The sequence below is a fragment of the Erigeron canadensis genome, chromosome 7, assembly GCF_010389155.1.
Source record: "Erigeron canadensis isolate Cc75 chromosome 7, C_canadensis_v1, whole genome shotgun sequence".
Lineage (NCBI taxonomy): Eukaryota > Viridiplantae > Streptophyta > Magnoliopsida > Asterales > Asteraceae > Erigeron > Erigeron canadensis.
The window spans coordinates 9833179-9977357 of record NC_057767.1 but is presented as its reverse complement, the minus strand read 5'-3'; the positions used below and the strand labels follow the sequence as shown (position 1 = coordinate 9977357).

The 144179-nt window shown below is 32.9% G+C and overlaps 12 protein-coding genes and 1 long non-coding RNA gene across 19 annotated transcripts; 7 read left to right on the top strand and 6 right to left on the bottom strand.

Moving 5' to 3' along the window:
- The first annotated feature begins 1788 nt into the window (after window positions 1–1788).
- On the top strand, window positions 1789–5407 carry LOC122607929 (receptor-like protein kinase). Of its 2 annotated transcripts, XM_043781003.1 has the most exons (3): window positions 1789–3646; window positions 3845–4645; window positions 4754–5407. In XM_043781003.1, the coding sequence occupies exons 1-3, from the start codon at window positions 2047–2049 to the stop codon at window positions 5128–5130; spliced, it is 2778 nt and encodes a 925-aa protein (XP_043636938.1). In that variant the 5' UTR covers window positions 1789–2046; the 3' UTR covers window positions 5131–5407. The 2 variants fall into 2 exon arrangements, with proteins under 2 accessions (XP_043636938.1, XP_043636937.1); XM_043781002.1 differs by having other exon boundaries at window positions 1789–4645.
- Window positions 5408–12738: 7331 nt separating this feature from the next.
- Window positions 12739–18005, top strand: LOC122607162 (7-methyl-GTP pyrophosphatase). Of its 3 annotated transcripts, XM_043780089.1 has the most exons (11): window positions 12739–12871; window positions 13030–13101; window positions 13213–13287; window positions 14238–14309; window positions 14602–14676; window positions 15017–15086; window positions 15165–15256; window positions 15794–15835; window positions 15916–15996; window positions 17453–17484; window positions 17579–17670. In XM_043780089.1, the coding sequence occupies exons 1-10, from the start codon at window positions 12845–12847 to the stop codon at window positions 17468–17470; spliced, it is 624 nt and encodes a 207-aa protein (XP_043636024.1). In that variant the 5' UTR covers window positions 12739–12844; the 3' UTR covers window positions 17471–17484; window positions 17579–17670. The 3 variants fall into 3 exon arrangements, with proteins under 3 accessions (XP_043636024.1, XP_043636023.1, XP_043636025.1); XM_043780088.1 differs by lacking the exon at window positions 17453–17484 and having other exon boundaries at window positions 12746–12871; window positions 17579–18005; XM_043780090.1 differs by lacking the exons at window positions 14602–14676; window positions 17453–17484 and having other exon boundaries at window positions 12746–12871; window positions 17579–18005.
- A 7216-nt stretch (window positions 18006–25221) lies between these two features.
- LOC122608093 (putative pentatricopeptide repeat-containing protein At3g15130) lies at window positions 25222–30059 on the top strand. 4 transcript variants are annotated; one of them, XM_043781181.1, is made up of 6 exons: window positions 25222–27355; window positions 27704–27772; window positions 27852–27943; window positions 28406–28521; window positions 28609–28689; window positions 29812–30059. In XM_043781181.1, exon 1 carries the CDS (start codon window positions 25222–25224, stop codon window positions 27286–27288), a length of 2067 nt encoding a protein of 688 aa, XP_043637116.1. In that variant the 3' UTR covers window positions 27289–27355; window positions 27704–27772; window positions 27852–27943; window positions 28406–28521; window positions 28609–28689; window positions 29812–30059. The 4 variants fall into 4 exon arrangements, with proteins under 4 accessions (XP_043637116.1, XP_043637114.1, XP_043637115.1 ...); XM_043781179.1 differs by having other exon boundaries at window positions 28406–28529; XM_043781180.1 differs by having other exon boundaries at window positions 28403–28529.
- A 2196-nt stretch (window positions 30060–32255) lies between these two features.
- On the bottom strand, window positions 32256–48645 carry LOC122607684 (5'-nucleotidase domain-containing protein 4-like). Its single transcript, XM_043780705.1, has 16 exons — window positions 48356–48645; window positions 45997–46272; window positions 45513–45590; window positions 45156–45376; window positions 43784–43876; window positions 37974–38057; window positions 36967–37083; window positions 36738–36843; window positions 36523–36639; window positions 35851–35908; window positions 35526–35602; window positions 34643–34713; window positions 34359–34419; window positions 33180–33239; window positions 32968–33030; window positions 32256–32533 (listed from the first exon to the last, which is right to left on the bottom strand). Exons 2-16 carry the CDS (start codon window positions 46240–46242, stop codon window positions 32411–32413), a joined length of 1575 nt encoding a protein of 524 aa, XP_043636640.1. The 5' UTR covers window positions 46243–46272; window positions 48356–48645; the 3' UTR covers window positions 32256–32410.
- Window positions 48646–64421: 15776 nt separating this feature from the next.
- On the top strand, window positions 64422–71599 carry LOC122606686 (beta-glucosidase 13-like). The gene is made up of 14 exons (XM_043779532.1): window positions 64422–64592; window positions 67239–67308; window positions 67418–67476; window positions 67566–67641; window positions 67727–67892; window positions 68367–68607; window positions 68798–68916; window positions 69153–69370; window positions 69477–69508; window positions 69580–69682; window positions 69771–69879; window positions 69967–70212; window positions 71052–71108; window positions 71218–71599. The coding sequence occupies exons 1-14, from the start codon at window positions 64479–64481 to the stop codon at window positions 71255–71257; spliced, it is 1650 nt and encodes a 549-aa protein (XP_043635467.1). The 5' UTR covers window positions 64422–64478; the 3' UTR covers window positions 71258–71599.
- Window positions 71600–76864: 5265 nt separating this feature from the next.
- On the top strand, window positions 76865–82655 carry LOC122606542 (protein DETOXIFICATION 31-like). The gene is made up of 8 exons (XM_043779389.1): window positions 76865–77264; window positions 77697–78238; window positions 78539–78625; window positions 80179–80235; window positions 80328–80566; window positions 80654–80772; window positions 81940–82026; window positions 82370–82655. Exons 1-8 carry the CDS (start codon window positions 76968–76970, stop codon window positions 82433–82435), a joined length of 1494 nt encoding a protein of 497 aa, XP_043635324.1. The 5' UTR covers window positions 76865–76967; the 3' UTR covers window positions 82436–82655.
- A 7890-nt stretch (window positions 82656–90545) lies between these two features.
- On the bottom strand, window positions 90546–91154 carry LOC122607527. Its single transcript, XR_006325063.1, has 2 exons — window positions 91032–91154; window positions 90546–90965 (listed from the first exon to the last, which is right to left on the bottom strand). It is a non-coding gene; the product is annotated as an uncharacterized LOC122607527 (long non-coding RNA).
- On the top strand, window positions 90591–94444 carry LOC122607526 (protein DETOXIFICATION 29-like). Its single transcript, XM_043780515.1, has 8 exons — window positions 90591–90949; window positions 91154–91695; window positions 91884–91970; window positions 92967–93023; window positions 93157–93395; window positions 93481–93599; window positions 93781–93867; window positions 94230–94444. Exons 1-8 carry the CDS (start codon window positions 90653–90655, stop codon window positions 94293–94295), a joined length of 1494 nt encoding a protein of 497 aa, XP_043636450.1. The 5' UTR covers window positions 90591–90652; the 3' UTR covers window positions 94296–94444.
- A 1287-nt stretch (window positions 94445–95731) lies between these two features.
- LOC122607525 (protein DETOXIFICATION 30-like) lies at window positions 95732–104896 on the top strand. Its single transcript, XM_043780514.1, has 8 exons — window positions 95732–96144; window positions 96648–97189; window positions 98799–98885; window positions 103201–103257; window positions 103371–103609; window positions 103984–104102; window positions 104188–104274; window positions 104564–104896. Exons 1-8 carry the CDS (start codon window positions 95845–95847, stop codon window positions 104627–104629), a joined length of 1497 nt encoding a protein of 498 aa, XP_043636449.1. The 5' UTR covers window positions 95732–95844; the 3' UTR covers window positions 104630–104896.
- Window positions 104897–105226: 330 nt separating this feature from the next.
- Window positions 105227–106726, bottom strand: LOC122608935 (ethylene-responsive transcription factor ERF071-like). The gene is made up of 2 exons (XM_043782005.1): window positions 106227–106726; window positions 105227–105497 (listed from the first exon to the last, which is right to left on the bottom strand). The coding sequence occupies exons 1-2, from the start codon at window positions 106724–106726 to the stop codon at window positions 105227–105229; spliced, it is 771 nt and encodes a 256-aa protein (XP_043637940.1).
- A 5497-nt stretch (window positions 106727–112223) lies between these two features.
- On the bottom strand, window positions 112224–118426 carry LOC122606922 (COP9 signalosome complex subunit 4). The gene is made up of 14 exons (XM_043779815.1): window positions 118236–118426; window positions 117987–118138; window positions 116321–116424; window positions 115481–115541; window positions 115227–115319; window positions 115021–115121; window positions 114779–114887; window positions 114582–114626; window positions 114427–114495; window positions 113957–114048; window positions 113083–113125; window positions 112932–112991; window positions 112559–112618; window positions 112224–112416 (listed from the first exon to the last, which is right to left on the bottom strand). The coding sequence occupies exons 1-14, from the start codon at window positions 118363–118365 to the stop codon at window positions 112342–112344; spliced, it is 1194 nt and encodes a 397-aa protein (XP_043635750.1). The 5' UTR covers window positions 118366–118426; the 3' UTR covers window positions 112224–112341.
- A 10245-nt stretch (window positions 118427–128671) lies between these two features.
- On the bottom strand, window positions 128672–134185 carry LOC122608359 (probable serine/threonine-protein kinase kinX). Its single transcript, XM_043781454.1, has 11 exons — window positions 133388–134185; window positions 132810–132864; window positions 132600–132699; window positions 132302–132515; window positions 132123–132176; window positions 131885–132030; window positions 130980–131535; window positions 130364–130478; window positions 130234–130283; window positions 129987–130136; window positions 128672–129012 (listed from the first exon to the last, which is right to left on the bottom strand). Exons 1-11 carry the CDS (start codon window positions 134075–134077, stop codon window positions 128761–128763), a joined length of 2382 nt encoding a protein of 793 aa, XP_043637389.1. The 5' UTR covers window positions 134078–134185; the 3' UTR covers window positions 128672–128760.
- A 3236-nt stretch (window positions 134186–137421) lies between these two features.
- Window positions 137422–142958, bottom strand: LOC122607185 (outer envelope pore protein 24B, chloroplastic). The gene is made up of 3 exons (XM_043780111.1): window positions 142645–142958; window positions 140246–140605; window positions 137422–137675 (listed from the first exon to the last, which is right to left on the bottom strand). Exons 1-3 carry the CDS (start codon window positions 142849–142851, stop codon window positions 137595–137597), a joined length of 648 nt encoding a protein of 215 aa, XP_043636046.1. The 5' UTR covers window positions 142852–142958; the 3' UTR covers window positions 137422–137594.
- Between the last annotated feature and the right edge of the window lie 1221 nt (window positions 142959–144179).

The window sequence follows — 144179 nt, the reverse complement described above, 5'->3', positions numbered from 1 at the left end:
ATGTACGTTTGTTTGTTTCTTATTATTATACTCCTTCCGTTTCGATTTAAATGTCCTATTTTGACTTTTAATTTTGAAGTTTTTTTTCCCGCAACTTTGACCGTAAATTGATTCGTATGTGTTATACAATAATTGATTAAAAATATATGGATAGATTGAGCTTTAAATGTATTTTTCATTGATATAACTTTCGTTAGGTAGTATATTATACAAACAAAAATACTTGCAGTCAAAGTTAAGAAAAAAAGACTCTACAAGTCAAATTTGGACATTTTAATTAAGACGAGAGAGTATGTTTTAGGAGATCAAGAAGAAAATAATCCCTACTACTATAGTACTATATATCTATTTAGAGGTTGGGTATTGTAAAACAAGTATTAAAATGAAACAAATAAAATAAGATCTTGACCTTTAGATCATGGTTAAATTGATGCACAAAGATTCATAAAACAATTGATGCACGATGATTTTCATGATGCACAATGATTTTTAATGAACAAAAACATATTGTTTTTTTTTGTTTTATTTTAATACTTGTTTTATTTTACCTAAAACCTATTTATCTAATATATGTAAACAAGAAGGGAACAAGAACATATAAAAAACCCCATCTCTACAACTGAAAACAATTTTTTATAAACCATTTTTTTTCTTTCTTTTTATCTTTATTGACAAATCCAACACGCATGTTCACTGTGAACAGAGTCAAATAATTCCAAAGTGGCTGAGTGGCTTTCAAAAAGGAAAAAGAATAAAGCCAAAATAATAAAAAAATGAATAAAAATGAATAATGATTTTGGGTAGGTTATGTTGAATTGGGTTGACAATCAAACCATAAATAAAGAAACGACGGAGTCTTTATTTTTGAATGATCATTACTCTGTGATGGGGGTAGCCTTGTGTTTCCCCATCTTTCCCGCGTGCGCCTGGCAAAATGGACGGGTTTGGGTTACGAGTTGAAATGAGTGTGGGTCTAAAGAATTGCGAGTCAAACGGGTGCAGGTCAACCTGTAATTTTTCTTTTTCCATCTTTTTTCTTTTGTTATTTTTATGTTTCCCATATAATTCATTAAACAAAATTTGATAATGAAACTGTAAACATCTATTATTAATTATGAAACTTATCTTAAATTTCATTATTATTATTATCATTATATATTACTGTTCAAGAAAAAAAGAGCTACAATATATATTTTATATATTTTTTTAATTACCCTGACTAAAAAGTTAATATATAAAAACCATATTACTTATTTTTATATATATATTTTTCATATCTACAAAGTAAACTCAATCTTTCTCCAACAAAAGATTAGCTTAATAACCCACCTATTATGCAAGCAAATCAAACGAAAATTTTAAATTGATATACAAAAAATGTTTTATATGTCATGTGATCGATAATAAAAAAAAGATATATGAATAATTATTAACATTTAAATTTTTTTAAAATAAAGATACTTTCTAGTGGAGTAATAATAAATCAAAAGTGAATTAAATATAATCCTATAAAATAAAAACTAGAAGTAAATCAATATTTAAAAAAAAAATTGTTATGACATCATAATTAAATAAATGAAAAAAAAAAAGATTTTTAAAGGAAATTTAAAGGTGTTATGTAAAAAACTCTCTATAATATGTTTGTTGTCTGTTCTATTTAATATAGTGATAAAGACATACCACCAAAGTTTTTTAGTTTTTATACATGCTCTGTTATCTACCTCATCATTTTCCTTCTACAGACTATACAACACGTTCATATATAAATATTCATCATAAATAAAAAAATATATAAAAACCATGAAACCCATTTCTCGAATGTTTCATACACTATTCTGCAAGTATATAGTTTAATCAAATAGTACAACCATCTTGAAATTGAAACACTTATACAGCATATATATAGTATAGTATGTCACATCATCAATGGCTACAAAGTTGGTTGGCTGCATCGTACGTGCGATGAAATTAAATTTTCTGGATTTTTATAGCATCACCAGCTAACCACTGACCCAGGTACAACCCGCTCCTACATTTAGTAGAGATATGTTGAAGGTGTACTTATTGTTGTCATTATCAGCAATGATGATGATGGTTGTAAATGGTTTGAACTCGGATGGTCAAACATTATTGTCACTTTCAACACACTGGAGGACATCCTCCAGTCTTGTCTCTACTACCTGGAAGATATATAATGCTTCTGATCCTTGTTTGTGGGCTGGTGTTGCGTGTAACAGCGACAACCACCGAGTTGTGTCTTTGGACTTGTCCGGTTTCCAACTTTCAGGTGAATTAGGACCTGAAATCTCCCGTTTAGCCCAACTCAAATCGTTGAACTTAAGCTTTAACCGTCTCGCTGGTTCAATCCCTTCACAGTTATCCAATTGCACTCTTCTTCGATATTTAGACCTGTCCCACAATGCCTTTTCGGGTCCCATTCCTCCTTTACCCAAATCTTTGATTTACTTAGATTTGTCTCTTAATCAATTTGTCGGTGGCCGCCTTCCAACAGAGTTGGGTGAGTGTATTAACCTCCAACAGTTTGCAGTTGTTGGTAGCGGCTTAACCGGTCCTATCCCTTCTTCGTTCGGTAACCTCACCAACATGACTCTCCTATACCTTTCTGAAAATCAGTTGTCCGGAAACATACCACCCGAGCTTGGCAACTGCAGCTCCTTGGTCGATCTCCAGCTAGACGCTAATCAACTCGAGGGTACCATTCCAAATGAACTTGGTCTTCTTAACTTAACATACCTTTATTTATTTTCCAACCGTTTAACCGGTGAGGTTCCCATGAGTATTTGGAAAAGCCAAACCCTTGAGCACCTTCTTATTTACGAGAATAGTCTGTTTGGCGAACTGCCCGTTGAGCTCACCTACATGAAGCACTTGAAACAAATCACCCTGTTTACGAATCATTTCTCTGGCATCATACCTCAAACCTTAGGAATCAATGCCACCCTCACAGTCCTTGATTTCAATAACAACTCATTCACCGGACCAATCCCGCCATATCTCTGCTCCCGAAACCAACTCGAGAAGCTCATTCTCGGGCTCAACAATCTGCAAGGCCCAATTCCTCCTCAACTTTGGAAATGCCGCAGTCTTAAAAGATTGATTCTGCGTGGTAATACTAATCTCACCGGGGTTTTTCCAGACGTTGTGGATAATCCAAACCTATCATACTTGAGCCTGGAGAATAACTTTTTCACTGGACAAATTCCTGCTAGCTTTGGTATGCTTACCAATATCACAGAAATTAATCTCTCCATGAATCGGCTTTCTGGCGTCTTACCACTTGAGTTTGGAAACCTCTTGGGGCTTCAGGCTCTCAACCTTTCTTACAACGCATTGGAGGGTCCTTTGCCATCTCAACTAGCCAACTGCAAAAGGTTACTGAACCTTGATGCAAGTCATAACTTGTTCAATGGCTCAATTCCAGCTTCTCTGCAGACCATGTCAGGACTACTGACTCTGGATTTAAGTGAAAATCATTTTACAGGGAGCATACCGATGTTTTTATCTCAGTTCGGGTCTCTGATAGAGCTTAGACTAGGTGGAAACTCATTAGGTGGAAAAATACCTTCATCAATAGTAGAGCTCAAGGCACTTGGCATTTTAAACCTCAGCCACAACTGTTTGACAGGTGATATTCCCTCGGGTTTCAGTAAACTGGTGATGCTGGAGCAGTTAGATGTTTCTCACAATCGTCTAACTGGAACTTTAGCATCACTTGCGGGGATGCGTGTGTTAACTGACCTAAACATTTCGTACAATATCTTCATGGGTCAGATACCAGCAACATTGCTGAAATTTCTCAACTCGTCTTTCTATGCATTCTCAGGGAACCCAGGTCTTTGTGTGGATTGTGTTCTGAATAGTTGTGAGGCTGCCAGGGATTTGAGACGTTGTGCCCATCCATCGGCCAAACAGAAAGGACTTACCAAGTTCCAAACTGCAATGGTAGCCCTTGGGACTTCAACGTTTTTGTTTGCATTTGTTATTGGGATTGGTTTAATGCTTCACTGCCGGCGAAGAGAAAAACATGATATTGAAGAGATCTATGATGATAAAGTGGATGACGATTCTTTATTTTACAAAGTAATGGAGGCTACTGATGACTTAGATGACAGGTACATAATTGGGAGAGGAGCCCACGGAACTGTGTACAAGGCATCCTTGGGTCGTGGTGATGGAGTGTATGCTGTTAAGAAACTTATGTTTGGAGGCAGCAAAGAGGGAAGCACGAGCATGGTTCGAGAGATAGAGACAGTCGGGAAAGTAAGACATAGGAATCTTGTTAAATTGGAAGACTTTTGGATAAAAAAGGATTACGGCCTGATTTTGTACAAGTATATGCACAATGGTAGTCTTCACGATATTCTGCATGAAGTACATCCACCTCCATTGTTAGATTGGAGCATTCGTTGTAACATCGCTCTTGGAACCGCCCACGGTTTAGCGTATCTCCATTTTGACTGTCATCCAGCTATAGTTCATCGAGATATCAAACCCATGAATATCCTTTTAGATTCCGAGTTGGAGCCTCACATATCAGATTTTGGCATAGCCAAGCTTCTGGATCAATCAACTCCAGCGCTAATGAGTGGCACACTCAGAGGCACGGTCGGGTATATTGCTCCAGGTGAACTAATATAACTTGTCTCCTTTTTTTTTTCCTTTTAATACCAGAGAAAATGTTTATTATGCATATGATGGTTGTGATGATGACGATGAGTAAGATGATTCACAGAAAACGCATTTACATCCACGAAAAGCATGGAGTCTGATGTGTACAGTTATGGTGTTGTGTTACTGGAACTAATAACAAGAAAGAAGGCAGTGGATCCTTCATTTGAAGATGGATTGGATATTGTGAGGTGGGTCCGATCCGTCTGGAATGAGAAGGTAGAAATCGAGGTGGTAGTGGATCCAGACCTATTTGATGATCTGTATGATGGTTTTGTAAGGGAACAAGTGACAGAGGTGCTTCAGCTTGCTTTGAAGTGTACATTAACAGAATCAAGCAGGAGACCCACAATGAGAGATGTAGTCAAACAACTTGAAGATGTGCATTCATCCAATAGTTATAGGAGCAAGCAGCTGCAGCTGCAGCTGCAGCTTAAATAGGGTCGGTATTACGTACCCAGTTAGTTAGCTCATCATCATATAGAATGATTAGATTTTTTTCAGAATTAGAAAAAATCTGATGAAATTGTACAGTTCCAAGGTTGGTTGAGTGTTAATGGATACATTTTGTCCGATTGGTATGATAATGATGACAAGTTTATGACCAAGTATAGTGTTAGCACTATTGGTATGATATATGTTCAATTAATTTAGTTCAAGAAACTATTTTGAATCTATTAAATGATTTAATGCATTCTAAACAAACAATTGTAATGAAGTTTTGGCTGAATTTGTGATTAAGCTTCACATCCATTATTGCTTTGAGTGATATCAATTGCAAAAGTAGAAGTCATGCATTCATTCACCATTTGTAATCCTATACCGCCAACGGGATGTGATCAGCATTAACGACGACAAGTATATGAGCATGGACTACATCATATCTGATAATAAGGCAAGTTATCATAATGCCTTCTTCATCATCCAGGTTGATTTTCAATTTCTTTATTTGAATCTATTTAATTTATCTAACTTCTTTTAATCTCATTTGTTATATAGTTCAGATAAGATTGTCATTAATTCGTTTTTTGTAAATGAACACAAAGTGTTTGATAAATTGCCTCAATGAAATGTAGAATATTCTTTTTGAATGATATTTTATTACTGCCTTAGGTTAGATTTATGTTGTTTTTCTACACCATATGATTTCGTATGGATCGAACAAATATACTTGATATATGGTGAAGCCTATTAAGTATTCCAAAAAAATCTAAAACCGAAGATGATGACGATAATGTAGATTTAGAGAAAAGCAATGTACTTCTAATGGGCCAAACTGGCTCGAGTATGATCATGAAAATGTTTCATTGTCGCTGCCCAATCAGGCAATCATACCTCTCTTAAACATCCATCTCATACGACACCAATGTGCCCTAATTTATCACTCTTTTGTTTTCCCCCAATTGATGCAGCATTACCATAAGGACATCGCGGCGAGTTGTGTTGGTGGTGCAGACACCGAATATTTCAACACATGCTTTCTTATGGAGTAAAAAGCCTTTCAAGATCATGTTGTTCATGGTAAGCATCTTTAATGCTTCCTTCTTTTACAGATGTGCCATTTCCTATCAGCTTTCTGGACAACAGACTCTAAATGATTGAATTTTTATAAATTTGATTTTAATTAGTAAATTTTCATATCATGTACAATACTTATATTTGACTTCTAATTGTAGTTTTTATGCGATGATTCTATTCTAAAAGTATACTTATTTCTTTTGTTAGTGCATATAAACAATACCTTATAACGCTAGAGAATTTCTTGGTCCGGGTTACGTGGTTGTAGTTATGTAATGCTTTGCATTAAAAAAACTAAAAGAAAAAAGGTAGCTCATAACACTAGAAAAGAGTCAATTGGTCAAGTAAAAACATAAGGTAATTTCGTTGTTATTCTTCATGTTGGTGATTATATTTTCAGGTGCATGAGCTATTATAACATAATCCAAATCTTTGCCATGCCATGAAAACTAAAGCTAGGATTAATCCTCGATTGGTTATTAAGAAGATGAAGTTACCATGGTACGTAATTCAGAATGCAGTAGTTTTGACTCACGGATACGTAACTTCATCCTAGATCGTGAAAGGCCAAGTGACTAACTTCAATACTTTGTTTAATGGAGGCCAAACCTAGGCAGGGATTTATATGTATTGATGATATTGAACCCATTTATGAAGGTGGGGAACACATAAAACTGACAAGCACTACAAATAATGAAAACCAAGAGCCTTTATATAAAGGCGAGGCTGTTCTAGCAGAACAAGTGGACAATGTTAGTAGTAGCGAAAAATTTGGGTTTCTTCTCCTCAAAGGGAATTGTTAAGATGTTTGTTCTTATAAAAGGGAACTAATCAGGATTTTTCTAAAGAATAGCTCAAGTCAGTTGACTATATATGAGTATGTATCATTTATTAATCCATGCACATCTGGTTTAATTATAAACAAGATGATGGTCTTCATTTCTTTTGCTTTGTTAATGATTGCAGCTTATATTCCTTGCAAAAAAGCATAAAAGAACATGAACTAACGGGAAAACATATGTCAAACTAACGGGAAAACATAGAGTTACGTTTTCACTTTTCAGGACCTGGAAACTTTTTGTTGAGTGTAAGCATCCATTTCAAATCTTTTTTTCTTAACTAATTAGTTCATTTTGTTCTTAAAAAAAAATATCTGTGCCTCTAGGCTAACCTGTCATGTGATACCTTTCTTGTTATGAGATAAACGTGCAAGTGTCTTTGTAGATTTTCCTTGGAATATATGATCACCTGTTCACGGAGATTTTTATTAATGATTGGCAGGGATTGAAAGGTTTAGTACAGCCATGGCGTTTGTGGGCTCGAAGAGTAGTGATTTGATTGATAATGAAGTGAAGGTTGAGCTGTGTGGGCTGCATAGGCTTGCCATTAAAGGATCTTGCTATGAACCACAACCCATGGCTCTTAAGGTTACTGCTCGAGCTAATTGGTATGTGATCATATTTCTTACTTGCCTCTTTTTAGTATTGAATTGGTATGAAGTTGTAGCATGACTCCACAGAAGGCTGCTACCATGGCTGTGAAAAAGTTGGAGAAGCTGAAGTAGCTTTTTTACAAGCTGAAAAAAAAAGGGAAGCTTTTCCCGCAGCAAAGAGTGGGTTTTACTTGCAAAGCCCCTAGCTCATTTTGTCAATGTTCCCTTTGTTATTGCTGATGCAACAATTTTGACACAGGTCAGTTATACTCAAATTTCAAAGTATAAGGGCGGACGGAGCGCGGTGGTGAGGGAATAGGTATCGGACCGATACCGGTTTGAACACCACCCGTCCAACCGGTACTAGTGGGGTGGGGAGGGATTTGGGGAGGGTGCTGCCGGTTGGATTCAAATGTTAAATAAAAAATTAAACCACAGGGGCCCACATCAAACGGTCGAAATTCCCATCTTTTTCTCTTCTTCTTTCTTTTTTCTTTCTTCTGCACCTTCTGTTCTTCTAGTTTTTTTTTCCTCCATTTTCTTTCCTTTCTTCTTTGATTATTAATCTATCATACAACACACATATAAAACATGGCAAACATGAACCTAAAGGATGTTAAGATGGCGATGCAAGCTCGCATGGTCAATGACGACAGACACTGATCTCAAGTGAACACCGTCATTTAGAGTGTATCCGACGAGAAGGCGGCTTACCAAGCCGAAATCAACCGAACTGAAGCTCCCGATCGGGTTCGAAACACTGCCGAATCTGAGTATGTTGTATATCTTCGACAGAAGATCAATTGACTGAACCAAATTATTTTTCAGCTTATCACTGCCTCTTCCACTTTCACAGTCATGCTTGACCACACGTTATTCTCGCAAGGCAATGTCGGTGGTGGTCAGCATGTAGATTATCATACTGACCCGGAGGAGGAGTATGTATCTCCTCAACTCGGCGACGCTACCGGGTCTCCTGAACCCTATCGATACATTTATCGTAACGACGGCGACAATATTGTGGACTCGGACTATTCCGAGTGTTAGGTTTATGTAATGTTTTTAATAATTTTACTAATATTAATGTAATGTTTATTAATGTTTTTAATAATTTTAGTTTTGTAACTTTTTTTAATTTAGAAGATTTTAGTAATATTTGTTTTAAATTATTTTTAAATTAAAGTTTTAATTATTATTTGAATAAAAATATATAGAAAATAGAATAAGTAGAAAAGGGTGGGGAGGGGTAGGGAAAGGCGGGGAAGCAATCCTTGCATTTAGGGAGTGGGCGGGGAGGAGAAGAAAAAGCGGGGAGTGGCGGTGAGGCACTCCACCACCCTAAGATATTTAAAATGAATGACATTTCATAGAGAAATGAGTGGTGCAAGTCGTACTTTTGACATTGATCATTAGATCACCGTGAAAAATTGGATAATGTTGTTAATTCAGTATATTTTTATGGATTTATCTCACCATAGAACCGACTTAACGTGTTCTAATAAACTGAAAACAATTTCATTTATCTATATTATGCAGGTTGGTTATCAGGTTATGTTGATGATTTCGTTGAATCTATCTTGCACGAGCTACTTACGGTAAGTAATATATATGCTGATTATGTGATTTCTTATTATTAAGTAACAGTTTTATGTTGATCCAGAAGTTGAGACTCATCACTTATGGTTCAAAAAACTTTCACTAGACAAACAAATAGAATCATCATACGAAGGATTTGACTCGGTGGTCAAAAGATACAAACCAAGATTAATTGGTTGAGATGTCATGAATGAGAACTTGCACCATAATTATTGGTATTATGACTTTGACTAGCTTTTATTAAATTGGAGCTGGACAAAGATGTTGTGTAAATGAATGGTACAAGATTAGAGAGCAAGGTTTCGTTGGGTGTTGGAATTGGGGCAGAAATTCGTTGCAGGACGTGGAATTGGCGGAATGATTGGAGTTGATAAAATTGTTAAAAAAGGCAAGTTTAACTAATAAAGAAGATCGATGGATGGGAGGAGTAAGCAAGGAGTTGACGGTCAAGTTTGTTAAGGAAGCTTTGATTAAAAATCTTGAGATCAGTAACTGTGTTGTTCTCGAATGAGCAAATTGTGTTCCCAAAACGTGTAACATATTCATGTCACGTGCGGTTTTAGATCGTATACCTACGCTTCAACCCTTAGTGCTAGAAATTGTGAGCTTGGCAACCTCATGTGTGTTTTTTGCAAATTTTGGGGAGGAGACAATTGATGATTTACTTTGCCACTGTGAGGAAATAAGTATGTGGGTCAAAGTAACTAGATTGTTTATTTTTGAAGTTAAGGACTTCATTGAAATTCAAAAATAGTGGGGTTGATCAAAGTGGAGAAAATGGTATTGAAAGACATTGTAATGATTACATGTTGGGCCATATGGAAAGCGAGGAATGACAAAAGGTTCTTAAATAAAAAGGCTTGCAAAGACTCGATAGTGTAAAGTGTAAAAGCGTTGGGCTATCTTTGATAGAAATAGAAATAAAAAGCAAATGATATTACAGGAGGATTGGTGTAAATTTAAATTGTTTTAAAATTTCCTGCCGGAGGTGTAGTGTTAATAAAATTCACTTTTCAAAAAAAGAAAAAAAAATAAATGAGAATTTGCTTTTTTTTTTTTTAGGGAATAAAGATATAAATTTTGTTAGAGATAAAGTTGAGTGGTTCTTGAAAAATAAAGATTATTCAAGTTATGACTTTCAACTTCTTAATTTGAATTTAGTAAACAAAATATTACAAGCTTTTTTTCAAAATAAATAATGAAAAACAAACTTAGAACAAGTTAATTAAGTGGAATACAACATTAACAATGCATACTCGTTACACGATTCCATAGATAATAAAATGTTTGCAAATTACATGTTCAGAAATACGTGCAATATATATAGATTGTGAAGCTTTCATTAAAGATTTACATTAGAAACTTTTGTATAATTAAATGTTCGAGTATAGAAGATTAAAATTTCATAACATATGGAAATTGTCAATCGAGCATATTATCACATATTTGGATCAAATGTTACTACTCGCGCGTTGCAACGGATACTATTAACTGGGTATAAGAAATATTAAGAGAGGGTAAAAAATATTAAGAGAGGGTTGCATGTACAAATGAAATTAAAGAATATATTTTTTTTTAAGAAGGTATTTTGGACAAATCCCCCTGTATAACTTTCGATAGAGGTATATTTTATTTATTAAATAATATAGATATATGAATAACAAGACTAAGACTGTGTTTCTTTTTTACTTAATATACTTAAATTTGTTTTTACATAATGAACAAAATAACTGTCAATTAACATACACACACTATTTAAAATAGCGTGGTTTGATCAGTGGTAAACACCCTGACCTTTGTAAACAGATGTCAGGAGTTTGATTCTCATATCATCCATAGTTTGGAGGTCCTTTTCTACTATTTAGGTATAAAATGGAAGCAATCTCTCTATCTTGTTAAGGTGAAGGTCTGCCAACATTTTAACCTCTTTCATACACCATCGAGATATTGAGGCTCAAAACCAACGAAAAGGACAGTAAGTAGTTTCTTTCTATCTTTACACATTATGTATATATAAAGTCAATTAAAACATTCAGTTCTTATCTATATCTATATCTACTAGCATGACCCGCGCAATGCGGCGATGGTGGTGGGGACGATGGTCTAATGGTGTCGGTGAGGGTATTATTAGTGGTGGCGGTGTCAAGTGGTGTAAGCTGATGTGAAAGTGATTGTAAAATATTTTAGAAGATAAAGGCTTAAAGTATTAATTATTTAAATAAGAGTTTAGAGTGTAAATTAATTCATTAAGGACAAATTTGGTAATTTATAAAACTTTTTCCATAGTGGATATTTTTTAAGGGTAATTTAGCACTTTTTCATCTAACCATTTTCTAACACTTTCTTAAAATTGGGGGATTGATAATAGTTATAAAAGAGTATAGATACTCCTTATTAAAAAGAATAGACCCCTCGTTGAAAATTATTAGAGGGACAAAAATATCCTCAATTAAAACAACACACCTTAAATACATATACCCCCACCCTATTGAAATGGATATACCATTAGTCCCTCAACTTTTAAAATAACTATACTAACCATTATATTAATTACATTTACACCAAGGCCGTCTCTGAACATTTATATACCTCGGCCGAGCTAGAAAAAAAAGGCCCGTTACTTAGATGCACCAAGTTATATTATATAAATTATTTTTTAAAAAAGACGATAAATGTTAATAAACAAATCAAAAGATATTGTTTAACATATAAAAAAACATTGCAAAATTAAATTATTGAAATAAATATCATGGAAGCTAGCCGACGATTCGTGAATTCTTCTAGCATTTTTCATAGCACATTGGTTGATCAACCCTTCACAGTCTAGTTTTCTTTTTTTACGTTTTTGACTGTTGGATGGCTGTTTAGGAGGCATGATTTCTATATCGTTATATCCAAATATGAAGCAATTAGTAATCAAATCTAAATTTAAAACACTTAATTCTAGTTTTATGTTTTAGTAACTATAACTAAAATAACTAAAAAGAATAGTTAAAGAAAAAAATAAGAAAAAGATTACGGCTGCTGAGTTAATTTAGAATAGGGATAATATCCAATATACAATTAAATAATGGAGATATTCTACAATATACATGAAAGTTAAACTTACATTGAATTGTGAATCACAAAAGTGAAAAGCTGATGTAAAAAGATTGCCTAAAGCTAGCCACGTAGTGTTGCCGAATGAAAAAGTCAAATGACATACATAAAATATATATGCATTGTATATAAACTTTGGGCCCTTAAAATATATGGACCTCGGCCAATAGCCCATATTGTCCTATGCTTAGGCCGGCCTTGCCTTACACTATTCGTCTTCACCACTATCCGTCGCCGCCAACACCCGTCACCACCACTTTGCCGTCTCCATCGCTGTATTGCGAGGCACCAAGCTAGGCTTAAGAAAAAAACAAAAAAGCGGCCCTAGACCCGATTGAACTAGTCATTGGCTCATTGCCGGTTTGAACCGGTTCTTAAAACTGGTATGACCCGAAATTAATTTGAATACAATCAAACTTTTTATTATTCAAAACCAGAAGTGCTAGTTTCGCAAGCCCTAACACTTTACACTTTGCAACTCTTTCAATCTTCCAAACTCATTTCTGCTCCATGGAGCCACTTGAATCTCCATTCAAGGTATTATTTTTTCCTTCTTTATATATATATATTTTAAATCCAATGCATATCTTTTCTTCATAACCTTTTGTTTTCCCAGTAGACATTTGCAGTATATATATAATCATGTTACTTTTTCTAATGAAACTTGATTGCTTCACTTTGATATTTCCGTGTAGATAATATTGGGATCATCTTCGATTGCACGTCGAAAAATATTATCTGAAATGGGATATGAGTTTACTCTCATGGTATATATATATGCATTCTTTTGTTATATCAATTATACACATTCTTGATATTATTTGTGTGTATTTATATGCAAAAGTTTGTTTTTTTTTACTAGATGTATGTATATATAGTCTGCAGATATAGACGAGAAAGCTATCCGGACCGAAAAACCAGAAGAGTTGGTGATGGCTCTTGCAAAGGCAAAGGTAGTCATTGTTTCTTGCTTTAACGACAATATAAAACGACTAAGATTAGAACCATATGTTAGTAGTCAGTCAATAAGTTAGTTATTATTAGCCGTTTTTTGGGATTTAAGACTTCAGCAGGTGGGAGTGCTTGGGTGTGTGTTTTGAAACAGGGTGTTGAGGTGTTTAGAATATAATAGGGATTAGTTCTCTCGAATGTAAGGAACTTTGAACGAATGTCTATAGTAGGAAATAACTAAAGCTGTGTGTATTGTATGTAAACAACTTTGAAATAATGTTTATTGTATGTAAGAATTTCGTTTCAACCAATTACAATCTGACAAGTGGCACCTGTATATGGTTGCCACGTATGTTTTCTTACATACAATAAACATTTTTTCAAGTTGCTTACATACAACACACATAACTTTAGTTTTTTCCTACTATAGACATTCGGTCAAAGATAGTTACATTCCAGGAAACTAATCCCTAACATATGTAGTAAACGGGTTGTTGAAGATACTTTTTGGATGTGCTTGAAGTTGTAGTCATCAGATAATTATACTACTCGTAGTAGATAAATCACAAAGAAATTTTCTTGAGATACTTATTGGAAGTGGAGTACTGGAATATAAAGTCCCTTAATTTAGGTTTCAACATTGCGTAAGTAGGTAATTTTACCTAACTCTTTGATGATATATCGGTTTCGTTGCAGCTATAGGGCTATAAATTTAATTGTTTAAAACTGGTTACATGACTCTTAAATAGTCAACAATTCGGATTTTGTTTAACCAAATGTTAACAATCTGATTTTTACACCTTCAAGTCATGATAATTCCATAAACCCTTGCAAAATGTAAATTTATATTCCTATATACATATCTTCATTTCTAAGATGTATCATTATATTAGTTCTGATTTAGCTGTTCATTTTGTCTATTGTCTATAAACTATGTTATGCTTTGTCACAGGCTGATGCCATTGTCTCCAAGCTTCAGACTAGCAAGGACATGACACCAAGCGTTCTAATTGCGGCTGATACAGTATGCTTTATTATTTTTTTTCTGTCAATTACATTTTGTTAATCGAATTAGAAATATTATGAAGCATCATTGTTGACCACACAATTTAATAGAAAATGATATTTTTGCAAGTAGACTGCTCTATTTTATACTTTAGTTACTTCAACATATGACTTCATGAGAAACGTCAACGCTATATACAATAGTATTTTTCTGTTGAGTGCATGGGACTTGTGTTCGATGATTTGGTACTCATCTGTTGACAGCTTCAGTTTATTGTTTTTAATTTGTGTTAATAAATAGTTGTTATTAGGCAGAAGGTAACCCAAAGCGCCATATTGTTGAAGACAAGGATGCCGAGCCAACACTACTAATTACTTGTGACCAAGTATAAATCAATTCCTTAACCTCTTCTTATCCTTCTAACATTGTTGCATATTAATATGACATGCGTTTTCTTATCCTCTGAATGTTGTTGCATAATAACATGGTGTTCCCAATTAAGCAATGTGTAGTGACGCCCATCTACCTAGCATTGTTTTCTAAAAACCAATGGAATTACTATTGTCGATCTGAAATATATCCAAGTAGAGTGTTAGTTCTTATAAACCAATCTATCCTTAATTTGAGGTCATCATATACCTTTCACCGTTCTTTTGTCTTTCTCAATTTTAAAGTAACTTTCAGTTTTAGTTAAATCTTTGGTGAAACTAATCATGATTTTATAGGTGGTGGTCTATGAAGGTATGATAAGGGAGAAGCCTGAAAGTGAAGAAGAAGCACGCCAATTTATTAAAGGTTTTTTTTTCTTCACCATTTTGGTTGTATTACCTGGTGACTTTTTGGTTTTGGCGGTGATAGAAGCATTGATGACAGGGTATTCTGGCAAGCATGCTGCAACTGTTAGCTCTGTTTTGGTTACAAACCTCAAGAATGGATTCACAAAAGGGGACTTTGACAAAGTAGAGGTACTATTTCTCTAAGTTATTGAGTGTTGGCAAATTGAGCAGGGCGTTGTGGAAAGAAAACTTTGAAACGGGTCCTAATGTAGGGTCAGAATGATCTGAAGAACATTTAGTCCAGATTTCCTCAAAATGTTTATAAGTAACTAGTGTGTTAAAATGTCAAATACGATTACAAAAGCTCTATTATATCTACCCAATTGTAATTTGTTAGATAAAATAATGTAGGAGACTAGGAGGTTCTATGTATCAGAGTACATTTAGGTGACTTTCAATTTTTTTGAATAGTTTCCTTATAAGCTATTTCCTTTAATATAGCCCGTTTGACCTTTCCGAGAATAGTGAAAAAACTTAACAGGAATGAAGTGATTGTGAATTGGTATAGTTTGCCATGTTTGAACCTTTAAAATATCTTTGTTATATATATTACCTTTTTAATTTTTATAAGTCATGTCAATGTGGACTCTCAAGGAAACTGGTGATTTTATGTTTACAGTATCGTTTGTGATTTTATGTGAACATGACCTTTGTTGATTGTTGCAGATTCATTTCCACGAGATACCGGACCATGTTATTGATAAGCTGGTAAACAACATTGTCATTGCAGTTTTCTTTTTCCCAATAATTCAGATAGCTTACACGTGTCTTTCCATTTTGTTGCACAGCTTGAAGAGGGGCTTGTGCTCAAAGTTGCTGGAGCATTGATAATTGAACATCCTTTGATTGTTCCATATGTCAAAGATGTGGTTAGTTTCTCTACTCCCTTCCCACAAACTTGATCTATCACAGTATCACATGAGTGTGCACACTAACACCAATTAAATTTAAATGATGTGCTGGAAGCTTGATTTTAGAGGTGGAAAAATGGGTGGGATGGGTACCGGATCAGAAAATGTTATATCTTTTAAATCTGGCTTGGTGCAACCAGGTTGAAGCAAAGCACTTTTTCTTTTTTTGAACAGCGAATGATACAAAGCACTTTATCAAACAAATTTTTACTGTTTGATTAATAATCTACCTTTTAAATATGATTACCTCAATAACCCAGTTTTTTAAATGAAACAATTTAGTAGCTTATGTGTATGAAAATAAGCCTTGGACAACAATCTACACGTTCAACCCATTGGGTGTGTATCATTTTTAGCTAATACTTATTAGAAGTTTTCAAGTTCCATGCAGAGACAACATTAACGCATAGAATCATTGGGCTATTCGAATGGAATAGCAATTATTGAGATGCACGGCCAAATAGAATAGCTAGTTGCTCAATGCTCTATGTTTCTGTTGTACCCAGCTATCCAACTTACTGATAAGGCTTTCAAAGAAGATCAATGTTGCCAAAAGCATAGATTATTATTTGATCCTTTCAGTTATATATCTAAAAAACCAAATCTCCCTATGTTGAAAAGAATATAGCCATATAGGTTGAAGTTTCCATCTTTAGGGCATCTACAATTTTGCGTCAATAACACCAAACTGGTGCCAAATTTGGTGTAAAGTTTCTCCAGCCAAGGCCCAAAATGGTGCATCCTATTTGAACCACCATTTAACACCAAATTTGGTGCAATACTATTCATCTCGTTAAATATTATCTGCCTAGAATGTTGCTCATTATTTTGATCACAAAAGTATTGACCCGCTAAACTAACTGTAGGGTGATGCAAGTCTACTCTGGTTTTGGACTTTTGGGTTTCATGGTTTGAATTCAAAATCAAAAGTAGTTGTTGCAAGAGCTAAGATCGCATATGACAAGTTGGTGTCACATATGGGTCAACAGTCAATCTTCGCATGCAATCTTATCTTTTCTAAGACCTTTGTTGGACACTTAGGCCTTGTTTCTTTTTTACTTAATGAACTTAATAGTTAAGAACTTAATCATTCAGTCAAATTTCATGTTTCTTTTTTGACTCAATAAACAAAAATAACCGTCAATTACCTTTATTTTATTTAATACATACAGACATTCTTTATGCATTCAGCCACTTAATACACTCAGCACTTAATAACTAAAAAAAGAAACAGGGCCTTAGCCTTGTTTCCCAGCATACTTAATGTTCAAGAGTACTAGTAGAAGTGATAACATGGCAAGTCTGTTAGCAATTCAAAATGGTTTAGGTGGGCTTTCTTATCTATATTTTCTTATTAGTAACTAATGTATTGATGCAACTTTTAACGTAATAAAATCTAAATTGTTTGAACCAGCAACATCTGAGGTTGTAATCGTTTGACTTCAGGTGACACTTAATCCCGTTTTGTATTTTAAAGTAATAATCATGCATTTTATGATTTTACCCGTTTGACCATGTCTCTTCTTATCATACTCTACAGATAGGGACGACTGATAGTGTGATGGGACTCCCTAAATCTTTGACCGAGAAATTACTAAATGAGGCTATGAAGGCATGAGTTTGGATTCATGAGGAGCATCATCACTAATAATTTACAAAATGTTGATATGATTGTATCCGACACTCCATTGGTGATGTTAATGTTATCTGAGACCATGCTGAAAAATCCGATTGTTATGTTGTTTCTATGTGCAATGTCTACTTGGTATTAGAGTAAATAACAAACATGGAATTCTATTCTAATAGTGTTGCTTGCTAGAGGCCTATCCTTGATGTAAGTGAGATTTTTGCTTCGAGAGACATTCGTTGCGTAATGATAGATCAGTTGAGGAAATTGAAATTTGGATATCGTATTTGTTACATTATCAATTATAGGGCAACTATTATAAATCTTTCCTTTGTGTGTTTCTCATCATCCCTGAACTCTCCTTTAGCACTAGTCACTTCGTTTATTTCTTGCTAGTTGTATCCTGTTAAGTCTTCCCACATACATTTCAGATGAAGGTATAATTGTCTATACTTATCATTTTTAGGGATTTGATTTTTGTACCGAGTTTCGATATCATACCGATACTATACCGACCAAATGTTTACAGTACTATTGGTTTTCATTTTTGACTTGGTTTAGTTTTGGTATCGGGACCGATAAAACACCAAACTTACTGATTACATAGAGGTGAACAAAAACCGGTTTCTACCCAACCCGAAACCGAACCTGAACCGGTTTTTTGGTCAACGGAACCAAAACCGTACGATTGTTTATGGTAATCTAATACAGTATATGACATTAAGGGTACAGATTGTTTATGATGTATGGAATGTACATCATTTTTTTGATTGGGCAGTGGACATTTATTAGATTGTCTCATGCAGATGGTGTATTGGTGTATACACGTTACAAAGAAATGCTTCTTGTCAATGAGACTAGGGTTACAACCGAGTCGAGCTTTTATCGAGTAATTCGTACTCGGCCCGGTCAAGTAGCTCTATTGTCGTGCTTGAGTCGAGACCAAGCCTTATATTTAAGCTCAAAATACTTCATGAGCCGAGTCAAGCTTTTAATGGCTTGACTCAAGCTGTTATTGAGGTTTTCTTGCTCTGAAGTTTACTATTCAGCTTTTAAAGATGTAGTAAACATTTTGCTAAGTGTTTGAGATATATAAACGTTATTAATGTTGATTAGATTATTAGGATAATAAGTTTTTAGAAAACCTTTGTATGGTGTTTTATAAGAGAATAATTGTTTTGTTTTTGTTTGTGCTCATGAAAAAGGAAAAAACATGGTTAGAATCTCGTGTGGTATTGTTTACACAATGACGTGTGTCTTCGATATGGAGGAGGTGAGTTTTCCATCTTTTTTAAATCTCAAATCCACTAGATTAAGCTAAGTTTTACGAGTGTTTTTATTATAAAAAAAGTTCTCGTGTGATACTAGTCTTAATACCCGTACGATGTACAGTAGTTATATAGATTGTATCATAAAAAAAATTGAACATGTCTAATACATGATTTGTGAGTATGAAATAAATTTTGGTTAAAGTAAACTAATGATTGAAGCTAAGTTATAATACACAGTAATGATAAATATAATATATGTTTGGTTAAAGTTTTAGATTTACCTTAAAATTTTAAAATCACATAAAAATCGGAAATTGTAAGCATAAAGGATGACAACATATAGCTTTGTGATTTCAGATCGTAAACTCGATTTTTTGAAGTATTCATATTATTAACTTATTATAAGTAATATTGTAACACCCCGAGCTAGGCTCAGAATATTACCGAAAAGATATAGCGTAAGCATGGAATTATCGTAGAACATGAACTATATGAATAAAAAGGATTCGGCGAATTCAGCATCAACAAACAAGTACATAATGCATAATACAAAAATAAGGGGAAAATGAATCTTGGATCCATGTAAGTCCAACCCAAGTTCTAGCACATGCATCAATCAACCATCACATCTTGGATTCACTTGATTACCTGAAAAGTGTACTAAACAAAGTCAATACTAGGTTGGTGAGTTCGTAGTAATGGTTCACAAGGAACCATTGACAATAGTCCCAATGTAAAATCACAACAAGGATACATGGCATAATATAGCCACGTGTAAAAGATGAGCACATGTGGTGAAAATATCCAAGTCATGTATTGTGTGTATGCATATGCCGGGACGGATATCCAATGTAGAACAACCATGTCACAATGTCATATCAAAATAAGATCATATGTGTAGTTGCATGTAAAGCGCAAAAATATCTATAGTTGCGTGTAAAGCGCGACAATATGTATAAGTTGCGTGTAAAGCGCGAAAATATGTATAGTTGCGTGTAAAGCGCGACAATATGTATAAGTTGCGTGTAAAGCGCGTAAAGTTTCTCATCCCACAAATCATCCAAACCACAATGCACATACATTTCATACGACTTTACATTTAAGGAATCATTGATGCTTATATATAGGGTCACCCGCAGCCTTCCCACCACATCTCAAATTCATTAAATGTATCATCGTCTTCCATATATGTACAACTATCCTAACCACATCTCATAATCATAAACAAATGTATAATCAACCAACTGACATATGAGTATATGATGCAAGTAAATACGTGTAATGAATGTCCACAAGTAGTGACAATATCGAATCATGCATAGTATGTATGTCCATGTCATAATGCATATCAAACGTATGTCAACCATGTCACTAAAGTACCAAATAGGGTGTGCTTGCGTGTAAACCGCTCCAATCGTGTATAACAATGCGTATATGTTCATAACATTACAATTAAGCCAAGCCAATCCAAACAATCAACAAATCCATCAAACCGACAAACCGACAATTCAAGCAATCAAACAAGTAGTAAGACAATCGTAACTCAAGCCAATCAAGCAATCAATCAAACAATCAAGCATGTATGTATACACTTTTCAGCCCGAATCTCAATTGAGTAGGGAGCTACGGAACTCACCTTAGCCTTAGATGTCGTTAAAATGAGCTTAAACGGGCGAGTGAGGAGCACAACGATCACAAACCTATTACATCAACATCTTATCATCACATTATATCTTAAAGTATGCCTAGTACATTTGGTTAAAGATATAAAGGTTTTGGTTGAACACGAGTTGAGGTTTGACACTAAATTTTGACGGAGGAATCCAAGCGTTACACGCGCCTTGTTATGGATCATTAAGATGTAAGAATGAATTTGGGTTAAGCAACTAAGGATTAGACACTTTAGAACACAAATATAGACATAATTAGCAAATATGTGGCACGTAGGAAATGCATGTGGCACGTATCTAGCTTTTCAGATTTTTGGGCAAATATGTGGCACATGCATACATGCATGTGGCGCATATTTGACTCTGTTCGGGCTTTACACAAAAACTGTGGCACATGCATTACTACATGTGGCACATATTTAGCATTTCAGATTTTTGAAAAATATGTGGCACATGCATACATGCATGTGGCGCATATTTGACTTTGTTTGGGCTTTACACAAAAACTGTGGCACATGCATGCATGTGGCACACCTGGGCATGTTCTTGCTTAAAACGGGTTTTCACATCAAAATCGACTTTTACCATTTTGGAACCATTTTGAAGCTACAAAACATGTTTCTAACATAATTTAGACAAAACCCATCATCAAAACTCTTTCCATTCCACAAATCCAAGACAATCCAACCTAAAACCCTAAATTGAACCCTAATTTGTTTTTACCCGATTTGTGACCCGAATTTGCTTGAAATTAACTAGAAACAAGTTAATAAACATAAAATGATAACTATGGGTGGAGTTAAACTTACCAAAATCTTCACCAAGTGCTCAAACCCGAATTTGACCCAAAATGGAAGATTTCTTAAGTTTAAAGAACCAAATTTTTGATATGTTGTTTAGAAGATGATAAGGATAATTATTCTTGTGAAATTTAGCTTAAAACAACCATTTTTGATGCAAAAATCTAAAGAGAAGGAGATAAGTATTAGTGTGTGTGTTCTTGGGAGGGAGGTAGAGAGAAATAGAAGAGTGGGTGAATGAATGGATGGGAGGGAGGATAGGGTGTAAGAGTTGGGTCATGGGTCTTGGGTCATAACCATGGGTTGACCCATCTACACTCTTAGTTCATAAAATCATCGCTAGTTATTGTGTCACATAATGAGTCGATAATTTGACCCGTCAAGCATCTCATCAATCATAATGTCCCAAAACGAAATGTTTTCATTAATAATATAAGTAATTGGTCAAGTTAAGCGAAAAGTCAAACGATCAAAATTGACGGATGTTACAAATATAAGTAATGTAAGTTGAAGAATTAAGAAAAAAGAAAAAAAAGACAACTTTATTAATGAGAAAACGATCATTACACGTGTCAATCAAGGATTACGCCACGTGTCGTTTTAATAACATCTCAATTCTGTTTTAGTTTATTGGTAGATAGCCATAGTAGGTAATCTACCAATATACCAAAACAGGATTGATATATGTTCTTGAAACGACATTTAGCTTATTATGTTTATCCAATTGAAAACTCTTTTTAACAAGTTTCGCCAAAATATTTCGACATTGAGTTTTTGTTATAATGAAAAATCCAAATAAATCGGGTTAATAGGTTGGAGGGTTGAGTTTCAGGTTGCCAGGTCAAATGAATTATTGGGTTGATTTCAGGTCAAACATGTTACATGTCATTTGGATTATGGGTTGGTGAGTTAATTTTAAGTCAAATGGGTTGTCGGTTGTAAGTTGTCGGGTTAACGGGTCAAATGGTTGACGGGTTGACTTATTATTTATAAATAATTATGATCATAATTTAAAAAGAATGTTTTTTAGAGTAAGATAGTATGTCATTCTAAAAGAATGAGCGAAAAAAAATGCTAATCAAAGTGTTTACGTTAACGTATTGTAAAAAAATCCATCTAGCTTATTATGGCTATCTAATTAAAAAAACTCTCTTAAAGAAGTTTAAATTTCGAAAAGGTTTTTCAACGTTGATTTTTTCTAATGAAATATCCAAAAAATTGGATTAGCTGGTTGAAGGGTCGAGTTTCATGTTGACGGTTAAATAAATTGGTGAGTTGATTTTTAAGTCAAACATGTCATTTAGGTTGGGTTGGTGGGTTGATTTTAGTTCAAATAGGTTGCGGGTTGTGAGTGAACCATTTGCAAAGTTAAGTGGGTTGGCAAGTCAACCTATTAATATATGGGGGATAGTTATATAAGGTTGTTAAGAAACTAAATTTCACATCCTAATTAGTTATAAACATTGTTTAAAATATCATATAATATATCAGATCTATAAGAAGCACGAAATTATCGAAGCAGAACAAAAGTAAACATTTATTTTAAAAATAAGATTTTTTTATGTTTTCAATGTGTAATACGTGTATATATATATATATTACCCGGTCGCCGACCGGGTATTGATCTAGCTGTAACCTATTTTAAGGGGTATTCGTGTTATCATAACAATTACGCAGACCATAATGAAAAAAGTTGTCATATACTTGTACTAGCCCTAATACTCATACGATGTACAATAGCTATATAGATTGTATCATAAAAAAATTCGAATATGCCTCATACATGATTTGTGAGTATGAAATTAATGGTGGTTAATGTAAACCGGTGATCGAAGTTAAGTTATAATAAACAGTAATGATAAATATAATATATATGTTTAGTTAAAGTTTTTGATTTACCTTAAATTTTTAAAATCACATCAAAATCGAAAATTGTAAGCATAGAGGATGACTTGCCTAGATTAGTTTTTCATTTCAATGGTGAGGATTAAGTTTTTTGTTTATTTTCAAAGGTTGAGATTAAAAGAGAAATGTATTTTTCTCTCTTGGCTATGGTAGCCATATATATATATATATGGGACCCTTATTTTGGGAACCCATTTTCTTGTAAGAACATTGAGAACTCTTAAATTATGTATTGAATCACATGTTTTTATTGTTCATTTACTTGTGAAACGTTATAAAAATATATGTTGCAGAAGAAAGTTTTTTTAAAAATCTTATGCATACCCATTTGTTAACATGTGAACGAAAACGTAAACAAATTCATTCACAAGTTCAGAAAGGGTTATTTTGAAGGTTTTATAAAAAAAATTTCTTCTATAACATATTTTATTTATATCATTTCATATGTGAATGAACAAAAAAACATGTGATCCAATACATAATTTAAGAGTTCTCATGGTTCTTAAAAAGATGGTTTTCAAAATAAGGATAGTCTATATATATACATATATATATATATAAAATAATATAATTAAGAATTAAGTAAATGGAAGAACTCTATAATACGTAGACTTAAATCAATTCATTTTTTTAGTTGATAGAAAGATGAATGAATGGCTGTTTTACGATATTTTGAGTTTAATGAATAGCTTCTTCCTATATCCATCTTCAATTTTTTTCCTATATCCATCTTCAATTCTAAAAAGAGCTGATTTCTTTTTTTAGAATGACATTCTTATCTACTCCTAATTTTAAAATACACGTATGTCTGAGATGAAATCTAGGACTCTCGAAAAATCCCTATTAATCCACCCTCACAAATGTGGGAAGTGAGACTCGAACCCAGGTGGATCCCCCAAGGTCAAAGACCTTACCAATAATTTCAAAAAAAAATTTTGTTTTAAGTCTAGAAAATATTTTGTTCACCCTGAATTTTTTTTTTTTCTTTTAGTGGCATTCTATGTTACCCCTACTCCTAAATTACATGTGTGTCTAAAAATTAGGACTCTCAAAAAACTCTTATTAATCCACTTATACAAATGTAAGAAGTGAGAGTTATTTAATTTTTTAAAATATCGATGATTGATGCTGATCATCACTTTAAAAAATTTCAGTACAAAAATCTAAAACGAGTTATCATCCAAAACCTACTAAATTGTGTCTTGATATAAAAGAGGTGAGTTTTCCATCTTATCAAAAACATCATTTTGGTAAAAATTAAAAATAAAAATAGATGATTTTGATAAATATTTTTTAAGCTATACCATGATAATTATATCTTTTAGATAATTACACAACAATCTTACGCAAGAAAACCTTGCATAAGATGAATTTAATATTTGCATATAAAAATACAGTATCATTTTGTCGTTATCCCAAAAGAGGCCCGAAATTAATTTAAACCCAAAGGGAAACCTTTTTTTTTTCTTTTTGAAGAGTTGTTTTAATATGTGCTCACAAGATACATGTTTAAAAACATTAGATGAATTTAATATTTACATATAAAAAATACATAATTAATAATATAATCATTAATCAAATACAAAACTTATTGTTTTATGATTAAGATTTTCATATTGTAAAAAAAATATTGTGGAAATTTAAGAATTATGACTCCTTCGGTCCTTCCCCCTTTATAAATACGGGGAGGCGTGTTGGAATAAAAAGGACAAAACAGTCGTGTTTATTTTTTCATTTAATAATTTTATTAAATATGTGCCTAGAAAAACCTTTTATTAAAAACCAAAGTGTTATGTTAAAAAAAAAAAAGTGTAGTTAATTTTGTCAAGCCCAAATAAAAACAGAAGGAAAAAACATTTATATTGCATAAGATTGTTGTTTAACATCCAGGAAGAATAAACATGCTTCTGATGAAAGAGCGGCAAAGGTTAGCTCAGCTATTAAGGGTTTGTTCAAAAAACTCATATTTAGAGCAAGGCTTGCAGGTTCACGCTGCAACTCTGAAAACGGATTACGCTTTCGATACGATGATTAATAATGATATAATTGATATGTATGTAAAATGTGGCATTATTGAGAATGCACGTAAGGTGTTTGATAAAATGCTTCAAAGAAACGTTGTTTCTTGGACATCTCTTATGTGTGGTTATTTAAATCTAGGTGATGCGAAAAGCTCGTTGTTATTGTTATACCAAATGGGTGGGTCGTTGGTTAAGCCGAATGAGTTTACTTTTTCGACTAGTTTTAAAGCTTGTGGTTTTGTGGGTGTTGCTGAGAATGGTATGCAGATTCATGGGTGGTGTTGTAAGACGGGTTTTGAAGGGTTTTCGGTGGTTGGGAATTCTATGATTTATATGTATTCGAAATGTGGAAGAGTTGACGTTGCAGCTCGGGTTTTTGATGTAATGCCTGAGAGAAATTTGATAACTTGGAATGCAATAATAGCAGGATATGCAGTTGGATGTAACGGTGATAAGTCGTTGCTCTTGTTTAAGGAAATGCAGGTAGAGGGAAAACAAGTACCCGATGAGTTTACTTTTACGAGTACGTTAAAAGCTTGTGCTAGTATTGGTGAAGTGTCGGCTGGGAGGGAAATACATGGTTTTTTGATTTTATCTGGGTTTCCATTGTCACAGGAAACAATAGTTTCGGGTTCGCTTGTTGATTTGTATGCAAAATGTGGGTATTTGTGTGATGCTCAAAAAGTGTTTGATCAAGTAGAAAGGAAGAGTGTCATATCTTGGACTACACTAGTTATAGGTTATGCTCAGGAAGGAAATTTATCAAAGGCTATGGAGTCATATAGGGAGCTTAGAAAGAGTAACATTCCAATTGACGGGTTTGTTTTATCTAGTGTGATGGCGGTTTTTGCGGATTTTGCTCTTGTTGAACAAGGGAAGCAAATGCATGCTCACACGATAAAAGTCCCATATGGGCTAGACATATCGGTGGCAAATTCAGTTACGGATATGTATCTCAAGTGTGGTTTAATAGAGGAAGCAGATAAGTTGTTTTACAAGATGCCCAAAAGGAATGTGATATCTTGGACAGTCATGATAACCGGTTATGGAAAACATGGTCTCGGCAAAGAAGCGATTAACATCTTTGAGAAAATGCATTTGGACAACATTGCCCCTGATGGGGTGACTTACTTAGCTGTGCTCTCGTCTTGTAGCCACTCTGGGCTAGTGGATGAGAGTAAAAAATACTTCTCTAGATTATGCAATGACCCCACAATCAAACCGAATGTGGAGCATTATGCTTGCATGGTTGATCTTCTTGGTAGATCTGGGCGTTTGAAAGAAGCCTGGGATCTTATCATGTGCATGCCTGTTAAGCCCAATTCAGGGATCTGGCAGACTTTGCTTAGTGCTTGCAAAGTACATGGCGATTTGGAAATGGGACGTGAAGTAGGAGAAGTTCTCTTGAAAATGGATGGTATAAGTGCTGTAAACTATGTGATGATGTCAAGCATTTACGCTGATGCCGGTTTTTGGAAAGACAGTGAGCGTGTTAGGAAGTCGGTTAAGGCCATAGGGTTACAGAAAGTAGGTGGTCAAAGTTGGGTAGAGATTGATAAGACAATCCATTTTTTCTACAATGGAGATGAGAGACATCCATTGACATCAAAAATCCACAAAAAGTTGGAAGAAATTAAGAAAAGATTGAAAGAGGAGGTGCATTATGCTTCTGAAGTCAGGTTTTCATTGCATGATGTTGAGGAGGAATCAAAGGAAGAGAGCTTGAGACATCACAGTGAAAAGTTGGCAATAGGGCTCGTATTGGTTCATGATGACGGGGTCAAGAAAGAGGAGAAGAGATGCATTCGGATTTTTAAAAACTTGAGAGTTTGTGGGGACTGTCACGAGTTTATAAAGGGTTTGTCAAAGATATCAAATAAAGTATTCTTAGTTAGAGATGCTAATAGGTTTCACAAGTTTGAAAATGGCGAGTGTTCGTGTAGAGATTACTGGTGATAAGACCTTACAACATTGTTGGTCATTCTACTTGGCTGCGAGGACTAAACTTGAACCAGAAACACAGGTACATATCAGAGTTCTTATCAAAATCTGAGGCCCTTTAAGATTATGGACTAGCATTGTGGCCATTGAATTGGGTACCTGTAAAATGCAGAGAATCTGGCTGCATGTTAATATGGTATAATAACATGTGTTCCCAACTAAGCAATGTGAAGTGACTCCCATATCTACGTACATTGTAGTCTAAAACCAGTGCATATACGAAATATATCCAAATAGAGAGTTTTTAAAAAACAAACTATCCGTAATTTGAGGTCATCTTATACTTTTCACAGTTCATTTCTCTTTCTCAGTTTTAAAGAAATTTTAAGTTTTGGTTAAATTGTTGGTAAAACTAATCATAATTTTATAGGTCGTGGTCTATGAAGGTATGATCAGGAGAAGCCTGAAAGTGAAGAAGAAGCACACCAATTTATTAAAGGTTTTATTTTTCTTCATCATTTTGATTGTATTGCCTGGTGGGTTCTTGGTTTTGGCGGTTTTATAAGCATTGGTAGCAGGGTATTCTGGCAAGCGTGCTGCAACTGTTAGCTCTGTTTTTATTACAAACGTCAAGACTGGATTCTCAAACTGGGACTTTGACAAAGTAGAGGTACCATTTCTCTAAGTTATTGAATATTGGCAAAATGAGCAGGGCATATTAAAAAGGGGACTTTGAAACGGGTCCAGATGGATTTGGTGGGATCAGAATGGCCTGAAGCACTTTTAGTCCATACAGTTAAATTGTTTAAAAGTAACTAGTGTGTCAAAATGTCGAACATGATTACAAAGTTCTATTATTTCAAATCAGATGTAATTTATTAGAAAAAAATGATGTAGGAGGTTGTATGCAAAGAAGTACATTTTAGACGACTTTCAACCTTTTTGACTAGTTTCTTTTATAGCTATCTCCTTTCTTGTAACCCCGTTTTACCTTTTCGAGAATAGTGATAAAACTTAACTTGAATGAAGTGATTTGTGTCAATGTGGACTCTCAAAGAAAATGATCATTTATATGTGTCTAGTAGCATTTGTGGTGATCCAATAACGTTAAGACCTTTGTTAATGATAGCAGATTCATTTCCAAGAGATACTGGACCATGTTAGTAGTGTTTGTGGGGATCCAATAACGTTAAGACCTTTGTTAATGATAGCAGATTCATTTCCAAGAGATACCGGACCATATTATTAGTAAGCTGGTAAACAACATCGTTATTGCAGTTTCTTTTTCCCAATAATTCAGATAACTTACACTTGTCTTTCCATATTGTTGCATAGCTTGAAGAGGGGCTCGTGCTCAAGGTTGCTGGAGCATTGATAATTGAACATCCTTTGATCATTCCATATCTCAAGGACGTGGTTAGTTTTTCTGTTTTTCTACTTACTTGCCCACTCACTTGAGTGTGCACACTAACACCACTATACCAGTTAGAGTTGAATGATATGCTGGAAGCTTAACTTTAGAGTTGGAGAAATGGGAGGGTGGGGTACCGGGTCAGAATTTTTTATTATTTTTATCTGGGTTGGTTCGAGCAGCTTGATCCAAAGCACTTAATCAAACAGGTTTCAATTTTTGATAAATAATTTGCCTTATTAATATGATTACCGAAATAACCCAGTTTTTGCATTAAACAATTTAGTAGCTTATGCGTATTAGAAATAAGCCTTGGATAACTATCGACACGTTCAACACATTAGGCGTGTTTCAGTTTTAGCTAATTCTTTCTAGAAGTTTTCAAGTCCCTTACAGAGTCAACAATTAAACATGGCATCATTGGCCTATTCAAATGGAATTAGCAAACTATTAGTCTGTTAGATGCATGGCCAAATAGAATAGCTGGTTGGTCAAGGATCTATGTTTCTGTTGTACCCAACTATCCAACTAACTGATAAGGCTTTCAATGAAGTTTAAATTTGGTGCAATACCGTTCATCACACCAAATTATCATCTGTCTAATATGTTGCTCATTAATTTGATTACAAAAGTATCGACCCACTAAAGTAACTGCTGGGTGATGCAAGCCTACTCTGGTTTTGGGTTTCATGGTCTGATGTCAAAATCCAGACTAGTAGTTGCAAGAGCTAAGATCATATGACAAACTGGTGTGACGCATGGGTCCACAGTCAATCTTCACATGCAATCTTATCTTTTCTAAGACCCTTGTTGGATTCTTACCCTTGTTTCTGGGCATACTTGATGTTCAAGAGTATTAATAGAAGTGGTAACATGGGCAGCTTGCTCTTGTTAATTTTAAAACGGCTTGGGTGGGTCTTCCTATCAATATTTCTTATCCGTTTTCTTATTAGTAACTAATGTATTGAATTATTTTTTTAAAGTAATGATCTAATTTGTTGGAATTAGCAACATCCGAGGTTGTAAGCGTTTGACTTTAGGTGACACTTAATCTGTTTGACAACTGTTTCATTTTAAGCTTCTAAATTTACCCGTCTGACCATGTCTGTCCTTATCATACTCTACAGATAGGGACAACTGATAGTGTGATGGGACTCCCTAAAGTTCTCACCGAGAAATTACTAAATGAGGCTATGAAAGCATGAGTTTGGATTCATGAGGAGCATCATCACTAATATTTTACAAACTGTTGACATGATTGTATCCAACATTCCTCCATTGATGATGTTAATGTTATCTAAAACCATGCTGAAAATCCGATGGTTATGTTGTTTCTAATTTTCTATATGCAATGTCTACATGGTATGGATTAATTAACAAAGATTTCTATTCAGTGTTGCTTGCTAGATGCCTATGCATATGATCAAACGATATACTAGACGGAAGTGAGATTTTTGCCTGGGGAAACTTTTGTTCGAAATGATAGATCAGTTGAGGAAATTGAAATTTGGATATCCTATTTTTACATTATCAATCATAGTTGTACCCCGTTAAGTCTTCCCACATACATTTCAGATGAAGGTGTAGTTGTCTTTAGACTTGTCCTCTTTAGGGGTTTGATTTAACACTTGTCCTCTTATTGATACTAACCAGTACTGGGACTGGTAAAATACTGAAATTATTGAGTACCATAACGAAAGAGTAAAATATGTTACTAAAGCGGTACATTTTGTTTTATGATGTATCAAGTATGGCATATCCATGATCTGATTGGGCACATATTAGATCGTCTCACCAGTTTATACACGTCAAAAATTATAAAGTACACATTAAAAAGAAATGCTTCTTAAATGAAAGCTGAGCTACAAGTCTACAAATGATTGGAGCATTTTTGAGCAATTCGAGTTCGACCTATTTGAGTAGAACTATCTCAAGCTCGAGCCCGAGTCCAAGAATCCCAAGCTCAAAATACTTCACAAGCCAAGCTCGAGAGGTTTGACTTAGATATACTACCAAGCTTTTAAAGTTCATGATTTCTAGTGCAATATATTTAGATGAAATATTCGACATATTTAAACTTGAGTAACTAGATTTTAACTACTCTACTCTATATGATTTATGTTAATGATAGACTTGTGTTTAAATATGTTAGTATTGAATTTTGAAATGATTTTATCTCCCAAGTTGTAACATTGCCTTAATGGCTTTTGACTTACCCTATCTTTTTAAAATCGCTTGCGTATACAGAAAGATCCCATAATTCAAACCATAATTGAGCCAAGATCGAGCCTTCACACTGATTGTTCGTCGATCTATCAAGCCATGCTCGAGCTTACTCAAATTTTATCGAGACAAACTCTAACATTAAGCTTGAGCTCTGTGCGGCTCAATTGTAATTGTAGCCTTACATGAGAATAACTTTTCCAACGAAAACTAATGAATTAATAACTTACGTAACTATAACGTTTAGACATAGAATTTGATGACGCGCACGCCATGATTGTTGTGCATATTGAATCCCATTTTCCCCGTCTACTGAAGGATATAGAATATGTTATGAATTTGGCAAAGCTACTATAATCATTTCTAAATGTATTTTAGACCCAACATATATTATTTTATCTAGAAAAATTTTGTTACTTTTTTAAAGCCTTTAGTATTAAAAACCAAGTTTAATCAAATTATTTTTTTGACTTGAAAGACGTTTTGGTAATTTTTTTAATTAATTTTGTGGATATTGTGAAAAAAGTGATAGATGTTGAAGGGTGGTATCATTTTGGCTAGGTATTATCAGCCATAAAAATTCAGATAAAAAATGAAGTATTTTATACAATGATACATACTATATGATGTGACAGTTTGTACTTAACACAACAGCTATATACAGTTTTTTTGTGAAGCATGCCTTTAAAGAAAATTTGTTAATTATTTGAAAAGAAAATAATGTGGATTATTGAACATATGGTTTTGGTACCATATCTAAGTATCCAACTATCCCCCACATGTATCACATGTATACTACATGAAACGGGCTTACGGAAAAAATCTATGGGAAGTTTTATCACGGGTATGTTCGACAAAAATAATTGGGGTTGTAACGATGAGACTTTTCTTTCAACCTTTTGAGTAACTTTTAATTTTTTCGGCTTTCATAGGGCCTTTTTTCAAAAGCAACAACCTAAAGGAACATATTTTTTCTTCAAAACCAAAGCTCTGTAAATCCCTAAAAAGACCCTTGGCAACCATCTCCAAATCAAAAACCAAATCTGAGTTTTAGAAAAGAAACCAATGTTTTTTAAGTAAAAACATTTTGATAGAAAAGGATTCAAATCATTTGATCAAGATATTTCTAAAATGGCTTAAGGCTATACGAGATTTTTCTAAATAGTAAAAAGCTTTTCATCTTGCCATCCTAAGAAGGAAAAACTATAAAATTCACTAGTAGTATACCACCCAGATTTCATACTAAATACAGCCAGGTAGGACTCATAACGGGTCCTTTGACATGACCTTAACCGGTTCCAGGCCAATTGTACACCTGCGGTTCCAGGCCAATTGTACACCTGCTAAGTTTGCTAATATCATACTTCCATAACCCAGAAAACATCCTACATCAACCATAGTCATAAACATAGCACATAACAAACTTCTTCACTGAGATCAAAGGGTTTGACTCAGGAAGTATATGAAACTGGAAAAGTGAAAGCATCACACAACATATATTGTTTACTGAGCAAGAATGTCGGACTCATGAGCCATGAAGTCTTCACCGGGCCTATAGTATTTTGCAGGGGAGTATAGCCCAAGATTACCAACTTGACTTGTGTACAAACAAGCAAATCGTTCCACCTACAGCATTTGTTTGAGTGTCAATGGTTTGCTTTAGTTCAAAATCAGTAATTTTTTAATGTGTGGATAAAAATCGCTTTAATTCAAAACGAGTAAACTTTTTATGAGCGAGTCAGATAGGACTGGTCAGGTTGGCCCAACCCACCAACAATTTTTGTCCATTTTATTGAACTTTTGGACTAAATGAATTAAATATAATAACACTATAAATCTTTTTGGTCATACTATTGAACCATTTGAATACGCGTAGCATTTGAATACATATTCGGCAACTATTGAACCATTTAACCCATCTGACTTGTTTCAGTAAGCTTTTTGGTCATACTTCTTGTTTGACCCGTTATCAATAAAGTAAAAACAGACCCGCTTTTACATAGATTAGTTGAAATTTTTACGTTCCTACTCGTAAAGATATAAGGTGAAACTGTAAAGACCTGGTGCGCAAAGCGCGAGTTCTGGTAACCGGTTTTCATCAGCTGTCCCCAAATTGGATGAAACTATTCATATCAGAAAGAACAAATTCAATAATATTCCAGTGATTTTAGAATATTTTGGTCCATGAAAATCAGGATCGGGCATCCCACAGAACTTAAAAATAAAGTGCATATCCACAATCACAAAACATAAAATTTTTGATGTTGCTTACCTTCTCATGGAAAACTCTTTGAGCATCTTGATGAGCTGACCGAACACGTTTGCGCTGAGCCTATGCATATAAAAAACACAGTTTGGTTCATCTATTGAGTTGTGGAAATTCAAAATTGAAAAGGAAGAGAAGGCAAAAAAAAAAATTAATGTATGGAACGATGATAATTCCAGCTCAAGTTTGTATTGCGACGATCTTTGACCTCGCATATTTATTAGGCCAAATGTCCGACACCACATTTACCAAAACAAAACTTGATTGAATATCATATCAGAATAAAAATAAGTAGACAAATCAAAACATTATCAATCAACACTACAGGAAGGCTTTCTAGTGTAAAGGAGCCATGGACTATTAAAACTATTATTTCTCAAACTCCGAAACCAATATTGGTTTCACTTACACTTTGAAGCTTATTAATCATTTTTTCTTTAAAAAAAAATCATTACCAATTTTAGAGGTTGCATATTGGATGAATTTGCAAAAGTTCTCCACATTGAGGCAGTTTGCAAATTGGCACACTAAAAAAGATTTTTCATCTATTGACCAGGTCACCGAGGCTAGCAGAGTTATGACCACTACTGTCATCCAACATCACCCACCACAACTATTGACCTGATATTGACTTAAACTATCCGACAATCGACACACAATTAGCTACCAGATTGTCCCACAAACAGCCCAAATTGATACACAAAGTAGCAGCAATCAGTCAGCGGATCAAAAGGAGTTCATAAAGTGGGTCCATCTTGGTGGTTGTGACATAAAACTATTGGGTACCTTGAATCAACACAAAAAAAAGGTTGATTACCTCAGAGGAAACACTCAAAGAGTTTAGTACCTTTTTGTGCAGTTTTGATGATTTAGGAGGTCTCATGCATTAAAAAGCTGGTTCAGGCAATGTATCTCTAAGGCAATTCTTGAGGTTAACTTTTTTTATTTTGCCCATTAGAGATAAAAAACATAGCCCAATAATACAACTCATAACCAAATGGGTCAAAACTGCCACCTCGCCTAGCTTCTAATAAACAGCATTAGAGGTATCAACACAATAACAGAACAAGAAAGTTTAATCGTTTGTTATTGAACTCATTTCTACAAGGTATTCAGATAGAGATTTTTCAACAAGGGTATAGTTTATCATTTTAGAAAGAATTTAGTGAATTGTCCAACACCAACCTCAAGTTTCTCAAGCTTTAAACTGATCTTTTCCTTTTCACCTGCATCCAGATTTTCATGCCTGAAATGTAAGAAGAACTTCAAGTCAAAAACCATACTAGCATTAGTACATGCGAAGCAGTTATTGTGGCTTCTTGGAAGGGAAACACTATGTGTGGTAATTTCAAACAATTTATTAATGACTGGGTAAATTTGGTATTCCGCATCAACCCAACCAACACCAACCATTCTCCACTTTGACCCAAACCAACCCTCACATTTTTCCACCTCAAGGAAATACGTACTCAAGGGACCACTTCAAATGATGGGTTTGATCTTCTATCTGATCTTGCTCACTCCTAAGAAGTTGGAGTTTCTGCACAAATTAAATATTTCAGTGGATTACATGGAGACCATATTTCTACAGCAAAGCAATAGAAGCTTATAACACTACAAAATTAAATAGATGTTGCATGAACCCACTACACGGAGTAAAACTATTACTGATTATTCATCTTTCTTTTTTGGGTATCGAAGGCATTATGCAAAGAGCCAAAGACACACATATAGATACAGCGTACACGTAGATACATAAATTCATAAACAGATGTTTGTGTATATGCATGCATGGCATGAGCTGTGTGTGCCGGTGGTGAAATTATTGTTCCATATACATTGATAGCCACGTGTTTTACACATGCACTACAAATTACTTTACACAACAAAATTGAGGCAAACAATATACACAGATTCTTGCAATACTTGCTATTTTCCACATAAAAGAATGGATGAACCCCCCCCCAAAAAAAAAAAAAAAGAAAGAACAGCTGACACAAGAAAAGGAGAACAAGAGAGAACAGGAACAAGATATCTGTAGACATCTACTTTACTAAATGGTTAAGTGTTGAAAATGTATTCAACTTTTGTCTGAAGGCTGTTGTATTGATCAAAATTAGAATGCTTCTATTTAACACATCCAACTTTCGAAGTAATGTAGTTAAAATACCTCATCATGGTCATAACACATAAAAATTGCTATAAAACAAGCTAATCATGAGTTTTATATGGAAAACAACACAGGTAACAGTTTCCAAACATCCTATTAAATGTTCAGAATCAATATCATATACTGAAATTCTATCCATTAATATTTGATACTGGTAAGATCCTCTCAACCAGAACATTTACCTTACGAGTGAACCCTGAGGATGAGAGAACTCTAACTTCTTTCTCAAGTTCTGGAACAACAAGCATTGTTCTCCAGCCTGTTACATGTAACTGTATTTATATGCAAGATTGATATTTCAAATAATATTGTCATTTTGGTCAAATCCATAGCTATAGAGCATAAAGATTGTCATAAGCTGCAATAACGATATCAAATGCGCTATCTACTTAAGAAAACTTACATATTAGCTCATGGTAACTAACTAGTCAACCATCAAATGCTAGTTATAATAATAGCAGTGGATTAGATGCATGATATATAATGAATTATTACAGAAAGTTATACCCAGAATTTTTTTGCTGCGTAAGATATCACCATATATATGATCTCCCACATAGAGAACCTATAGACAGTTGAACAGTACATGTTAACTTTATGAACGCATAAAGAGAGTACAACAAATGAAGAAAACAACAATCAACAGAACTAAGAGATTCAAGAATATCATTCAGGCAAAGATAAGGCAATTACAGCACATAATAAAGGAGTACCAAAGTAAAATAATGAAGACATTAATAATTTGCCTTAAAAATATGGTGAAGACTATATCAGGAAACGCCATTAAAACTAGATATTAAAAAATATCTTCATAACATCAAATTATATAGCTTAAGAAGCAATAATAAGCGACAACAGTAACTTGTTTCTTGGTAAGCATAAACCGCAGATTGAAATCAAACAACTATTGAACAACAAAAGTAAAATGATAAAGATGGCAACAATTTATCATAAACATAAGATGAAGACCATTTTGGCAAGAAGTTATTGAAACTAGATATTAACGACTATCCTTATAACATCATATATTATGGCATAAGAAGCTGCAATACTATGTTACAACGCATTAAAATCATATAACTCTTTAGCAGCATGTAATATATATTACAAGAAGGTTTAAAAAATCAACAGATAATTACAAGACAAATGCAATGAAGAACCCAAAATATTACACAATACCTGTGAACTTGACCCCACATTAAGTAATTTATGCAGATGCCCAACATTGCCTCCCTGAAACACCTTGCAATGCTTATTTGGGATGTCATCTGGCAGTTCTATCTCAGGACATCCCACCTAGTGATAATTAATTACAACATGTTCAGTGTATGAATAAATGCATCCCGGGAAAGGGAGAGGGGGAGGGGGACAACTGAAAAGATGTACGTACAAACCTGAGCAAGTGGAGTACCATTGTCAGTATTGATGAGTTTCCCAGAGGCAGGCTCAACCATAAAAAGATTAGCACGATTTTCATCATGGAAAAAGCTTGGTTTCGCGCTGCATGAACAAATCTTTTTCGTTAACATATGTTCTATTACACATAAAGCACAACAGGTTCTTTAAACAAAGTAGTAAAAGCATAAACCATCTAAGGATATGAAGACAAAGAAAAACCAGAACCTGCCAGTGATGACAAAGTCAAAGTGTTGGAGCCAATCAAGACTTAAAGAAGAACTGCCATCTATTGCCCGTGGCCCAAATACAAAATTCATCACGACATTCGTATAATCCCAAAGGCTGCATCACATAACCAATTTTAGGTAATGTTATATTGAGGTTGCAAATAGTACTTCAAAAATAAGGGCTAAGGAGGAAACCCTAATCCTGGTACCACATAGATACCCATCATCCCTCGTAAGGGTTATGATTCCGGTAAAATACCTCCACTTAATCCCCACCTGACTTAGGCACCACGTAGGATCGAACCAGCGTCGCTAGACCTCACATGTGGGCCAAATTGCATTGGTAACAGGTACCACTCCATCTATGATGGATTGGAACAAATACTCAAATAGTAATTCCAAAAGCATGTTCATATAATAATGTCATCTCCGTTGGCGTGAATACACGACCCATACAGCCATAATATCTATTCTCGGTTTTTCATTTTACTTCTGTAGAGTAACTCTTTCAGTTTAATTGAAGTGAATTGGTAGAAGGCAAGTTCTTCATTTTTGTTTCTCAAACCGCTAATCATTTACATACATCATATTTTTAGTTGTTTTTACCTCAGTGGCTGAAATGGTTCAACAGGAGCAAGACGGGGCCAACATTTTAAGTCCATTTATGAGTCAAGTCCAAATACCAAACATGAATCAATATAGTTGACTTTGCAACAGGAGATGCAGCTATGCTTTAAATGAGAGGTGGCGAATTGTGTAAGCTGGGATAGATTAATTTACATATGATATGAGTAATTATATATCAAATGAACACCTTTTAAGTCCAGTACTCCAGTTTCTTTTTTACAAATCTGGATAAACAGAATATTTTATAACCAATAGGTCAACTGAACCAGCTCATCAAATGAATAGTTGCGCATTCTACTTCCTCTATGTTCTTGACAGCATATCTTTGCCAATGCCACCCTATCTATTACAGAAAACAATTATGGGATATAGATATACCTGTTTGTCACTAAGAAGACAGCACGACCAGATGATTTCAGCATATTAAGCATTGGGGCAATCGAGTTGTCCTCATTGATATATCTGAAAAGTAAACACAATGCTCAAGAAAAGGGAAGATACAAAAAGAGACACAAAACGATAAGAGGGAAGATGTATACAGACATGCATACATACACACACGCACACACGCATAGACATGCACATGTGCATATACTAATTCCTAAATATCCCCAAACCCTGTCTTCGCCAAAGTACATACAACAAGTAGTATTGATGGAATGTAGGATGCAACACTCTGCAACTCCACATAGCAGAAAGTGGAGAAGAGAGTCCGATGACCAACCTTACGAATTAAGCAAACACTTGTGTAATATACATAAAAAGTTATTTTTGTCTCTGATATTCTTTGAAAAAGTTTCCACTAAAATATAGTAGCACTCTTTGTTGCGAAGTTTATTTTATAAAAGTTTAAAGGCAAATCTTTTTTGTGAAGTTTTTCTTTGATAAAGTTCAATTTTTCTTCATTAACTTTTACGAAATGCCAACGCAGACTTGATCAAGTCATTCTAATCTTAGAATTATCACTTGATTCTTTTGATCTCACCAGAACCCCTTGATGTCACAAAATCTGAAGTTAAATGCAAGTGTTGATTTACTATAAAAGGATTGATGGAAAATTTGATATAATGATTAATTCTCACTTTTCCATCTTTCCTTTTGTGAGGATTCATTCCCAACTCAAAGTCATTACTCTTGATATCTATCGTCTTTAGTGTTTGGTAGGTAACAATATATGTTTATTTGTTTAATGACTAGATCATATATAGATCATTATTTAGGTTCTCTACTTTGTGATACTAGTTTGTACCACACATTGTTTAGCCTTATATAGAATGAGGATTAATTTCCATGTGTACATTAGTTGTCATTTTAGATAGCTTGATTCATCCACCACTTATAAGTCTAAGATATAAGTTCATCCAAATCATCTCCTAAAGGAAACATTCCATCCCTCCACCTCCAATTTTGATCTCTATAACTATCTAAATTCTCAAAAGATCAGATACATGTTAAAGTCAACTTCAAATAGTTGGTACAAAGTGTAAACGTGCAATATAAGAGCACATTTGGTAATATAATATTCATGTGTTACTTTAGTTATAAGACATGATCATATATATTTTAGCATCTTTTATACAAACAATACTTATCTTAGCAGATTTTTTGTGGTGACACAATTACTATTTTGTACCACCGTCATTTAGGCTTAAATAGTAACCAAGGATTGATTTCCACATGTACATTAATTATCAATTTTAGACAGCTTGAAACGTCCACCGGCTATAAGTCAAAGATATAACTTCAGCCAAATCACCTCCTAAAGGAAACATTCTCATCCCTCCACCTCCTATTTTGATCTCTATTACTATGAAAATTCTCAAACCCAGGTTCAAGATCTGGCGCATGTCAAAATCAACTTCAAATTGTTTGTGCAAAGTGATAACGAGCAAAATAAGAACACATTCGGTGAGATGATATTCATGCCAATACTTAAGTTATAAGATGCGATTATATATGTTTTAGCTTATTTTATACAATCAATACTTGTCTTAACAGATCTTTGTGATTCTACAGTGACTAAGATTTCCTCTCTAAGGCTTCAATACACTTCTGCCCATCCACAACATGTTTGTCAAAATTCCTGATATGCCCATATCTACTAGGTTGTCACTCGACGTGAATTGTCAAAAGGGTATGGATGCACCCTAACTCTATTTCCAAAAGTATTTTTAGAAAATGATATAAACTAGAAGCGGAAAGCGGGTAGATTGGGTAATGGGTCAAAACATGTGGTTTAATTTGCAGATTAAAATGAGTTATGTTGGGTTGGTGATTCCGCTCTAACTTTTTTTATCCACAACTAATTTGTAAATAGTTAACGTAAACAATACGATTACGGAAGCTATGGTACTTAAATAATATAACTTCTTTCAAAAAATGATGTAGGAAAATGTAAGCATTTAAATGCGCATTAGAAAGATCTGACAAAATTGACCCATTTCTTTGTTAGCTATGTTTTTATAAGTTACATGTTTGACCCGTTACTGAAACACAATCTAGAAGTTAACACGTTTCCATTTAAATGGGTTAATTTTGCCACTTCTAGAAAACTAATTCACTCAGTATTCACAAGCCTCTCAAATTTTACACCTGTGTGCTTCACGTAGTTATAATAGATGAATGGTGGGGTTTAAGTTGTTCACTTAACTGGTCATGTCAGATAAACTAAATAACACCAACAAAATTAAGTTAGTTAGAAGGTAGAGACTGTTGCCTCTTTTCTGGAATTAGTTCGACAGGTCGTACCAAGTAATTAGCTCATACCACTCCTTATCTTCAAGATAAATTTCTAACTAAAATCTCAAACTAATACTGGTTCTCTTATAGCTTCCTAAGTTGGTGCTAGAAAGGGATTTATAGAATCTACATGATTGACAGGAATGTAACTATGGCATAATAAACATCAAATATGGAAAATAAACATGTTTAACATTAGCGCGATTTAAAATGAGTACATATACTTAGGACTGTTGAGTGTGGGTGCAAGAAAAAAATTTAAGCTATGGTCTCACTGTAATAAATTTAAAAAACTGTACTGGAATTTAAAGATATATATTTATATATTTACTCCAGATGACAAAGTAAAAATGTACGGTATAATACTTGTTAAACCAGTCCTTGAATAGTCTTTTAGTTGCAAACATTTCACCTCCATTGTTGTAAGGCTTATATTACAACAGTGAGTGTAAAATATATTAACCTCTGTGGCTCTATTATGTAAGTGTTGTAACGCTTAGTTATTTTTATCACCTCCATGGTTTATAAGCTTTAGAAAGCTAGTCCTACTTGATCATATTATTCAATCCAAAAGTGGTAAATAATGTAGATATGGCAACGCTATTGATAAAGCAAATATGAGATAAACACCCAAGAGATTAGTCGGCATAGTATTTAAACAGCGAACTCTGGGTTGATTTGAACTTCTAATAAACCCCCAAGAGATTATCCTTGTTCACAGAAAAAGGTATGATGGTTAACACATGAGCTACTGAAAATTTTATACTAGTATAGAAGTTTTATTTCAAGTATGTTGGGTTTATGGAGACTTGATAGGCCAGCCTAGTTTAGAAGGCTGCTAAGGCAGCGGGCCTTACAGATTAAGACACAGCAGGCCCCTTAATTAATTTAGGCCTGGTTGCTTGGTAACTTGGAGATTAAGTCACTAACCCTAATCTGTCTATTATAAATATATTGTTATGTACTTGTAATTCCTCATCACGAGAGTGAGATGCAAAAAGCTTTAATAAAATATTCTAGTTGCAGCCCGTGGATTAGTTCACACAGTTTAGTGTGAGATACCACGTTAAATCTCTCGTGTCCTTCTTCCTTGTTATTTTCTGGTTCTTGTTTGTGTGTGTGTACAGTTTATTCCAAACAAGTGGTATCAGAGCTAGGTTGCATACAGATCACACATTCACCTAGCTGTCCCCCAGATTAGGGTTCCAGCCAAGACCATCCACCACAGCCGTCACCCAGATTAGGGTTCCAACAAAGAACAGCCAGAACCGCCGCCACTGTAGGCCTTTAGCAGCCGCCGACAACCAGAACTGTTGCAGCAGCCGTCGCCTGTCAGTTTCTGATCAAGTTTTTCAGCGATTGCAGCACCACCGCCGCCCAGATTTCTGATTAGGGTTTTGGTGAAGTTGATTTGGGCAGAAATCATGGATGCGTTGTCTAATATGTACGAGAAGCCTTCGGCAGCAAATAAAGTTTTCTTGATTCGAGATTTGGTGAATACAAGGATGAAGGAAGGAAGTTCAGTAACAGTGCACATCAATAATATGAATTCAATCTTGTCTAGACTTGAGTCAGTGCAGATAAAATTCGATGATGAGGTCCAGGCTTTGCTACTGTTATCTTCATTACCTGATAGTTGGTCCGGAACTGTTACAGCCGTTACAAGTTCAGCAGGATCCAAAAAGCTGACTTTTGAAGGGATTCGAGATTTAATTCTAGGCGAAGTCGTCAGACGAAAGAATTCTGTCGAATCATCGAGTGACTTGTTGAATGTAGGTAGAGGAATGAGTAATAGCAGAGGTAGTAGAAGCGGAAACAGAAAAAGGAGTCAGTCTAAGGCTCGTAATGATGTGACTTGTTGAAACTGTAAAGAGGTCGGTCATTTTAGGAATCAATGTCTGAATGAAAAGAAAGAGGTGAATACTACTTTTGCTTCAGATGATGAAGCAGATGCTTTATTCTGTAGTGTAGAAAGTAGTGTGGATTCCTGGGTAATGGATTCTGGTGCTTCGTTTCATGCTACCCACGACAGTGAGACGTTGAAGAATCTTAAAGTAGGGGACTTCGGAAAGCCTAAGCTGGCAAATGATGATATACTTGATGTTACGGGCATAGGAGATGTTGATTTGGTAACTTCAGCCGGTACTACTTGGACTTTGAGAGACGTGAGGGTTATTCCAAGCTTGAAGAATAGTTTAATTTCAGTTGGGCAGTTGGATGACCTAGGGCACAAGGTTAAGTTCAAGAATAGGCAGTAGATAGTTGTTAAAGGTAATCTCGTGATAGCTCGTGGACACAAGAGAGGTTCGTTATATTTTGTTAGTTTGACATCAGAAGATCATAATAGAAAGAAAAAAGAAGTCCGGTACTACTCCGGTTCACAGAATCTCGTGAGCAGAAGAGGGTTTGCTTTGCAAGAGAAAAACCTAGAGCCAATGTGAAGATTGAGGATGAACGAGTTCGAAAGGTTAGACCAGTCAAGGGACATCATGACAGTGGGAGCGTTGGTAGTAAGCTAGTCAAAGCTTCAGTAGTTCATTTACATCTTCCAGACAACAGTGGGTTGTGAAAACCAGGATTTCGACTGATAAAGTCTCTCCAGATGATTACTTGCTTATAAAGGAGAGTGTTTGTTCTCAGGATTTCTCAGGGTCTGACAGTTCGTTTCAGTGGGAGTCTATAGAGACAGAGAACGAGTCAGGGGCAGAGTAGCCATGGCTGATGAGCCGAAACTCAATGGAGTTTCAACAGACCTTCAGGTTAATTGATAAGAAGGTCGCTACAACTAGGATAGGATGGGGTGATGGAGTTATTAGACGTACATGTACAAGTATTCACAGCGGAAGGCAGTTTGAAGATTATCAAGCCTCCAAGTGGGAGATTGTTAGGGTTATGGAGACTTGATAGGCCAGCCTAGTTTAGAAGGCTGCTAAGGCAGCGGGCCTTACAGCTTAAGACACAGCAGGCCCCTTAATTAATTTAGGCCTGGTTGCTTGGTAACTTGGAGATTAAGTCACTAGCCCTAATCTGTCTATTATAAATATATTGTTATGTACTTGTAATTCCCCATCACGAGAGTGAGATGCAGAAAGCTTTAATAAAATATTCTAGTTGCAGCCCGTGGATTATTTCACACAGTTTAGTGTGAGATACCATGTTAAATCTCTCGTGTCCTTCTTCCTTGTTCTTTTCTGGTTCTTGTTTGTGTGTGTGTGCAGTTTATTCCTAACAAAGTAAGCTACAGCTAAAATTTCTTAACCTTTAGTGGGTCCCCTACTTTACACATAAACTTTATCATAGTAATTTCTGTGTTGAAATCATATGTGACACAACACCATGGCACCGACTCCACAGTGTTGCAAGTTGCAAGATTATAGTTAATTAATGTAGGCCAAAGGTTACTTTTCTTTATACCAAAAAGCTTAAATAGAAAAAGAGAATGCACATACTTTTTTGGATCTTTTGCAACCATCTGCTTCAAAGTTCCATCACGGTGACACATATCAACAGCAGAGCGGACATCTGTATAGATACGAGAGTAGCTGCAAGATTTATTTGTAGCATTAAAATATTTTGTAGAATTCCAAATAATGAATAAACATAAGAAAGCAATACATAAAAAATCACCATTTTCATACAAAACAGACTAATATGAAAAATTATGAAGACTTAACACATATATGATGAATAATTAGAGCAACCTGAAGTATGTCCACTAACAAAATCTGATAAGATTAGTTCAGGATCAACTTAATTGCGATGTTAACATAGCAACTTGTTATCTCCATCTTTATTCCCATAATTAACCACATGCAAGACATGTAGGAATACACTCTGAATACTTGTTTACATAATTGAAATGACAAACTAAATCTTCCTCTTATACCATCATTGAGTACTTCTATTAATGCTGTAAATGGAGGGCATGTGATTCTATCTAACATATATGAATTTCTACCCAACACATTCTACTTCTCATATTTTGTCTTTCCTCAACTTAATTAGTCATCTCCAGGTAAGTTGCGGCAGAAGCTTGAAAAGTAAATGAAAGACACAGTCACGGTATATAGAATGTGAACTTATGGATATTTGTACACATGTACAAGACTTATTGTCCGGACTTTTTCCCGACCAACCGAATTTGTTAAATAGATTAAATCAAAGACCTAGACAGTAGTCATACAGCTAACATACAGTTAGACATAATCCCAGAGCAGATAGCAATGCTACGCATCATACGTAAGGAGACCATGGTATTGTGTAAAGTATAATAATCATGCTATCTGTCTTTATAACCATACAAAAGAGTAAATCCATCCAGCATCCACCCTAAAATTCGAAGTTATCCAAACTTAATAATCCAACGTAGTGTAATAAAAACTATGACTTTACATTTTTAATACGAAGCTAATAATAAACCTGTCGCAAGACCTTATTATGGTTATACGTAGTAATCTACTCTATGCAATACAACCAAATAATTCCAACTCAATTTTTATACATCTTAATTTGATAAATTCCATAAATAATGGTTAAAACTTCAAATAAGTATACTTAAGGTAAGAAGAGAGCACCTATGACAATTTCCAATACCCCAGATGTCAATAAGTTGACAACATCAAATGTGTCTCACAACACGTTAAACGAATGTTCATTGTATAACTGAACTTTAAGCTCAAATTCCATAAGCAGTTAGAATAAATAAATTAACCAAGAAATAAAATACTCTAGAAAGCGGTTGCCAATGATAAAATAATCTATGACTACAGCATCAATCAGGAATTGGAAACATTAGTTAAAGGTTCAAGTTTTGCCCCTTACTCTTTATCATCTGAGAGTTTCCCAGGGTTATTATCCTTGAAATCAACCAGCTGAGCAAATAAATAAGCTTCTGCTAGTGAGAACAGTGTATCAATATGGGCATAGTCAGGCCCATCAAATGCATCACGAACAAAGCCGTTTCCATAAGTCTTCGCTTTTTCATCCTTTGATATTAGCATTAATCCATGATAGGCAACTTTAACATACTTATGTCTGTCCATCTGGTAAAAAAAACAGAGTATAGAAGGTAAAAAAGAAAAAAGATAATAACTTGAAAATAACATATGGTAATTAGGTCAATTCATGCTACTCGGACAAACAGATAACGATTGTATGTAATACTTGACAGCTGCAAACCTTCAACACATTTCCTCGCTTTTTATCAAGAACGAGTCCTCTGACCATGTATTTCCAATCAAATGATAACTCCAGTATCTGCATTGAAACAGAAATGACAAAAAGAAAAAAAAAATTAACCTTGTCAAGTAAATATAGAACAAACAACTATTGGTAGCTAAAAACAGAAGTCATACGATTTAATTGTCACATTTGGCCAGGGGTGATGTACTTAACTATACATAATGGAATAAAGGATGCAAAGTACTACAAAAGCAAATAGCTGATTAGTTTACATCATACAAATATGTTACCATTTTTATTTATTTGAAAATATAATTATATTACCTTTTACTGTAAGATATGAATCGAGTCAAAGTGTCAAACATTCAGATATGCAAATTAAATGTTGACAGCAAATATTAAAGTATTTTTATAAACGATTTTGCATACGTAATTTAGGAACGATACTACATCCAGGTTATGTAAATCAATATCAACAAACCTCCTTTGGATATCCCAAGTTGTTTACTAGCTTCTCGACAGTACCATCATAAGCAAGGGCTTCGAAAGTGTCAGGTTTGTACTGGGCCAAGGTATAGTCCATATCAAAGCCAATGGCAACGATGTTTTTCATATTCACCGCACTGTTACAGTATATCTGTTTCCCTGCATCAACGTTTTGCCTTCCTTCAGAACTTGACCATAAACCCTTATCCTGTCCTTCTTCCAAGCCTTTAACTCTGTCCATTTTACACCTTGATCGTAGCTAATAAAGGACCTGTTTAACGGAAAACCAGAATTTATCTTTCATGCAGTTGATAAAAGTAACATTACATAAAAGAAGGCTAAGTAATGCAGCAAAATCACTAACTTTTAGTTTTCCCACATTCTAACAAAATGAAACTATTATGTAAGCTAAAAAAGCTCAACGTTAATGTTTCTCTTCAGAAACTACAAGAAAGACTGAAAAGCATGTGAAACAGCATGAAGGCACCACAAATATTTTCTCAACATTATAGATAAAACACCATAAGTTTGTACTAAACCAAAAGAAAACTAGGAAGGTGTTAAGTAGAAGCATGTTTTAAGATGTTATATTTGATATATAACTGTCAAACCACTTCATTGACAGCAATTTAAATATTGGTTTAATGAAAACGATTTGAAACTTAAAAAGAGGAAAATCAAAAGGATGATAGTGGTCCCCAACCAAAAAAGGACTCCAAGTTTTTACTGATTAACTAGAACGACCACTAAATAACATGTACGTCACACAATAAATGGTAGATAAACGACAAATGTAAATGAAGAAAACCATCTAACTAACACTAGACACATATAAAAGCTTAAAATTAAGATGTGAAACGAATCAGACAACTAGTATCAAAGTGTCTATTCATAGATAGAACGTCATCAACCCGACAAATTATCAAAGTACGTACTAAAAGCTCACAAAATAATGAATGTGTATGACTAAAAGAATGTTTAAAGGGGCTTTAAATTTTTATTTGACTATTAAGCAACTTCATTAAACCAACTGGGTTGGATCATCAGTTGGAACTCTTGCCTCTAGAGACATAGGTCATGGGTTCGATCCTCATGCTCAACAAGGCTAGAGGTCCTTTTCTACCTTTGGTAGAACCTGAAAGCCTCTCTACCTTTGGTAATACATCTCAACCTCCCCATACACCGTCGAAAACGGTATTGGGACCCAAAACCCGTGAAAGATGGCATTGGGAGTTACTTCTTTTTTTTAACAACTTCATTAAAAGCCTCATAAAGATAGGTTTAATGAAAACAATTTGAAACATAAAAGAGGAAAATCAAAAGATCCAAGTGTTTATCGATTAACTAGATACAGAAAATTAGACACCAATAAAAAAAACACGCACGTCACGGCATACACAGTTATTAAATCTATATCCCAAAAACGACAAATTTAAATGACGATATCCTCATAACTAACCAATCCATCAAACTCGGAGGAAACAAAACAAGTAAAGGATGCAAACATGACACATATGAAGAAAAACCCACCAATAGGACACACACAAAATCTTAAATATCTTACTAAAGCAAGCATTTGAGTAAACTCGCCTAGCACAAGAGTTAAAACCCATATCCATTAACAAAGCAGATCAATTTTTCATAGTTTCATCTAGTCCTAAAACAAATACACTATTACAAAAAAGAATTACTTTCACGAAATCAATATTTACAGGACAAGTCAAGTTATTTATACAAGCTAAATTCAAAACATTCAGATCATCAACCAATCAAATTTCCATTTAGATGGAAAAAAAAAATAACACTGGAAAACAGTAGCATTCGACTAACGTTTCATACATAAACACATAGTCTTAATTAGTATCACAGATCAACACCAAAAATGTTGCTTGCAAAAAACTATATTTATCACTAAACCGAAAAACTGTAAAAAGAAAATTTAAAAATATAAATACATTTCAATATAATATTTTTTTATTTGAACTTAAAAAACTAAATAAATTGATTAACAAAATTAAATAATACTTGTAACTAGAATTAACAGTAAAAATAAATATAATTTAGTTCATCAAAACTATATATTACCTTTTGATCAAATATATAATAATAATAATAATAATAATAATAATAATAATAATAATAATAATAATAATAATAATGATAATAATAATAATAATGATAATAATAATAATAGTAAACAGTAGTATTTAAGTGATATATTATACTCCTATACATAAAAGTGCAGTTAAATTTTGTATACTTTCATGCAAATTAAGATTCTAACACTAAACAGTATAATAAATTTTATAAAAAATATATTTAAAATAAATGATAATTTAAAAACGAATAAGTACCGAAATCGGAAAATGAATTAGGGGACAGTGAAAAATGATGATGATGATGATGATATAAGGAAAATGAAGCGGTGAGGGTTTTTGAACACGCATCTTATATATAGATATATATATTTATTGATTAATTAGTTGTCATGATGTAATATAATTGAATTGACAAGTGGAAATCGGAGACGACGTCGTATCATTGGGCGGTGGTAGTAGTGATGATGATGATGTATAGATATATAAATGTGTATGTATATATTTAGTGATTCATTCATATGAAGAAATTATAATGATAAAAATGTGTAATGTGGCTTACGCATGTCAATTGAAATTTTAAGTAAAGTTTGGTGGAAGACGGAAGTTGGAAAAGATTAAATTCTCCCGGAAAATACGGATTTATTGGTTTTTCAGGGGGAAAGTGTGACTGTGAAGATGAGCGACACGTGTCAGGGACGGTTATGACGGAAGACGGTGGTGGTTGATTTTCCGGTGAGGTGAAGAAAGTGGTCACGGAGGAAGAGGCGAGTGAAGATGGCGGGGGATTTGGAATTTGGGTGTCTTGGCTGGTTTTTCCCTGTTTTTATAATAATTAATTAATTAATTAACTTGATGTGTTGACTTTTTTATAATATATATATATTTTTTTAAAGTGTGGATTAATCATCGCAGCGAAAACTATAGATTAAACTACTTTTATATACCTTTTACCCTCCAATACCCGGTAAGAGAAAACTCCAACTAGCCGCCCGAAGGCACGACACTAATTAAAGATAAAACTCTGCTCTTTCAAGGTTTGATCCAGAGACCTTACCCATCACAAAGAGTATGATATATATACTCCTTAAAAATTAAGTTCAGAATATGAATTTCAACATTAATTAGCACATTACTTGCTTAATGCGGTGGTGTTTATAGAGGTGACAGTGTTCATGGTGATGGCGTGTGGTGGTGGGGATGACTGTTAGTAATAGAGATGGCGTCGAGTGATGTAGGTAATTATATAAAAGATTAATGAAGATATTGTAAATGATAAATGACTGATAGTGTAAGATATCGTTATGATTATTTTATACATTTTTTCATGTAACTTTCAACACGAGAGGTATTTTTTTATTATATTGTATAGAAGTATAGATATAGATGATGATATATGTACGACTAATTTAATAAAAATAAAGATGGTTTAGTCTGAATGTAACTAACTATGCCTGAAAAGTGTGCACGAACTCAAGTAAACTTTTATTGAATGTACAAACTTAATAAAAATGTTCAAATCATATAACATGGTATACGTGGCAGCCCCATACAAGCTGCCACGTGCAAGGTATTTTGTTTTAACATGTCACGTGTAAGGTTTTGATTGGTCGGTCACAAAAGTTATAATAAGATTTGAATATTTTTACTAAGTTGCGTGCATACAATAAAAGTTTACTTTAGTTCGTACACATTATAACTTTTGAGACATAATTACTTACATTTTAATGCACTAGCTAATAAACCCGGGTTCAACCCGGGCCACTTAATTAAAAAGTTAAAACGAACAAATATATAGACTTATGTATGTAATTTAGGAGAGTTTTATGTAAGTCTGGTTCAACCTTATTTGCTTCTTTGGTTTGTTGGGAGGAGGTTCAGGGGAGTTCTTACACATACCGCTCGTAATTGTTGGATTCCTGCTTGGTTGTATGCACATGGACATGTTTAATAGGTTTAAATGCCCTTTTTACTATGTATTGTCCATTTTGCGCCAAAGTGTGTAATGTGGTGTCTGCTATTCTTTTCTAATTGTAATGTAGTCAGACGATATTCGACCGACATCACTACAAAGTTACCGTAAACAAATGAGGTGTAACAAAATAACTATGAAAGTTCACACTAAAAAGTGTGAACTTTTTATTTATACACACTTTTTAATGTGGAGAAATTTCCATACACTTTTAATTCAATATATTTCTACACACTAAAAAGCGTGACAAAATTTTTAATTTGTTCACACTCACCTAAAAGTGTGAACAAATGCAATATGATTTGTAGTGCATGTATGGTTACTAAAATTTTTACACTCTTTATCTTTTGCCTCTTTTTGGCCAGAAATCCTTTTGGATGCAACCTCTGTACCTTCATGTAGGGGTAAGGTTGTCTACATTCTACCTCCCCCAAACTCGGCTTTTGCTGGATTGGGTATCGTTGTTGTTGTTGTATGTAATTTGTAGTCAATATATTACGAGTATATTTTTTGATATGAAGATAGCAATATACTTATAAAGATGAAAATTAATATATAAACTGATTAGGGTGATGAAAAGGTAAAAAATAACTAACATAAATCAATGATAGATATAAAAATTAAAAATAATGAACTTAAGAAAAATAATTTGTAGAAAATAAGGAGCTTAAAGAGTTTTTTGAAAATAAAGAAAAACAATTATGACATCATAAATTTTTAAAAAATAGTTTAACAAAAAATGTTAGCATGCCACATAAGGAAAAAAGTTCTAGAAATAATTATCTTTTATTAATATAAGAGATTTAAATAAAATAAAAATATGTGTGAAAATTTAATGTTGATGCATTGATTTCACTTGTTTTTCAATTGACCTTTATCATGTAACACTTTAAGTTAAATGGAAAGAATATAATAAGACATAAAAAGAAAAAACTATATAATGTGTTATTATAAATCATGTTTTATATTTAAAGTTAGTTAATTTATTAGTTTTCCTTTTAAGTAATTTAAAGTGGGTAGTATTAAAAATGTGACGATGTCATACTATAGATAGAAAAAGGTTTCTCAACTTGATTTAATTACAAATCACATGATTCATACCACATATAGTATATAGTATTTTAAAAGAAAAAAGAAAAAAGAAAAAGACTCACATGCATAGAAAGTAAGGTGAGAAAATAGAATTTTTGAAGTTAGATGAAATATTGAAAAAAACTGTTAAATCACCAAACTACTTCAGACAAGTTATTAATAGCATATTTAATAAGGTTTAAATATTGAGGAATAATTAATTTTTCTAATTCATTGGCCTAAAAATCTTCTTAATTTATTAGATAGTGACATGTGAAAATTCAAAAAGAGAGATTAAGTAGAATTCATTTGTCACATTCTAAGCTTTTAAGATGATTTTTAGGTTAATGTTTAGAAGGATCAATCATTTTCCTTAAAATTTGTTATTTCAATCATATCATTCGCTACACGACAAATGATTAAACTAGTTATAAAATGATTAACAGGTTCGTAAATTAATTTAGTAAATTAAAAGACTCTGAATAGAATATTTCAAATAAATCACTCACTTAATGATTTACATATAAGAAACAAATAAGATGATCATTTGATGTGGATTTTGGCTTATATGGAAGACATGAAACAACATTGTTTCATTCCTATTAGGGGTTGTTTGGTATGATAGAATGGAAAGAGGATAAAGGGAATGGGAAAGACTTCCCTTGTTTGTTTGCGACGAAAAAAAGGAATGAGAAAGGGGAATCAATTGCATTCTCTCCATTCTTTACAAATTGTAGAGAATAGGTGAGAAATGAAAAAAAAAAAAATTTTTTTTTTTGAAGATGTTATATGTAATAAATGTATTATTATTTAAAATTTTATTTTTTATATATATTCATTCTCTGTGGGTACCAAACAATGAAATCCATTCTCTTTCCAAATATTCATTCTCTTTCTCACTATTTCCATTCTCTATGATTCTGTCATACCAAACACCCCCTTAGAGTATTCACAGTCTCTTTCATTCATTCTACAAGTACTAGTCTCTGTCAGCATCACATCAACTCCACATCAGCCCAAGGACTAAACAAGGACCATCTATTTAATTTTAAACATTTAAAAATACAATATATATATATATATATAATTCTAATAATGTTAACAATAAAAATAACAAAAAACATTCAATTAATTTTTAAAAAAATGGTACATTAATAAAAAATTAACAAATAAATAAAAAAGCTTTTAAAAAAATTACAACACATTAAAATAGAAAAATAAAAAAAACAACACACATTAAACTAGAAAATTAAAAAACAACACATATTAGGTTTCCTTCTGTGATTCCATAATCTTTTGTTGGGTGTTGATCAATGTCGTTGGACCGATCAAAAATAAAACTAATTACCACTAATTAGCTAGGGTAAGTTGAGTATCGTATCCACAGGGAATCAAGGGAAAGTGTTAAACAATTTTACAAAGTTAATTAAACTAGACATAAACTTAAAATCGATTGATTGATTGATTTGTTTGATTAAAACTAAAGTTGAGCATAAACTTAACAAAATACTTCAATTAACAAAGTAGACCATTCTCATGCTCCCAATTATGCTTTCAAATATGTAACCTAACTTATATTCGTTGGAAATCATATAGACATGATTCGTTATAATGTTTGGAATGAATGAACTTAAGAACTAAAGTAATCGGTTGTGATGATTCACGATAATGAAAAACCGAAAAATTGACACAACTAGAATTTCAATTCATTAAAATAGAATTATAAGTTCATGAGAGATTCTTTCAATAATTTATGATTAACAATAATTTGGAACCAAAAGATGGATGAAATTCATTCAAAGTCATAAACATGTAATCATTCATTCAAATCCAAACAACATTAGATGCAAAACATAATTAAGAATTAAACATCTAATCCAACATGAATATGAGAAAGGTTGAACATAAAAGTCTTACATAATTGTTCACATGAGAATGATCTATAGAAAACCTAGCCTATAATCTTTATCATTGATTCTTCAATTAAGGCTTTGATCTCCATGAAAATATGAATTGATGATGAAATTGGGGTGTTGTATGTGTTAGGAAACTGCCCAGGGATGAGAAAATATGAAGTGGTAACTTCCAAAGTCGTCCATGAGGGAGTTATAAACTGAAAATTAATAAAACTCTTTAAATTCGGAATTTTGGTGCAGCTATGGCCGTCCCAGATGATCACCAGGGCATCCCAGACTGCCCTCCAGAAATGGCAGTTTTCCAGATTTTTGCCTTGACACTTCTTGACTTTGCTTGACTTCTTAATGATCCATTTAACTTCAATTTGTCACCAAAGACCTGAAACACTTAAACAAACATAAAAACGCCCTAATCGTCTATTAACATTCACAAAACATGTTCGTTTTCATATCTTAAAGTAGTACGGATTAGGCGTTTATCAGGTGTTACAATGCCTCTCAAGTCGGGTGGCTGTGTCGGATGTTGATGACCGAGATGAACCCGCTTCGGAAGACACAGAAGTCCGAGCCGTCTTTGTTTTAGCCGGACGCGCATACATGTCAGGCCCGAATAGTTCATTTTCGTTGGCAAGATAAACGGGTTCATAAGCGGGAACATCCTTATCACTTGCAACATCAATAGGCCCATCACTCGGCCCGACCCCCGGTCTCCTGTTTTGCATATTTCGACCCAAAAGGTTGACAGTGGAAGGCGCGATAATTAACGGCTTATCCTTCAAAAGTAACCACCACTCATACATGTTAAACGCGACACCCAATTTGGTTTTGTAGGCGGATCGTGCCTCTTTTCATGACTTAGGAGTCGTTTTCTCCGCTAATTCAGTTATCACTGTACTTGGACCAAATGCCATTGAACTTGGAAATCGATGCTCGAATCTTCCTCCATTTAGACGTCAATTGGTTCGGACGTCTATGATGTTCCACTTGTGCATTGTAGTTATCCATCACCGTCACCAAAAAACTGTCACTGTTTCGATCTTTTCCAACAACTAGATCCTCAAACGCATCGAGCCAACACTTGGTCAAAATCTTCATCATGTACTTGCTCCAAGGTTTCTTCAACTCCAATGATGGCTCGGCTACGGGTGCCTTTTTGCGATTCGCCATTCTTTTGACTTTCCGTTTTGGTTAGGATGGCTCGGGTGCGTCGGCTGGTGGTGGCTGGGGTGCGACTGGTGGTGGTGGTTGGGTTGATGGTTGTTGTTGGGATAGCCATTGTTGGTATTGTAGGTATTGTTGGAATTGGTAAGCGTTTTGGTAAGTCGGTGATGGTATGTAGGATGGATATTGTGGTGTAGGTGGTGACGTGTGGGAAACTTGAGATGGTGTCGACGAGTTAAGGGGCAAGTAGTTAAGCACCGCGTTAAAGAAATCGTCTTGTCATTGAGAGCTGAAGTTCCTAAACATGGTTGGAGAAGAAAGGTTTTGTTTTGTTTAATTTTGTAGAAATTTAGTATGTACATGTGGAGAAGATGATGTGGAGAAAATGATATATATGTGTGTGTGTGTGTGTGTGTGTAGAGATGGTCAAAGTGATTGTTTCATAAATTCAAGCAAAACCAACGGCTAGCTTGTATTCAAATTCAATTATTTAATAATTTAGTATTCAATTAAAAAAATGGCAACGAGTTTCGTCTATGTGGGGATGAACGAACGAAATTTGGTTGAAGGACAAAGTGCACACCTACGGTGTGGGGTATGCACTCGTCCTTCATGGAGGGACGGACGGAGGATGAGTGGAGAACGAGGGCTCTGTAAATGCTCTTATGATTCAAACGATTTCTTTTTGACGATATTCTTATAATAGTTTGTTTAAAAAAAACTTATAGAATACTATAAGTATATTAATCTTATAATAGCTCTCATAGGTATCGATTATATTATGCGTCAATTCCTAAATTATAATGAACTACATAGATTTTTCCAGTTTGAAACAATTTACAAGTTCATAATAATTCAAATTAGCGTGTTCTTATAAAAAAAATCCTTAAATAAAGGATAAGCTAGAAGATGGTAAGTAGCGTTTCATTTTAAAGTTTTTTCTTTCAAATAAAAGCTAAAACTAGTTGCATGCAAACAAAAATTTTTAACACTTTAGTAACTTTTAGTTTAAAATAAAAACGCTAAAACCCTTGAAAAGCTTGTGCCAAACATAATAGTTTTAAAAGAATCAACTTGATAATCCTCTCAAGACCATTCAAAATAGAAAGTGATATTTAAATATTTTTTTTGATAGATGTATCACATTATGCATTTTTGTTTCTATCACTAACTATATAACTTAACTATCGTAATACATTGATAAAATAAAATGATGGTACAAATGTCACTTCCTGGTCATGGTAGTTGGTGAACTAAGTAATGAAACAATAAACGTGGCCATTGAAGGTTTACCGGATAATGAGGTAATTTTTGTTTTTGTTATTATTGTTTTTTTTAAAAATTTTATTTTGATCCAATATAAGATATAGTATGGTTGGATATAATGGGGTATTAAATTGAATGATGTATAGTTAAAGTTAAAAAAAATGCCGAGTACGATGAAGCTAATATGACTAAAAATTTGATTACATGACATCAATATATCATAATCAAGTTATTACTTTTTAGACCATCTTCATTCGCAAGCCAAACAAATGAACAATCAATATTATCCATTATAAAGTTAATTTCTACTCAACCCAACCAAATTCAATTTTTACATTTACATTAACAACCCAAGCAAAGTATAATTTTTAATACTATAATTAACATTTTTTAAATAAAAAAAAATAGGAAATGCATTTTACCATACAATTTATTTACTCGCGCCCAACGTGGTGGTTTTTTTTTTTTACCTTTACCAACAAATGCTCTCTTCAATAGCAATACTCATATTGACATTGAGTTGTATATTCGATAACATCTCACTTGTTGCCTCGTCGTTTGTTAGTATTTTGTATGATTTGAGAGCTTATTTAGCAGGATCTTGATTTGAAATTTGAAAAAACGAAAGAGTTTATGAGGTGTTGAGCACTCAAATAATCTTTTGAATTTTAAGATTGAAAAAGTAATTTGTATTTATTATTAATAATAAGAGCTTGAAATAAGTTTGAAGTACATAAAAGTGTTATTTTAAAATGATAAAATATTGTCGGTCTATAATTTTTTAAGTCAAACTAAAAGATTAGTCAAGCAATATGTAAATACAAAACACTTACGGTAAATACAAGCAACTACGAAGATGTAGTGTTACGTTAAGAATAAGCTACGTCCAATTAATTTTCTTCGAACGAAAGTGGATCAAAGCACTTGTTTGGTTGGCTTTCTCATTATTTAATATTTGATTATCACTTTATGTCCAACGAACACCTTCGTTGTTAACTGATTTCCTTGGTTTTAGGTTGATTGTTTAAGATCAAGAATTAAACATAGATTATAAATATCAATAATCAATCATCTTCTATATTAATAGCCATGGTCATGAATATAAACCATGTTTATCTTATTATCTATTGGATTGTGAATTTGTGACCAATTGACTAATTGAGAATGTGATATATAGACGTCTTTTTAGAAACTTTTGTGTTATAATTATGAATAGTACTCCATTATGAATAGTAATCATGATTATTGAATTGGGAAAAATGATTGGTTAAAAACGTGACACGTTTCTTTGTTTACAAACCTTTTTGTTTTTATTTTTTAGTTTCTTGCCAAAAAAACCAAAACAACACGTATATCTATATCTATATCTATACTATATTAGGGTGGAGGGAGTACTCTTGGTTAGGACTCGGGTTCTGTGAAGTCGATCGGCTACACCATTTCCGGCCATCGGGTATCATTCGGGTAGGAGAAATCGGGTATGAATTTGAGTTGGGAAGCCGAGGGTTGGGTTGGAAAAGTGACCGTTGAAAAGATGTATCCCTTCACCCCAACTATATTTTGTTTTTGTTTTCCTCTGCCTGCATCAACATATAGATATACATATATATGGGATTTTTTTTCAATAGATCTAATGGAGAAGAAAACCACTTTCATTTATACATGCTTAGTCCTTGCATTTTGTGTGTGTATATATATATATATATATATTTGTTTTTCAATTATCCATGTTTAGTCGTTACATATATCAATTTTCAATTATATAACATAATTTTAAAGTTTTGAAAATTTAAAGTTAAAATAAATTATTATTAGTTTTTATATAGTTAAATTATTGATGTAATAGAAAAAGAAAAAAGAAAATGAATTTGGATAAGTTTAATGAATTGGTTATGTATTTTCAGTGATTTGGTAAGAATTGGGTAGTTGTGAGTTGAAAGGTTTTGATTGAATGAAATATTGAGTATATTAACCAAATCGTGGACCACTCCTTCCACCCTTATAAAGCAAATAGGGTTTCAACTTTCAATTTCAACAATGTACACATGATAATACATAATGTACCATACATCAATGTCTACAACTTTCGCTCTGCCCCATAAATCATTTTATTTTTCTAATTCTTTCAATATCTTTATCTCCAAAACCGTACATCGATAAATTATAAAAATTATATGGCTGTTCTTAAAATTTCATGCTCTTTCATTAGAGATGTCATTCGATATATTTTTGACGAATTTTTAAATCCGAGGGCGGAGCCTGTACGGCTAAGACACTCTATGACTTATCACCTCCTATGACCTATCATACTCTATGACTTATCACCTTCACCATCTCATCGCCGCAACGCGCGGGTACTTGCTCTCATTATATTATAAAGCAAATAAGGTTTTATGTTTTAACTTTCAATTCAACTTTCAACAATGTACAATACATCCATATACTTAAAATACCCTTAGTAAAAATCTCAACCACTCATTCCTCTTTATTCCATAAACCATTTTATTCATTTAATTCATTCAAAATCTTTTATCTCAAAAATCGTACATCGAAAAATTATAAAAATTATATGGGTGTTTTTAAAATTTCATGATCTTTCATTAGAGATGTCATTCGATATATTTTTGACGAATTTTTAAATCCGAGAGCGGAGCCTCTATGGCTAAGGCATTTGGCTATGACACTCTATGACATATCATCTCATATGACCTATCACACTCTATCACCTATCACCCCACCATCTTACCGCTGCAACGTGCGGGTACTTTCTCTCGTTTGATATAAAAAATTTTTTGGCAAATATGTTTAAAATTGAGTGGTTCTAGTATCGAAGGATGTCAACACTAATTGTTTTTGTTTATTTTTCTTTTTTGCATTTCTTTTATAATAATTTCTGATAATTGAAAGTATACAAACGATAACATAGTATATATACGATGTCAAAGGAATAATATATATCCAAGGGACAACTTTTGAAGTCACCAAAGGGTACCCTTTCAAATCAACAAAGGTCACCCTTTTCGAGTTATGAAAGGACACTCTTTCAAATCACCAAAAGGCACCCTTTCGAGTTATGAAATGGCACCCTTTTGAATCTCCAAAGGACACCCTTTCAAATCACCAAGGTTCATCCTTATCACTATAAATAGTAACTCAAATCATAAAGAAAGAACATAAGAAGAGTTTCACATAAAGTTCTCTAGTACCAAAATCTCTCTAACTTGTAAATCTCAAGTCATCATCAATCAAGCATAGAAAAACACTCATCACTACAGGATTGGATGACGTAAAACCGTATACATAATACGAGTTACCAGCAGGGAATCGCTGCCCAAATATCCTAATTTTCCTCACACCTTTTCATGCTAGGTGGCATGGGATCCATATAAACCACCTTTCTTTTGTATAAAGATATTAGATTGCATACTCCTAATACGTATATCTTAATCGACGTATCATCATTTGGCGCCATCCGTGGTACCAACTTTGATCAAACACTAATAATCATACAACAAACAATCTTGATACCCCTAACATTACTCCAAAGCTAGTAACAAGTAAGAAATGGCTGAGAGTAACTTTGATCAAACACTAATAATCATACAACAAACAATCTTGACACCCCTAACATTGAGCCTGCATTAACTCATCAAACCTCAGGGAAACCTAGCAACATAGCCACACAACTAGACCCGAATGAACCTCTGATCTAATTGATAGTTCGAAATCTTGATCAACGATCTGATGGACGCTATGTACACTGCTTTTGTTCAAAAAGGAACAAACATTTCACCTCAACCCTTGCCTGCAGATGTCGATCCATTAGTCGTAGAACCATGGAACTCTGGCATAAATGACATGGTTCTAGGAAAAAGCAAAGATAACTTGGTTATTGAAAGTGACAGTATAAAATAAGTCAGAACTCGTACCACGACTAGAGTCGCAACACCCACAAGAGAAAAACTAGCATTAAATACTGACTTTTATCACAATCCTTTCACGTTTAAGGAACAGAATAGGGATGTGCAAAACTTGGTAGCTTCACCTTTCACTAACCGAATTCGTGACTATAACATCCTCGACGGGCTAAAGGTTCCAACCAATCTATGAGCATATGATGGGACAACAGATCCCGATGATCATCTCACAGTTTTCATGGGAACAATGGATGTGCACACGCTACCAGACCCAACATGGTATAGGTTTTTTCACATCACACTATGCGGGACAGCAAGATTATGGTATGATAACCTCGCACCTGGGCATCGATGGCTTCCACCAATTAAGAGACAAAATCAAGGCAAACTTTCTACAACAACGAAGATTTCATAAAACTCAAGCAGAAATCCTTGGTATAAGACAATGACGAGACGAGTGGCTAAAAGACTACGTATATCGGCTAAGCACATAAACATTACACATGGTGGATCGATCAGATGCTATGGTATGTGGAGCTTTCCATAGAAAACTATTCAAAGACCTCATTTCATGACCACCAACATCCTTAGAAGATTTGTTTTACTCAAACCCACAACTTCATACAAGCTGAAGACGCCAATAACGAAAAACGACTTCGTGATCCTTGAATTTCAAGACACGAGGTAATAACATATCTAAGAGACAATCATCATTAATAACTGCTCTTAGGGAATCACTGTTCTTGCCCAAATATAAAAGAGAGTGAAATTACTTACTAAAGGAAACGCATCTGCAATATAATTTATTGCTTAAATAATATATCACTAAGAATATATTATTACACGTCGACAATGCATGCAAATATCCCGCCATTAGAGAGATGAAATATCGTGAAAATACACGAAAAATGTATTAACGCGAGAAAATTATATTATACACGGATAATGTATAAACCTGAAATATTGTGAAAATACACGAAAGATGTATTAACGCGAGAAAATTATGTTATACACGAATAGTGTATAAACCTGAAATATCGTGAAAATACACGAAAGATGTATTAACGCGAGAAAATTATATTATACACGGATAGTGTATAAACCTGAAATATCGTGAAAATACACGAAAGATGTACTAACGCGAGAAAATTATATTATACACGGATAGTGTATAAACCTGAAATATCGTGAAAATACACGAAAGATGTATTAACGCGGAAAAGGAAATTATACACAAATAATGTATAAACAAGAAAATATCGTGATAATACACGGAATATATGAAATTTATGCATGAATATCGTATAAACAGAAAATATCATGGAATACACGAAAGACGTATCTACACGAAAAAGAAAATTGTACACACATAGTGTACAAACGATGTATTAACTACCACTCATTAAAGAAGATGAGAACCTTTTTACGAGAAAATACCTGGCAATATGAATGCCAAAAAAGTACTAACATTAGTCGTTCTATAGTTCAATTCAAAAATTTTTACAATTCTTTTTACAATTCAAAAGTTGTGTGCATAACTTTTTACAATTCTTTTCTTTCAAGTAAAAGTTTATCTCGGAATTATCTACAATTTTTCTATTGGGTTACCCATGAATAGTAGTATTAAATATCACGTTTGATAAACTAATGTATGAATTTAAAATTCATATGTTTAAACAATATGTATATATTTTTTATACATATGAATTAGGGGACTTGATAGTATACATACGATAACATAGTATACATACGATGCCAAAGGAATAATATATATCCAAGGGACAACCTTTCAAGTCACCAAAGGGCACCATTTCAAATCAACAAAGGTCACCATTTCGAGTTATGAAAGGACACCCTTTCAAATCACCAAGGGTCATCCTTATCACTAAAAATAGTAACTCAAATCATAAAGAAAGAACATAAGAAGAGTTTCACATAACGTTCTCTAGTACCAAAATCTCTCTAACTTGTAAATCTAAAGTCATCATCAATCAAGCATAGAAAAACACTCATCACTACATGATTGGATGGCGTAAAACCGTATACATAATACGAGTTACCAGCAGGGAATCGCCACCCAAATATTCTAATTTTCCTCGCACCTTCTCATGCTAGGTGGCATGGGATCTGTATAAACCACCCTTTCTTTTGTATAATGATATTAGATTGCATACTCCTAATACGTATATGTTAATCGACGTATCATCAATAATAATTTTTAAATCAATCATAACTAAAAGGGTCAAAAGAAAATAGATGTACATTGGCGATAACAAGCGAGTTGTTCGAGTTTTTTTCCAAACTAGTATAATAGGTAAACTTATTTACCAAAATGGTATAGTTTCAAAAATATTTATCATTTTAATATAAAATCTAATTAAATATTATATTAATTAAAATTGAGAAAAAAAAAGTATCATTTTATTGATAATGAAAACTCGTGGCACTCCATACTCAAAGTCCCTTTCTCTTGTTCACATATAACTTCGAAGGATCAAACTCATTTATTTTATCTCGTCACTCTCTGTCATTGTTTTAGGTTAGTTTTAAGCTTTAATACATATATATATTTTTTTATTAATATTTTTTTATCAACAAACCCTTTTTGCTGTTGTGACAACAAAAACTAATAGTGTCCATCTATGTATAATCGTGTGCACACGCCTACAAAAACTAATATCGACTTAGACTTTTTTTTTGTTGTTTCTTTCTATGCTCTCAAGGACTCACACGCATATAACGACAACAACATATTTTAAGATTGTGTTTGTCAAAAGATACAACATTTTATTAAACAGAATGCTTAGTCATGGTTGGTGATTTGAAAAAATTAAGCTCGTGATAGTATTGAGACTTATAAATGTTGTTGAATATGGGATGTTTATTGATATGGTTACTATTTTAATTCTAAAATATAAAATTTTTTGTTTGTTTTTGTTGAATTTAAGTGATCTTTTTTGGTTTATGGACATATTACATTTTTCTCAAATTGAGAATAATTTGTTATTGCAAAATGTTTCTAGATTTGTTTATGGAGATGTGACGTGAGTTATTTTTTTAAATCAGGGATAGTTATTTCATTTTTAATTTAGTATAATATAATATTTAATTAGGTTTTATACTAAAATGGTAAATATTTTTGAAACTATATTACTTTTGTAAATAAGTTTAACCATTATTCCTACATTATATAAATCTCACTTTAAAATTTGTTAGTTATTGCCTATGTGGCATGCTTAAAAATGCAAGAAAGCCCAAAAATCATCTAAATATTGCTCCTTGGAAGGTCTACGGATTAGTTATTTTATGAGAAGTTCAAATTTTTGAAAACGGATTAGTTATGCTTTATACAAGTTCAAATTTTCAAAAATTTGAATATGTAACCGTTCGTGTATTACTTGTGGCGGTTACTTCCTTGGAAGGTCTACGGATTAGTTACTTTTATAAGAAGTTCAAATTTTCGAAAACATATTAGTTATGCTTTCAAGAAGTTCAGATTTTGAAAATTTTGAATATGTAACCGTTCGTGTATTGCTTGTGGCGGTTACTTCCTTGCATGTCTATGTCTATATAAGGCTACTTCCATTCAGTTTTAAGGCATTTTAAAACGTAAATAAATAACAGATCAATTTTAGCATAGCTTCACTAAACCATGTTTCAATTAGAAATTTGCGTCTAAATAATAAGCCATGTACGATAACGGTTAGAATTTGCGGCTATGGAAGCAACCTCTATACGGAGATGTTAATAACATAGGTAGTATTGAGATGATCCTGATGGACGAACATGTAAGTATTCATTGTTTGTGAATTTTTCTTTTTTGATTAGATTACTTTTTAACATAACTTTCTTTCGAATTTATAACTAGCTTTTTAACATTCTAATGTATAAACATTTTCATTTTGACAGTTTGATAAAGTGGTTGTTGTTGCAACAATTGGTTTTATTCCAACCGATCAGTTATGGTATTCGATGGAATGTGTGAACTGTTCTCAAGAAGTTAAGTTGACCGATCTCTACATGGATGCAGTCGACATTATTGATGCTTTAAGGGACAACAAAATGTGGATTTGTTGATCATGTAAAAAGGAAGGAGTTCTTATCAATCCTAGGTATATATTTATATTTCATATTAAAACTCTATAATCATTAAGTTGTGTGGTAAAATTGTATCTCTGTTTTTTTTTTGTAGGTTTAATGTGCAAATTAGGATTGTAGATGCCACTTTTAGGTTTAATGTGCAAGTTAGGATTGTAGATGCCACTGGTGCTATTGGAGTTAAAATGAATGATCAACAAATTTCAAATCTTATACAAAGAACAGCCTATCAAATTTGTGATGAAAATTATGAGGTATATATGGTTTATTTTAGTGCTAAATAAGACTTTTCTATGCATTTTAAGTCATTAATTTTTTTTAAAATGGTCATTAGTGGTAATAGGAGTACATTTACTTCGCTACATGCATGCTTGAACTGGTGTTAAAGAAATTATTTAAGGTTATAGTGCATCCACGTGGGTCTATATATCAAAGTGAGGGAAAATTCATAATACCTATCACATCCAGGTAACCAACATAATCCTTCTTATATGCACCTACTATGGGCAATCCATTTTATAATTTCTCTCCAGCGTGCAATGTACGCGTTTTAAGCCCTCGTGTATCATTAATAAATCCCAAGTTATATCTAGCATTCTTCTTCTTTAAATTAATCAACTCATAAGAATATTTTTATTTCCAACTCAATTATATTTATTCATTGATACAATCTTAAAATAAAGTTTAAAAAAAATTATTTAGGGTGGTCCGTGTATCGCACGAGGTCTAAGCACTAGTACTGGTTATAAATCTCGTGTAGACCAAGGAGAGGTCGAAATCATGTACTATAATTTAAAAAATTACAAGAAAAACGAGATAAAATACAAACGGATAATATATCCACGTCAACTCTGACTTTATACATCATGTATAGATGTAATATAATATAATATATACAAATATATAAAAAAGGTAAAGTGATACTGTAGACAATACTTAAAGTTTTAAACAGAGTAGTAGCAGAAAACATATGTGATTGGATGAGGGAGATAATGGCAGAACAAGAATACCAAATAGTTCCTTTTCCTGATGATATCAAATGCACAGATTTTGATCCTCACTTTGTCTGGGGTGCTTCCACATCTGCCTATCAGGTTACATTATAATAATTTCTCACATTTTTGTATTTTAATGTACAATAAAAAATGATCAACTTTTTCTCAGCATTCGTTACTTAGAAACAGGTTTAGAAACTGTCGATACCCTGTTTAATGTGCATATACTTTTTTTTTAAAATTTTTTTTCAGTATGTGTGGCGTAACCCGAACAATAAAAACCTCATCTGTTACTATCTCTATATATCTATCTATATCTATATATATACATATTGTAGATGTATATGTAGGCTTGATCCGTACTCTTTGCAAAAATGGATTGGGTAACACTTGATTTTTTCAAAAGAAAAAAATATTTTAATTTATTTACTATTCTTAGGACCTAGGAGTTTTTAGACAAGTATAGATTTAAATAGTTGATTTGTAATTTCTTTAATAAGTGATTTTTATTTATTTTATAGACAAGTTTCTAGTTTGGAAATGATACACAGTTGGAGATAGGTTTGGCTAACTGCTTTTTAGAAATTTTTTAACTTCTATAATGATTGAAAATAAATGCTTAATTTTGAACAAACAAAAATAGTAACGTGGATGCATAAAAGTCTGTTATATTAAATAGAATAAAAGAAACCGAAAACCCGGGATTAGCAAAGAGAATTTCCGTTATCGTTGTGTCTGTTCCTTTTTAGTCTTAGTTTTAGTTTTTCGATATCAATCGTTGCTCTTCATAGTCAGGTGCTAGATAAAACAAAGTCCAGCTGGGCAAGGATAGCCCAAACTTTTAGACTGATTTGGGCTAAGAAAGTTTTTATGGGATTTAAGGTTAGATAACAAAGAAATATGAGTAGTTTTGTTAGTACTTGTATGAACAGTACTCCTTTGTAAGAATTTAAAGAGAAAAAGTATGGTTCTGACGTGTTAGTTTAAACTGCTCGTTTTGACCCAAACCTATATTGTCCAGTTGTCCGACCCGGACCCGGCCATTTTACCACCTATACTTAGGACTCAGGATTATCTTGAAGCGAATCTGGTGTGCAAGTGTGTAACCCTAAACTTGAAACTGATTATGGTGGATCAAACATTTCAATTCAATTGAACAAATTCCTTTTTGTTGTTTTGTGAACATGCAGAGAAATCTTAGTGTTGGTTTTGCATGTTGTATTTATCTGAGTGCCTTTCCTTCTGACATTGCTTACTACATGCCATATGGATAAATGTACAAAAAAGGAAATTTGAACTATTTAGGAGCGATTATAAGCTGGCCAAAGAGTGGCAGAGACTACAAACTCTATTCTTGTTACTTACTGTTTTTTACGAGTCCGGTTCATCTAGTTGGCTTGTTTTTAATAAATTGATTGGTCCTTGCCGTGTTTTTGATAGGATCTTTATTTAAATAAATTGGTTGGTCCTTTCTGTATTTCTAATAATGCGGAAACCCTAGAAAAGTAGCATATGCATCAGTTGCCGAGTTGCCGAGTTTCTATTGAAAATCCGGTAAATGGGGAGGAATCAAGCTACCAGGGAAGAGTCGAATTTTTGGCTCTGATGTACACGTAACTGGTATTTCCATGGCTTTCTCTGGACTTGTCCATGGCCATCCCAAGTTGTTTACCTTTGGAAATTTGAAACCTGGTTTTCTGTGAGACCTTCGGGTAGTCTTACCACTAGGCCACCTGGGAGATGGTTATTTGCAGAGTCTCGTATAGAGCTCAATTATATCCACAACACAATTGGTGGAAATACCCCTATAATTAATCATCTATCTTCCATATGACAAATATATGCTTTGTATATATAGGAAAAATTACAATGAAATTAAAGCTTTCCCTTGCTTTATATTTTTAGTGAAGGCACGCCTGATGAGAAAAAGACAACTATATGTAGCAATTTCAAAAGTTTAACACGTATAATACCAAGTACTAAAGAATCATTGGTTTCCCCAAAGACCAAAGGAAGGAAAGTCACTAGGAATGCCCTCAATAAGCATGTGTACAGTTACTTAAGATTAGAAATAGATGACTACTAATTCTGGACGTTTAATCACCATTTTGCTTCAACTGCCCTTGATTTTACTTTAGTCCTGCTTCTTCTGCATCTCATTATTTCTCAACCAACGTTTGTGATAATATGGCATGCTCTTATAATAGCCCAGTTCTCGAATAATGAAGACAAATAATTTTGATTATAGATTATGGAGCAAGTAATTATACAACACCCCTATTACAATATTGTTTACTTGGCTCGCCACTCCATATGCGGGCTCATGGTTTTCCCTAATGTGACACCACAGCTGGCAGAGTTACTTGATTAAAGTCTCCAAATATTTTTGGGGTGTGGGATTTGCCTAGGGTACTACATTGTTATTCTAAATTGTTTTTACCTTCACAGTCACACTCACATTCAAGACGCATATCACGTTATGCTACTTAGTAGCCATGTCATTTCTGTGCTAGAAACCTTAACTAAGCAGAGATGCATAGATTTTTGTCATGATGTATTGTTTGTGGTATAGTTATTCAAAGTGAAACTTTATGCTCAAGCTCATTGTCAAGCTAATATCACCCAGACCATGTGTGAACATCTGTTGTGAGTTCGTGCTTTCACCTCTTTAAGGTTACGATATTAACATGAACATTTCATTTGGAAAACTGATTGTCGATCTTACATGTTCTTTCCTTTTAATAGATTGAAGGCGCTGCATCTGATGGTGGTAGGGGCCCAAGTATTTGGGATGTTTTCTGTCTCACAAACCCAGGTCTCTTTCCTACCCTGATAACATCAACACAAGGATTGTAGAACTTTAATAAAAAGTTCTACACAAAAATGATTGTATCTGAAATATTTTATTCTAAATTATCCTGTAGGACGCATTGTTGGTGGCGATAATGGAAACAATGCTGTTAATGCATACTATAAAACAAAGGTCAATCTTCTTAAGCTTTGCAATCTCTTATCATGTAGAATCACATTTACTCAACCCTCTTGTATTTATTATTTTATATCCATAAATAGGAAGATGTGCAGACTATGAAGAAAATGGGCCTGAAAGCATACCGATTCTCAATTTCATGGAGTAGAATATTACCAGGTGAAGTTACGAACCGACACTCTCTTTTGGTAAAACTGCTAAAGTTTGTAAAGTTCTGATTCGGGATACAATCTTTAAAACTTAGGAGGAAAATTGTGTTTGGGCATCAACCAAGAGGGGGTCGACTACTACAATAACCTAATCAATGAGCTTTTAGCCAATGAAATTGAGCCATATGTCACTCTATGGCATTGGGACACACCCAATGTCTTGGAAGGTGAATATATGGGTTTCTTATGTGACAAAATTATGTAAGTAAAAAGCGAATAGTAATTTATGACCATCTATTTTTGTATGAATTTCAACATTTTGGCGTTTGGTTAGAAGTCAATCGGCTATTGTTACTTTCACTTATTAGTGATTAGCAGTATAAATCTATTATTATATCTTAATACCGTAAAGCTTTTACTTAAAAACTCACTTGTTTTTAGGCACAATATTACGTGATACTTTTTATACTCTTATTAAGCCTGTTGTCTTTATAGAAGCACTCTCTTTACCTTTGGGTAGACATGATTGTGTATATCTTACCAGTTTCATACCCTGTATATCTGTTGGATCAAGTGTCATTGTTGTTGTTATTTCACATATTAGCAATATAAATTATTAAATTTACATTTTTACACAAATATAGAATTAAGAAAAACATGTTCGTTTTGCATAAATTGGTTGTGTATTCTTTGGAATGCTATAATCTGAAGTTATATTTGTATAATACAAAACAGATCTGACTTCACAAATTATGCTGAATTTTGCTTCTGGGAGTTCGGTGACCGGGTTAAGCACTGGACCACGTTGAACGAACCCCATTCTTACTGTGAGAAGGGATACACTAAGGGCACATTTGCACCTGGAAGGGGAGGTGAAGATGAGCCCGGGAATCCTGCCACAGAGCCGTATATAGTAGCACACAACCTACTCCTTTCCCATGCAAATGTTGTTAGTTTGTACCGCAGGAGATTTCAAGTAATGTAGTCTGTTCCAATATCTGATATTGGTTTATTTGCTTTCATCTATGTTTAATCTGTCTATTTTTTCCAAGGAACTTATATTAACCGAAAGGGAACTCACACGTTAAGGAGAGGGTAAATAACACTAACTTGTAAAGTGAGAGGCATTGTAAAGCCCTTTTAATGAATTTGTATTCAATTTTCAGGCAAGTCAAGGGGGGGAAATTGGGATTACACTCAATACGAAGTTTTATGAGCCCCTTAACTCAGAACTTCAGGATGACATTGATGCAGCCCTCAGAGGCATAGACTTCATGTTCGGATGGTAAGTTCACATGAAATAGTTTATCATTTTCAGTTCCAAGTACGGGACATAATAATAGCAAAATTTTGCTATTTTTGGATTCTTATGAACTTATCCAGTTTGCTATTGTATCTTTTGAAAGAGAAGTTTTTATTGTATGAAGGGTTATTTCTATGAATATTTTATTTTAATATGAACATAGTAGTATCCATTTTGATTATTGGCTATAACTTAAGCATATCATTCATTATTTATAGGTTCATGAAACCATTGTTTAGTGGTAAATACCCAGATTCAATGATTGAGAATGTTACTGATGGTCGTTTACCTAAGTTTACTAAAGAACAATCGAAGTTATTGAAAGGATCATATGATTTTCTCGGGTTGAACTATTATGTTTCCCAATATGCCACCACCGCACCACCAACCAATGTTGTTTCCAACCTCACAGATAGCAAGGTTCTTGAGCAACCAGGTATGTTAATGTTCTTGTAAAGTATATGATGCAAGAAAATTCAATTTGTTAAGTAACTCAAATTTGACACTAATTTGTCGTTTGGTCTTTTTCTGTTGTTCTTTAGACGATCTAAATGGGATGCCTATTGGAATACAGGTAAGATAGTTTGATTTTGTGACATGTGACCTTTTGTCATCTTTCGATTGCTTATTTCTTTGTTCATGTAGGGTGGCTTGGACTGGCTCTATTCATATCCACCTGGATTTCGAAAATTGCTAGTCTATATAAAAGATAATTATGGAGATCCATTAATTTACATAACTGAAAATGGTAAAATGAAATTTCTTCTTTTATTATCAATCTTTTGCGTTAAACTAATTTGAAGATGCTAACAAGTTTGATATTGTATTCCTAATAGGGTGGGTTGATAAAACCGATAATACAAAAACAGTTGAACAAGCTCGTGTTGATCTTGAGCGGATAGAATATCACAACAAACATCTTCAAAGTTTACTAGATGCAATCAAGCAAGTAGATCCGTATAAATGAAAATTTTTTTTCATAATTCTTCTCTTTTCAGAGGCTAATTTGTAAAATTTCTTTCATCTTTGCAGAGCTGGTGTCAGAGTGAAAGGATACTTTGTATGGTCATTGATGGATAACTTTGAATGGGATGAAGGTTATTCAGCTCGTTTTGGACTAATTTATATCGACTTTAAGAGTGGGAAATATTCAAGGTACCCAAAGAGCTCAGCAATATGGTACAAGCACTTTCTCCATTATGGTAAAACATCTGTAGGCAAAACAAAGAACAATCTTCTGGGTTACCAAACCTTCAAAGCGTCACAGAAAACAACAAAGTAAGTACTCTATTATGTTGTAATACTACTTCGGCTCAAATAAGCACTACACTCTGGCTCATATAGGCAGTACTACGTTGTTCGACTTTCAAATAAGTAGTTACTCTAGGTAGAAATATACCTTGCCCATCATATGTTAGTGTATTATCTATTTATTATATGATGTAATTTCATCAGCCTGTCGCCCATTGCAATTATCGCTCATCTTCTTATTATATGCAAGTGCTAATGAGAAGATACAGAGAACATGGTATCAGAGTGTTAGATTTCATGTACCAATTTACAGAGTGAAGATAACTCCATCTCCAAAACTTTTAGCTCTCCAGATTCTTAAAAGTGTTTTAAGCATATGGGCTTAAACGATAGTTTCGTAGTGATAAAGTTAGTCAAAATATGTATATCAGATGCTAATCGTCTATTGTTTTGGAAAATGCATAATTAGTACAATTAGGAGAAAATATGAGACGAGTGAAATGGAAATTTCTGCAAGAAGTTAAGCTTGTGTGAGAAGGATAAAATGGCAAAAGAATGCATGATCATACCTAACAAAAGAAGAAAAGGTTGATATGGTTTCCTCTAATCCACAATCCACCTTTTATAACGAAAGGATAAGTAAATATGTTAAAAGAACAAAAAGATGTGATATGGAAGATGATTATTGTAGGAAAATAAAATGACAGTAATAAGCAGAGGGATTATATTCTTTCTTTCTCCCTATCCAAAGCTGCTGTTCAATGCTAATTTTATTGTTTATTTACTTTTCTTATCTGCTTTCTGCCGTGTTTAATTTGTTTTGTCCATCGCTTCTGCTAATTGTAATCTGCTTAACATTTGGTCAGATTCAAGTCCGAGAGCGACTGTTACTGTCTGGATATGCTTCTGCTTCTTCTGCCAAGGTTTGATATGCTTCTGGTTTGATCTATGGGTGTTTGTTTATTCATTGTCTTTCGAAAAATACTGTATATAGTCGTTGATTGGAAACCCAATTCTTGATGGCTGTTTCAGGGTAAGGTCATGGAAACTACTAGTAAAGGGACAAGTATAAGGTAACTTGATAATACGATTTGAAAGTAAAGATGAAGAAAGGTATATATTACGGATATTGGTTTCATAATAACCCAGGCGACATGTAGCGCTGGAATCATTCGTCAGCATATTTATATCCCTTTTGGAGAATTATGTGTGTATACATAATATATGTTCGAACCCTCTTGCCAGTATGGTTGATGGGCCAACTTATTATTTGGATGGCGCTAAACCAAATATTCGTCCGAATTATCAAATTTATGTATGGTTTCAAGGATATGTAATCGCCTTGCCAGGTCTTGTATGGATTCTAAGGATATTTGGTTTAGCGAATAATACATACCCATCGACCCTTAAAATAGCTACACTACCCCTTTACATCAATTACTTTTACATTAATAACTACACCGCTACCGCTACCTCCACTGCTGCTACCCGTCACCTTCGTTACCCGCCATTGCCACCACTCTCACCATCACTGCCGTTGCATTACGCATATACCTTTCTAGTATTTTAAAAACAAATACTATAAAATAAGAATATTTGATAAATTGAAATTTATTTTATAGATTAAAAAGGTGTCACAAATTATATTTTGGTAGATTACATTATTTTACCCTTTATAATAATACAAATAGGAAAATGTGAATGACTTTGCTATTAATACCTTATTTGATAAATAAAAACTAATACTTCATACATTAAAAATTAATCCTCTAAATCATATAATAAAGTATAAAACCTAAATTATTTACATTTTTATTAACAAAACTCAAAAGAATATTATATATATATTTTAATTTGCAACTTTGCTTTGTGAGTCATTTTTACTGTTCCTAATTATTACTCTTGCTTAAGTCTCATGTACAAATACTCACTGCACGACACCCAACTTTATAATATTGGTAGCCACGTGTTTCATTCACTTGACGACTGTAGCTAATAGTACTATAGCTACTGCACAAACTACAACTTCTATTGCACGGTTTGTAACCAAATAAAATATAAATTGGTCGGCATTCACATTCCAAAAGTATACCTTCACCTGCGCATCGTACAACCAACTTCTATTGCACAACACAATTTACCATAGCTAACTGTATAAACATTTATGCATAAAGTACACCTTATAAAGCATGAACAGATGCACATACAACCTCTTTTTTAACCACCACCGACAAGGCGGCACACCGCAGCAACTGTCTGTAACATTACTGGAAAACCGCCAATATTGTAATGTAACCTTCTTATGTGTGGCCTTCATCTTTGACATCCATATGTTACATCACCTTTTAGAACTGAAGTCCAAAAACATAATAAACATCCGATATAACACCTACCATATTCATTGTTGTGACTGTCGGCCACGGCAACGAAGGAACCATAGATTGGACCAAAAAACGACAGCTGGGAGAATATCTGGATCTAGCCTTCTTTAATTTTTTTATGTCTTCACTCGGATCTAAACCAGATTTTTGCCCACGATCTGTTTCATCTGCCTGTTGACGTCGTCACTCTTGAAACTAACACATACAAAAAAAAAAAGTTTAGCGGAAAAAGGTGTTCGGTCGAGGACTTGAGGTGGAGTACGAAGAAAAAGAACAATTGTTTAGCAGTAGAGAAAGAGGGACAAAAGTGATGATAGAGTAAAATAGAGAAAGTTGACATTTCAAGATATAAAACCAACGCCGGCCCACAGTTTTACAAACTATTAAAGAGTGAAAAAAAAGAGTAAATTGAGTAGTGTCATATAAGATAGCTAATTCACAACACACGTGTAAGATCGACCAAACTTCAAAACTTATCCTTTTTTTTATTTCCTTTTCTTTTATTTTTTTCTATTTATAATTACATGATACTTTTAACATAAGCTTGGTTTTATGTTGTAGAACTACCTAACGTTTTCTCATAAAATTAGTATTGATTTACTTTGTAAAACTTCAATTTATTAGTTAAGCTAAATAGACCTTTCATCTAATGATCCTAGCATAACTTACACTTTTTGTTATATTGTTATTTCATGTTAAAGATTAAATTATAGTTTTACCTTTAAGAGAAAAAATACTATCCAATAAGCTAATCCTAATATATATGGCTTAAAATAGAGATGAGGTTCTTTTACAATAAATTTAAATGAGAAAACTCTTACATTCATATTTTCTTCAATATAGTAGTAACAAATAGTTACCTTTTTGTTATAACCTTAATCAACATTTCAAATTGTTTCGTACTAAACACGTCTATATAATCCCGCAGCGAAGCGCGAGGTAAATATCCTAGGTATGCTTAAAAGTTAAAATCCAAGTATTTGGGTCTAAAACCATTGGGCCTTTACTTAAATACCCAGATAAAAGCTCATAGAAGTTGTATGAGACTTGTAATACGGACTAATTGTTAAATTGGATATTGATATTGATATAACTATTATTTATTTATTTATTTTAAATAGCGAAGGGTCCGACCATGGATATCTGGACTGGATATCGAGGGTCTACCTGATCCCTCTCCTGCCCGCCTCACCCGGTAAATTCTACTCTCACGCCAAGAATATTGGCTAGTAACAATGCTCGAGATGAGATTCGAACATGTGACCCTTGTTACAACATCCGGGGTGTCCAACCAATGCGCTAGCAAGTGAAGGACTATTATAACTATTATTTTAAAATCAATTAATATTTTAAACATAAATAAATATGACTTACAATAACATTTACATATCATTATTATTAAAAAAAAAAAAAACTCAGTGTTAATATACTATTGTTTTATGATCAACTAATATTTAAGCTTGAGATAAAAGTTCCTGCATGAACACCCTGCCTCATTATACTGAATAATCTATTGCTAGCAAAAATTAAACATAAAAGTTGAAAGTTATCACAAAACACGACTTTATTTTTATAGTTATAAAATGGTATTCGTGCGATGTGGCGGTTGGTGTAGGGCAATGGTGGTGGCGATGGCGATTAGTTGCGACGAGTCATGTAAGTTATTGTGTAATGTGATTTTGATAAATTATTAAATTTTAAATTTTAAAAGTTTGCAAATAGTATTTGGTTTATAGTATAGATAGATAGCATCCTAATTTCAATTTGTAATGTAGAAAATTGTATATAAAATCTTTATAATAAATAAAAGACAATTTTCTTTCTAAAGTATTTTTAGAAATAATATGATGTGGCAAGCCTACATTTTTTTAAAAAATCTTTATTATAATTATGATGTCATAAATAATTTACAATATTTTTAATTAAAAATAGCTCACTAAATGCTTATTTAAAGTTTATAATTTTTTATTACAAACAAAGAAAATTTTTTTATATAATATAATATCCTTTTTGTTAATGCAATAGGTATTTTAATTTATAAATTATTGTATTATTCAATTTATTATCTCCATATCGATTTATAATATATTTATAACAAAAATTAAATGCAGACTTTTTAGTTTTATAATTTTTATTAAAAGGCCCGGATTGAACCCGGGTAAATCCGCTAGTTTGTCTTAAATTCAAAAGATATCGGTCCAATCATGTGAGATTGTGAGCAGCCAAATTTCAATTTGGCGTTCACTAGGCCCAGACAAATTGATTTTTTCTTTCCACTTTCTTTTGTCTCTACTCTTCATCCCCTTTTTTTCCCCTTCTCCATCGTAAAATAAAAACAAAAGAACACAGGCATTACATGTGCCTCGTAAGTTCGTCAAACGAATTTGGTGGCATTGTGGCAAATTAAAAGACGTTTAGATTTAAACATATTTTGTTTTTTATTATTAGGAAAATAATTTTCTTTTATTTCCATAAATATTTATTATTACTTATCAATACGTTGAATTTGTTTAAATATGAAAAATAATTAATGTGTGTAAAATGTAAGCTTAAAAGTACCTCTAATAAAAAAAATTGATACATGGCAAAATCAATATTAAGATTGAAAAAGAGAAAAATGTGATATGTCAAAATGGAATGGATTACGCATGATCTTAGGCATATTTATTAGTCATATATATCTAACATTACTATTTTCGAAGGTAAACGAATTAAAATGTCACCGTCTTTTTCATTGACACATCCTATTAAATTTTTTTTTTTTTAATGCGTCTAAATAATATGTCTAAAGGTATAAAGGCTAGACGCATTGACAATTAATAATGATTTTTTTTTAAAGAATAAGTAAATGTATTATACATGTGTTAATAAATGAATAAAATAAACATATTATTTATGGTGAGTGATATCCCGACAACATCATTTATCCATACACAACAATACTTAACATACTTTACACAGTTGCATACTGTGCAGTAATACATGTACAATAGTTGTGTATACCTAAAACATGTTGTCGGGATATCACTTCCCATTATTTATTAACCATCTCTTAAATATATTTATTCGAAAATATAGCTCCCCATTTTATCTTACTTCTCTCTATATAACTAAGAGAGGATATGAAAATGCTTATGTGGCATCTTCTTTTAAATGACATGTAGGATTTTTGCTTATTTGTCAAATTGTTATAATTTTTGACTATTTATTTATATATTTAAATTTTTATTTTATTTAAGTTTAAGTTTAATGTAGTTTACTATTTATTTATATATTTAAATTGTTATAATATTAATACTTATCTATCATGTTATATTTTTTTCTTACATATATACGTGTATATATATATAGGTTTTTTAAGATACACATACACTAAGTAAAGATATAATTAGATAGGTAAAGATTTATATACATTTTAATTTAATATTTAATATTATCAGATATTATGTTATGTTACTTTTTATATATATTTAATAATTATCATTGAAAGTAAACAAATAAGTAAAGAGTTCTATGTTCTAATGTTAAATTTCTATTTTGGTTGTACATATGAGATATATTTCAGTGGGATAATGAGAATGGATTGACATGATGTTGTTGATTTCTTTTTGCTGGATACTTTGCTTTGTGTGTATGTATAACATGTTTGATATTTATTAACAATAACAATAACAATATTCAATTTGAGCTTTATTAATTGACATTTTTACAAGCGTTGTGTAAATTGTACAGTTGTCTTTTGATTAGACTTATCTATATATCAATAAAAAAAGATAATTTTTTTTCTAAGGTTTTTGTCACATTGAATTTTTAATGAGGTTTCATTTTTTTCATTTAAATTGTCAATATATATGATCTTGATCATCAATCATTATCTTAATCATTAAATATTTATTTTTTAACTTTTTAAATTGTTTATTATATTATGTTTATATTTTTAAAAAGTATTTATTATATTTTATTTAATAATTAAATATCATAAGAAACATTTTCATGATTTATAAATATTTGTATTAATTAGTTATGATTTTACATATTTGACGTATATCATATATTTATAAGCTATAATTGTTTGTATGTCATAATCTAACACTTTTTTATATTATTATAAATTGTAAATAATAATTTAACTATCAGTTATTGTATTTTTTATTTATGTTTTCAGTTATTAGCACAACGTGTGGGTTTAATCTAGTTGTATATATAGCAGCTCTTAAATATACTTTCTCGTATCAAATTAATTTATCAACTTTTTTATGAAAAGGATAGTATAAATAGCAAACCCACCGAATCATTGGACACTAACTAGGAAAATAATATTATTATTCATACAAATTCATATACAAGTGGATGTTCCATCACAAAATACTACCTTCACACATTTTGATTCCATACTTTTGAATGGATAACAACACACAAGCTCCACTTCTTACCTCCAAAGACGTTGGCGCAAGTGCTCATTTCACTGGGGACGTCGAAGATATCCCTCCAATAAATGGAATACATGAATTCTTTGTACAATTTGGAGTCGAGTCAAAGAAGCTTTGGTACCTTGCTGGCCCTGCAATTTTCACTACAGTTTGTCAATACTCACTTGGTGCCATCACTCAAACCTTTGCTGGTCATGTTGGAACTCTTGATCTTGCAGCTTTCTCTATCGAGAATTCGGTTATTGCAGGCTTCTCTTTGGGGATCATGGTTAGTATTTTTGTTAAATCATTGTATTTGATATTTGTTCAAGATGTTAGTTAATATATGGATTCAGTGGCAGAGCTACATAGGTGTGAGGGCGTTGTTACCCCACAATGTTTATAAAACTCTATATTTTCTGGTATTATTTTTAAGGAAAAGTGAGTGTGGGTTACCGCACACCTCTCACATGTTAATATTTTAATATTAATGAATAAATAATGGCCCTGATTTTTATGGAATATAAAAATCAAGATGTGAGTAGTTTTTCACCCAAGTTGGGCGTGAGACAACCTCACCTTCACTTCCCCCTATTTTTATGAATTTATTAAATCAAACGTTAATGGGCTGTCAAAAAAATTTTACACTTATAGACGCTAAACTGTTTAGCGTCTAGACTGAAAATCCTGACTTCGCTAATAAATTGTATGAAATCCAAAGGTTGGAATGGGAAGTGCATTGGAAACATTATGTGGGCAAGCATATGGAGCAGGGCAAATAGATATGTTAGGAATATATATGCAAAGATCATGGATTATCCTCTTTGTAACCGGGCTAATTATGATGTTCCTCTACATATTCGCAACTCCAATACTCCTGTTGATTGGACAAACCGAACCCATATCACACTTGGCAGGGAAAATGGCTCTATGGATGATTCCACAGCTATTTGCATATGCTGCAAACTATCCGATTGCAAAGTTTCTACAAGCGCAAAGTAAGATAATGGTGATGTCTTACATATCTGGGATTGCATTGGTTTTCCATACCTTTTTTAGTTGGTTGTTTATGTTGAAATTGGGATGGGGGTTAGCCGGTGGAGCTTTAGTGCTTAACTCGTCTTGGTGGTTCATGGTAATTGCGCAAATGGTCTATATTCTTAGCGGAACTTGTGGTCGAGCTTGGTCTGGGTTTAGTATGTCCGCCTTTAGTAATCTATGGAGCTTTGTTAAGCTTTCCTTTGCATCTGCAATAATGCTTTGGTATGTTTAGAAGTTATCATATGATTTACCTTTTTCATTTTCCTCAACATACTTTCCTTTTACCTACTTGCAAGAAATCGATCAATTTCTTATTTTTTTGTTTTTTTCCGAATAAGAGGTGATCAGTATACCACTTTTTTATGTTGTACATCACAAAACGTGATTCACATTATTGACAATTAAAATTTTAAATCACATTTGATGGTGTAAGGAGAAAAAAATATGGTATACATATCATTATTCTTTTCGAATTTGAACATTAAGTTTATTAACATCGAATCATTTATTTATTTGGAGCAGTTTGGAAACATGGTATTTTATGGCGTTGATATTGTTTGCGGGGTATTTAAAGAATGCAGAAATTGCAGTCGATGCGCTCTCTATATGGTAATTATTATATAGTATATTACTATTACTATTATTATTGTTGTTGTTATTATTATCATTATTACTTTTTATTATTTAGTTTTATAATGAGGATTTCATAACCTTTTACATGAAGTTAGATGAAAGCATAAACATAAATTGTGCTCCCACTCGTTTTTGAATACATATAAATAGTATATATATAAGGTGATATTTATAGAAGTGCTAATGAAATGATAACGATAATGACATATGAAAATATCTTATTGGAAATGCATATAAATAGTATATATTCGTGACCATCTGTTACACCTACCTACCTGCTTTAGTTTAGGTAATACTGATAATACTATAATAGATGATTTAGAAACATAACTACAGTAGTCATTATTACTTTAATTGTTGAAATCTAAAGAGTAAATCGTTGTTTAAAAAAAAAAAAGTGAATTCGAAGTATAACAAGTTGAAAGTGATATGCATGAGTTGTTGTTTTCCTTTTGTTGTAAAGCGTAACAAAATTGAATTTCAGATTGCATTATTTGTAAAAAGTTGTTTTTCTGTCGGTGATTATTACACGGTAAAAAGTTGACTCCTATGTAAAGGTAGGTGATTGGAATTCATGAGACTTGTTTTGGATGATAGTAATAGATTTGTTTTATGGTGTATTGCTTGTTGGTTTATCTTTTGTAACTGTTTTTATGTTTGGTGGTATTTTATATACTGGCATTGATTGGTAGTAACCTTATATTTATTTTTTTTACTATATACAAACTATGCGTCTAGGCTCAAGTTATACGTTCATAAATTTTATTTTATTGGGAAAAAGTGAAATTTAGATCGTCTCTTGATAATTCATGTCAAATTAAAATTTGTATTCCCTGTATCCTAATTAATTCATGTCGAAATTTGTACTCTCTCTCTATTCTAAAATAAATATTCATAATTTAAAATGCATTGTATATGTTTGGTTTGTACTTAGGTTTAGTAATGTGTTTGGGTTTAAGAGAAAAATAGCAATGAGAAAGCAAATGATATTGTCGGGACAAATGGACAATAAATTTAAAGGAAAGACAAAAGATAAAACTAAAATGAAAAATGTTTACATGCGATAACTTTAAAATACAAATAAAGGTGATTCTTGCACAATAGTTTTTTGCCGTATACAAACTGTACAAATAAAGTGTAACATAGTATAACACTGTGTGAAGGATAAATTTTTACGCCTTATATAAAAGTTTTATGTAGAAATCCTCTTTTTATACAAATATATGTTCATGTGAGAACCATTTAGATCGGAAGAATTATAAAAACATTTAAATTATAACTTGATGTTCATATATGAATAATATATATAAACAAATTCATTCATATATAAGCAACTCAATTTATACTCTATATTACTTGTTTATATGTGAACAGTTCTCACATGACCTTGACTTAATTTTCCAAACCTTTAAAAACAAAGATAGAACACTCCACATTAGCTTTTGACAAAAGTACCAAATTCCTCTGTTTTAATTGCCAGAGTTATTGGTCCATTGAACATTGTTTTTCCTAACAACTTAATTTTGCAGCACAAACATTGTTGGATGGGCAGTTATGATAGCAATTGGATTCAATGCAGCTATCAGGTTAGTCTTTACTTTTCAAGTTCAATATCTTCTTCTTTTAATTACTTTCATCAAATTTGCCTTATAAAAATAACTTATTTTCACAACTACAGTGTTAGGGTGTCAAATGAGCTAGGAGCAGCCCATCCAAGAGCTGCAAAATTCTCAGTCGTAGTCGTTGTAGTTTTCTCCTTTATCGTTGGTGTAATGTTGGCCATCCTCCTTGTAATTTTTCGGCATCAATATCCAGCCTTATTTGCTAATAGTTTAGAAGTGCAACAAGCCGTTTATGCTCTTACTCCATTGCTAGCAACTTGTCTTGTCATTAACAATATTCAACCTGCACTCTCTGGTATGTTTTTCCTTCCATTTGATGCAGGTATTTTTTTTTCTAAACACTAATTAATAATCGTTGTTTGTTCTTATGTCAAAAATGCAGGGGTCGCAATAGGGGCTGGATGGCAAGCTGTAATTGCTTATATCAACATAGCATGTTACTACATATTTGGCATTCCTTTGGGACTAACTCTCGGATTTGCAGCCAATTGGGGCGTAAAGGTTGGTACTTTTACTTGTTTTACATCTTGCAATATCACAATACAATATGTAAAAGAATTAAAAAAAAAAAAAAAGAAAAGAAAAGAAAGATAAATAGAAAATATATTAAAGAATAAGACCTGAGTCCCTAACTATACAAAAATAAATCAAATATCCATAGATTTTTATCATATATCAACACTTAAATGTTTGACAAATTAATAGTCCACATTTCAAATTGTAAAATTTTAAAGTTTCAAATTTTTAATTTTAGATAAATTTTTACACGCTTTTAAATGTATACACTTTTTGCATGAAGACCTAGTGTAAGTCAACTTACCTCTCCCATTAAGGATGAAGGTTTGACCCTCATTTAGTGCATTATGTGATGGCCACCTGCCTCAAATATTTATGGGGAGCCCCATGTAGGGAGGAGCCAAACAAATTTGTGGCACGGGTACGAGGCTTGCCTCTACCGATTCCATCCATGTGATAGTATCCTTTAGGAGTAATTACCGGTGGTGCTGGCTATGTTTGGCATAAGCTTTTCAAGAGCGTTTCAGGAGCTTTAGCCTTTTATTTTAAACTAAAATCTCCTAAAATATTAAAAGCTTTGTTTGGATGCAACTAGCTTTAGCTTTTATTTGAAAGAAAAAGCTCCAAAATGAAACGCTGGTTGAAGTAGCGTTTCAGGAGCTTTAGCTTTTCGATGGAGCTTTTACTCTTTAAAAGTTACACAAATGCCTCTTAAAGTTGCAGCTACAGCTACCATACCAAACACTTTTAAAAAATAAGAGCTACAACTTACACCTCCAACTAAAAGCTACAGCTTACGGCTCCAACTAAAAGTTACTGCTACTAGCTACAGCTACTTTTGCCGAACATACGCTCTTAGCCTTGCTGGGTGGCAATGAGCCAATGAGTAGGTATCAATTCGATACACATGATTGATCAACGGTTCCTGTCATCATACCTTTTGTTTTTACAGCTTTAAGTGTGGACTTTTACTTCAATCTAGTTTTATGTACTTATAAGCCTGACAAACATTTATGTTAACTAAAAGCATGGATAATTTTTATATTTTTGTAGTGTGATTACGTGTTGCAATGTCGTGTGGTATTCTTTGTATAATACTGATCAAAGTAGATAAAGGCATGTATTAACATTGAGAATCTAATTATATATCAGGGTATATGGATAGGCATGTTGACTGGAACCGTGGTACAAACTATTATCTTGGTTTGGATTTGCTACAGAACAAACTGGGACAAAGAGGTATATATGTCTCAATCTCTCTATCTTTCAACCATTTCATTACTTTTAACCTTTGATTCGCCAAACTATTAGTTGAATTGAAGTTAATAATTTCAGTCGTACGTATGAATAAACGAGTTATTGAAACCAGATTTTCTTTATGACCACCACAGTTTATTCGCATGCGGGTACATGCTAGTATTAAGTTCTTCTCCTAAATAACCATAAGGTCATAACCTAATAGGTTCAAGTCCTATAAACATTATGTGGTATATTGATATTTTTCTACAACACGGATTATAAACATTGCAAACATATTTTTTTCTTCTGAAATTAATAAGATTGATTTTGATTAAACTTGCAGGCATCCATGGCTGAAAAGAGAATTAAAAAATGGTCTGGTCAAAAAGAGGTGGCGGGAGAGCAATAAAAACTTAGACATCAGGGGGAATTATATTTTGGATCAGGATTTTACACTTTAGATGTTATTTTTGGAAAGAGATATCCCTACAATTAAAGGTCGTTTGGCAGTTTGGTTGGAGATTTTCTCGTCCTATAAAGTCCTATAAAGTATTGAAGATAGCACGGACCCAATTAAAACAATGTATGCTACACATTTCAGAAAATGATATTCCTACAATTCTAATTTATATATATATATATACTAGTCCGGTGTCTGCATGTTGTAGCGGCTTTACGGTGATCACATACGAAACATGCACGGAAAACAAAAAAAAAGACACCGGGGGGATTTGATTCCGGCACCGACGGCATCAGAAGAAAAATAAAGAGAGACACTCGTGGGTTTTTTGTTTGTGTGAATATGTGTTTCTGGGCTTTTTTTTGTGTGGAAGGGTAAATTTGAAACTCAATACTCTTTATAAGGGATTATAGATATATACTAGCTTAGTAACCCGCGTATTACGCAGGCAGATAAAAAAATTTTACTTTAATTTACCAAAAAATGTTTATAAAAAAATGTATATATATAAAACTTAAAAGAAAGCATGTAGCTCATTCACATGTAGCAAATTAAAATATTTAAAAGTGAAAATATTTAATGAAGGAATAGAAAATCAAAATTTAATTAGATATGATGTCATAAATTAATTAAATAAAAACAAATAATTAGTAAGAAAATATCTTACAATGATAAGTAGGTTTTCCTTTAATAAAGATGACATCATCACAATTTTCTTTTATTTATATAATATATATATATATATATATATCTATATATATCAAATATAGGCATTAAAATTGTATAATTTGTTATAAAGTTATTTTCCATGTAAAAGAAGTTATAACATAAAATAATAAATAGTTAATCCATAAATCTTACGATCATTAAGACTAACACGTATATAGGTTGTTTATTGTAAAACAATTGTTAAAGTAAAACAAATCATGACTTGCGTTTTAAGAAAATTGCAAACCATGGCTTACGATCTTCGGATTTAGGAAGCCAGGTTTGTAAAAATTGCTAATCGATCATAGCTTGTGTTTCAAGTCATGGTTTGTGATTTTGCTAAAATGAAAATGGTTTGCGATATATTTGATGGTTTTTTTTGTAAAAAGTCATAACAGGTAGGATATTATTGTAGGTTTTAGATGATTTTTTGGGTATCTAGTACATTAGGTGTTACTAAGCGAATTTATATATCGAGTTTATATATCCGGTTCTTTAACTATCAGATAAGTGAATTTGTGGTTGTCATGTGCCTACATTTAAGTAGGTATAAAACTTTTTACATACAAATTTTTTAATATTTATTGTATAATGAATAGATTATTAGGCCTTATGTTTCTTTATAGATTTAATAATAAACAAACATCTCGGAGTGTCAATGGTTTGATGACCCATTAGTAAGGTTTTTTTAACCTTGGGAATATATACCAGGGTTCGAATCTCACTTAAGATGTATGAGTGAATTATAAAAAGGGGGGGGGGAGGGGGTTTGAGAGTCCTGAGTTCCATCCCAGACATACATGGTTGAGCTCCGCATAATGTCCAATTGGATGTCAGTGTGGTGTCTTGAATGATAACTAATAACTACTAACTTGTTATTCAAATTATTTTAAATATGAGAGTTTATACCTAAACTCATATAGATGACAACTACGTATTTTCATTTAAATATATACATACATATAATCTCTTATTTAACTTTTAAAACACCTTAGTAGCACCCATCATCTTGCATAGGCCCACATATATGTTTTCGAGGAACAATCATGATATTCAAAAAGCTTCGTAGGCCTATATATATATATTTTTCCGAAAAACAGATCATGTTATCGCCAAAAGTGAACAAAGTGATAGATGGCATTGATGATGAGATCGAATAATTGGTTTTACTCCTATTAATCGTCGTATTGTTTAACGAGTTAATAGGAGGTTTACCTTCCTCAGTGGTTCCCTGAAAATTCAAATGACATCCTGTTCGAAACACGTAAGTGTTGATAAGTGGGACGAATAGACCCTGCTCACTCGAAAAAAATATAATATTAATATAATTGGTGTTGAAAAAATATATAAACTAATGAGATTTTATATATAATATCTCTAACTAAGAGAGGATAATTTTTTATTTAGTTGCTAATTATGAGAGAATATCATATAAGATTTTTCATTATGTGTCATATTTCCATTAATTTCATAAATTTAAGCATTCCAAGTCATTTAAATTATTCCTAATCATTAATCCTAATCATCATTAATTAATAATAAAAAAAATTAAACCAAGTATATTCCTTTAGACTTATTAATATAGATTTCTTCATTACAAAGTTACGGTTATTAGTATTCTTATTAAAAGAATTTTTTTTGAATTAATTTTGGATATTTTACTTGAGTTCTAATATAATTATAATTATATTTTATCTATTTTATTTTATTTATTTTAAAAATATTATCTTGAGTCATCTAACATATATCTAAAAGTTTCCATCCTTTAAAATATATGTACGTTATAATGGGCTTAACAAAAAATCCTTTTTATATCCACTACAATTATATATTAAACCTTTTTAAAATATATGATAGCTCGATCCTTAATTATTAACACTATTATTATTAGTCTCTCTGTATACCTAATAGAATATATGTTTTTTTTTAGCTATCATTTTTAGTTTTTTACCACATTAAATTTTTAATGAGGTGTCACTTTTTTCATTTAAATTGTTATATTTATATTGTCATGTATCATCTTAATCATTAATTTTATTTCTAATCATCAACCATAATCCTAATCATTAATATTTATTTTTCTATTTTCTATATAAGTGCAAAGATGTTTATATACATTATACTATGTTTTTCTATAACTCAATGATAATTATCTTTTATCAAATAAGATTGTTTTTATATTATGTTTATTTTTTTGAAAAATATTTATTATATTGTAACGCCCCAAGATTTTAAGGTAAAAGAAATTAACTCCTCTTCATAGTTTAGACATTAAATTAATTTCCTAGTATTTTATTTTTAGATATGGGGTTAATTTAGTTGAAACTTTAACGGATAGCGGTTATTATATTACCAAGAAATTAGATGGGGCGTAGCATCCCCATAATGTGCCAGCCACATCCATTCTTCATTACTCACACTTCCACTAATCTTCTTCTTCATATCTCCATGCATCTCCTTCATTTCCTTATTCAAAATCAAAGTTTAATTCTTTCAAGCTAAGGATAGAAATCATAATAATAATCATCACCATTAGTCCTTATCAAGAAATTAAAAAGTTAGGGTTTGTGGTGGAGGGTGGTGGTGGCCGAATTTCAAAGAGAAAAAAGGGCAAGAAGAATTTCCAACCTAATTCTTGAATTAACTTATTGTTTGTTGAGGTATTGATTCTCCCCTAATTAGTTTTCATCTTTCTTTTGAATTAGGGTTCGTGGAGTGAACCAATTTGGGGTTTTTGCTAGAATGTAAATTATGGTTAATTTATCCCAATTCCTTAGTTAACCTAGTTGTCATTGATTTAAATGATGTGTTTAAGTATGAAATTGATAAGTTCAATGCGATAAATTGAGTTTGTAAGAAAAGATGAATTTTGTTAGTTATTGAAATATGGATGAAAATGGTAGGATGAACTACCTAATGTTGTGTTAAGCATAAAAGTAACTCAATGACAAATGGGTTGGGTTTGGGTTTAGAAAAAGGCTAGTGATTGAGTACGACTAGGTTGAGCTAGTCAAGTTGTGAATGTAAGCTTATGCATTTTTACGACATGATCATAGGTTGAAGCTCCCTTGTGCTTATTCGTTTTAGCGTTATTTTCCTTGTTGCGGAGGAGGTGAGTATATTTGCATACCTTTATGTATATGTTGGATCAATTGACCACACATGTTGAAGCCTTTTGTCCATGGTGGTGTCGACCACCATGTAGAAGTTTATTTGTCTATGTGTGATAATTGATGCGGCATTAGCCCATGTGGGGCATAGTATTTGTTGAGGCTTAAGAACCTCCGGGGCCTAAGAACCCCGATGGTTGATCTATTGAGGCCTAAGAACCTCCGGTGGCCTAAGAACCCCGATAGATGATCATGATTATGTTGTTTAGCTTATATGGATCCATATATGTGATGTTAGTGTGCAAGGTGAATATGTAAATGTGACATGACGATGCCATAGGTTACATGTGAAAGTCCTTATACTTTGCCCTCCTTCATATTCGTAAATGTATGCAAGTATAGTCACTAAGCCTTTGCTTATATATTAGTTGTTGATGTTTTCTTATAGGCAGTTCCGGAAGAAAGAACTAGTTGAATTATTAGAAGCTTGAAGTTAAAGTTCTTTTGGAAGATTTGAAGGTAGAAGGTTTGACCATACTTGGAAGTATGGTGTTTATTTTGGTAGATACTTAGATATTCCACCTCATCATGGCTCTTGATGCATTGTCTTCCTTGGTAAACTTGGTTTTGGTTTATTTCCGCAAATATGGTCTTAATGTGTCATTTCGACCTTGTGAAACTTGAATGGTATAGTTGGCATGAAAAGTGTCAACTTGGGTAATGACCCATTTAATGGCGTTCATGAAATTTGAAACAAGATGATATTGTAGGTATGTTAATGTATCTATGTTGTACTTGGCAACCTCTGAAATTTGCTTTATGAAGTTCATATTGAAATGTGGAGGTTGTAAGTTTGATCAAGTATTGGAATGAGTTTTGGTTTGCTGAACTGGTGTCCACTGCGGCGCAGTGGAATCCCACGGCTGAAAATATTGTTCCTTCCACTGCGGCGCAATGGGAGTGTGTCAAACCCACTGCGGCGCAGTGGGACTGTTCCAGATTTGATTCCGAGACTTCCCACTGCGGCGCAGTGGGAGTGCTCAACTCCACTGCGGCGCAGTGGGTGTAAAAAAGAAAAAAATCTTTCTGCGTTTTCGGACTATCGAGTCTAGTCATTTCATATATTATATTAAATAATTATATATCATAAGAAAGATTTGTATGATTTATAAACTATTTATGTTTCATTAGTCATGCTTTTAAGTATTTGACGTATCTCATATATTCATAAACTATAAGTTTATTGCTTGTATCAGTCAGTTTTTATATTATCATAAATTATGACTAATAATATAATTGTCAGTTATTGTATTTTTTTTATTTATGTTCTTAGTTATTTCGCACAACGTGCGAATTTAATTTAGCTATTAATATGATTAATAATTAAAGTTTTTTGTGAGTCATACTTGTTATAATATGGAAAGTCAATATTACTATCAAAAGTCAATTTGAGTAAATCAAAATGACAAAACGTGCTCGATAAATCATTTGAATAACTATTTTTTTAGTAGATAAGAAAATATGGTGTGGTTTGATTATTAGATCATTTGTAAAGGTAAGTAAAAAAGGTAGGTGAAAGGTAAAGATGAAAAGGGTGAAGGGTTAAGGGGTATATGTGATGAGTGAAGGTGAAGAAAGGTAGGTGATTGTGATCACCTAGGTAAATAGACAAAATGTGAAGACCAAATGATTAAATGTATTGTGTTTTTAATAATGTTACTTTATTTTACATATTGATTAAGTGTATTTAATTAAATAAAGTGGGTACCAAATGATAGGTGAATGGTTAAGGGCAAAAGTAGAAGGTGAAAGAAATGAGAAGATGATGCTGACGTGGCAGGAAAAAATATACGTAAAAGGGTAAACGGTTACGAATGATCTTAGATGTTGTGCGGTTAGTAGGTGATTGCTGATGTGTACTTACTATTGCTGATGTATACTTACTATTTCCCCCACCAATTACTAATTCTTTAACAAAAAACGTGTAGAGCTTCCACCCCTCTCTAAGTTGTTTTGTTTCCAATTTCGTAAATTTAATTTATAATAAAAAGAATTTATTAATCTCGGTACTTACTATTGCCTTTAGTAAGTTTTTTATAACTATATTTATGCCTGCACAATGCAGCGGCGGTAAGGGTAATGATGGCGGCAACGGGTGGCGAAGGTGGTAGTGACGGTAGTGTCGACATCGATAGACGTGACGGTGGTGGGGGCGAAGATGGTGGTAATATAAAAATAATTGATGTTAAAGGTGGTAGGGTGGTTATTTTAAGGGTTAAAGGATATATATTGTAAATTATTTCATTAAGGTAGTATAAGTATATTAAATGGAAATGTTTAAATTGGTAAATAAAGGAGAGGGGTATTTTGGTTTTCAAAGACGGAAAGTTTATGGGAAAAAATGCCGATTTGTTTTGTTAGATATTACGAGAACGGTACCCGCGCATTGCAGCGGTGATAGAGGTGATAGCGGGGTGGTGATGTAATGGCGGTGGCTGTGGCGGTGATGGGGTGATCTACATGACGGGATCCGCCCTTAGCCGTACGGGCTCCGTCATCGAATTTAAAAATCCGTCGAAAGTATATCGAATGACCACTCTAATGAAAGAGCATGAAATTTTAAGAACACCCATATAATTTTTATAATTTATCGATATACGGTTTTTAAGATAAAACATTTTGAATGAATTAGAAAAATAAAATGATTTATGCCGGAGGGAAAAAAAATTGACTGGTTGAGATTTGAGGATAGAGAGCGAGTATTATAGTTATTATAAGTAAATATATAATAGATAGTAAGGACATTTTTGGGAAGTATTTAAAATCAATATTGAAAATTTAAGTTAAATGTTGAAAATTTAGATAAAATTTGCTTTATATATATATACACTAGGTCTTTTACCCGCACGATGTGCGGTTATTTAAAAATGTTGTTTTAGTTATATGAATATTTATAATAACTTTTAACAACTATACATTATTTTGGCATGTACATATAAATCTATATTAAATGGAAATTTTTACATTTATTGAAATAGATAAATTCAAAACATAACTCTTATTATTTATGAAAATCTTTGCATTTATATAAAAACATACGTTATCAAATATTCATATTAACTATCACATATTATACTTCATGCAATACTAATGAACATAAAATGGAGTTAAAATGTAAATATAATGTAAAATCTTAACAATCTTTTATTTTTTGCAAAGTGATATGTGATTTATTAGAATTTCATCACACTCTTTCAAAGAAAATAGTTTCATAAAACTTACTTCATCAAATAATAAAATTCATAAAAGTTGAAAAGCTTTAATTAGATATAGTTGGAAACCAAATTCAAATTATAATTAGATTACAAAGAACAAACCTATGATTCAAATTATGTTGAATTCACCTAGTAATTGATAATAGTTTTTCTAAAACGTGAAATCACCATCACGAAAAGGATAAAAAACTATATTACAATGTGATATATAATATTGGTTATATTAGATAGTAAAATTAAGAAATAAATAATTTGAAAACCAAATATTTTCCAATTTTAAAAATAGATTTTAAATTTACATGGTTTCTATTATGATATAAAATGTGATTTTTTACTTTTATTTTTGTAAGATTTTGTTTATATATAGATTTTATTTTTATTTTATTTAATAGTTTTAGATAATATAATTTTGTAGATTTATATATTGTAAAAAAATATAGAGATGTCAGATAAAGACCTATGTGGCAATTTTTAAAAATAGCTTTAAATTGTAGAAGACTTTGAGATGCTAGGATAACTATTGTTTTAATATTTATATAGATATAGATATATAATTATATATAGTATAGATAGATATAGATTATTGGTAGATTATAGATATAGATTATAGATTAGGTTTATTATTAGTTACTTTGTTTATAAAAATTGTAATATTATACGTACTTGATCCAAAACCAATTAATTTGCCCACCAATTAACCTCTATGTAATCGGGTCATACGGTCAGGTGCGGGTGAATTAAGGATAAAAATTATATCCTAAATTTTGTATGTGTCGGGATAGGGTTGGAGATCTTCAGTCCGTTAATATAAGCCCTACCTACCCTAATTAAAATAGAATCCTTTTTCAGAAGTTGTTTAGAGCATCAAATGATTAGTTTATTAATTATGAGTTACTTTGTATGAAAAGACGTCAGCTCTTACAAATGATTGAAAGGTAAGTGTGTGTTTTATGTGCACAAGATCTATAAATAAATATATGTCAAGCATAAATATGTCAATAGGCCTTAATATTTAAATTTTAATTGTACATACTCTGCATTCCTGTCACACACTCTTGTGGAATAATAATTCAATGGATACTAATCAGGAAACTCCACTTCTTACATCCAAAAATGTAACAACAAATGCTCACTTCACTGGAGATGCAGATGATATCAATCCGATTAAAGGTATAAATGATTTCTTCGTACAATTTGGTGTGGAGTCAAAAAAGCTTTGGTACCTTGCTGGTCCTGCTATCTTCACCTCTGTTTGTCAATACTCACTTGGCGCCATCACTCAAACGTTCGCGGGTCATGTTGGAACTCTTGATCTTGCAGCTGTCTCGGTGGAGAACTCGGTTATTGCAGGATTCTCTTTAGGCATCCTGGTTAGTATATATACATCTACATATATGCTTTTGTTAAAAATAATAAATAAAAAAAAATACCCAATTGGCGAAAGAGGCTCACCTGTTCTGATTCTGGGTTCGCAAAGCGAGATAGCTCTTTATTGTCAAATTATATTATACTTTGTTCAAATGTAGTTCTAAAACCTTGACATAAAAGTTTTTGGCTCTGTCCCTGATATACAGCTTGGAATGGGAAGTGCATTGGAGACATTATGTGGGCAAGCATATGGAGCAGGTCAAATTGACATGTTGGGAATATATATGCAAAGATCATGGGTAATACTATTTGTCACAGCTCTAATTATGTTACCTCTTTACCTTTTCGCGACTCCATTACTTCTCTTAATTGGCCAAACCGAAGACATATCACACGCAGCAGGAAAAATGGCTCTATGGATGATTCCACAACTATTTGCATATGCTGCAAACTATCCGATTGCCAAATTTCTACAAGCACAAAGTAAGATAATGGTGATGGCTTATATTTCTATGGTGGCGTTAGTCCTGCATACGTATTTTAGTTGGTTGTTTATGCTTAAATTCGAATGGGGGTTAGCCGGTGGAGCTTTGGTGCTTGACCTCTCTTGGTGGTTCATGGTTATCGCGCAAATGATCTATATATATAGCGGAACTTGTGGCCGAGCTTGGTCAGGATTTAGCTTGGCCGCGTTTAGTAATCTTTGGGGGTTCGTTAAACTTTCATTTGCATCGGCTATCATGTTATGGTACGTTAGATTAGTCTTTTAAAGTATGTACAAATATAAAAGTAAATTTATAAATAACGTGATCAACATGTTTAGTAAAGGGATGCGTGCTGGAAACATACTATTATTATTATATGATTTTTTGTGAGACCAATAATATGTTTATGATATTTTGAGTTAAAATAATGTGCTTTAAATTTTTGTTGCAGTTTGGAAGTATGGTACTTTATGGCGTTGGTCCTATTTGCTGGATATTTAAAGAATGCAGAAATTGCCGTCGATGCACTCTCAATATGGTTGTTATTCTTATTTATTATATTACTACTTTAGGAAAAGTGAATATATTGATGTCGGTATCTAAATTTAGGGGTGAAATTTTTCACATACTAATTTTTTAATATTTATTGAATTTTAATTAAATCACATGACCTCATGAATTTTATGGATTATAAAAATAATATGTGAGGTTCCATACTTAAACTTAAGTATATAACTTAGAATTTTTTATTATGAAGTTATGCCAACATTTTGGTTTTTAGACTATCGCTGCTCATAACAGAATTGTTTAATTAATTAGACGTATAAGGTAGAATGCTTTACGCTCTCTTTGTTGTTTTTATATATTACAAGTTGTATAATGATTTTTAAGTAAATGGTACAAAGGATAGATATATAGTGGTCATGAATGTCAACGTAACATTAGTTTACCTCATGCGTTTTACAAGAATTGTATTATTAGGAGTAATTTAAAAGTGAGATAGGAAATTAGAAATTTAGAACTGTCGTTGAAATTAAGAAAAAATATTATCTTCCGAAAAGATGATCAATATTTAAAAGGCTTCATTGACCGCAATCTTGTCATCACTTTTAGGCATATATTAACAAACACTTTTGTTTTCTCTTGTCTGGTACTCTTGTTATTTTCTGAATTTGTTTATTCTTTTATAATGTTTGATCTTTTTGTTTTGTACTATGTAGTTAAATAAACATGATATAAACGCAACTATATATCAACCATGAAAATACATGAATTTGAAACCCATGATCATTGAGATTTGATTCTGTATTCCACACTTACTGATTTGTACTGTACTGTAAAAATAGTACATTGTGGTCATTTAATCAAAAATAGTGGTACAATTATCGTTTCCCTTCCACATTAATTTCTTGTCACAATTTAACAATAACTAATTATGCGGGCTAATGATTTTTAAAGTTATCGATCAGTCAGTAGTTTATATTCTAGAATCCATTGAGTCACTTAAACATATCATCTTTGACAAATTTTGCAGCACAAACATTCTTGGATGGGCAATTATGGCATCAATTGGATTCAATGCAGCTGTAAGGCAAGTTTTTAAAACAAAATAATATTACTTCAAAAATCAAAATATTCATTTGGATAAAAGAATGAAATTAAGCAAACCAAAATCACCTAAATATTATAACGAAATCTCAATTATATATAATATTTGATTGCAGTGTTCGGGTATCAAATGAATTAGGAGCAGCCCATCCAAGAACTGCCAAGTTTTCTGTAGTAGTGGTTGTGATTTCAGCGTTTCTTGTTGGCGTTCTGTTTGCCATCCTCCTAGGCATTTTCCGGCATCAGTATCCAGCTTTATTTGCTGATAGTTTAGAAGTTCAGAAAGCCGTTTATTCTCTTACGCCGTTATTAGCAGCTTGTCTCATCATTAACAATGTTCAACCCGCACTCTCTGGTAGATTTTTTTTTTATGCATAAGTGATTATCAAAAAAGTCTAGAAGTAATAAATAATTAACTAATTTTCATATGGTATATGCAGGGGTGGCAATTGGGGCAGGATGGCAAGCTGTAATTGCTTATATCAATATCGCATGCTATTACATTTTTGGTATTCCTTTGGGACTATGTCTTGGATTTGCGGCCAACTGGGGTGTAAAAGTAAGTACTTTCCCCTCATTCTTGTTATATGCCATCATATTTGAACAATAATAAAATTGTACGTGTGTAACATCCAAAAGGATTGATCGATAACATGAATTAATCATTAAAATTTGCACAATATATGAATTTTCTGTGAAGATGAAGGTGCGTTATATAAGATTTTGAGCATTGCGCGCAGGGCATATGGATAGGGATGTTGACTGGAACCGTGGTACAAACCACCATCTTGATTTGGATTTGCTACAGAACCAACTGGGATAAAGAGGTATGCATTTTTCACCAAAATAAATTGTGTTAATTAATCAAATGCATTTCAATTGATGTACCAAGTTAATTAATTAGTCTACACAAATTCAAATTATTTAGTTAAATTGTGTTCGGATTTGCGTTTTGGAACTAGCCGTATGACTAGTGTGACTAAAAGGAAGGTTTGCTTCATTTTACGTATTTAATCTATGATCAGAGACGGATCTAGGAATTCATATTAAAGTGGGCAAGAAATAATTTACACTAGTGTCTCAACTTAATAAACTCTTGGGCTTTGGGTTACGATAGAATTCTTACAGTTGAAAACCAACAAGTCGTATAAAATGAGCACATAAAGTTTTATATTTTTCTTGATTGCAGGCGTCTATGGCTGAAATAAGAATTAGAAAATGGTCAGGTCAAAAAGAGGTGGCTGGAGAGCAATAAGATGGCTCAATGAAGCTAACCCACATATGTATTTTTGATGTTAATGGTTGATTTGTTTTTGGTTGGACCTATTATTCTATTTGCGCTTGAAAATATCAATTTGGAATACTCTGCGACCCTTAATTGATTTGATGTTCAAAGTTTGTCAATTTTTTGCCTGGCTAAAATTGCTTGTATATAGTTGTATTTTGCAATTAGTGACAGAGAAAAAGTTTGACATTAAAAGGAGTGACCAATTTTATGATTAAGAAAGACTAACCGGAGAAATCAACGTTAACTTTAGGCTTTGACATGACATTTATATAAAAAGTTGTGTTATTTAAAATGAACGAAGCATCCTTTAGCTCCTTAATAACTCCACCGTTAACTTCAACGTGATTATTCGATTTCTATCAATACGAGCGACTTTCTATCATTCTTTTGTTGAAGATTTCTACATACATGCATTTGACTATTAGTTAAGAAGAAAAGTTAAAGATAAAGAACTCTTATTAAACAGAGGTTTTAGTTTGTTATAACTTAGAACAATTATTTAAGATTTTTAAATTTAAATATAGATCGGGAAATTAGCTTTGAGATTATAATTTACAGTTTTGAACTCAAATTGTCAAATGCAATTTGTAAATAGCATTTTTAGGTTTTTGATGGCTATGGGCGATTGTGTTAGTGATGATGGAAGAAAAAAATTGAAATAAAATAAAAATGATATTATTTTAAAATAACCATCATGTATTTTTCTTAAAACTTTATATATACAACACCAACTTTTTTTTTTTAACAGCAGTAGTGATTAGATTCAGTGGCATGCCTCTTCATCGTCTGGTAAAGATCGACCACGTCACCAGCACAGTTAATCTGAGGGCATGACTGGCGGTGGAAGTCCTATTACTGTTCTGAAGGAAACTAGCTAATGCTAGAGAAAACCCCCATGCTCCGCTTCATTGGCAAAGACTTCCCAATATGTCTTTCAAATGTTTTGAACGCGTGACCAACATTTGGCTGAAAGACATAAAGGGGCATTAAATGTCCAGTTATGCTAAATTCTAATGAAAACAAAAGTTTACTTTATGTTAATGATTACTATTACTATACAATACTATATAGGAAAGGATCATACGCAAGCTTTTTCATAGAAAATAGTTTTTAAAAAAAACTTGATGCTAACATATTACATAAGTCCAAGAAGAATTACAAACATGAACATACAAATTTATGGTACAAAATTTGTTAAAATATTGCATTAAAATGTTACAAACAATGATTGAGATAGACATACCGATAACAAAGATGCTACTTATTATAATTGTAACATTAGTACCATAAAATTAACTTACAACGTCCTATCTTTTTACCAACCTTGACGAATCATTGAAAGGGTAGGTGGCATAAATGTATACATATAAAATCTACAAACACACATTAGTAATTACATAGTCTCTATCACTAGACAAAGCCATCATTTCTCATAAGTCAAAAAAATACATATAACAACTCTTTTGTGTCTATCAAAAACTACTTTAAACTAATCAAAGTGATCAAAAATTCCAATATGGAAAATGAACCAAATGCACCACTTTTAGTTTCCAAACCTGTAACAAATAACAACTCTCATTTTCGTTCCGGTATCGAAGATATTCCTCAAATCACCGGAGCGAAAGAGTTTTTCGTTCAGTTCGGTATCGAGTCTAAAAAGCTATGGTACCTCGCTGGCCCGGCTATATTTACGTCTGTGTGTCGGTACTCCCTTGGTGCCGTGACTCAAACGTTTGCAGGTCATGTTGGCACTCTTGATCTTGCTGCTTTCGCTGTTGAAAACTCTGTTATTGCTGGTTTCTCGTTAGGGATCATGGTTTGTATTCTCCTTATATATATACTTTTGTAAGTATATATCTATTTATGAATCCACGTATCTAAATACAAAATATAGTATAGATAACCTCATATCTAAACACATTAATGAGATTGTTTGTTTTAGTATATATCTATTTATGAATCCACATATCTAAATACAGTCCTTAGGGCTGTATTTAGCCAAAATATAGTATTAGTATACCATAGTTTCTCTGTTTATGTTACAAAGAGAATATTAAATAGTATGGATAACCTCATAACTAAGCTACAACCCATAAAGTTTAACGAGCTTATTGAAAAATTGGCAAATCCGATAAACATCATATATAAGCTTAATTTTTAAGCTGACCCAAACACGTTCTAGTTACATCACAAGGGGTGTATCTAAGTATCTGACACGTTAAAATAGTTACAAATTAAAGTTTGCACAACTAAAAACAGAACAAGTAATTTGATTGATTGGTGTATATTGATTAATTAAATATACAATATTTCAAACAGCTTGGAATGGGGAGTGCCTTGGAGACATTATGTGGGCAAGCATATGGAGCAGGGCAAATAGATATGTTAGGAGTATACATGCAAAGATCATGGGTTATACTATTGGTAACCGGTCTACTTATGATGAATCTTTACATTTTCGCGACTCCATTACTCTTGTTAATTGGTCAAACGGAAGATATAGCACACGCTGCAGGGAAATTGGCATTATGGATGATACCACAACTTTTTGCTTACGCGTTAAATTATCCTATAGCTAAGTTTCTACAAGCGCAAAGTAAGATAATGGTGATGGCTTTTATAGCCGGGGCGGCATTGGTGTTACATACATTTTTTAGTTGGTTGTTTATGTTGAAGTTGGGTTGGGGGTTAGCCGGGGGTGCGGTGGTGCTAAATTTTTCGTGGTGGTTCATTGTGGTGGGTCAGTTGATGTACATTTTTAGTGGGACTTGTGGGCGAGCATGGTCCGGGTTTAGTTGGGGTGCATTTAGTAATCTGTGGAGCTTCGTCAAGCTATCTTTTGCTTCGGCTATAATGCTTTGGTAAGTCAATCTAAAACTACAATTCAATTTGCCTTTTGTCACCATTGTTATTGTTTTGTTATTTTTTTTTTCTGCTAGTAACATAGTACTAGCACGTGGCCGGTCACGTTGGGGGTAGAAATTGTTTGGGTTAGGCAGCCTGACATAAAAAAATTTTTAAAAAAAAATGACTTATAACGACAATATCATCATATCATAAGATAATCTGACAAGAAACATATCTAAAAAAACTTCAATGTATAACAGTATCTTGTAACATGGAAAAATATGTTATTTAACTAAAAAGGTCCAATTGATCGGTCATATTTTTAAACCTACATGGTCCATGTACATGATTATGGGTATGGATATACCATTTTTCGTTTTTAAAAGAAAACTTTAAAGTACACTACCCTATTTAAATACATCAAAAAATATTATTATCAAGATTTAAACTTTGGTCTTTTTTCAAGAGGTTAAATCATCTACTACCCCACTTAAGCAGTGATAAGTGGGGTAGATATAGCTAGATATCCTTCGTTTGACCAAGTTAAAGTATTAATGGCAAATTCAAGGAATTGTTTCTTCTTATTTTATACTCACTAACTCGGTTTAGGGAAAAAAAATTTTAATTTTTTTTAAAACTTTTATATGGATTGAGTTATTTAAAGAAAAAATGAGGAAAAAAAAAAGCTAAAATAAATTTTTAAAAAAACAAATCTTCACTCCCTTCTCTCCTTAAGAATCTTCTCTCTGAATTTCTACTATATATATATATATATATATAGGGGTTGGGTATTGTAAAACAAGTATTAATGTAAAACAAATAAGACAAGATCTTGACCCTTAGATCATGGTTAGATTGATGCACGAAGATTCACGAAACAATTGATACACGATGATTTTCATGATGCATGGTGATTTTCAGTAAAGAGAAACCTATTGTTTTATTTGTTTTACTTTAATACTTGTTTTATTTTACCTAAAACCTATATATATATATATATATAAAGAATATTAAAAGAAAAAAGAAGTCTTTAATACGCATTTTGTTCGGGTCATCGATATACAAAATAGTACGGCATTGCGAGTTACTTTTTCTTTATATGCAATAACGTATTACCCTCCGTTCCATTTTAATTGTTCAGATTTGACTTGTTAAATCTTCTGTCTATAACTTTGACCATATATATATTTTTATATATATATTTTATAACACTTGATATATAATATATGGTTGAATTGAGTGCTAAATATATTTTTTATTGATATAAATTTCATCAACTAATATATATAACACACAAAGATATTTACGGCTAAAGTTTGGAAAAAAAATACTTGAAAACTTAAACTAAGACATTTACAATGACACGAATAAAGTAATAACAATTCTAATAGAAGAACGGTTTTATATTATTTAGTAATAACAACTCTAATGGAAGAACGGTTTTATATTATTTTTATATACTATAAAAAGCATCAAAATGTGTATTAATATAAAACTCGGGTTTACTTGTCCTTTAATTTATAAATAGATATTTTCACGGTGGCTAGAAATGAATATGAATTACATTTATACGAACAATGATTAATTACATTCAAATTAATTTGTTTTATATGTTTGCTCCAGCTTGGAAACATGGTATTTTATGGCATTGGTACTTTTTGCTGGATATCTGAAAAATGCAGAAGTTGCAGTTGATGCCCTTTCCATATGGTTAGTAGCGTTTCAAATTCATTCTAATTAATATACGTAGTAGTATTATATACATATATATGATATGATATGATTTACTACATTATGCATTAAGTTTTATTATGGGGTTAATGATCAGTACGGTACCCCATGTGATCAAATTGAAAAACATATAAAAAAAAAATTAGCAGTGCACATAAGCACTGCATATGATTCCCCTTTTATTATATAGAGAAATGAAGTTAAACAAATTATATATTGAATTACCAGGAATAATATTTGAATACATCGGACATGGATTATACAGAGTCATTGTCAAACATCAAGAACTTTTCATAAGAAACTTCAGGTCTTTGAGGTATTAAAATGATTGATTGATTCAAAGGATATTTCGGTCGTTGTATAAGATAGTCTGGCTTTTTATATATTTTTACATTTTAAAATCAACATCGCTTTACATTGACACTTATTTTGGCATCAGGTGAGCATTTCAAAATGGAGTAAAGTGACATTATTATTATTATTATTATTATTATTATTATTATTATTATTATTATTATTATTTATTTAAATAATAAGGATTTCTTCGAAAAAGAAATCTTTTACATAAAGTTGGATGAAAGCGTAGATACAAATGATACTCCCACTCGGTTTTGAATACAAAACATATCTATGAAAAATTAAAGTACTACTTCTAGCATTATTTGAGTGACTGCTAAAAATAGACTTAATGCGTGAAATTGTGTCCAAAAACCTCTTATCCAATTCCCTACAAGTAGAGAAAAACGAATGGTATAAGTTTGTATCCGTTGTCCGCACATTTACATGCATATTTCCTCTTTTTCTTCTTCATGTCGTTGTGCAAATCTATCCCGGGTGAGTCGTCCCCATACTAGCAATGGGAGAAATGCATGTCACATCTAGACACGCGTCTTTACCTTGTATCCAATTAAATAGTAAAAGATCTGTAAGACGTAGATCATTCCATCTTGTGACAGAACACTTATTGGAGCCTCTTTGTGCACCATAATCACCGCATTAGAACATATATTATTATTATTATTATTATTATTATTATTATTATTATTATTATTATTATAATATTGTGAACGATCAAGGCCGGTTTAGGTGGTGGACAAAGTAGACGACGGGCCGAAGTCCGATTTTTTAAGGGGCCAATTTTTTTTTTTTTTGTATAGATATAGATAATATATGTGTAATTAACTAAGCTTATTACAAATCATAACAATTAACCAAAAACTAAGCCATATAATTTAACTTATATAAAAAAAACTCACTTACACATCTCTTTACAAGTGAAAAAAGTTATATATATATATATATATATTACAATCTTGGAATGTAGTCGCAAAATATTTTAATGTCTTTGTAGACCTAGACTACTCTTCAATAAAATAACAATATAAAATATTATTACATCTTTTAATGTAATGTATACAGTGTATAAGTGTATTCAAGTTATATGTATTAATGTATTCAATTGTAATAATTTTTTGTTCCGTTAACTATAATTTGTAAAATGATATATATTTTTTAAGATTATCTTAATAATCCTCATAAAACTACATAGTGATGACATATGGATTCTACTAAATTTTATTTTTAATTTTATTTCTTAATTTTTTCACATGTCATTGAAAAAAACTTTTGTTATGTTAATTAATATACTTTTTTTCGTCATTTTATAAAAAATAGTTTATGTACAATAAAACCTCTATAAATTTATACTTGATAACTTAATAACCTCAATAAATTTAGTAATATGAATCGTTACATCTAATTTAGGGGTCCTTTTTCTAGCTCGGTCGAGATCTATAAATTCTCAATGACGGCACTGTGAACAATTAATATGGATTTAGTGACAACTCCAATTTCAAAAGAAACTTAATTTTGAGAAAATTTATATATTTATTATTGAGAATATTTCACTCACATTCAGTGGCGGAAGATAAGAATGACCAAAAGGGGTTATGGTCCCTCTAAAATTTTGGATCATATTTAGCAATTATATATTATTTAACAATAAATACAAACTTTTATGTGTTTTTACCCCTCAAAAACAAAACATAGATATAGAAAAGAGAAAACCTAAAACTTCAAAAATATTTGACCCCTCCGGTACTGTCGTTCAAGTTTCGCCGCTACTCACATTAAAATTTTAACTTAAAATTTTAAGGTTTCATGTTTCATGTCTCTTCGGTGGTCACCTTCTTTAGTGTTACGTTGTTTGGTTCATTGCTTTTTTGTTCTGTTTACCTTTGTTAGATTGTGTTTGCTTGATTCAATTATATTATAATAAAATATAAATGTATGATTGGACATCTTATACATAACTTTTAACTTTATATGCATGCATCTATGACGTGTACGTCAAACATTATGAATTTTATCATACGATTACAACCTTTAATCGCTTCCACACATGTGTGATTGTGTGGTATCCTCATAAAGCGCCCCAAAAATGAGCAACGACTAGGTAGGCACATAATAATTCTATTTGGAAAGATTAACCGTTATGGGTAAAAAAGCGGAGCCAAAAATTTAGGTTAAGGGGCCCAGAGTGTGAATATTGATTGGCTATGGGAGTTTGGAGGAGGCCCAATTGGTTAGAAAGGGTTACTAATTAATCTTGTAGAGAAATGAGAAAAACATCTAATTGGAACTATCTATAAATATGATTGGTAACAAGTTTACTAATTAAACCCTTATTATATACCATGTAACTAGCTAATCAAACCCGGGTTCAATCCGGGTTTTTAAAGTTAAATCGGTTCTAACATGGGCATTTTCCGTTAATATCAAGAAAAAAATTCGGATCAATAATAGAAAAAAAAAACTTGAAAATTCGAAATTTTAATAAAAAAAGGTTTAATATTAACGTTAAACACTATTCATTTATCATTGTATATATGTTTTAAAAATTATTTATATGAGAATAGAAAAGGGGATGAAAGTTTGAGATAGCTAAAGAAAATAAACATTAATTTTAGGGTAAAAAAAGGGATTAGTGCGCCGAATGCAACAAACTATGCCCAAAAGGTTATAGTGTGTACGAACTAACGTTTTTTTTCTATTGTATGCATAAACTTAGTAAAAATGTTCAAATCATGCAATGTGTATACGTGGCAGCCCGTATGAGCTGCCACATGTAAATTTTTTTTTTTTAATAGGCCACGTGTAAGGTTTTTATTGGTCGGTCACAAAAAGTTGCATGATATAAACTTTTTTATTAAGTGTATGCATACAATAAAGAAAAATATTAGTTCGTGCACACTATAACATTTTGGGCATAGTTTGTTGCATTCCGACACACTAAACCCTAAAAAAAAGCAATAAGAAAATAAAAACACAAAAAATTATGATGTCATATCTTTTTAGAAATTGTGCTAGCAAATGATGAGGGCTTGCCATTTCAATATTTTTCTAAAAATAGATTTTGAAAACAATTTTGTTTAATTAATATAAGAGAAGAGATAATAGGGAAAATATGAGTATATGTTGCAAACATCAACCCCTGCCCTCACATAAATTTTTACATGTGATGAAATAAAAACTCAACCCCCTCCAGAATGTGAGGTGAAACAGCATATAATCATTTGCTATTAACAGCATAGTAGACAACCACTAATAATAATATTGTTACAGTGTGAATTTGAACTGTATGACAACAACAACAACAACAACAACAACTGTACCCAATCCCTGAGCAGGGTATGGAGGAGGTGAGCTGTAGACAGTCTTACCTCTACCTAAAGGTAGAGAGACTGCTTCCATAAGGACCTCCGACCAAGAAGATGTAAAAGCCGTAATAGGGTAAAGAGATTATACCTGTCTGTCGAGAATATGATAAGACAATATACCTGTCAGCTGGGTCCGCTGGGTATGGCTACCTTAAGAGTAGGGAAGAGTAGCAAACGCACGGCCTAATAAAACCTTAGCACAGTGCACAGTACATAAACTCTAGCAACCATAGTACACAAATAACCGCATAAAATATAGGAACATAATAAACAAAGTCATACCCAGGTTAGTAACCCGATTAGTACCCCAGGTTACCAGCAGTTTTGAAATTCTTAAGAGGTAATAAAGTACTAAGGAGTAGATTGACAACCATGATTATGCCTACGGTTTTGTACTGCAAATACTCATTTTTGTGATTTTTTTGTTAAGAGTCTTGTATTATAGGTTCTTTGAATGCCCTAGTAATTGCTAAGATGTTATAGACAATAATAAGTTTTTTTAATTTCTTTTTCTCTAATTTGTTTTAAACTTACTAGTCAACTAAACTTTCTCTTTGGATATATTATTGATGCAGCACTAACATTGTTGGTTGGGCAGTTATGATAGCAATTGGGTTCAACATAGCCATCAGGTTAGTCTTTAATGAGCCACTCTTGTTTTTTCTATTTGTTAAAAGCAGAAAAGTGGTTAAACTGATACAATGGTCAATCAAAACACTGATTTTGCGCGCTTTGTTGGGTACAGTGTAAGGGTGTCGAATGAATTAGGAGCCGGTCACCCAAGGGCTGCAAAATTTGCAATCGGTGTGGTGGTAGTTTCATCATTTGCATTCGGTACCTGCCTTGCCATTCTACTAGTCATTTTCCGGCATCAATATCCAGCCATCTTTGCAAATAGTTTAGATGTTCAAGAAGCAGTTTATGCTCTAACTCCATTGCTAGCAACTTGCCTTATTATAAATAATATCCAACCTGCACTCACTGGTATGTATAATTGTTCATTCCGATAGTATTCTTATTCTTTCTATCTAAGACTTGTAAGTATCTGCAAGAAAAATATGGAATGATAATAACTCATTAAATTACTATGTTCATTCCATTACCTAGTCCATTCTATTGCATCGTTATTACATTCAGTCCAACCAAACATAATGTACGAGCTACCGTTTACTGATATTTGCTACATATTTTGTGTTAATCTAGTTTAACTCTATTAGATGATGAAAAATGGTAATTAAGTTTGTTTATAAAAGGTATGGTACATGTATTCGTGAAGTGTACATACTTCGCGTAATTTCATGTTTAATTTATACAGGTGGTGAAATGATATTTGAAATAGTATTTTGTGGAATATGCAGGGGTGGCAATCGGAGCAGGATGGCAAGCGTCGATTGCTAAGATAAATATTGCCTGCTACTACATCTTTGGTGTACCTTTGGGACTCACTCTTGGATTCGTAGCAGATTGGGGCATCAAGGTCGATCCCTATCTCACTTCTTTCTAATCAAGTCAAATCAAAATGAAAATGTATCTCTATATTAACAAATGTATATTTTTTACAGGGTATATGGGTCGGCATGTTGACCGGAACCGTGGTACAAACCATGATCTTGTTTTTCATTTGTTACACAACCAACTGGGACAAAGAGGTACTTCATACACTAATTAATGAGTCAAATGGGTTCGAGTCAAAACAGTACTTTTTGGTCTTGTTGGGCTGACCCTGGGGCATTTTCTGGCCCATCTGACATTTTCCCATTATAGCTAGTTCCATATTTGACCTAAAACGAACTGATGGTTTTATCTACGATTTAGTTAAATCTGTACTTCTATGGATTGACATATTGACATACTATTCGTAACGAATTGAATAAGTATTGTAAACAAGTTTCAATCTTTTGAAAAACTTATATTGATAGTTTATATTTTTATTTGTAGGCCTCCTTAGCTGACAAGAGAATTAAAGAATGGTCGGGTCAAAAGAATGTGGTTGAAGTTCAATAAATTAGATGGGGTAAAATAGGGAAGTATTTGTTAAGTGATTTGTGTATGATTCTGCTTTTGGGTGAATGTAACATTTGCAAGCAGTTCATAATTAGTTTATATATCATTTGAGTTAAGAGATGATTTTCGAGTTTCTGTGCATTGTTATATTATGTTTGATCCGATCAAATGGAAACGGGAGAAAGGGAATGGGAAAGACTTTCCTTGTTTGGTTGTACCAAAGAATGAAATCGAGAATTGAGAAGTAAAAATAATTTCTATTCTCTCTGTTCTTTACAATTTATAGATAGAATGACTGATAGACGAAGCTCTCTCTTTATCATCTTTCGCCAGATGGGGGGAAAATTTTTGTTTTGCTTTGATAATGCTATATTTGTTAACTTTAATTATTAATTAAAATTTTGCATTTTTCTTATATCCATTTTCTGTTTGTACCACGACACAATTCATTTTCTTATGGACTTGTCATAAATCTAACAAGGAGTTATCTATATATATATATATATACATATATATATATATATATCGTCGCTCGTAGTCTCCCTGATGGTAGTAACCGGTGGGTTGAGTATTTTGTATTGTTCCAACAGGAAAATACTAATTTTGATCTTCACACTCCCACTTGTTTAAATAAAAATCCCATTGTGAATCCTTAAACGTGGAGCTGATAATTGGCGAATGCATTGTGCTTTCCTTTATGAAATCCCAAAATGACTCGCTTTCACTTCCCTCCGACTCAGCAGAGTTGTAATTCGTCCTAGGATATGCAGCTAGTCCGTCCACCGGAGTTTTGGGCAATGAATCGTACAAGTTCAATACATCCATTTCGGCATCATCCTGCGAGCAGTTATCTTTGTCCTCACCTTTACTACAACAAATATACAAAAATGCATAAATATACTACTTCTTATATATACATAAACATGTACGAAAAATCTGCTGATATCAAGTCAAAAATTATAGGAAACCGAAAATATAGTTTGCACTTATTTATGCCTGAGAAGCATGAATAGCATTTGAGTCAAAGCCTAAAAGTTTGTATTTCAATTTATGCCTGAGAAGCATGAATAACATTTGAGTGAAGCCGAAAATGTAGTTTGTATTTCATTTGAGTCTAAGCGCAGGCGGGCAGTGTATATATGCAAACCCCTTGGAGAGACTTGAACCCAAGACCTCTCCAAAGAGAACTACCTCCAACATATGAGTGGTCAATCGTTCTACGTGTATATATTGCTTAGTTTGTATTTCAATTGTGACACCCATCTTTTTAACACGAGATTATTTGTCACGTTCTATCAGAGTAAAGTGCAATTGGAGCTAGTAAGGGACTAACACAAAAGTTTTCATTGTGAAGGTTCAACGATCATTTCTCTAATCATAGTTCCATCCTAGACATATCTATGAAAGTCTTGTGTTCCATAGTATTTAGGTAGTTTAGCAGTAGGCGTAACATAGTTTTTCATTCAGTAAAAAAAACATTTTGGGTTTCCACATTATTTTCTGTCAACTTTTTAATAAGTTTGCTTACTCAATGATTTTGTCTCTATCCCTGTATTCTATACGTTTATGTGTGTGAATATGTAAGAAAAGCACATACTATTGATGAATTTTTTGCTGTTCTTCTACACTCTGTACAATTACAGACGTGGAGGTAGCGGCGCCGGTGCTAGTGGTGGTAGCGGCAACAGGAGTTGGAGATGTGAGAGTGGCGGTTGTCTTATCATCACCAAGTTCAAGTAACTGCGGAAAATTAACTTTGGCTCTTTTGCCATGAAACTTAAAAGCAGCTTTGTCATAAGCCAATGCAGCTTCCTCTGAAGTATTAAATGTACCTAGCCACAGCCTGGCCCTTTTCTTATTCGGGTTTCTCATCTCAGCCGTGAACTTTCCCCACGGTCGTCGTCTCACTCCTCTATAACGTGTCCACTCCACGGTATTCTCATCAGCCCGAGTCGCCGCCAGCCTTTCCTTTTTCTTACGGGCTGCTTTTGGTTCTGCTCGGGTTTTAGCTGCACCCGACAATCCTTTATCATAGTTCAAAGTAGTGACATTTACTAAGGAAAGAGTGGCATATGAGATTTTCTGGTTTGACGACATCTTTGTGTGGCGTGTGATGTTTTTAAGGTCTTTTATAGGAAACGTATAGATAACTAAAAACCAAATTGCCAGCTACGTTTTATAGAATCCTTGTTCATAGAACCGTCACTTTTTGAGGTTAAATCACTGCATGTGCATCACGTTTATGTGCTTAAAAATGTAAAGAAAGGGTTACTTGTTTAGTTGTGTATCATGCTATTAAACGAAATCAAATTTCCCTACTAATCTATTTAATTTGATAGTAACTGGAGTTATTAATTTAATTTGATGGGATCATATTGTTTAATGCTAGCGCAGTGGTTGGACACCCAGATGTTGTAACAAGGGTCACATGTTCGAATCTCGTCTCAAGCATTGTTACTGGCTAATATTCTTGGCGTGCGAGTTGAATTTACCGGGTGGGGCGGGCGGGGGGAAGGGATCGGGTAGGCCCTCGGTATCCAGTCCGGATACCCGTAGTCCGGCCCTTCGCTGTTCTAAATATATATAAAAAAAAAAAATTGAAATTGAACAAGAACAACGTACTTAGGTATGCAAGAGTAAGTACCCAAGCGTTGCGGCGGTGAGATAGTGGGATGATAGGTCATAAAGTGTGATAGCCAAAGGCCTTAACTGTACGGGTTCCGCTCTCGAATTTAAAAATTCGTCGAAAGTATATCGAATGGCATCTCTAATGAAAGAGCATGAAATTTTAAGAGCACCCATATAATTTTTATAACTTATCGATGTACGGTTTGTGATATAAAAAAATTTTGAATGAATTGGAGGAGTAAATGATTTATAGAGGAGAGAGAAAAAAGATAATTGGTTGATATTTTAGGAGAGAGAAATGGTGTTTGGTAACATAGAATTGATAGAAAGGGACATTTTTGGGAAGTACATGTTGAAACTTAAAATTTTAGACAGAGGAATCTATTTTATAATACGACGAGTATAGTATAGATTATTATCTAACATATATAACTGTTGGTTGAGTGCTAATCCAAATAACGTAGATTTTAAAGGATATTGTGTAGAAAAGTCAACAAATAAGCTATGCCGAATATATAACAAAATCTTATGACAAAATCTCTCTATTTCCATATAAAAGCATAGTTATAATTTTAAACTTATATTGTTTGATGTTGAAACTTATATGGAACATTGTGAAACATGTTCTGTATAGTGATACTAAGATTTTAAATCATTTGGGACTCGAAGTTGTGACTTCAAACATTGTGATCAATTGACCAAGGCAATAATGTTTAGGGCTAATTACTTGAAAAGTTATTCAACAAATAAGCTCGGTCGGTTTGGTTCGGTCCTGGGTTTAACAGGTCGGTCCCGGTTTAACTAGTATTGGACCGAATTTCGAGTACTGTGGCTACTGGAATTTCGAGTTTTCGAGTATATGGCTACTGAAATTATGAAATAAACATGAAAAGATTTCTTATCATGGATGATGATGATTGAGACATTCTTGAATCTTGGATGTTGAGATCGAAATCAAGAAAAAAAGAATATTATAATAGCAGTATGTTTATTTAGAAGAGAGATGGTGTTAACTGTTAAGTTGGTTTCTTGGAAAAATAGAGTAAAAAAACGTATAGATAAAAAGTTGGAAACGTTCCATATAAGTTTTGGACCTTTCCATGGAACCCGCTAGCTCCCTATAAGGTCAACTTCCTTGGTTGGAGACTTGAGATGAATAGAGCTCCAACAATTGACCTTCTCATGAAGAGAAACGTCCCGCTTAACACAACCACTTGTCCTCTCTGCAAACAGGTTGATGAAACCGCAGAGCACCTATTCTTGCATTGCAACTTTGCAAACATAATTTGGAGCCATATTCTCTCCTGGTGCAAATTACCCCTCAACAACCCCTCCAGCTTCAAGGAACTTTTCGAACTGCACAAGCAATTCCACTACAGCTCTACAAAGAGCAACTTGGTTAATTTGGTCATCCTGGCTTACTGTTGGACTATATGGAAATGCCGCAATGAGTACATTTTCTCCGGTAGAAACCCCTCAATTCACTATGCTGTCAAAGAAATCAAGGATACAAGCTTCTCCTGGATAACAAATAGATCAACAAAAATACAAATAGATTGGCCGAGATGGTGTAGTTTTAATTTCTAATATTTTGTACCTATCTTTGCTATCCCTGTACGTCTTTATACTAGCTACTCGCTAGTCTTTCTAATGAATCAGTTTTTGAATGTTAAAAAAAAAAAAAGTTGTAAAACAAAAATCTGTGAGAATGTATTATCATTTGTTAAAAACAAAAAGTCATTGGGAGTTTAAATAATAAAATATGTTGAGTTGTTGACAGCTTGCAATTCTAATTAGTATGCACAAGGACTAAAAGTGTTCAAAACAAAAAAGCATGAGGACTATAGCTGGTAATATGTTTGTGTTTATTTTTGTTACAAGCCGATTTCTTTGTGTTTCTTGACTTCTTCCACCGCCATTAACACCAGGAAACAATCTCCTTCCTTCTTATTCTTCTTTCTGTATGTTCGATAACAACAAAAGCCCCAAAGTAAGCTTTTAATATTCTACATTCATAAGCCCATTCTAGTATTCTACACAAAAGCCCCAAATAAGAGCAAATAACGGGTTATCGGTCTGGACCGAATTTCTGTCGGGTTTTGCACCGAACCGGACCGAACCCGAGATTACATGGATATCCAGGACCGAAGACCAGACCGTTTGTGGCTCGGTCGGTCCGGTTCGGGTCAGTCTCGATCGGGTCTTGGTCGGGCTTCTGGTTTCAGGCTAGTCTCAACAAAAAAATGTTTTAATGTAGGGAAAAAACCCGGCTAAAAAAATGTATAAATGGTTTTTTACTGAATAACCTTACTTTTACCTAGTTATATGCCAAATCACCTGCCACATCGTTTGAAATTCACGTGCCACTTTTTGATAAACATCCATTCATCAGTCAAACAAGCCACACACATATCCAAGATCCAGGATGTATATCTCAAAATTTTAGAATATATACATTATATCATATCTAAACTATGGTTGCGGCTCAAATGCTTCCGGTCGTCTTTTCCAACGGTTCTTCACCATCTATTTGTTTGATGGTGCTTTGGGAAAGATCGAATGATAACAGATAGATAGATCCAAAATTATTATTTTTTCAATGTTTTTTTTCCTATCTTTTCCTTTCTGATTCTTTTATTTTCTATAAAAAGTGGTTCTTTTCTTTCCATAATTATTCTTTATTTTCTGATTCAATGTTTTGTACATGTGTTTTTTGCCTTATGTGTTGGATTCTTTCATTTTCTTTAACCGGAAGCTGAATAGTTGTTGAAAAAGTGTCACCGGAATCTGAAACAATTACCGGAAACTGAAAAATTCACCAGAATCTACTGGTGGTTTATTTAGTACTATCCTAAAGATGCTGTTTATATTCACACTTGCCAAAGATTGACTGCAATTCTTGCAAGAAGCGTGAGATCAATAACATAAACATCATAAATAAATGTGTTAATGTATATATATTTGTTGTTTTAAGTAAACCAGTAAGTGGAAATAGGAATGTGCACGGGTTCAAAACCGGCCCGAACCGTGTAGACCCGTGACCCAAAAATGCATGAAAAGTGGAACCGAAATCCAACCCGTTGACCCTGCGGGTGGGTCGGTTCGGGCCTGGGTTTTACCGGGTCGGGCTCGGTTTAACCGAGTTGACCCGTCTTTCTTTTTTTAAAAAAAAAATCTTGTGGGTTGAAAATGGATGGTTGGACTGACTTTGCTAGGAGTTATGGTGGTGGTTTACTAGGATCCATATGAAACATCAGACATGTATAATATAGGTGTTTTATTGTTTTGTTTGTGATGCTTTGTATGAAATATAAACCTGTTGTATATGTACTTTTGCCATATAATAAGTATATGTTTGTAATTTTGTATAAAATGATGGGTTTGTTATGATTTGTGTAGTGCAAAAATGGGGGAGCATGAAGAATTGGAATTTAGGTTTAGCACCGTTTAGTGAGAGAACGGAGAATAAGAAATGCAGAGTTTTATTTAAGTAAATATATATATATATATATATGAAAATATAAATATGGATATTATGAATGTTTTTTGTTTGGTCAAAATATCTTCCACATATATCATTTAGCTTCCATTTATTACTAACATATGGTACTATGGTAGTACAATAATTGACCAACTTTTTCTACTAGTGTAGTACAACACTTTTCTTCATATAATGCTCTCAACTTCTTTAAGACTTTTTTCTCTCTCTCACAAAATATAATATGAAAATTCATTTATTCATCTGCCATTTTTGGTTTCATAATAAAGTAAAATTCGTGTCTCTTTGAAGATTGATTTGCAATACATCAAAAACCACAAATGTTTGCTGTTAATTTCTTGATTTACAAATCGAAGAGCGCATGACAAATAGATAAGCACGCCCAAAACCTACTAAAACACACACTTCGGGATGTCTTCATGTTTTTTTGACTCCAAACTCAAAAGCCCAAGTATCACTTAGCCCAAGATATCTTACACTCAAGTAGTCAAGTCAGTGTTTCACGGGTTTTACAGGGTCAAACAGTCAAATCGCGGGTTTGACCCGAACCGAACCAAGAACCGAGAATCACTAAATTAATGAACCGAGAACCGGCCCGTTTGGGTGCCGGGCGGGTCGGGCCGGTCCGGGTCACGGGCGGGTCGCGGACGGGTTACGGGTTTCGGTCCAAATGCTCATCCCTAAGTGGAAACATGGAATACATTTTAAGTGAAAATGAGTTGGATATTCCACGGGTGAAATAAACGATTTAAAAATAAAGGAAAATGTGATTGAAAATTAAGCTGTTACCTGGAACTTACACGAAACCCTTTTATACAATTTTTTAGTTTTTTGCCTATATTAAAACTTTTTTTTGTTGAGACCCCAAAAAAGATATTTGTAGGTTTCATGGGATAAAAACCTATGATATACATAGATTAACGTATGTATTTGTAAGATCAAATAATGTAGTAAGATACAATAAAACATAGAGTTTAAGTTAATCAAATGATTAGGTATCAAAATTAGGACTTTGGTAAAGATTAGTGTCTAGCATTATATTACTATTAGAGTGTCAAACCAACGTATAGCTCAGAGATCGGCTAAAATATCATGATTAATTTATCATAAAGCCATAAATTTGTAGTTAATTTTTTGTAGATAATTATCGGCTTTCACAAATAACCTCTCCAGTTTTTACTTTCCACTCTTCAGCATTGATAACAATAGAGCTACAAGCCATGTTTAAAAGATCAAAAAAGGATAAAATAAAAATATATGATAGATATGATGAACCATTGTGCACATGCAACTGTCGACACATAAAAATGACCAACAAACGTAACTTTAATAACCCAAGTACTTGAAAATAATTGAGGGTCATATTTTGTGTTAACAAAGTTAATTGCCGCTACACAGTTTCTAGTTTAACCTAGCAAAAATTATCAAGTTCAGACCAAAAATTATAGCAGTAGAAGCGATACCAGAGACCAAAATCTAACGATTAGATTCAGACCAAGTATATGGATGTGAACATACGGAAACTGATCATGAACCTTTAAAAGTTCAAAGCAAAATAATTACAACCATTCCAAACATTCATATTTTAGACAGGAATTGCCAGCCCCTTCTTCGCCATGCTGTCAAGAACATCGTTCAGAGCTTGACAAAGCCCAAAAATCTGCACACAAAACCACAGAAGTGATAAACGTTTGTCAAAAGGGGGAGAAATTTGGAAACCCCGGACATAACCTTATTGCTAATTACTTTCATATTCCTTCTTTGGATAAACGATTAAACTATACAAGAAAGATATAAATCACCTGTTGATCCCATTGCTGGAGTTCCTCATTGTCATCCTCGAAATGTATAACTGCTTCTACCTGACATGTGGAAGCCACAACATAAATCAGGCATTAACTTCAACAATATACGAATTAATTGATATTTTTTGTTGCATAAAAATAACAATAACTTTTCAATTTAGAGTTAAAATTTAACTCTGATCCATTTTCTAGCGATGTTTAGGACGGTCTTGTTTTCGATCATGGGTTCCTTTTGCTTACGTAGGGGGCTTTAAATACTAATATATGTTCATTAAACGATGTGCAAGTCAATAAACATAATCATTCTTGCAAGTCTGATTGTAAAAATGGTGAAACTTGGATGTGAAAGAGAGCATTTCACGTAAAATACCTGATCAATTGACCCCCTCATTCTATCTTCACAAATCATTCTTGACGCAATCTTTTCTGCCTGCAAAGATACAAAAAACTGTTCTGATTACCGCATGCTACTTAAATACAGGTAAATAAACAGATACAATCCTGTAAACTCAAAAGCACACCTTGTTAGGTGCAATTCCCAGCAGTGTGCCCAGTTCATCAAAGCTGATACCAAAAAGAATAAGATGTTAGTCATAGATAGAATATTGCACAAGATGAAGGGATATACTATATCGCCTGGCAATTTTTGAAAAACTCTAAACAAGTTAGACAAACCAACGTTCAAAACCAATATTTATACTTGCTGGGAAGAAAAATTAATTGACAGAACATCTGATATCTGAAATGGAAAATAATGCAATAACTTGACTTCTAAAATCGTCTCATATCAACGTTGTTAATGGTGACGATAGACACGTTTCTTTGCTTTAGTGCGGGTAATCAGGTGACGGCGATCACATGAATGTGAAGAAGAAAAGAATGTATCAGTAAAATTTAATCCAGTTATGAACTAACATAACAAATGTTATCCTAATCTAATATTCTATGTTTATGAGAAGTTGACAATGACTAGTCCAGCTTAACATGCTTTGACTTCTTCATCCAACAAACATAAGAAAGGTGTTACTAAGATAGGCCTGCAAACGGATCTATTAAAACCAAGCACAAAACAGCAATTGAGTCAATAGTTCAACTTCCATTTACAATCATTCCGAAGGTATATTCAGAAAATTATGAACAGTAAGAGGATAATAAAGTTAGTTTAAAAGTAAAAAAAATAAAAAAATCAAAGATATCGGAAGATGCGTTACCATGTTCGCTCCTTTTACAGTTTCTATCATAAATTTAAGAATCATGGAAGTTGAACATACCACTCTTCCAACTTAACAAAATAGAGACTTAGTGTGAAGAGCATGACTTACTATATATTTGCGTTTAACAAACACTTATATGAAGAAGATGGAGCCTAGATGAAAAGAAACAGTATCGGTATACCTAATGTTTGTATACAGTTTGCTTGCACTCAAGAGATTATGTTCTATCATTGCACGGTCGAGCACAGTAAAGTTGTCAGGTAAGAGTGCTTTCTGTTGAAGAAACAAATATTAGAAATCAGGTATGGTAACAGCATATCACAGTTCTGAACCAAGCTCATGACTGAAAGTTGTACACTACATTTGGTAAAACTCAACTTTAAGCTATATTCAATATAGGCAAACAAATGGGCTTCAAAAAAATTATTAAGTCAAAAATGGCCCAGTGTATCTGAACACTTACAAATCATGAAACATGGTTGATCAAATTAATTAGTTTAGAATGTCATAGTGACTGAACCAAAACTAGTATAATATAGTTGTTTATAAAATTCAAGAAAAGAAAAACTAGTGTTGCTCATCCTCGCTCCGGCCCTTTTGACCAGGTACCCAACCCCCACCAAAATTATCTACCTCTAATTCTAACAGTACCTGATGTTCTTTCAGTTCCTCTGAGAATGCATCTATCTCAGCTTTCCTCAAGATTCTCTCTAGGTACACCTAAGAAGATCAAAAAAAGATAAGTTGTATGCACCTCTGAAGTAAATAAAGGTCCTTTAGAATAACCCTTTATCCATGTACGATACCTTTTGTAAAATTGGATAGATCTTTAACCTTGAACAGCGTTCATCCTATGGGAGGAAACATAAATAAAAAGCCATGTTAGTTTTTGAGATAGGAGAGCTGACAACTAAACATTATGCTGGCACATGAATCATTTGGTTTGCAAAGATATATAAGAGATATATTGGCAGCCAAGTGATATTAAGCAAAAGGTATTTACTTTGTACAAAGTTGCAAGAACACGAGAACGCTGAGGCCCTGCAGCAGCCAAAATTGTGCAGGTCACAGCAGCAGATAGAGCCTGCTCTAATGCATCTTCGTCAATCACTCTGCAACAGATCAAGGATGATCCAATGGACATAATATTTAGTAAACAAATATAAAACTACAACTTTAAGTTGCAACAGATGGTTGATGTATGAATGGGTGAAAGATCAAGAAACCGAATTTCAAAAGGCATACTCGTCTCCAATTTGCCTCTTCTCAATTTGTGAAATATCGTAATAACGAAGTGCAGCTTCCAAGAACTTTCTTTTCAAGTCCAGTATCCTTGCATAACAGACCTTTAAAGAAAGAGAGAGATAAGAAAATATAGTGTCAGCTTATAATGATGCAGGAACATCCTTCCAACAAGAATGTATGTTAGATCAGAATTCAGCAGTCTCCACCTTGTATTGCAAATTCAATACTTCATGCGGACTGTTGCTAACCATAAATGAGGCTTTGTTAATAAAAGCCTCTGCATTCACAGCATCATCATCCTGCCAGATTGCAGTTACATAGTAAGTCCACTAACACTAACCAATAGAATGAGATAGCTTTGTATAAGATAGTTGTCGGTTGTCCCACTGATATCAATATTCGACAATAGAATGAGATTGCAGTTACATAGTAAGGCTTATTCGTGTTAGCAAAAGCATACCTCAAGGTACAGTCGCGCAATTTGCACACATTTTTCCAACCTGAACTTATCATCAATTACTCTACAAAGATGAAATAACACAAAGAGTAGTCAAAATTAGAGGCAGTTGAGAAAGATTGATGCAAGAGAGTAAAGCCGGCAATCATAACCGGTCGGTGAGGGCTATTTTATCGACAAGTGACTGGGCCAACACATGTTAATGGATGATATTTACTAGTAGTCTAGACTCTAGTATAGGTAAATTAATTGGTAAATTGGGCAGTATGTTACAGAGCTGCAAAACAAAAACGTAGAGGTAGATATGGATTTGCCAACACCGCTATCATCTTATTACAATATATTATAAACCAGTAATTCAAAATTAAAAGATAATAAGGTAACGGAACACCCTAATAATTTAATGGTAAATCATAATAATCAATCCAAACCCATTTATAGAAAGTTAGAAACGACCCATTTTGACACGAGCCCTTTTTACCTTTTACCCCACCCTTGCCTGTTTTGCCACCTCCACAAGCAAGAAAAAGTATAAGCCAAACACATACAATGCAAATGTAATTAACTGGACTAATAACACCAGAACAATGTGAGAATCTGCATTGAAATAACGTGGCCCAGGCAATTGTGATCATGTTAAAGCATCGTCATTAAGACGGCCACTTATCAAGGACTTCTTACTTTATTTTCCCTCTAGCCTAAAACATGAACATAGTTTGAATAGCTTCTGCAGCTGATTTCAATTATTATTACACTTGTGGCAAAGCAACTATAGCATAAGAAATTATCAAATAACAAAAGATTAATAATAATAATAATAATAGAATTTTCATTCTTCCTTACCTCATTCCAGAGTCAAGATCGATGCCACTTAGCATTTGTGCTGCTTTAGACCATAGCTGTTCAGACTCATACAGCTCTGCAAGCTTCTCTCGGATAACGAGAACCTACAAGTTGCAGGTTCCATATTAAACTCTTGTGTGAATATAAATCAAAATGCAAAAATAAAGCACAAATGCTCATTCTGAGAAATCTTTCAAATTTGAAAAGAAGAAATTAACTTAGTACACGAGTCCATAAGGGCTAGCACCATCTTTGGGTGACATACACAGAGTTATAGCTTTTAGGAATGATATTCCGTGGGAACATTTTTGACTTATTGTTGAGCATAACATATTCTAGACGTATGCATGTTAATCCTAGAAAATGTTAGAATGATTACCTCTACAGTTGAAGGACACATAAAAAATTCCCCCAGCATTGACATCTAACGTAATCACTTAACCTAGGGCTAGCATCTTGGACCACCATGTTATATACATACAGAAATGCTGTACCAACTTTATCTGAAACCGCATGCAAGTCACAAACCTAGCCATGAATCAGAATCAAATCAATCAATGGCTAGCATACAAGGCTCACACCAATTAAAGACCATTAGTATCAGGGCTCATATATAGAAAATTCTGTTGACAAAAAAAAAGTCTCTTAACTGCAAGACTTGTCTCATAAAGTCTGGCAAGAAGCCCGGACAGCAATAACGCGAGGGGTAATACAGATTCCCGCCTTCCCGGTGCAGAATATGCTATTACCCAAAACCACTGCTATGATTATTGCTCCAGCCTCGGCTAGGTCTTTACGTTCTCGCATGCCACTCCCCATTTTCTCTCTCTAAAATTAAACCCTTCCAAACAATACTTATCCTCACACCATAGCTTCGTCAAAAAGAAAATCTCCCTTTCCCCATTTTGCAAGTCTATCTATCGTAGCAACAAGATCTACTTTACCAGCATTAACAGAAACTACAACTAGAAGAATATGACCATATAAGGATGGAATGTGCTATATAAAGTTAGGCCCTACAAATTCATCAACATCTAAAAGTAACATAAACATGTTCCACCAACATGAGACAAACCCTAGATAGCTCGCAACATCTCAAAGCAACTTCAATAGTCACATCTAGTACATTTATTAATATAGGTAATTTCTACTGCCATCGCCAATTAAAGAGCAACACGCCAACCCTCTCTTACACTGCCAGCCACTTCACCGCTCAGCTAACACCAACTGATACACTCCACATTACCCTTTAATCCTTTATTTAACTATATTTCAAGGTCGTGACCTCAATAAACTCTTCTGTTTAACTCGTCAAGCTCGAATAGCTCGCTCCACTTGAATCACTAAACAACCTATGAGCGAGCTGACTATTAGTTCATTAAGCTCAACTCGTATAACTAACCAAGTAACAAGTTTCTATTCGAGCTCTACTCGATTTTTCTTATAGCTTCTACGCTCAAACTCGACTTAAACAAGCTCGAACTCAAGTAGCTAGTAAAACTCGGCTATATCTCACCCCTAAACCGAGAACCACAATGTGGACACGACCGCCATACCACTAACCTAGTTTTTTTTTCTCTCTAAATATACAAATTTATAATACACATGATATATATATATATATATGAAAAATAGGGAGTAAGGAAGGAAGAAAGGCGAAACGAACCTGTTCTTCGAAGGAAACGACACGAGGCTGAATTTGATGAAGAGTATAATGAGCGATTTCCTTTTGATTTTCAGGTTCTAATCTTCCTAATTCTTGTGCTACTGTTTGTAACAACTGCCTTGATACTACCAATGGTACATCATCCGATAGAACTACAAAATCATCACAATTTTTTTACATTAATTATACAGATTATTATATATACATATGTATATATATATGGAAAAAAAAGGTGGAAGAATGGTTAACTGTGATCAATGAAGTTTTTGGCTTGAACGATGTCGTTTGAAGCGATGACGGAAGAAAGAATGTGCTTGTATTCTTCGATCTTTTGGCGTTGATCGCCGATTGCGGATGCGCTAGCGAAGGCACTCTCCATTGCAAAGAATATTTTTGAAACCCTAGAAATTTGGTTCGAAGGGGTTTTAGGAGCTTTTTAGATAATAATAAAGTAAAAGTAAATAAGATAGCGCTCAGCGATATTAGACGGAGTTTTTTTTTATTATTATTACGTATATTATTGGGCACAAAGCTTTTTAGAACCTTTAATTTTTGTTTTAAATTAAAAACTTCTAAAAATTTTAAAAGCTTTTTTTGATAAAAGAAAACTTTAAACTTAAGTTTGGTGAAAAAGTTTATTAATAAATGTGGTTGATATAGTGTTCCCTTGTTGTAAATGGGTCCCGAATAAGTGTAACTTACTCTTGTGAAGGGCAGTCATGGATCGTATTTCTACCATACTGCCATATCGGAGCGTAACTGCAATTTCGGGGATTTGGTGTGTGTATTATGTGGGGAGGGACCGGAAACTCTAAGCCACCTCTTTTGTGAATGTGGTGTGGCGGCTGATGTTTGGCAAGCTATTAGCGAGTGGTGTAAAACAAGACCTTTTTTTGTTTTTGACGTCAAAGACCTTATTGAGTTTCACGAACAACGGGAAAGAACAGGGAAGAAAAGGAGGCGATTATAGGTATGATTATGACTAGTTGTTGGGTGATTTGGAAACATAGGAACGATGTGAGGTTCGCTAGTGGCAATGGCAATGTGGCTTCCATCATTCAAGATATCAAGTCCCTTGGATTTTTTTGGTAAAAATCGATCAAAACATCATTGTATTAGTTGGTCAGATTGGTGTAGTTTTAATTTATTGTAAATATTTGTAAATATTGCCGCCGCCGGTTTGCCAGGGCAAGTGTGAATGAAATTTACCTTTCATAAAAAAAACAATATATTAGCATTTAAAAAAAACTCTAAGTTGATATAACAATTATTTATATTAGTTTACATGATACAGCTATATATATATATATATATATATATATAACAAAATGACATTTTGTAATATATTCTCACTCAACTAGTATATATAGTTTAAAATATCAAAAGTTTGTGTAAATTGCAAGTAAAAATAGTTGTGGTACATATTGTAATGCAGTTGTCACTAATTAAGGTTGGCCATAACGGGGCTCATATAATGCAAAAGAGCCGGACTCACTATCTTTTAAAGGACTACGATTTCCTTTATACAGTAAAACTTTTATAAACTAATATTGTTGAAACTGAGATATTTTATTAATTCGACAAGTTATTAATTTATTAAATGTTAATTTACAATAATTCTTTTAATATTGAGATAGACCTCGTTGAATTTCAATTGTCTTTGTTTTTCGTTTGTTTACGATAGCTTATTTGGAATTTTGTCATCGTGATATATTGTGCTATTGAATTATGTTAGGTCCAATTTTGCTGAAAACTGGAGCGTCTTCAGCTGCATCTAGAGACCAGAAGATTTGTCCAGAAATATTAGGCATCCAGTTGCAATGTACAGTTAATGCAACTGACGACTCCTACCAGTTGAGATCTGACCAGATACAACAAGTTGAAGTCGAAGACAACAAATGGAAGATAGAGAATGTCAATGGCGGCGAAGCCCAGTTGACATTCTACCCAGATCGAGAACCGGAGAGAATCAGTGTAAAGTACTTACAAATCTTTACACTGATTACGAAGAAGACCTTTTTGCTTTATGTACCTTTATCCTAACAATAGCAATTGTCTTTGATTAAAGTACAAAAATGCATAAAGCAGTTTGGATAAAGTGACTCTATGTCTTGCTTTATCTAGCATTTCAAAGGATTTCAAAATACATCTTTAAATGCTCTCAACCATATTTGAGCGGCAAAGTTGGAATCCCAATGTCAACTTTGCCTATAAATAAAGGTCTTTGCACAACCAAGAAACAACCTTTGCATAATCAGACTTTGCATATTCTTGGTGAACTTGTGCAATATTCTCTCAATCGTAAAAGCAAACACTTCACAACTTTAAGTGTTTCGATTATTAAGGAAAATTTCCAAGTATTAGATCATTTGTATATTTCATATGTTGTTAGGATATTTACATTCGTGTATTATCTTGGTTTTGCCAACAACCTTGTATTTTATTTAAGTTAATAAATAAAATACAATTGAAAAATTACAACTTGGTCTCACCATATTTATTTTATTGTATTTACTTTGTCACCTTAATAAGTAATCTAACCAAGAACTTGGTATGCATTCACTGCAACTGGTCATTTCCAGTTTAGTGTTTAAATTACAAAAAAACCGCACCATTAACATAGAGGTGTCTTCAGTTAGTATCATCTCTTGAGTTGAGACTTACAAATAATGTGGAATAACTGTATATTTTTATTGTGTGATTAAGTTACGATGAATAATTCTATATTCAATATAAGATCTCTCTCTCTCTCTCTCTCTATATATATATATATATATATATTTAATAAAACAGTAGTTATCCTAGCATTCTAAAGTCATCCAACTCAACTTAAAACTATCTTTATACTTTGCCACATAAGATTTTTTCTATGTGTCATCTCCATGAATTTTTCCATTTAATATATACTACATTCCTTTTTCGTTACAATATGAATAAAATAAAATAACAATATATTAAATAAAATAGTCAACTTTTTATTTGTTTCCAAATAAATAATTGCTAGCACCTTTTTTCAATATATAAGTTTGTTAATTACTAACCTATAAATACGTCTATATCAATATGTGTTTTGTACGAAGTGTTTAAGTCAGTATATCAAGTTTATTTCACAAAATTGTTATTGCTAAATGTATGTATGTATTCTAATATTTTGTTTTTCCACTCATTAATGTAGTGGGTCTGATATTAAGAAAATTTTGAATATTAGATTTTTAAATATTTTCAATTAATTTTATATAATATTTTATTTAAATGTTGCTTATTAGAAGATTAAATACTAAAAGTTTTGAAAATATAATTCAAAAACCGTGCATCGCACGGGGCAAAAATCCTAGTATATATATAAAAGGCTATCAGAAAGTGCTCACATGGCACTCTCTGGGTCCGTCACATCAGCATTTTCCTATGTTGCATCACCTTATTAATCCGCTCGCCACATCAGGTACCATGTAAGCAATACATCTTTGACATGTCAGCCAACATAGCCAATGCTTTTATCATTTTATGTTAATGTATGTAAAAAAACAAGAGGGAAGGGGAATTGAACTCATGACCTCACCTATGGTAATTAGTATGTTTACCAATAGGCCAAAGAGGTTGTTTGTGTATTTTTTTTTTTTACTCTTTAATTGATATACTATCTTTTTGGCGCTATACTTTTTTTTTACGCCAAAGAGACTTTTATTGGAGTTTTAAAATTTATTTCTCTATCTTAGAATATGAATTATCTAAATGTTGTTTGGATATATATATTTATAAAAATTTTTAAAGGATTGTCTATGTGATATTTTTTTAAAAATTTTCATTTGTTGCTATTTATTAGCCATCTTTGTTTGTTCTTTGTACTATTAGAATTCGTAATAATCCTTAGTGGTCGGTTCGGGTTCCGGTCAGAATATTCAGTTGTTATATTTTTTTCTCATCTGAGTTCAAAAAATTTTTCTCATCCTTATGCATACATTTATATCCTTATATATTAATATAAACTAGAAGGGTACCCGCACGTTGCAGCGGTACTTTCAGAAAAAGATGGTTAAATGTGGGGATTAGTTTCCTCGAATGTAGGAAACTTTGAACAAACGTCTATAATAGGAAATAACTGAAGTTTTGTGTATTGTATGTAAACAACTTTGAAATAATGTTTATTGTATATAAGAATTTCGTTTCAACCAATTAAAATCTGACAAGTGGCACCTGTATATGATTGTCACGTATGTTTTCTTATATACAATAAACATTTTTTCGAGTTGCTTACATGCAATACACATAACTTTAGTTTTTTCCTACTATAGACATTCGGTCAAAGATAGTTACATTCTAGAAAACTAATCCCTTAAATGTGTGGTACCTTTCTATTGCGTGAATGAACAAACAAAACACATGGGTTGTATACAATAGAAATACAAAGGCGATGCGGCTAATAATCTTAATCAAATATACATAATGTATTATTCAACATACAAAAATGCTCATTATAGAAAAAATTATACATATGTTGCATAAAAGATTCATCAGGATCAAAGTTGCTTTGCTCAATATATTCAATAAGACCAAGATGCTTCCGTGAGAAACAACCATGAACCATCCTGCAAAGTCTTCCACCCCATTTCATCTTCTAGACCCATGGGTGATGAAAAAGCAACTGATGCACTTTTATGGCAGATTGAAATCCAGCAGTCATAAGAAGAGAAGAGCTTGGGTCATACAATATTACAAATATAGCCAAACTCCCTGCCTCTGCTCAACATATAAGCAGAACTACTTACACTCTTGTTTTATCTTTAATAATACTAAGACTATAGAAGAAGAAGACCATAAAAAATAACTTGCAAACGGTCTACATTTTATTTGAACTTACATGTGCTTTCTGATTGCTCTAAGTTGAGTTCCATATCCAGTTTCAATTCCAATTTAGTTTTTCACGTGTTCGATTACTAATCTATATAGTGACAGTTGATTATAACCGGTTACTGTATCTAATGATAAAATTGTTATTAATATTATTATGAGAAATGTCAGATTTCTTGAAGAGAAAAAACCCCTTCTTAAAAGCTATTCCAAATTCAATAAATGTGGCATAAATAATAACAAAACAATACTATCACTTTACCCAAGCAACCAAAAACTGGTTACTAATGGATGCTTATAATCAGTGCAAACACAATAGAAGGGCGGGAGGGTGAAATACCTTTCAAGAGCATAATTGACCTCATTTATCAAATTAGGAAAAGAAAGAGTTGATGCAAACTGAGCTATTTTCTACATGCCAACATCGGTATGATTTGAAAAGAAATTCTGTCTCCCCGGAAGATCTGTAGTATTTGGGGTGAAACTGAGATCAAAAGCATCAAGAAATCTAAAAGGTCCATAATCAATCATGAAACCCAATACGGGCATGTTGTTGGTATTCATGACACCGTGTGTGAAGCCAACACTATGCCAGCTAGAAAGTAGTGAAGTAATGTTTAGCAACGTCTGTCACCCAAGCTAAAACCTTTTAAAAATTACTCTTTATGTCCTATTACACAACCCACCCCATTTTTCTACCTAAGTGATATTGCAAACAGAAAATTTGATGAAATGACAAAATTAATCACATTATCCCCTGCCCCATATTATGATTCAGTAACAATAACAAAAAATCACGTTAGCCTTATCTTGTTGACTTGTTGGTTGAAAATAATTTCTCCTGAAAGAAAAAAATGCAATGAGTAAAATGAGCACTCATAGGGTAATACAGAAGACTAAATATATGACTTGCAGTGAATAATAATGCAAAAATTAAAGAGTTAATCCTTGGGGGTGAGTAACAAAATCTATTGACATTAGAAGATGAACCTACATTATTAGGCTTACCAAAAACAAATGGCGATTCAATTAAGCTACACGAAAATGACGATTCAATTAAACTACAACTTTTAGAAAAATCATTATATCATTAAATATGAAAGTTAAAAACAACATGAGCAAGGAAAAAGATACACTTATTAATTTCTCACATAAAGATCATTTGTGAGAATTTAAATCTCACATGACATGATTTCATTATAAGCATATACTCATATAAAGATCATTTGATTTACTTTCAATTAGCATACATTCATGAGTCATAACTCATAACCACGTATAAATATATCGATTTTCAATTTTTAGGTTTTAATCAAAATAATACATGGATTAAAATATATTAATAAAAAAAGATGTATTTTACCTTTAATTCATATCGATTTTCGATTTTTAGGTTCTAATCAAAATAATACATGGATTAAAATATATTAATAAAAAAGATCAATTTTACCTTTAATTCACATAGACGGTGACTCAATCGGCGGCGGCGGGGGATGTATGTGAGACTGAAATAACAAAGAATCAATCAAGGATAATCAAAATAAAACATGGATTAAAATATTTTAATAAAAACCCCTGTTGGTGGCGATGAATCCGGTGACAGTGGTTGGTGGTGATGAATCCGGCGGCGGTAGTTGGTGGTGATGAATCCGGCGACAGAGAGAAAGGGGTTGCGATTAAGTGTGTGTGTGGATTTGGTTAACATATTGGTGGCGATGAATTCGACGTTGGTTCATGGTGATGACTCGGCAGCGGAGTTTGGTGCGAGAGAGAGAGACAGTAAGAAGATGTGTGTGTATGGAGAATAAAAGGGATAATGTGGAAGGGATAATAAGGAACGGAAAAGGGTATACCAAAAAGGAAAATGTCCAAGGGCAATATTGGTATTTTAAAGGCAGAAGTTACTAAAAATAGAAAAGGGTGTTTTGCTTTATTAGGTAGTAAAGATTGATATCTTAAAGTGCTAATTTGACTATTATTTAGTTTGTCATATAAAACTTTTTCCTATATTGCAACTTCATGTTTCTCATTACTAAAGATTTGACAAGTGTTATGCAATTTAGGATCCAACTTTACTATCAATCACACCTAAGTATTTAGTAGATTTCTACAAAAAAAAAATAGTCATACTTTGTTATTAACGACAACTATCATAGTTATATTCCAAATTTAAATTAGTACGTTAATGGATTCAACGTTTTATTAATATATAAAGTAATATATATGTCGGTTTTCATTTCCAACTACTTATTAATCTATAATTAGTTAAAACTATTATAGATTTTATTAGTACATGCAATGCATGGGTATAACCAACTTCATGATGATCTTACTTCAAAACTATTAATGACAAATATGGAAATACTTGAATCTTAAAAAGACACTACACCAGTAGTGAAAAATTACAAAATTAACATGGAGCAAAGATACATCTGCTAACCTAACAGTTCTCGATCTAACTGGACCATCCTTTGTGAAGCAATAGTAACCCATTTAAAATCTCCTAAGTTTTAAATAATTATTGCTTTTTTTCAGGTCAAGTAAGATGAACATCAATTTTATATTATATAATTATAATTACTTTTAGTTGAATAATAAAGTCCAACGACCATTACACCAACACAATATTGTTGTTAAGGTTTGAGTTTTAAAGAAATAAATAGTCTTTTATTTGCTTAAATTTCTCATGTTCGTTCGTTTACCTTTGTTGTTAAAGCCTATGTTTTTTTAATATATATATATATATATATATATATAAGTAAGTAACTGCTCAGTGCCGTCTTCCGCGGGTTTTGAGCCCCAATACTTCGACGGTGTATGGGGGAGGTTAAGATGTAGGCAGACCTTAACTCTACCTAAGTAGAGAAGCTGCTTCCAGTTTCTGCCTAAATGGTAGAAAAGGCCCTCCAACCTTTGCATGGGATGAGGATCGAACCCATGACCTCTGTCTCCAGAGGCAAGGGTGTTTACCACTGATCCAAAGATGTTGCTTATATATAATATATATATTTTTTATTTTTGTTTGAATTTCTCACAGTAGTCTGCAGATGATAACAATCTTTCTAATGATAAGAGTAATCATGTGTTAATTATTTCAAGCTTATATTAGAAACTTTATTATCTTATCTTAAAAAAATTACCATCTATTAATGATTTTTTAGATTGTACTAGAACCATCTTATCTTAGATCAGTCCTTCAACAAAAATAGGAATGGTCACGTATTATTTTTAACAAGTTAATATGTGTAATTTGAATAAAGTTTTTTACCCTTTTAAAGTTTTAATTTCTATCATCTAGAATATTTGTTTTCATCTAAGTTGGGTGAAAAACTCCTTACACACCTTTTATTAAATCATAAAAGTCATGGGGGGCCAATCATTTATTGAAATTATTAACATATTGGTATGTGAGAGGTTTTTCACTCAATTTGGTGCATAACAGCCCCATACTCACTTTTCTCATATATAAATTACGTAGTATAGAAATAGGAATTTTATTATATTCATATATATTATTATCATATATTTATGACTAAAGATAACTCAATTAAAGTCGTCGTGTTCTTATTAGTTATCAACTTACAGGTTTTTCAGCTAAATATATAGATTTTCAATCTAAATTTTCATTAACCAATTTCATTCAAACCGTATCAAGATAGTTTTAGTTACAAAAAGACTATATTAACTTTATGCGCTTCTAAATAGTTTTTATTAATTATTATATATTAATTTGCATATGTTCATTAATTGGTGAATTTGACACTCAATATTTAATGATTTCTAATAATGGTTATTTAAAATCTGTATACATCTAAGTTTCAACTTATTTGATTATGCAATATATATATATATATATATATTGGCATGTTTGTTAGACTTTACATATAGAAATTTAATTTAAAGTTGATAGAATAAGTATTTTTATAAACTATTCTACTTACATTGTCTTATTGTAAAATTTGAGTAAATAATACAGTAATGTTTGTTAAATCATATGTTATGTTTTATTTTATATATATATATATATGGTCCTTCATATGATTTGATTTATTATTTGATAAAATAACAATCATAAGTAATTACTCATTAGGTAATATGTTGAGTCCTAATGTTATTTGTAAATTTGGTGATGACAAATCTGATATATAAACACTTAGTAATCTTTTGGTTCTTGTAATCTGATCTGGGTCAGACTAAGCTGACACAGCTTGCGATATGTAACTAACCCAGATCATGCTTCATACTTTGTAATTGTTTATCTTATGAAAGCAAGTGTTGTTCAAGCTGCATCAAATTGTCATAGCATTTAGTCCAAGTCAAAGAGGAGGATTGAAGATAGAAGACCAAGATGATAGTGGAAGTCAGCTTGGGATTAGTAGTCTGTTTGGAAACACTTAGACAGATTTGCTCCTGACAAACGAGCAATTTGTGTCTAACAATCAAGTGAAGAATGACAACCTAGATTTGTTGATAAGGATAAATGACGTGACTAGGAAGGTTCCTAGAATTTAGGTTGGTGACAGATATACATATGCGTGTCCATATTCTTATTAGAAGATCACAATGATGTGCTGTAGGTTTTGGGGACCACAAGTACGATGAAGGTACGATTAAATATTCCTTTGACCGTCCAACAGAAGAAGAATACGTGGCTTAATTGGATACCAAGCGAATAATGGTTTTCACTTATAAAAGCCACATTCCTTGTATGCATATGTGTGGCATTTTCCTTAGAATGGCTTTTCTTGAGCAAGAACTTCTTGATTGTTGTTTGTCATTTCAGGGGTTGTTTAGATATTGTAGGTTATCTTGTTTTCACAACAACCCTGTAATTCTTTGTATAGATTATATCTTAATAAAGGATTACATTTGAAAACCACAATCTACGTTCAAGAATGATTGTTTTCTGCTTTACTGTTTTATTGATTCCAGTTACTTAAAATTTATATTTTGCAATCTGGGTCTTTAAAGCTTTATTTCAAAAGATAGTTAAGAATTAAGTAAAAGTTGTATTCACCCCCTCTATAACTATTTGTGTTCACTATACTTTAGTATATTGATACACTTCTAAGACACAATATAATATTTATGATATCGTCATATATTGGACGGGTATAATACATTTTATTATACATAACTATACACTTTTTACTATAACATTATTTTTATTACATGTCATTCACGATAAAATACGTAAAAATTAAAACAGACTGGTGCAACGCACAGGTTTCACCTAGTAGTTTAATAAATCTATACGCCATTAGCATATTTCATTTTATTTAACATCATTGCATAGCAAAAGAAATACAACCCTTAGAGGGAGTTTGGTTCTACAAAAATCCTTTTTTTATTTTTGTTTTTATAAAAAATATGAAAACATCTATTTCTAAAAAATTTTAAATTTTTTTTAATGGAAAACATAAAACATTGTTACCCAATTTTTAATAGAAAACTTGAAAACATCTTTTTATTGTTTTTCATTTTTCATTTCATTTCTCCCTCTCCGTTCACATCTTTCATATATTTCTAGTTTTCTAATTAAAACGTGTTTTCAAAATTTTTATTTGTTTTTAAAAAAAAACAAAAACTCTTCACTTTCTAGAAAATTAAAAATGAAAAACTAAAAAATATTTTCCACAATCAAACGAACCCTTATCTATTTGAGTTTTTCCAAAAAGAAAAAAACCTCTTAAATAACTTTGCATCAAATTTAGTTCCAAAAAAAAAAAAAATTGACTGAATAAATAGATACCCAGACACTCTTTCATACATGCCATACTACAAATCATAAATAGAAACCAAATACAAAATACTAAACTCACATTGTAGTCCAAAAGTAAAAAAATCATTTGGCCATAAATCTTATTTGCATGAGTAGCAGCAAAATTATATATTATATATATGGTCAAACATCTACAAGAATTTACTATACTCTTGCATGGATCTTTATAGGCTTTTTTGGGATTCTGAAGGCTGCAAAAACAGACTGACTAAGTTCAACCTTATGATTTTGATTTTCGACATTAGATTGCATAGAAGATTGCTTTAGTATCTCAAACAGTGAAGCAGTGCTACTGTTTTCAGCAACAAGCTGTGTAGTTTGTGTACTTGATCTGGCTTGTAATTGTGAGCTGCTGTACTTGGTTGTGACCTTCTTTGTTTGAACTTCTCTTGTTGCCTGCATGTTAAAAAGAAGGCGTAAGTGCGTTACAGATACATTACCATGCTGATATGTGCTTGTACAAACTAAAAAAACATGGATAGCACTTATCTACTAAGATAAAATGAGCGAGTGAAATAGATCAAATTAAACATTCAAGTATGGTTTATCCGTTAGATGTTAAATGGGTGTAAGAAAAAAAGTTTAGCTTCAAGGTTAACAACTCAAATGGGTTAAAAGTCGTTTGACCAAACTGGTTTAAATAATCATATCTAACTTATAAAATATAAAACAGATGAACAAAAGTTTAACAGATCAATGCAAACCCAACTGGACCCATACGGTATGACCACCTGTTTCAAACTAGGCCAGATTTCCTCGTGCCTATTTTGCCACCTCTAGTAGGATTTATCAAGTAATCCACTTTGAAACATAATTCGTCCCTAATCTAATAAACACCAGCATTCATAGAGCCATTTTCTTATTATCTCAGTGTACACATTTGTAAGGTCCAGTCTAGCACATTTGCCTCTTTCACTGCGTATCAGCAAAACATATATGTCTAGGTAGTTTAAGTATCATTTTCTAGGGCCGAAATGTGTGTTTACGTAAGACTGAGAATTAAGGTAAATTCAGAAATCAGTCTACATATGAGTGCAAACTATGATCGAATAATGATTTTGTTAGTGAAATTTGAGATTATAAGTTTAACTTCAACATATACCTACAAATCGTTCAATATGGGTTATGATAATGGCTTATCTCTTATCTCTAGTGGGTTATACATGTCAAAACTCATCCCAGATTCATTCAAATAGATAAAGCCTCCTAAACTATGTAATATGAAAATAAGTTAGTTTATCTAGTAATCATATTATAACACATTAATTATGTAAACAAAGTTTATAATATGACTTGATAAAATATTTGTTGGTTGCCCCACTGACACAATTTGACCAGCACTTAAAATTCATCCTTCTTAAAACACTTACAGTAGCATCTGATGTGTCCTCTGAAGCTGAGATTGAACTTCGGCTATTACTGTCATCTCGTCCAAATATAAAAGCCCGAACTACACTAGATCCTCCTTGCTTGGAGGAAGTTGGAACAGAATGTGTTGATGCTCGACTTAGAAAAGATGACTGCAATATTGAAATCATAAAAAAATCACATTCTTGACTTTTGATAACCATATGAAAATCGTTAATCTGACATTTTGAAAAACTCTCATTAGGTTACCTTAGAAGAGCTAATTCTATTCCCTCCTGTAAGCATTGTATCAAAGAATGCTGCAGAAAGAAAAAGAATTAGGTAAAACATGGAGACAAGAGTATAAAAGTAGATTTATAAATTTAGTTTCACAACTTACATGTTATCTTTGCCTTCTTCCTGACCTCAGGCACAGTGCTTGGCTTTTTAATAAGACCAAAAACTTCTCTTGAATCCTCATCGTCAACTGGTGACACTACTTTACTCTTTTCTTCCTAGCAGGTTAAATTTTAATTTTAACTTCAGATATTGATAGAGGCTATATGACATTCAAATCAAGAATCATAATTGGCACAGAAAAATAAACATAATTTAGAGCTAGAGTTGGCAAAATGGGAAGGGCAGGAAAGTCAAATGGTTTAATTATTAGCCAGACCCCAAACACTTTATCTTTTATATAAAAACTAGAAATAATCAATGTGCAGGCGGTGCAAGTAAAAATTCACACAGCATATTTGTAATCTATTAATAACACACTACTTTAAAGGTTTTATACATCTTAATTAAACATGCCAGTTGCAATTACAACCCTTCATCATTTGATTTATTCTGAAAAAATATCATTTTAGCTTTAACCAGTTAACCCAGTTGAGTCATTCTTTTTTGGTAGGACCTTTTAGCTTAACCCGTTTAACTTGTTAAAGTAACATGTATGTGGCTCAAATCAACTCGGTCAGACATAGATATCCAGAAATAATATATACGAGATCACTCACGGCTTTGCTACGGATATGCTCTCTAACAGTGATCGTCTCTGTTTCTTCATCATCAGATGATACGTAAGCATCATCTTTATCATTAAACATCTGAGCAATCATTTCTTTTGCCTTCTTAGAATCAAATCTAGCAACACGTGGTCGTTCTACAATTTCTTCAACATCATCACTCATTTCGACATCCTCTTCAGCTTCTTCGTCTTCCTCATCAAGTAAACCTGCATCTTTAAGTTTAGAAGTAACATTTAATCTTCTCAAAAGATCATCAGTTCCAGCAGCATCTTTTTCTTGAAGCCATTTTTGATGAAGTTCATTGCGGGTTTCTAAGTCAACTGGACGTTCTTTATAGCCGGTTGCTATCATGTTATTGAGTTCCTCAATGTCATTATCATCTCCATCTTCATCGTCATCTCCAAATTGCATTCGTTCATTGTCACTATCATCTTCTTCCTCGGCTTCTTCATCAACAAATGCCTTTACAGGATCTCCTGTAGGAGAAGAATGTTCTTGAACATCAGGATCAACATTCTCTTTGTCATTGTCTTCTTCCTCTGAGCTGCAAAGTTGGCAAAAAGAAAAGCACATGTTAGGATGATAAGTCAAAAGCTTGACTATTTTGCCTCAAGCTAATGCCCAAGATGTTATCGATGTCAGTTAGAGAAGGCAGATTCAACACATTCACCTATGAAGGAACAAATGGGTAGATTCGTGTTTTTTTTATTAATGGATAATATGAATTGCATTGAAAGTTGCCTAAGGTGAAATTATATTGAAGTATTTAACACACTAAAAAACTGAATATTTACAGCTATTAAACTTTGACCAGAAAGCGCTCCAGGTAAACCCAACCCAACCCATTCCACCCTGAACCAAATCTGCAGAGATAAAGTTTAATCTAGACTTACATATCATCAGGAACAGAATCAAACTTCAATTTCATAGTTAGCAAAGAAGGTCCCATCTCCTCTTCCTGAGAGCTGATTGTCTGGTCACAGGGATCCTCATCTTCAGACTCTTTTCTGTCACTGGTTTGGGTGTCGCCAAAAAGCTCCTGCCATTACCAAGGAGATTAAGTATAGATACAAAAGAAAAGCTGAATACAAGCTCTCCAAAAAGATTCTGTAAATAGAAGGTAAAAACAACCTGAGTATCATCAACTGGAGGTCGAAAAACAGGTGTAGAGTCCTCATCCAAAGCCTGTAGCAGCACAAAACAAGATAACTTTTTAAAATATAACAGTATACAATAACAGATCTAGAAAAACTTAGAAAGTATAAACTGATCCTCTGTAATAGATGGTTTTATAATCCATAACTGCATACCAATTGTGAAGAGCCATTTTCATTACTCTTCTTTTCTCCAAGAACATCAGTTTCATTTGATTCGGAATCTCCATTTAAAACACTTGAAACTTTCTCCTTTTCCACTGACTCTGATAATTCACCAACTACTGTTTCCACAAGTTTAGGATGATCTATCATATCCTCTTTCAAACAATCATCATCTTCCTTTACCAAATCATAGGACTGGGAAAACCTGCAAATTAAAGATGGAGAATAAGTTAACCTGGAAGCATAAAGCAGAGATTACACATTATAACAAACCAAGATTAATACTCACTTCTTTGACACCTCAAGCTTCCTTTTTCTTATCCTTTCCAATATAGATGAGATTGGCTTTTGCACAAGTGGTACTGCTTTAAATGAAACACCTCTCGTTTCTAACAAGAAGAAACATGAAATCAATCAGAATTGCCAACACCTAACACACAATGCATACTACCATTAAGTACCAAAACCAAGCAATATTAACGAATCCCGAAACAGTCACCTCTTAAAAGCCTCTGAGATTCAGCATGAAGTTGCTCAAGATGAGCTTTTCTTTCCTGTAAATCCAGAACGAAAAATTTAACCAACAGATGACAGAACAAAAAACAACTCAATTCCAACAATCCAATTGTGAATTGGTTTGAACTTATCTCTAAATTTTAATAATAGATGCTAAACAATATGTGCAGTTTTCTAGAATGCTCATATGCTATTCCATTTATCCCATTAAGGCCATCCAACTATTTTCGTTCAAGTCATTAAAAATATCATTTTAGTCCCTTTTGTAGCATTGATAACTAGTATTAAAACTAATCATTTCTATGTACTCCATCTTTACATGTAAAAGCTAACATTTCTGTGCATAATTCTACTAATTAACTATAAATACTAATCATTTCTGAAACCGTCATCATGATTCTAAAGGGGCGCAGAAGTAGCTTTATATATTCAAACTAAACAAGGAAAAATATTAGTTTGACATTCTGGAATGAACAAACAAAAGTTCTATGAACATTACCCTGAATAAAATCAACATATACAACAACAAAAGCATCAAAAAAGTAATTCAAAAAGATATACCTTTGCTTCCCTTCTTTTATTAGGAACCGGGTTTTTCACTTTAGATTCCTCTCTTGACCGCTGACTTCTCTTCTTCTTCGTCACTTTCATCTCCTCGTCATCTTTCCTAATTTCCAAATTTATATCATCTCCTTCAATTTCCATCCTTTCATCCGATTCATTCTCCCCAATCTCATCATCAAACTCCAACGCTCTTTTCGTTTCCTTTCTCACCGACACATTCGATTCTAAATCTTCGTTCATGTCGTTTTGTTCACTATCCAACTCTAAATCATCAAAACAAGTCCTCAATTCCTTTTCCTTCCTATTACTATCATCATCATCATCATTAACATCATAATTATTATCATTATCAAAACTATCATCAAAATCTAATGATTTTTTACTTTCTTTCCGATCTACGCTCGCAGTTTTATAATCGTCGAATAAACCGTCACTAGACCGAGGTTCCGAAAACGCCTCATTCGAATCATTATCATTATTATCATCAAATGAATCACTATTTTTAGATTCTAGGGCTTCTAATTTAGCAAAATCAATTTTAGGTAAACCAATGAGTTCACTTACTGATTTAACTGATTGATCCAAGTCAACCGTTGACTTTTTCAGACGTTTGAGTCTCCGGTGGGGCTTCGGTGACGGCGAGTTGTTCGGGAACGAAAACGACTCGTAATCGTCATCGCTTTCCATTGTGACAAAGAATTCGGATAATTAGGGTTTGATTTGGTGAAACAAAAAAAAATGAAAAATGGATCTGAAATGAGTGAAAGTGAATTTGCAGGTGAGAGAATGTATATAAGATTATTGAAAAACAAAAAAGGGGTAATGAAATGGAATGGTTATGGAGGGAGATGTGAAAATGGGCGGCAAATGTTTCGAAATTTGTTTTTTAAGGCGCTAAAATTTTAATTTAATAAGTTGTGTGAATCCGATGTAACTCCTTTATTTTAAGGGGTGATTGTCATAGTTCATATACATCTCATTTTAAACATAGAGAAAATGTCACAAATAGTCCCTTTGGTTTGTTATATTCGCATTTTGCCCCTTATGTTTTTTTTTCATTGCAAATGTCCCTTACTTTTCCATTATCGTTGCTAGAAACCCCTGATACTAACTTCTGTTAACTTTGACCGATTAAAGAGGGTATAATTGTCCATTCAAATATCACCACCATTATATTTCCTTTTGAAAAGCACCATCACTATATTTACACTATTTTTTTACCTCTCTCTCATAAATATCCAAATTAAACTTGATACTGTATTTCTTTCCTTTTATATAAAAGATAAAGGGAATCCATATCTATATCATCTTCATCTATAAACCAACCAAATCCATCTTATCTCTCTATATATCCATCAATCTCTCTCTCTCTCTATATATATATATATATATTCAATGACACATATATATCTATATATTTATCTACAACAATGAAATTTAAAGAATGGAAAACTGGGAATGGCGATGATGTGTTACTGTGGATAGGAGTGTTCAAAACCGGGTTTTTCTTATTACTTCATCGGCTTCATCGTCTTGATTACTTCATCGGCAACCATGGATGATGATGACGAGTTGTTGTTGTTGTTGGATTTCAACTTCATTTCCATTAAATATGAACAAAACCCAGTTAATGAAATCAAAAGATAATAAAACCCCTTTTTGCATAAAGTGAGCCCATCGATGGTAAGTGTTACTGTCTCTTTTAATGTACTTGACATATTTTCCAGATTATGGTGGCTTTCTAGGAATATATATTTATATATATATACATATACGAGTATGTATATATAATAATATACTTGGTAAGGTTTTTTACTTAAGAATTTGAGGTGTGTTCGACGGCAATAAGAGAGATAGGGAGGCGGTGTATGTTTTGTGTGTGTTAATAGGAGGGGAAAGGGTAGTGTTTGATACAACCAATGTCACCGGCGGTCGAAAACACACCACCATCTCCACCATCTTCATCAAAGATGATATTTAATATCCTTAAAATTTCAAACCAACATCTTATCAATAATACAGGTGTAGGCGGAATTAGTGACTGCGGAATTAGTGACTGGTGTATCAGGTGGTTAGGCATGGCGGTGGCCTGTTGTGGCAGGTGGATTAATACAGAGATCTCTTTTTTCTATATATATATATATATATCATAGATGCAGATGCATATTTATCTTTGTTCCACGACTTGACTCTGAACACTGGTAACTCATTCTCATGGCAGGGAGAGTTTTCATTATCTTCCGTATCGATTGAATTAAAGGAAAAGGGATTTGGGTGGTTTATGGGTTTGGGTCTGACTGAAATTAGGCAAGTTAAATAAATATATGTATGTATATATATAGGTATAAATAAATATAAATATGTATATGTATATATAGGGTGCAAAATAGACGATCATACCCTCACGTTTTTTGCACGTGAAGGGTTTTAACGGTGAAATTTGACGGATGTTAGTGTCAGGGGTCTCTGGCAATGAAAATGTAAACGTAAGGGACCATTTGCAACGAAAAAAAACATAAGGGGCAAAATGTGAATATGACAAACCAGAGGAACCATTTGTGACATTTTCTCTTAAACATACGAGAGCAAGTACCCGCGCGTTGCAGCGGTGAGATGGTGGGGTGATACCTGGGTCATAGAGTATGATAGGTTATAGGAGTTGATATGTCATAGAGTATGATAGTCAAATGCCTTAGCCGTACGGGCTCCGCCCTCGGATTTAAAAATTTGTCGAAAGTATATCGAATAACATCTCTAATGAAAGAGCATGAAATTTTAAGAACACCCATACAATTTTTATAATTAATCGATGTACAGTTTTTGAGATAAAAGATTTTGAATGAATTAGAGGAATAAATGATTTATGGAGGAGAGAGAAAAAAGATGATTGGTTGAGATTTGAGGTTAGAGAAAGGGTGTTATAGTTATTTTAGATAAATATAGAATAGATAGGAGGGGCATTTTGGGGAAGTACTTAAAATCAATATTGAAAATTTCAAGTTCAATGTTAAAAATTTAGGGAAAATCTGCTTTATAATATAGTATAGATATAGAATAGATAGGAGGGGCATTTTGGGGAAGTACTTAAAATCAATATTGAAAATTTCAAGTTCAATGTTAAAAATTTAGGGAAAATCTGCTTTATAATATAGTATAGATATAGAATAGATAGGAGGGGCATTTTAGGGAAGTACTTAAAATCAATATTGAAAATTTCAAGTTCAATGTTAAAAATTTAGGGAAAATCTGTTTTATAATATAGTATAGATATAGAATAGATAGGAGGGGCATTTTGGGGAAGTACTTAAAATCAATATTGAAAATTTCAAGTTCAATGTTGAAAATCTAGAGAAAATCTGCTTTATAATATAGTATAGATATAGATATAGATAATTACATATATGTCTTAGGTGTAAGTTTTTAATGCATAAATATAATGCTTTTAAAGTATACTTTGAATATATATATATAATTTTGCCTTTAAAATGAGACATATATGAAATTTTTTTTTTTTTTTTTACTTATGAGTAATTATTTATAAATTTTTTATAAATATTTTGTTATATTTTAGAAGCTTATACGTTGTTATTTAGTATTATGCTGAGACTGAAAAAAATGGAAATTATGTAAAACCCAGGACCGGGCCATATGTGCGGGTCAAGCCAGTATTCGGACAAGTTTTGCTCATCGGGCATTTAGCACATCACAAAAGAAAAAAAAAGTAGCAACAGCCACTTTTTGCTGTAATTGATACCTATATGGCTATACAGCTTCTTGGTGACACGACTTTTTTTCAAGCTTTGCACACTTTTACTTATTTTCACAATTGCAAAACGATGTCTTATTCACACTTTAATTAAAAGTACCATCATAAATAACAATCTGATGTATTTTCATGTATTTTTTTGACAGGTGAAAAAGGCAAGTTAAATCATGTTAAAAGGGCTTGTTAGCTCTTAATCATACTTGATTTACAAGAGCAGTCTTCACCGAACTTGATTCAGATTATTACAACATCTCGGCGAAACAAATTTCAAGGATTTGGGAGAACATAAATCAAGTCTATGGCTCAATATGAAACCAATAGTTTACACATGATGCTTATGAGCATTTGTAAAGTATGTAACAGTTACATCAAAAGGTAAAATGATACTGATTGATGGTAATAATATGTTTGGCCTGACTTTAGAGTAGCCGCGCAGTTTCATATTTCAAAATCCCACGAGCTTTCAGCTGTTATTCGCGGGACTTTTACTCCATCTTCCAAGTTGAACAGTGCAGAAACCTGGCAAAAATAGTAAAATATGTGTGGTTAGATATTTGCTTCAGAGTGCAAGTATACCTAAAATACAGATTATTTAGTAGCAGAACCTGTTTATAATTAGAAACACTTGTCATTGAGAATTTCAGTCGCATGAGAATAGCGACATTCTAACGTTTATACTGAACTAGTAGTAAATATGTAAAAAATAAGTAAAAAAATGTAATGTTTCAAAAGAAAATGTCATAAACTAGTACTCAGTAATAGATTGTTCTATGGGTTGCACTGTTGTTTCCGCCTACCTTAACTCAGTCTGTAACTCTTTTCCTAAAATATACTCTATGGTAAAGATAACTTTAGCTAACCTACAAATCAACCATAATCGTGTTATATGTCCATGCAGTCAGTAATAGAGATGCTCCAACAGGTTTTAACCGTCAACATTAATCAGCGAAACAATATCCTTCTAAATCAAATACACACAAGATTAATAATCCACGGATAGTTTCTAATATTAACTACAAGACTATTGTGCCCCTAATACATAAACTTCCATTAATATACATGAGTCAGAACTACAGTGCACATAATACGTAAACAATTTTATTCTTAGGTGCTTACAACTTATCAGAGAAGATATTTATTCCAGAAATGACAGCCTATTATATCTAAGAACACGAAACACTATAATGAAAAAACCACCAAAGTCATAATTAGGCCTCTAGAGAAGAAGACAATAAACCTATTTGTCTCAATCAAACAGCTTGTATAAGCAACCTCAATTGACCAATTTATTGGTACTTTAAAGGATCACCACCACCTAGCCAAACTATGTCAATAGCTGCTTTAGCACTTTCATTGATGCTTTTAGGGCCGTCAAAGGCAGAAGTCTGATACTCTGATTACCCTTTGCATTTTTGTCCATCTAAAGAATATAGAATATATATATATATACTATACTATATATTGTATAGAAAATAATAAAATTTTTTTGGATATACTGAACTGTTTTTGAGGTATACTAAGCTACCGGGTTTAACACTCAATTGGAGTGTCCTGGCGGAGGACAGGGAAAAGGAGTAAAAGGCATATGGGAAATAAGTTATGTAGACTTTTCACTTAGACTTTGGTTCTCAGTGACCTCCGTAGTGGTTTTTGGCCTTGAGAAGAGTTGGCCTAAACCGAGGGGGGAGGTTACTTTAGCTCTGACCCCAAAATGTTTTGTCTGCCGGAGGACATGACCAATGAGAGGATACTTTGAGGACTAAGATTAGTTTAGTGGTTTTGAGAGTTATGAGAAAGGGCTAGGATTAGTCTAGTTAGGCGGTCTTAGTTACTTGGTCTCATAGGTTGTTTAGCATCCGTGGGCCAATCGGCCCCATAAATTCTTAGTTAATTCCAATTTATTATGTATGTATGCTTGGATCTTTTCATTACTCATGTTTTGGTTTCTCGTAGGAGGCTATGTTTACTATGTTTACACTTTTAGGTTGTTTATATGTTATATGGTTGCTATCGTATATGTATTGTCGAACCTGTGATATAGTATGTTAGTCGCATGTCGATATTCTTCCCTACTCTTAACGTAGCCAAGGGATACTCAGCAGACAGGTAAATCTTCTTTGGTATTTTTTCGACCGACATGTATGGTAACTAAACTATTAACTCTTTATTTTACTTCTTTTGGCCGGAGGTCCTTATGGAAGCAGCCTCTTTACCTTTGAGTAGAGGTAAGACTGTCTACAGCTCACCTCCCCCATACCCCGCTTAGGGATTGGTTCTTGTTGTTGTTGTTGTATCCCTTCACATATCTGATTACCCATGTTATAAAATTTATACTTTGATATAAAACTTAATTGGTATTCAATTTAAAGTGATCTACTAAGCTAACATGATCGTTTGCTTAAATTACCAGATCTCCCTTAATTAGGATTGCAGTATAGAATCGTTTGTTACTGAATGAACTAGTACTATAACAAGACTAGGCACGATTCTATGTATATGCCAAGAAGGTAAAATATCACAGCTTTTTAGCCATGCTTGGGACCAATAATCAAATGAATACGTGTTAATATAATATGGTTCAAGATCTGAACTCTTTTAGACTAAATTTGAGGAGAACTAGTTGTCTAAAATCATATCAAAATAGCTTTTTACAAATAAATTGTTTTGCGTAAAAGAGATGACCTTATACACCAACATAACTAGGTCTTAGTTTGGTTCCATTTTTAATTCTAACATATATTCATCTGTCATGATGTGTTTTGTAAACTTGTCATGATTTTTGTTGATAAATGTATGGACATCCGGCTCGGTACTTAAATAAGATATTCTAGTTGAAAAACAGATATGAATAATTAATAAATCTGAATTTATTTATAATCCATCAAATAGATGTGCTGATCAGATATGGATGTTAAATTAGCATCTCTGGTCCAAATGGCATTTAGTATTTCACACCACTTGTGCTTAATAAAAGAAGAGCCCTGAATCTAAGTTGCAAGCACTAAATATGCACATGAATTTATGGATGGCCTACCTTCTATTACGCAAGGCAAATAATCAAATAAAGTTAAAGGACTAGGATGTAATACCTTGTAAGACCCCATGACCTTCGATTTAGTAAACCAATCTACTGCCAAATTCTGGTCAGATGTCTTATATGCAGCCCTTAACACATGATCTGCATAAACCTTCCTAGAAACCGCAAAATCCCACGAATCTGAAGCCAAATCATAGGTAGGCTCAAATGTAGTCAGCCCTCCATGGACATAGGTGTACTTCAACTTGCAATTCCCAGAACCAAGCACGTGATTAGCCGATACCTTGTTGGCAGAATCAATCACTAGTGTTCCATCAAGCATAGTCCGCTGATCTCCCCTACTGTGACTGTACACTATGTTTAATGGCTTGTCTGAAAGTTTAATCGTGTTCATGAACATAAACTTGAAGTCCTGTAGTCCCAACAAAAAAGCAGTTTAACAACACTAATCTTACATTACAGGATGTAAACATGTACAATTCCTCATATATGGGCATATGTTCGCCTTCCCCATAATGTATATGATGTATTCGGACTACATATTTTCATAAAACTAGCATCTTAAGTCTGCATATTTTCTATACATTCTACAGAATCAAATTATACTACAAATTACAAAACACAAATACCCAAAGGCAAAAACTAGCACATGCAAATAGACACAAACATACATATTTTTGAGTGAATGTACAGCCCTCCACATATATTGCTTATTTCCAAGTAAAGCAAAATAAGGTTATAAAACTCGTTAGGTGGTACTCAAGCATCCACTGACCTTGTAGCAAGGTGGTACTCAAGCAGTCACTGACCTTGTAGCAAGTGATCAGCGTAGGCGGAGAGTACTCAGGGAGTAATCAAAATGGAATTTTTGTATAAAAATACCAGTGTTAGTTGAAACTTTTTGGTAATAACTTTTTGTGATTCTACCTGAACTATTATATAAAATCTCTACTTTGACCGAGTCTGACCGAGGTTTTGACCACGCCGACTTTTGACTTTTAAGGCCAAGTAGGTTCAACTAGCATCCATGCCTGGCCATTCAGATATAAATCAACGACTTTTACAACACTTTCCAAATTTTTGTGACTGGCATCAAATTTTAATACAGTATACAAGAATACAGTAACATGCATAGTCGTCTTTAAGGATGTACAAAAAAAAAGTACCGCATTGGGCTCAATATTTCACTAGGTCTCCAAAAATCTCAGAGACAACACTAATATACACAAAATTTTGCATTCACAAACATAGCACATACAAGGCCTAGCTAAATTGACAAACTAAAAATGTAACCAACAAATATATAAACACTTTTTTAATAGTAGATACTAGGGGGCGTTTAGTTGGGGAAAACTGTTTTCAATTTTTGTTTTCCAAGAAAACATGGAAAACAGAAAACGCGATCAAATCATAGTTTTCCAAAAAAGTTTTCCAAGATAACAGAAAACACTGTTTTTTCACTTTTGTTTGAGAAATTCTTGTTTTCCACTTTTCATTTTCCATTTCCTAAAGTTTAAAAATCTCACATATATTAACTCTCCTCATACGCCTTCGCCCCCTCCCCGCCCCACCCTACACCCAACATCCCACTTAACCAAGTATATTAGAACTTGTTTTCTAATATGAAAATTAAAAATAACATTTTCTAGTTTTAAATGCATTTTTAAAATTATCATTTATTTTCTAGATTTGAAAAATACTTCCATATTCTAAAAAATTAGAAATGAAAAACTAGAAATACACAACTAAACGCGCCGTTAATACCCACTTCTATGTCCTTTGCCCTAAAATACCATGTACATACTTAGGGTGCGTTTAGTTCAAGAAAACTCCCTTGTTTTCCATTTTCATTTTCCAAGAAAACATGGGAAACAGGAAACGCATTCAAATTGTAATTTTTTAGAAAAGTTTTCCTAGAAAATGAAAATTCCCTTTTCCAACTTTTGCACTAAAATTAGAAAACTGTTTTTTTTTCAGTTTTTGTTTTCACTTTTCTATTTTCTAAACCTTTTATAAACCTAAAATTAGAAAACAAGTGAATTTGAACATGTTTTCTAGTTTTCTAAAATGGAAAAATGAAAACTCCATCTTTTATTTTGAACGCGTTTTCAAAATTTTCAAGGGTTTTTTAGAAATGAAAAACCTTTTCATTTTCTAGAAAACTAGAAATGGAAAACCCAACTAAACGCGCCCTTATTAATTTACTAAGGACTAGTAAAATATAGTACACAAAAATAACCGTCACTAAAAATGATTATCATTTATCATCCGTTATATACAATACTTTGCTCTCTATTTTATGGTTAGCAAAATCCAAATATATTTAATCTTTAAAAAGACATACTATTTTTTGCTCTCTAAATGGGTTTAATAGTCAACTTTATATAGTATTAGACAATTAAAGCATATACAGAAATAGATACATATAATAATTATATGTATGTAAAAGACCTTTTTGGGGACATTATAGTCGATGGAAAAGGAGCCAGGTTTATCAACGGCCAAAGCTAAACCATTTAAGCTGGGACCATTGACCACAGTAGCATCAGTCATGGAAGCACGGAGTTTGACATCGCCGGCGTTGAAGACGACGGAGACGGCAGATGCGGCGGAGGATTTTTCAACGTCGTATTTTGCTTTGAAAGATGCCTTCATCATTTTTTATTTATTTTTATTTTTTTATATTTTTGGTGTGAAGGAAGAAAGGCAACAAGGATGGAGTGAGTATGTGTTGAAATGAGGTAGGCCGTGGGGATATCGTTTTCTCCGAACAAGATTTTGTGTTGTGTGTTTGGTGAGAAACGTTTTTTTTATTATTTTATTATTTTTCATTTTTTCATTATCTAACTTTTTATTTATTTTTTTTAAGACAAATTTTATTCTAATTCTATAAATGAGAATTTGACTAAGGGTAGAAAAACTTTATAAAAAAATGAGACAACAACATGTTTATAAGAGGTATCACTCCTCAATTGATTTTCGCCAATTCATTTTCAAAAAAGTTAAGATCTTCCAAAAATTAAAGGGCATAAGGTTGCTCACTAAGCTCACGTCGACAAGGTCTTCGACCGCTCGTCGACGAGGACAACATAGGGAGCAACTTCGTCGATAGCTTCTTCCTTCGTTTCCTTTTGATTGGTGGATGCTCATTGACGAGGAGAGGGGCGTGTTTGTGGGACCAATTCCAACGTTAACGGCTACTTTTCTTTTTTTTTAAATCAAACGGCTAGATTTATAAAAAAAAACTCCTTTATAAAAACCAACTTCTATTCAACCATTCTCATCTCATTCACTTCTTTTCACTCATATATTTTTATACATAACAACACACACTCTATACATTTTCACTAAATATGTCGAGTTCCGACGAAGATTCAGTTTCATACATGAATAAGTATACAATAGATGCCGAAATGTTAAACACTTTCGTTACTTTAATCGAAGATGAAGAAGCAGAAGCAGAGAGCTCCAGAATGGCAATCAGACCAAAAATACCAAGGAGAACAATAACCAGAAACCATGTGGAAGTCTCCACACGTTTATACAATCATTACTTTGCCCCGCAACCCATTTACCCTGCCGATTATTTTAGAAGGCGTTTTCGAATGCCGAAAGAAATGTTTCTTCGTATAGTGAACGATATATATCACTTTGATGTCGTACAACCATTACCAAAACACTTTGCATTCTTCCACAACGCTACAACTGACGCTGTGGGTCGCCTGACGTTAACTATTTTTCAAAAATGTACTTTTGCTATACGCCAGCTGGCTTATGCTTCTACTGCCGACCAGTTAGACGAATACCTCGAAATGGGTTCTCAAAAGTCTGCCGATTCGTTGAACTACTTCTGCAAATGTGTTGTTTAGTTATATCATTCGGAGTTTTTCAGAAAACCGACAAAAGAAGATGTTAACCGCGTGACCGCTAAACACGAATTTAGATACTTCAAATCATGAATTTAGATTATTCAAAAAGGGAATGCA

Coding starts and splice junctions, on each gene's coding strand:
- LOC122607929 (XM_043781002.1), top strand. CDS start 2,047: ATGTTGAAGGTGTACTTATTGTTGTCATTATCAGCAATGATGATGATG. Junction 4,646..4,753: donor GGTCGGGTATATTGCTCCAG/GTGAACTAATAT, acceptor GATGATTCACAG/AAAACGCATTTACATCCACG.
- LOC122607162 (XM_043780088.1), top strand. CDS start 12,845: ATGGAGCCACTTGAATCTCCATTCAAG. Junction 12,872..13,029: donor CACTTGAATCTCCATTCAAG/GTATTATTTTTT, acceptor ATTTCCGTGTAG/ATAATATTGGGATCATCTTC. Junction 15,836..15,915: donor ACCATGTTATTGATAAGCTG/GTAAACAACATT, acceptor TTTGTTGCACAG/CTTGAAGAGGGGCTTGTGCT.
- LOC122608093 (XM_043781182.1), top strand. CDS start 25,222: ATGAAAGAGCGGCAAAGGTTAGCTCAGCTATTAAGGGTTTGTTCAAAA.
- LOC122607684 (XM_043780705.1), bottom strand. CDS start 46,242: ATGGACAGAGTTAAAGGCTTGGAAGAAGGACAGGATAAGGGTTTATGG. Junction 35,909..36,522: donor ATGTGGGGTCAAGTTCACAG/GTATTGTGTAAT, acceptor AACTGTCTATAG/GTTCTCTATGTGGGAGATCA. Junction 33,240..34,358: donor TAAAGCTTGAGAAACTTGAG/GTTGGTGTTGGA, acceptor TTATATGCATAG/GCTCAGCGCAAACGTGTTCG.
- LOC122606686 (XM_043779532.1), top strand. CDS start 64,479: ATGAGGGAGATAATGGCAGAACAAGAATACCAAATAGTTCCTTTTCCT. Junction 69,509..69,579: donor GGATGCCTATTGGAATACAG/GTAAGATAGTTT, acceptor TTGTTCATGTAG/GGTGGCTTGGACTGGCTCTA. Junction 69,683..69,770: donor AATTTACATAACTGAAAATG/GTAAAATGAAAT, acceptor TATTCCTAATAG/GGTGGGTTGATAAAACCGAT.
- LOC122606542 (XM_043779389.1), top strand. CDS start 76,968: ATGGATAACAACACACAAGCTCCACTTCTTACCTCCAAAGACGTTGGC. Junction 77,265..77,696: donor GCTTCTCTTTGGGGATCATG/GTTAGTATTTTT, acceptor TGAAATCCAAAG/GTTGGAATGGGAAGTGCATT. Junction 78,626..80,178: donor GTCGATGCGCTCTCTATATG/GTAATTATTATA, acceptor TTAATTTTGCAG/CACAAACATTGTTGGATGGG.
- LOC122607526 (XM_043780515.1), top strand. CDS start 90,653: ATGGATACTAATCAGGAAACTCCACTTCTTACATCCAAAAATGTAACA. Junction 93,600..93,780: donor CGGCCAACTGGGGTGTAAAA/GTAAGTACTTTC, acceptor CATTGCGCGCAG/GGCATATGGATAGGGATGTT. Junction 93,868..94,229: donor GAACCAACTGGGATAAAGAG/GTATGCATTTTT, acceptor TCTTGATTGCAG/GCGTCTATGGCTGAAATAAG.
- LOC122607525 (XM_043780514.1), top strand. CDS start 95,845: ATGGAAAATGAACCAAATGCACCACTTTTAGTTTCCAAACCTGTAACA. Junction 103,258..103,370: donor GGGTTCAACATAGCCATCAG/GTTAGTCTTTAA, acceptor TGTTGGGTACAG/TGTAAGGGTGTCGAATGAAT. Junction 103,610..103,983: donor TATCCAACCTGCACTCACTG/GTATGTATAATT, acceptor TGGAATATGCAG/GGGTGGCAATCGGAGCAGGA.
- LOC122608935 (XM_043782005.1), bottom strand. CDS start 106,726: ATGTCGTCAAACCAGAAAATCTCATATGCCACTCTTTCCTTAGTAAAT. Junction 105,498..106,226: donor CAGCAAAAAATTCATCAATA/GTATGTGCTTTT, acceptor TATTTGTTGTAG/TAAAGGTGAGGACAAAGATA.
- LOC122606922 (XM_043779815.1), bottom strand. CDS start 118,365: ATGGAGAGTGCCTTCGCTAGCGCATCCGCAATCGGCGATCAACGCCAA. Junction 116,425..117,986: donor TCGTTTCCTTCGAAGAACAG/GTTCGTTTCGCC, acceptor TGCAACTTGTAG/GTTCTCGTTATCCGAGAGAA. Junction 114,049..114,426: donor AGGAACTGAAAGAACATCAG/GTACTGTTAGAA, acceptor TTTCTTCAACAG/AAAGCACTCTTACCTGACAA.
- LOC122608359 (XM_043781454.1), bottom strand. CDS start 134,077: ATGGAAAGCGATGACGATTACGAGTCGTTTTCGTTCCCGAACAACTCG. Junction 132,177..132,301: donor AAAATGGCTCTTCACAATTG/GTATGCAGTTAT, acceptor GTGCTGCTACAG/GCTTTGGATGAGGACTCTAC. Junction 129,013..129,986: donor AGGACACATCAGATGCTACT/GTAAGTGTTTTA, acceptor TTTAACATGCAG/GCAACAAGAGAAGTTCAAAC.
- LOC122607185 (XM_043780111.1), bottom strand. CDS start 142,851: ATGATGAAGGCATCTTTCAAAGCAAAATACGACGTTGAAAAATCCTCC. Junction 140,606..142,644: donor ACTATAATGTCCCCAAAAAG/GTCTTTTACATA, acceptor TTGGGACTACAG/GACTTCAAGTTTATGTTCAT. Junction 137,676..140,245: donor AGGTCATGGGGTCTTACAAG/GTATTACATCCT, acceptor TATTTTTGCCAG/GTTTCTGCACTGTTCAACTT.